Source organism: Musca vetustissima, unplaced genomic scaffold, assembly GCF_032173495.1.
Source record: "Musca vetustissima isolate MV318-11 ecotype Yass unplaced genomic scaffold, APGP_CSIRO_Mvet_v1 utg21817, whole genome shotgun sequence".
Classification (NCBI taxonomy): domain Eukaryota; kingdom Metazoa; phylum Arthropoda; class Insecta; order Diptera; family Muscidae; genus Musca; species Musca vetustissima.
This window is the reverse complement of record NW_026880717.1, coordinates 62361-195567: the sequence shown is the minus strand read 5'-3', so window position 1 is coordinate 195567 and position 133207 is coordinate 62361. Positions and strand designations below refer to the sequence as shown.

The following is a 133207-nucleotide window of genomic DNA, read 5'->3' as shown; positions in this document are numbered from 1 at the left end:
AAATTTCAGCGTATTCGGTTGAAAAACTCGCTCAAGAACCCCAAAATACCGAAAAGTGGGGGTACCCTTATATGGGGGCTATCCGAAAAAATGTACCTATATACATAATTTTTTGTAGAGAGATTTGGTACCTATTAAGAACTCAAAATACTAAATTACAGCCAATTCGGTGGAAAAATACGATCAAAACCCCCAAAATACTGAAAATTAGGAGGTACCGTTATATGGGGGCTACCAGAAAAAGTGGACCTATATTTATAATGTACCAATTTTCAGCGTATTCGGTTGAAAAACGAGCTCAAGAACCCCAAAATACCGAAATTTGGGAGGTACTGTTATATGGGAGCTATGCCTACACGTGGACCGATATATCCCATCTTCGAACTTGACCTGCCTGCAGACAAAAGACAACCCTATGCAAAATTTCAGCACCCTATCTCAATTCCTTCAGAAGATAGCGTGATTACAACAGACGGACGGACGGACAGACGGACGGACGGACGGAACGGACATGGCTAGATCGTCTTAGAATTTTACCCTGATCAAGAATATATATACTTTATAGGGTCGGAAATGAGTATTTCGATGTGTTACAAACGGAATGACAAAATTAATATACCCTCCATACTATGGTGGAGGGTATAAAAATATGCAATTTGTGTCCATTAAATCATTATATTGGCGGTTTGTTTCGCCATGAATACAAAAGAGAAAAGGGGTTGGAGAAAATTATCTCTCATTGTCAATGCAACATTTTTTCACTCACAGAAAATTGACAACCCACCTATGATATCGATAGAATCCGATGTTAACGGCTTTTTAAGGAAAGATAAGAGAAATGCAATGAAAAATAAGAATTTCATACCAATAATACAAACCAACAACAAAAAGATTAACTGCAATGTAAACTGGTGTATAACTCGCGAAATATGTACTAGAATGAAAATAAACTCGTCATGTGAATTGAAAACAAACTTCAATCTTTAATGATTCAAAAATTAAAAGAAATTGTTAAAATATATGTATGCTGAAAATAATGAAATAGTTGTGATTTCAAATCTATTATTAAAAAAAAAAAAAAAATATTTAATAACAAAATAATGCCAAATTTAAAAATTGAGCAATGGAAAAATAGCAATTCGATTTTATTGCGCAATGCCAAATTTGAACGAGCAGTGCAATTTAAACTTTACCCGAACACGAATGGTAAGTTTGTCATTGCAAAAAACCTTTAACAATATTAGCATTTAAAATAAATTAAAATATTATTTTTTGGAACCGTTTTAATTGATTTTTCTTTTTGTTAAAGAAATTTAGACCAAAAATCTTTTTTAAGGGATTACGAACTATATTCTTTGAAGCTGATCGGTATTCAAACCGTTGATATACACAAAATATTTTTTAAGAACAGGACGGTTTCATAAAATATTTCTTTAAGGACTATCAAGGAGTGGGTTTACAAAAACATATTTTTTAAATGTTTCTCTAAATATGTATCATGTCGTGGATCTTTAAAACTTTTTGATACCCTACGCAACTATGTGGTCAGGTTATTATAGCTTTGTGCAGCCCCAAAAGTTTGTAACGCCGCCAAATGTTGGTCCTAGACCCACCTTTGAGTATACCGATCGTCATATCTCGACTAGCTGAGTCAATCTAGACATGTGTGTCCGTCCGTCTGTCCATTATAATTTGTAAACACGATACAGGCCACAGCTATGGACCGAACTTCACGAAATTTTTCATGTAGGGTTCTGGCCAATGAAGACCCCTATTGTTTTTGGTAAAGATCGTCAAGGAAAACGCCTACAATTTTCGGTGACGATCAGATAATAATATTGTGATGAAGTGGACCGAAAACGTAATTTTTTTGTGTTTTTTCGAGTCGATCTATATGCTCCAATGGGAAAAAGAACATCTCAACACAAGGGAAGGGAATCTGGACGAGTAATTAGAAGGGCTGTACTGAACATTAGTAATAATTGTCGGCCTCTAGTTGGTCCAGATGGTTCAAATATCGCAAAGTTAGTTTTCCGTGGAAGTTGTGTAGGGTATCATATGGTCGGCCCCGTCCAATTATACTGCTCCGCTCACTGGTCATTTTTATAAACAATTTTTCAGGATTTATCAAAGCGTGCATTTTTTAGGAACATTTTTCAAAGCGCGGATTTTTTTATGAGTTTTTTTCAAGTCGCGAGTTTTTAGGAATCTTTTTCAAGGCATTAACTAAAAAAATTCAAAGGCTTTCAGCTTGAAAGTTTCGAGGCGTCTATTTTGCAGAATTTTTGAAGAGTATTGCTTTGTTTTTTTATAACCTGCACAACTATGTTGTCAGGGTATTACAGTTTTGTGCAGCCCCAAGAGTTTGTATGTATTAAGTATGCCGATCGTAATATCTCGACTAGCTGAGTCGATCTAGATATCTGCCAATTATAATTTGTAAACACTATACAGGTCACAGTTACGGAACAATCTTCACGACATTTTGCATGCAGGATGGGTTCTGGGCAATGAAGACCCCTATTGTTTTTGATAATAATCGGTTAATATTTAGTAGATGAAATGGACCAAATACTTAATTTTTGTCGTTTTTTTTTCTGTTCGCTCCAGAGACCGCAATTATGGCCCGAACATCGCGAAATTTCACATGCCTGTTTTGTTAAAGAGAGGTCATTATTTAGCGAGTCAAATGGACCCTGACTTTTGTGCGAAAAATGGCAAAATTTGTATTCTATGGCGTATATATTTACTCCTGAAGAACAAAGACCCAAGAATTTGACAGTATATCCAGGAGGAGTGGCTGATACCAATTATATTGTCCTATGTACTCGAATGTGGGAGTTAAACTTCAATATTTATAGGTGCTTACGTATTCAGATGTTATTTAGTAACCCATTAACATTAGAGGTCAGAAAAAAAAGCAAATTTTCCAAGAGGTTCCAGTTATGGACAAGGACAAGGCCTATAATTTTCGGTGATGATCACATAAAAAATTTGCGATTAAGTGAACCGAAAACTTAATTTTTTGTTTTCTATTTCAAGTCGACCTATAGGCCACAATACGAACATCACAACACAACCCACGGTGAAGGGAATCTCGATAAGTAATTAGCGGGGCTGTAATGAATATTGGAAATATTCAGAAAATATGTCAGTGTAAGGAAGAGGTGCTGTTGATCTCTAATCTGTCAAGAGGGTGCAAATATCATGAAATATTGCCCAGGCTCGAAATAAACATCCGCAGAAAGTAAGAGTTCCGTGGTAGTTGTGTTGTGTATCGTATGGTCGGCCCCGTCCGACTATACTGCTCCGCTCACTGGTTTTAATTTATATCATTATTTTTCCTATTATCATCCTATCTTAGACTTTTTAAATATTGGTCCTAGGGCCATTCTGTCATTGAATTTAAAAACTTATATATTTTTTTCATAGACCCTTTCTGGTTTAGTTTTTCAAAATATATATTTTTCCTAAGGGTAAAGAATTTTTTCCTACGGTTTATATTTTTAAAATGGCTTAATTTTAAAAAAAAAAAAAAAAAAAAAAAAAAAAAATATGCCAGTATGCCGAGGACCGTGAATTGTTTAAAAAGGAGGTTTGAAAAACGTTTAGAGCTTGAATTTTTAATAACATGTTTATATTCAAATTCCTGACAATTCAAAATTATTTTCCCAAGCATGAGCATTTTTTGAAAGTGTTACTTCAGTAATCATCGTATTATATATAATGTTAGCAAAGATATACTCACCCAATTTCATAAAATAATATTAAAATAATCTTTTTAATTATTCAGTATAATCAGTATTGAGTTCGATACCCTAATTAAAATCAATGTCATTTTGTTATTTATTTTAATTCACATTTATATATTTTTTGTTCAATACTTTATTTCAATAACTCTTTCTCTGCTATATTACATAGATACAATCTGGTTTTATAATAAATAACATTTCATACTCACAATATTGAATTGTTTAATTTTGTCATATTAATGTACATACATATAATAAGTTTGTGTATGTGTAATTCATAAAACATTGCGCAATCAAAATTTCAACAATATAATATTTTTTTATAGAGATCCAACACATGACTATTATGTTATCCTTTTTTATCATCATGCATCCTTCAATGTTGGATTTGTTGTTGACTCATGTGTTATATGTATGTATGTAGGTGTGTAGTAGTTATATGTTGATTGTTTGGTAGTGCATGGCAATTTGTAATGCTACATAAATTTTATTTCAATAATAATAATAATTATAATAAAATATATATTTTTCATATAGTTTATGAATACTCAAATTATTTTTATATTTTCTTTTCTTCTTTTTTCTTTTTTAAATAATAACAAATAATAGTGTTTATTTATTTTTTGTTTTTATACTTCAATTTCAATTATCTCTAGCGTTATATGATATGTATTCGTTGCTGGAAGTCTTCAACATAGTTTTGTTTCGTTTTTTCGCATTTTATTTTTCTTTGCTTCACTTTTTCCAATTGTTATTACTAAATATCTATAAAATTTTATAGCTTTCGAAAATCATATTTTATTTCTAAAATATGTATGCATGTTTTCATCTAATTTTTTTATATATATTTTTAAAATATGATATGTATTTGTTTTTCAATTAAAATAATTTAGGAATGTTTTGTGTACCAAATTAAATATATTAAATGAGCATTTTTTTCTATTTATCCCCTGGGTTATATTGAAATGGAACAATTTTATCACATAGTTATAGAAAGGATATTTATGTAGATGTGTACTTACCTTTAAGGGTACCTACCTTTTTTTCGTGGCATTAAGAAGCACAATACATTTTTAAAGATTTAAAAAATCTAAGGACTCTTTTCTAAAGATATTTTTTTTCTTAGGACTTCCTGGTGCATCTATTTAAACATATTTTTTTCCTAGGACCATCCGGGGTTCAATGTTTAAAAATAAATATTTTTATCCTAGAGTAGAATTTTTAAATATTTTTTCCTATGGTATTCCTGGCGTAGAATTTTAAGGGTCAGGTATGATGGGTATTTCGGAAATATTTTTAAGTGTATGTGAGGCTCTGTGTATTTAAATAACTTATTTAAGAGGACCCCCCATTCTCGGGGTCAAATTTTTTTATTTAATTCGAATCTACACTAATTCAAAATTTCAATTGAAAATTTCAGGAACTCTTGAAAATATAGCCGATTTATTGTGTCAGCATCAAGTGACGGCTAAAGGGCTTCTCAAACTTTAAACGCGTTTTTCTCTTTTGCGAATGGCGGGCACGATAACTCAAAAACTAATAACCCAATTGATTCCAAATTTTTACACGTTTCTCTGTGAGTGTATAGCTATCGTATGAACTAGGATAAAGCCAATCGGTGAAGATCTTCCTTATTTTTTAACTTTTTAACGATTTTCCAAAAATATTTTTTCATAGGTCCGCCATTTTTTTAATTTTCGAGCGAAGTCAATAATCCTAGTTCATACGAGAGTCAGACATGTACTCTTTCTAACACCGTTGGAATTTTCGGATTCCGATGTTCCAGTGAGGAGTTATCATGCCCGCCATCAAAAATAAGGACTTTTCTTTAATTACAAAAAATAACAACAACAAAACAATAACAAATGTTTTTGTAAATTATTTTTCTTCTCTTTTAAATCTTCAAATATATTTGTGCAAAGTTACAAACTTTAACAAGCATTGGTATTGATTTACCAGCCCATTGAAAATCTTGAAAAATTAAAATCGGGAATGGGTGAGGTTCCCTTAAAGGCTACTTAGGCCCAGGTATTTGAAGAATATTTTTTTACGAAATTTATTTTCCAAACATTTTATTGGGTTTCAAGGATAGTAGGTCCTTTGTATTTTAAAAATACTTTCCAATATGTTCTTATCAACACCTTGGTATTCCATGAAAAAATCAATAAAATGCAAGCCCTGGGTATTTTTAAGACAAGACAATTATGTTCTGAATTTTTGTGGAAAGTGTTTTTGAGAGATCGATGGATTCTTTTTTCAAGAACAATCGGGTCCTCGATTTTCTGAGGTCAATCAAATCTTGGAGTATTAAAAATATTTATGTTTTTTCAATGACAAACAGATCTTGTATAACTTGTAGAACATTCAGTTTCCGTATCCTTGGAGGACATCTGTTTGGCATGGACCTGAGGAATGTAAGGTCTTTAATTTTAGGAAAATTGAATTTCAATGAGGTCTACATTTTTGGTGCGGGTTAAAAAAATAAAAATATTTATTTTAAGGACAATTTATTTTAAGGACGTTTTTCAAAAAAAAAAAAAAAAAATATTTATTTTATTAAAGGTCACAATTTTTAAAGAATAGAAAAATGTGTGAATGTGTTTTCGAAGATAATTTGGTTCAGTGTATTTCCAGACAAGCAGAATCCCAATTTCTGATTGATATTTGTAGATGTTCAATTTTATTCCCCATTCCTGAATGGATGTAAATTTTCAATGACAGTCACTTCGTGCCTTTTTTGTCGAAGAATATTTTTTTTGTAAAGATCGAGTCAAATGGACCCTGATTTTTGTGTGAAAAATTACAAAATTTGTATTCTATAGCGTATATATTTAACCCTGAAGGGTAAATATATACGATTTTTGGGAAGTGCTGAATGCTAATGGACGCGTCCACAGGTTGCGGATAGTGGGAAGCCCAACACCATTCGTTGGGTCATTGTGAATAACAAATAAACAGTCGCGGACAATCAGCGGGCTCAGGGGGAGAGTCTCGGAGGAAATGACCGAGTGCCTATGATCCCTGAGCCGACGAGGCGAGAATGGCGCCCCTTTTTATATCCATCACAAAGTGTCTCCCCTAACGCTGGGTGCCATGCAACCTCGTGCCTATCAGTGTTCCACGGTGTGCAGTCAGCGTCCCGACTGTATTGGAACGGAGTCATGTTTGATACCTGGGCGCCTCAACAAGTTTTTCAGGCTTAGTTGCCAAGTCCTTACCATGGTAAGAGGCTATGCCATGGTCGACCTCAAAGCCTCACTCACAGCACTTCTATGGAGCTATCTTTTAAGCAAGGAGGGTCCTCCCAGTTGCTGACTAGGGAAGTAAACCCTGGCGAGGTTGATGATCTGGACTCGATCTCCACGGCCTGAAGTGATGTCGCGAGACTACTCAGGCAGTTGGCTGTCGAAACAGATGCTGGCACTTATGAAAACCCCATCGGTTTCTCCTTCTCAGAGCAGAGCACTTTGCCTCAACAAGTTTTTCAGGCTTAGTTGCTAAGTCCTTACCATGGCAAGAGGCTATGCCATGGTCGACCTCAAACCCTCACTCACAGCACTTGTATGGAGCCATCATTTAACCAAGGAGGGTCCTCCCAGTTACTGACTAGGGCGAGTTTGAGGACCTGGACTCGATCTCCACGGCCTGCAGTGATGTCTTGAGACTACTCAGACAGTTGGCTGTCGAAACAGATGCTGGCACTGATGAAAACCCCATCGTTAAGATGGATGATTCATCAGTACCAGTATCTGCTAGACAAGTCGATGCCAAGGAGATCGCTGCCAAGAAGATGTATCGGAGAGCAGTTAACTACTGTAAACGATACATCGGGCGGGACAGCGACTCCATCACAGGGAAGAAGTTCCTGTTAATCAAGAGGAACCTCAAACTCAGGAAGGAAGTTCTCCAGGAACTATCCTAATGATATTGAGAGGGACTTCTTGATTGACAGGATCCCCCGACCCAGTACTAGGACCACAATGGTAGTCCATTCAAAGAAGGAGAAACCTGCTGATGGCCCTGGTACATCTAGGAAACTGATGCCTGAGACGTCTAAGCCCTCAGCACCCCTAAAGGGTAAACAGAATACTGAATCATCCCAGACATCAGCATCCACAAAGACGGAAGGTAGGGGACTGTCGAAGGCGATCCGAAGGATACCGACCGCCCTCTGCCAATCCACCTTTTGTGTTTTTTTTTCGAGTCCACCTATAGGCCACAAACCGAACATCACAACACAATCAACGGTGAAGGGAATCTCGATAAGTAATTAACAGGGCTGTAATGAATATTGGAAATATTCGGAAAATATGTCAGTGTAAGAAAGAGGTGTTGTTGATCTCTAATCGGTCAAGAGCTCTGGTTTTTTAAGAATGATTTTTTAAGCTACAAGATTTCAATGAATACCAACATGGATTTTTATTTTTATACCCTACACAACTATGTTGTCAGTTGTTGTATTATAGCTTTGTGCAGCCCCAAGAGTTTGTAACGCCACGAAATATTGGTCGTAGACCCACCTTTAAGTATACCGATCGTCATATCTCGACTAGCAGAGTCGATCTAGACATGTGTGTCCGTCCGTCCGTCCGTCTGTCCATTATAAATTGTAAACACGATACAGGCTACAGTTATGGACCAATCTTCATGACCAATTTTGCATGTAGGATGGGTTCTGGCCAATGAAGACCCCTATTGTTTTTTATAAAGATCGGTTAATATTTAGGGGATGAAATGAACCAAATACTTAATTTTTGTTGGTTTTTCTGGTCGTTCCCGAGTCCGCAGTTATGGTCCGAACATCGTGAAATTTCACATGGAGAAGGGGATCGGGCCAAAGAATAAGCATGCCTGTTTTGATAAAGATCGGTCTATATATAGTGGGTCAAATGGACCCTGACTTTTGTGTGACAACATTACATAATTTGTATTCCATATCGTATACATTTACCCTTGAAGAACATGGACCCGAGTATATTCAAGAGGAGTGGTTGACCTTTAAATTGATACCAATTATATTGTGCATGTACTCGGATGTGGGAGATACAGTTAAATATTAACTGGTGCTTACGTACCGATATATTATTTAGTAACCCCTTACCATACTATAGGGCGGAAATATAGCGCTGATCGCTTTGAAATGTTCCATGAGGATCCAGTTGTAAGATAATAATTTTGGGATGAAGTGGACCGAAAACTTAATTTTATTGTATTTTTTCGAGTCGATCTATAGGCCACAATTATAAACGGAACATCACAACACAACTCATGGTGAAGGAAATCTGGACAAGTAATTAGAAGGGCTGCAGCCCTTCTGCCGGCAGTACTGAATATTAGTAATATTCGGAATATAGGTCGGGGTAAGGAAGAGGTGCTGTTGACCTCTAATCGGGCAAGGGTGTGCAAATATCATGAAATATAGCCTAGGCTCGTAATAAATATCCGCAGAAAGAAAAGAATTTCATGGTAGTTGTGTAGGGTATCGTATGTTCGGTTGATACTAATTATATTGTCGTATGCACTCGGATGTGGGTGTTACACTTAAATATTTACAGGTGCTTACGTATTCAGATATTATTTAGAAGCCCATTACCACACTAGGGGGTGGAAATATAGCGCTGATCGCCTTGAAAATTTCCATGAGGATTGAAGTATGGTCAAGGACGATGTCAATAATTTTCGGTGATGATTACATAAAATTTTTGCGATAAAGTGGACCGAAAACATATTTTTTGGGTTTTTTTTGAGTCGATCTATAGGCCACAAGCCGAACATCACAACACAACCCACGGTCAAGAGAATCTCGATAAGTAGGGTAAGTAGGGTATCGTATGGTCGGTCCCGTCCGACTATACTGTTTTATATTTTAACTACATTATCAAGGACACTGAAGTCCTGCATTTTTGAATATCATTTTTCAAGGACTATATTTTATACATTTTCCAGTCCTAATTTTTTTATGAATATGTTTTTATCATCTTTTTCTAGAGGTCTTCTATAAATAAAATTTATACTTCAAATAGCGCTTCGATATTATGAAATAAATGTTCTCAGAACAGGAGCAAATGTTAACATTAATAAACAAGAACAACCAAATGACTAACAGAAACAAACTTCTAAAGGAGCGGATTCCAATGATACAATTTTGCATGCTATTTTTTGGCGATTCAGGATGTTATTGTGAACGTTGAAATACATTTTGGAACCTTTTTTATTTTATATTATTTATTTTTTTTTTTAAATTTTTGTAACAAAAAAAAATAGCAAATCAAAATTGTATCATGCGAAGCTCCGGTTTTAATACTACTACTAATAATAATGTTAAGAAACAACAACAATTATGGTATGTTTTTTTTGTAGAAGAATATATTGTTTTTTTTTTAATGATTTTGTATTTTTTTTATTGTAAATTATTTTCATATAATATTAAACTATAGTTGATTAGGTTAAGTGTTTGCTTTTGTATACTTAAGGACAACAGTATTTTTTTTTTTATTTTTATTATTTAAATATTCTGTATGTGTGTGTGTGTTGTCTATTGAATAATAATAAAATATATATATATATATATATATATTCTGTTTTGATTTTTTTAAACACAAATGAAAGTTACTTTCAACAAAGACCAAAAAACATAAGAAGAAGTAACATAGTGTAGAAAATAAACACTAGTAGTATTACAACAACAAATAAATTATATTAACTAACACAACAACAAACAAAAAATAAAAATAATAAATTTTAGCTATTTTATAAAATTCACAAAAAGAAAAAAAATAGTACAACTACATGCATCTACAAGATACATTAATTATCTACACACATAAGGGGCTTTTTTGTGGTTGTTGTTGGTATTTTTTTTCTCTCACTCACTGAGATTTTAAGCTACGGTTGTGGTTATATTTTTTCCCTAAAGGGTGTCTGTGTGTGTGTTTATTACACAAAAATCACCAGTATTTTTAAATTTATTTCTTTTTTTAATATAGGAAAAACGAAATAATTTTTGAATGTGCAGAAGTTAAGCTTATTAAATATTTTTGTGTACAAAAAATATGTATTATTATTTATTTAATTATTTTTTAATTTTAATATTTAATTTTTCAAATGAAAACAATAATCTGAAGGGAGGACATGAGTGATATTTAAAAAACATTTTAAGGAATAAAGTAGGATTATGTTTTATCCATTTAAAAAAAAGTCCGAAATATCAGTACCATATTTTTGAAGAAAAAATCTAAGACCTTTGAAAATTTCACGGAAACATCAGGATATAAAAATTATATATTTTGACATTTTTACTTTTAGAAAAAAAATAGTAACTTTTTTCTAAGCTCGTATGGTCCCAAGTACTAATTTTCCTACAAAAAATATTTTTACGTGATTCCTCAGACCAGGATTATTTTTTTTTCTATGGAAAAAGGCCTTAAAATGCCTTTTTAGGCCACAGAAAATTTAAATGCCTTTTTGAGGCCTTTAAAGGCCTTAAAATGCCTTTTTAGACCACAGAAAATTAAAATGCATTTTTTTAGGCGATAGAAGCCTTTAAAGGCCTTAAAATGCCTTTTTAGACCACAGAAAATTAAAATGCCTTTTTTAGGCGATAGAAGCCTTCAAAGGCCTTAAAATGCTTTAGGCGATAGAAAATTAAAATCCCCTTTTTAGACGATAGAAGCCTTAAAGGCATTAAAAAACCTTTTTTAGGCGATAGAAGCCTTAAAATGCCTTTTTAGACCACAGAAAACAAAAATGCTTTTTTGAGGCGATAGAAGCCTATAAAACAATTGTCAGAACTTCAGAACTCCTTTTTTTTAAGTCCGTCATTCCTACGTACTAGAAGAGTCCTCAGAATTGATTTTTTCTATAGAAAACTAATCTAATGAGACTTAAAGATATACTTCTTTTATGTCATTCGGGCTTCAATGTTTCAAAATTAAATATTTTTATCCTAGCATAACCATAACGTAAAGTCGTGTATTGTTTTTCCAAGTACCGAATATTTTTCTCAAGGACTAGCAAAGCTTGGGCAGAATTTCAGGATTTTTTTTTCCCAAAAATCCTGAGACTTCCTTTTAAATCCGTCATTCTTACGAACTATAATTCTCCTCAGAATTGATTTTTTTTCTATAGAATACTAATCATTGAGAGATCAAGATTATTTTTTTCTATAGAAAAAATTCTCAAATCCCAGGATTGATTTTTTAATATAGAAAAAAAATTCTGAGACTTCCGGATTGATTTCTTTTTTTAAGCCACTCATCCCTACGTACCACAATAGTCCTCAGAATTGATTTTTTCCACAGAAAACTAAACATAAGACCTAAAGATTTACTTCTTTTCTTATAGAAAAATATTCTTGGGAGACCTATATTTTTCTCTAAAAAAATCTTCAAATTTTGCGGAATAATTTTTATATATAGAAAAAAAATCCTGAGACTTCCGAATTGATTGTTTTTTTTTTTAATCCGTCATCCGTACTTACTATATTAGTCCTCAGAATTGATTTTTTTCTATAGAAAACTAATCATTTATTTATTTTATTATAGAAACATATTTTTGAGAGATCAGGATTACTTTTTTCTATAGAAAAAATCCTCAAATCTTTCGGATTATTATTTATTTTTTTATATAGAAAAGATTGATTTTTTTTAAATCCGCCATCCTTACGCACTATATTAGTCCTAAGATTCTTTTGTTCTATAGAAAACTAATCATGAGACCTAAAGATTCATATTTTTATTATAGACAAATATTCTTGAGAGATCAAGATTATTTTTTTTTCTATAGAAAAAAATCCTAAAATCTCAGAAAAAAAAATTCTGAGACTGATTTTTGATTGATAATTTTTTTTTTAGTACGTCATCCTTACGCACTATAATAGTCCTTTTTTCTGTAGAAAACTAATCATGAGAGATCAAGATTTTTTTCTATAGAAAAAATCCACAAATCTCAGGATTGATTTTTTATATAGAAAAAAAATTCTGAGACTGATTTTTGATTGATTGTCCTCAGAATTGATTTGTTCCCTATAGAAAAGTAATCATGAGACCTAAAGATTTATTTCTTTTATTATAGAAAAATATTCTTGAGAGATCAGGATTACTTTTTTCTATAGAAAAGATCATCAAATCTCAAGATTTATTTTTTATATAGAAATAAATCCTAAGACTTCCGAATTAATTGCTTTTTTATTATAGAAAAATATTCAAGATTTTTTTTCTATAGAAAAAATCCTCAAATCTCACGACAGATTTTTTTCCTAAACTTCAGGATTGATTGTTTCCAATAGAAAAAAATTATCCACCTCTCAAAATAAACGAGAGACCTCAAGATTAATTTTCTTTTCTATAGAAAATAATTAATAAGAATTCTTATTAACTTTTTTCTATAGGAAAAATTGCTTGGACTTCGGAATTAATTTTTAGACCTAAAAATGCATTTTCCGCTTAATTCCCAGGAGTGATTTCTTTCAAAGGACCTTTTTCCATCTCCCTTAAAAAATATTGTTTTCATTTGAAAACTTTATGTATATTAAAAACTGTGTTTTAATTTAAATCTTCCTAAGGGATCATAGTCAAAAAAGCACCCTTTACTTTAAGGTCAATGGGGTTTTTAAAATCCCATAAAATAATTCAAAAGAAAGTGTTTTCAACATTCCAAGGGGATAAATTAAAAACAAAAAAATATGTTATATTTAAAATAAAAATATTTACTTTCCATACTAAAGGAATTTGTTTTTTGGAAATCTAAATCCTTAAAAATATATTTTTTATTAATGGAACTAAAAACTAAACTTAAAAAATTACATGGGTTTTTTGTTTTTGTTTGTCTATAATAAGAGATTTACAAGATTTGTGATATTAGGGTTGGAATTTTTTTGTTTGCTTTCTCATCTGGAGATTTGTCTAATACAAATCTATGCACTTCTTTGCGGGGGGGAACAACAACATTTGGCAGGATGGGGGAAATGGAAGGGGGGAATTCTTCTTGTGGTGTTGTGGTGAATTTTTAACCAAGCCTCAGGCATTTCCTTTAAAATTGTTATTTAGCATTGGGATGTTTTTTTCTAAGGTTTGAAATTTGTTTTTTTCCCTGTCCGCATGCCTTGTGTGCTTCCAAAGTGTGTGTGTTTATGTGGGGGTGTGTGTGCTGTTTTTTCTTTCAGTTTACTTGCCTTCTATGGGACGATTGGCAAATAATTGCTCAACTATTGACTCATCGGCCAATGTTGAAATATCACCTACGTTGCGATCATTCACAGCTACCTTACGCAAAACACGACGCATAATTTTACCCGAACGTGTCTTTGGCAAACCGGGGGCATGTTGCACGACATCGGGCATGGCAAATGGCCCGATGCGTTCTCTTACCAATTTCTTCAATTCGGATATCATCTTGGCATCGAACGTTTCATTTTCATTGGGTGTAATGAAGCAATACAAACATTGACCCTTGACAGGGTGGGGACGGGCAACAACAGCCGATTCGGCAACACGTGGATGTTCGGTGAGAACCGATTCCACCTCAGCTGTGGACATAAGATGACCCGACACATTTAACATATCATCCACACGACCAGTAATCCAGAGATAACCATCAGCGTCACGTCGGGCGCCATCACCGGTACAATAGTAGCCGGGGAATTTGGAGAAGTAGGTTTCCTCGTAGCGTTCATGATTGTTAAACAGGGTACGCATCATACCGGGCCAGGGTTGGGAGAAGACCAAATAACCCTCACCTTCACCTTTGATTTCAATGCCGGCCTCATCCAGCAGAGTGGGTTTCACGCCGAAGAAGGGGAAGGACTGTAAGGGAAGAAGAATTTTAGTAAATCTAATAGAACCTATTTTGAGTTCCGGCTGCTACTTACTGCTGATCCGGGTTTCATGGGTGTACAGCCCGGCAAGGGGGTAATGACATGACCACCAGTTTCCGTTTGCCAGAAGGTATCCACAATGGAGCATTTCTCCTTGCCAATGACACGATAATACCACAACCAGGCTTCAGGATTAATGGGCTCACCGACACTGCCCAAAACTCTGTAAGAAAATAATACAAAAATCGGGTTTAAAAATATTGTAAGAAAATTCTACATTACTGGGATGGACCGTTAAAAAATCGTTAGGACCTCAGAACTCTAAAGAAATACTCGTCAAAACACGGTACTAAATTTGTTCTATCAGATTTTTTCTATTGAAAAATCGTCAGGACATCAATGTCTGATTATTTTCGTCAGGACCGCAGGACGGTTTTTTTCTGAAGAGGGCAAGACCTTAGGACCTCTTCAGAATTGACTTTCTAACAAAATTTTTTCTATAGAAAAAAATTTGATTTTTTATATAGAAAAAAATTGATTTTTTATATAGAAAAAAATCGACAGTACAGATTTTTTTCGAAAGAAAAAAAATCGACAGAACAAATTTTTTTATATAGCAAAAAAATTCGACAGAACTGATTTTTTCTCAATAGAAAAATATTTGACAAAACTAATTTTTTCTATAGCAAAAAATTGTCAGGTCCGCAGAACTGATTTTTTTCTGTGGAAAAAATCGCCTGGTCCGCAGGACTGATTTTTTTCAATATAAAGAAATTCGTCAGGTCCGCACCACTGATGTTTTCTATAGAAAAAATTTGTCAGGTCCGCACAATTGATTTTTTTCTATAGAAAAAAATTCGTCGGGTCCGCCCCACTGATTTTTTCTATAGAATAAAATTCGTCAGGTCCGCACCACTGATGTTTTCTATAGAAAAAAAATAGTCAGGTCCGCGCCACTGATTTTTTCTATAGAAAAAATTAGTCAGGTCCGCACCACTGAGTTGTTTCTATAGAAAAAAATTCGTCAGGTCCGCACCACTGATTTTTTCTATAGAAAAAAATTAGTCAGGTCCGCACCACTGATTTTTTTTTATAGAAAAATATTAGCACTGATCCACACCACTGATTTTTCTATAGAAAAAAAATTGTCAAGTCCGCAGGACTTATTTTTTTCTATAGAAAAAAATTCGTTCTATACAAAAAAAAAATCGTCAGGTCCGGTTTATAGAAAAAAATTCGTCAGGTCCGCACCACTGATTTTTTTTTCTATAGAAAAATATTAGTTAGGTCCGCACCACTGATTTTTTTTCTATAGAAAAATATTAATCAGGTCCGCACCACTGATTTTTTTCTATAGAAAAAAAATTGTCAGGTCCGCAGGACTTATTTTTTTCTATAGAAAAAAGTTCGTTCTATACAAAAAAATTCGTCAGGTCCGGTCTATAGAAAAAATTCGTCAGGACCGCAGGACTGATTTTTTTCTATAGACTAAAATTTGTCAGGACCGTATGTCTATTTTTTGTCATGTAAAAATCGTTCTCAGTTCCGTATTTTATAGAAAAAAATCCTAAGGTCTAATTTTTGTCAATATAGAAAAAACGTATGAAACACAGGTCTGATTTCTTCTATAGAAAAAAATCGTCGAGGCTTCAGGTCGAATAAAAAAATATTAAAAACTCAGGTCGAAACTTTTTGTTATAGAAATTTGTCAGGAGCTCGAAACCATTCTTTCTTATACGTCAGTCAAAAGGAATGTCGATTTTTGAGATTTCAGGACTTCAAAGAAATATCCCCCTGTAACTTACCTCAAATGATCCAATTTGTGTTTGGCCACCAAACCATCACCGAATTTCATCAAAGCTCTGATGGCTGTTGGGGCGGTATAGAATTGGGTAACCTTATATTTATCAATGACGGCCCAGTAGCGATCATTGTCAGGATAGAAGGGAGTGCCCTCGAACTGTATAAAGAAATAAGAAATATAGTTAGTAAATTTCTTCTCCGCAATCAACCCCAAACAGACTACTTACAATAACCGATGAAGCCCCATTAGCCAATGGGCCATAGACAACATAGGTGTGACCAGTAATCCAGCCAACATCGGCAGTGCACCAGTAAATATCACCCGGCTTATAATCGAATACAATTTTAAAGGTTGTGGCAGCATACAGCAAATAACCCCCGGTTGTGTGTAGGACACCCTTTGGCTTGCCGGTCGAACCACTTGTGTACAGCATAAACAATGGATCTTCAGCATCCATCCATTCGGGATAACAGGCTGGCTCTTTATCTTCCATTTCCTCATGCCACCAGAAATCACGATCTTCAGTCCATGGTATATCCTGTTCCACATGATTCTCCTGGCAGGGGGTGACACGTTTCAAATGCGACACAACAATACATTTCTCCACCATATGGCCTTGTTCCTCGGCCTTGGCCAAGGCAATATCACACAATGCTTTCAGGTACAAAGGTTTTTCACCACGCCAGGCTCCATCGGCGGTGATCAACAGCTTAGCTTGACAATCGACCATACGTTCGGCCAACGAATCGGACGAGAAACCGGCAAAGACAATGGAATGTACGGCACCAATACGGGCACAGGCCAGCATGGCAATGGGCAACTCTAAAATCATGGGCATATAGATGGAGACGCGATCACCCTTTTTGATGCCATGATCCTTGAGGACGTTGGCGAAACGGCACACCTCCTCCAAGAGTTTGCGGTAGGTGAGGCCGCGTGAGTAATCATCGGGATGATTGCCTTCCCTGGAAAATGAAAAAAAAAAATAAAAAATTGAATTATTTACGAATTTTACTTGTTCGTGTAATTTATTTGGGGCAATTTCTTAATTTAAAATAGTTGTTGTACTAGATAATTACACCACCCACCCATTGTGTTTGACATTGCCAATAATAATTGCATTAGAATGGCTGGCAGCATCATAAACTAATCAAAGACATAGCTTGAGTCAAGAGGAAATTGTCAATTGTCTTAAATACCGCACATATTGGGTTGGAGGAGGATAGGTCTTTCAAAAATGAAGAGACAAGATTATTATGCTAGGGTTTATTTTTTTCGAATTGTCATAGACTGTAGTTAAAAAAGAGATTTAAGTTGACAGAAGAGTGTATTGAAAAATTCGCAGGACGAAGAGTTAACTGTTTGGGGTACAGGAAAGTATAATTACCAATATTGGTGAACTCAACAAAATACCTCTCTCTTTTCTGCATATTTTTTCGAAGTGTCGATAAATATTAGTTGTACCCATGATGCAATAATAAGGTGATGTATCACAACAACAACCTTTGTTTTTGTTTCGATTATCTGTCAAATTTTTCCATATAGTATTTCAAATGGTTGGCAACACTGCACATCGAATTCAAGTAGAAATTACCCACTTTGACAGTTAATCAAGACATCAGCTGCGCTAAATGGACTACCTATTCATTATGCCATGGTTGTACCGAAGAGCAAAACAGGCAAGTTCGAAAAAAACAGGCGGTTCAATGAACTATTTCATAGAGTACTCCAGTTCGAAATCGAGGAATACAGCCACAGAATGATTCGTAAGGTCGGATACTGTAGGAAAGGACTCCGATCGATACTGATCATATTTTTGAAAAATTCATAGTCTTGATGAGAAATTGTTCGATTGTAATTTCAATTCTCTGTTTTTATTCCATTTTTAAGCTGTGGTCCCTTTTCTCGAAGTATCAGATTTTATTATGATCCGGCTCGAAGGACCAAATGTATAAGTGAGATATTAAAACACAACCGTCTCTTTCGATTGTGGCTTTAATTCTGATTTATTTGTGAAATATACTGCATAAGAACTACATAAACTATTCCAACTTAGCCTAATCTTATACACATAATAGCTCACAATTCTCACAGTGCACATGAGGTTTGCGTTCATTAATTTACATCAAATGGGCGCACCAATGTCTTTGTGTGTGGAATTCTTTTAATTCTCTATTATCATAGAAACACTTTAACATGATTTATGAAATGCATAAATGAGAAGTGATCATAAAATGATTGATGCCGATCATGTTCATATTTTTATAAACACATAGAATCTTCTGATTGAGGTCTTCATGTCTCCCCTTTGGGATGTCGACAAATTGAAACTGGCTAAAGAAAAATAGGAAATCCGTAATCCTTGTTTTCTCAGTGTCTCTAAGAGGCCGTTAAGATGTCCACAATATTTGCTTCCTCGTGGTATTTATCCAGCACCCAAAGTACAAAGACAAGACAAAGAGTACTTATCCAGTAGAGTTTGGCCATTCCGGAAGGAACCAGTTGAGTTCAAAGAAACCAAGATCTATTAATAAAGTCACCCAGCTAGCGAAAGTCAGCTGTTTTTTTCTCAAGTCTAATGTCAAAAATTTGGCCTTTGCTTACGTTTACATAATGAAAGTCAATTCACAATACTTTAAATGCAGTTGTTATCCAGCTGGTCTCCCAGGACGACCTTATTTATATGCCTTGAATAAAACTATTCCATAAAAGAAACGATTGGAACTGTTTATGGATAAGTAAATCGACTTTCGACTAATCGACTTTTTGTATTGAAAAATCTAGAAGTCGAAATTGATTTTTGATCTTTGAGAAAGAGGCAAACTCGACTTATCAAGATCAACTTTCGACTTTCTTCATAAATACATCGCTTATCACAAAGTCCAAAAATTACACATTCCAGAACTTTATTTTATCGTTTGACAACAAATCATATAAAAATCAAATTTTTAGTCAATTTTACATTATTTGGTGAAAATCGATTTTGAACAGATTTGAAAATATCGAAATATCGAAAATTCGACTTTATAATCAAATGCTGGGTAGTTCCGGAACAAACTAGTTCATTGGAACTATTCCGAAAAAGGAACGATCGGAACTAATTCCAGCTCTTTAATTAATATAGTTCATTTTTCTGATCTCGTTTCTTTTTGATCTCGTTCTTTTTTTCTGATATCGTTTTTTCTGATGTTTTCAAAGGAACTTTATGGAGTAAAGGGACTATATGGAGCAAAGGAACTATATGGAGCAAAGGAATTATATGGAGCAAGGAACTATTTGGAGCAAAGGAACTGTATTGAGTAAAGGAACTATATGGAGCAAAGGAAGTATATATGGACAAAAATAGAACGGTGAAAGAGAGAGATTCAAAAGAACTATGTAGGAGTCGGAGCAAAGGAACTGTATGGAGTAAAGGAATTATATGGAGAAAAGGTACTATAGGGATCAAAGGAACTATATGGAAAAAATGAAAAAAATAACAAAAAGAACGATGAAAGATAGAGATTCAGAGGAACTATGTAGGAGTCGGAACTATATGGAGCAAAGGAACTACATTAAGGAACTAGTTCCTTTTTAAAAAAGGAACGAGAAAGATCTATCCGCTAAGTGAACTAGATTGTAGGAGTCGGAGCAAAGGAACAATAAAGAACAAAGGAACTATATGGAGCAGAGGAACTATATGGAGCAAAGGAACTATATGGAGCAAAGGAACTGCATGGAGTAAAGGAAATATAGGGAAAAAACAAAAAAAAAACAACAAAAAAAAACAAAAAGAACGATGAAAGAGAGAAAGAGATTCAAAGGAACTATGTAGGAGTCGGAACTATATGGAGCAAAGGAACTATAAATAGCAAAGAACCTGTATGGAGGAACGTAGTTCTTTTTTTAAAAAAGGAACGAGAAAGATCGATCCGCAAAGTGAACCAAATTGCCCTACTCTAATGCAAAAATGCAGGTGCTTGTGCAATACCGTTTATCGTATGTCATCAGTAATCCGTATTTGGTGGCTGAAGGTTGCCACATACCGTTCATTCTCTCTTCACTTAGTTCCTTTTGATCCCATCGTTCACTAATGAACGTTTGAACTAAACTGAACTATGGAACTAAACGTATGACGATGTTGCTTTTGAGGATCGAATCGAAGGATTGAAATGATTGAATCACTTTAAAAATAGGATTGACCTACTCTGAGACAACTGGATCTGACCTGAAAGACTAAGAAGAAGGTAGTAGCGGTTTACCGGTGAACTTATCAAGGTATCAACTATAACTGCCAAATATATAGTTTTGGAAATTATTCTGTGAACAGGTTCAATGTATGACGTAATCAATCTGCAGAATTTCCAACAATAATGGGAGGTATATAAGAGGTCGTCAGAATTTCTTTCAAAGCCCCTACATTCGATGGAATATTTCTAGGTATTTGTTTTTTTCTACATACATATATGCAGATATTCTAGAGTACAATTTTAGTTAGCTGTCCGTATAATTTACCTCAAGTAAGCAAGAAATCCAAGACACAATTTCAAGACAATAAATGAAAAGAAAATGGAAACAATTCACAAAATGAAATAAATTAACTATGTGTATATATAACAAATACCAACTAACACACCCAGCCACATAGGTACACTTGCCTATATATTGCATAAGAAAATAAAATCGAATTTTAATTTCATTGATTTCTGTATTTCGATTTTACAAAATCGTGACTTTGCAGACAATCCAATTGTTAAGTTTTTTTTCGCAGCCTTTGACAACTTGTTTTATTTCCCCTAGGGTGGTGGTGGTTGTGCTGGCCGATTTAGGGGTCATTGCGGAAAGTGGAATAAAAAAAAAAACATGATTAGAATTGCAGTGCATTAAAAACAATTATTCTAAGTTTTGTCGAGACAATAAAACTGGCAGCAACAACCACATAAAGTTCATTGTTAAATTAAATGCATTGAAACTCCAACAGGTGTTGAGGCATTTAAAGAAAGCCGGAACAAAATCTATTGTTACAAATCATTTACGAAATCATGTCTAGTTATTGGAAATGTTTGCAATATTTTATTTATTTGTTTTCTTTCCCAAACCTCGAAAAATTGTTGTTTTAACCAAAAAGTTTTGGAAAGTTTTCTACTTTTTCTTTTATTTTTTTTCTAATTTATTTTTAAACATTCATTGACACTTGAAATATTGTGAGAATCAATGAAACGTTAAACATCTGCCAATATTTGTTTTTTGTTTAAACAAATTTGCTATTGAATCAAATCAATTGGTACTTTGTTGAAATTTAAAAACAAAAAGTTTTCTATTTGAAGTGAAATATAAACAATGACGAATACAGTGAGGGTCAAAACATATGGAGAATTTAATTTCATATTTTTTTATATCACAGGCAAGCGCCGCACCTGGAACAAGCTTTTCGTGAACAAGCGTCATTTAACAGATCATTCTGAAATGAATCGAAATCGGATATTCTAATGGAAATACGATTTCATATGAAAAATCCTAATTAGAAAGCATTTTAATAACTCTATGATATTATCATCATCTGTACTTTCTGATCGATCTAAAAATATACGGGTATGTTCTGGAACTCACGGCGTGTTCTTTTCACTTCACACATACACTTCACCACAGAAGCTACCTCCTGTTCTGCTTCTCACGTGAATTGAAATTTTGAACTGCGACAAAAATAAACGTCGACATGGTACTTTGCAGAAGTAGAGTTGCCATACAATATAAACTGTATTCGGTTTTATCATTGTTTCTGTAATTTTTTAGTAATTTCGTTAATTCTAACGATAATTTTATTATTATTTTTTAATATTTTATTATTCGCAACATAAAATATATGTATGAAAAACTCTGTAATATCATTAATTTGATGACTGATTTAAGGGGAACATTTGGTAACCCTATCTTCTTCGGCCTTACTTCAAATCAGCTGTTTATGTCAAGCAAGAAATTCAGTTGAAGAAAATTCAAGACAAACCTTAGTATCTATTTAAAATTTGTTTTTAGTGGTGTTTCATGTCCTTTTTGTGATTTTAAACAAATTATACGCAATAATAACATATCAATCTATCATCATGTGCGTTTTTTATTTCAAAAAAGATTTTATTTTATATGGAAAAACATGAATACACCCGACTTTCACTATGAAAATGTAAGTGTAAAGAATACACCTCAAATGGGTGTAAAGTGTGTTACAGAACACCTCGGCGTGTGTTCGATACACTTCTGCCGTTGAAGTGAATGCCAGAACATGCCCGATAGACTCTGGCCTCTTTATCTGTAGAATGTCACCCATCTAGTTATAGCGATATTCTAAGATCCAACATTTATCCAAAGGAACAGGGATTTGTATCCTATTATTTCCATTTCATTTTAGAGCCAAAAGTAAATTTAATAAAATCACAAGTAATTTCAAATACAATCCAAAGTAGAATCTGTCGGTATACTCTTTTTTGGTCCTTCGAGCGGAGAGAGAATATTGTTAGACTGTGTTAAGGTTGAGTAATCATTACGGAATAACGATAATAAATTATCGGGTATGTTCTGGCATTCACTTCAACGGTAGAAGTGTATCGAACACACTCGATTGACACAAACAGCTGGTTTGAAATAAACTCGAACAAGATAGGGTTACCAAATGTTCCTCTTAAATCAATCAACAAATTAATGATGTTACAGAGTCCTTAATACATACATAAAATTTGACTTACAAATTTGACAAAAAATAACTGAAAGTGTCTTTATATAAATGAGTATATAGCTAGCTGCAATAAGTTAACTGAAAGTAATGCAGAGTCGGACAATTGAGTACTTCGTGGGACATCACAATGTTAAAATAGTCAGTTGATTCCATGTAAAAAAATCGAAGTATTAACCACCACTAATTGAAAAGAAGTTTGTATGTATTTAATTTAAAGGGGTTCTGAGGGGAAGTGTATGTGTGAAGTGTAAAGAACACACCGTGTATTGCAGAACATAACCGTACATTTAGAAATATTTCAGTTTCTAACTATCCTCGCCTCCCATTTCAATAGACGTCCAATAGCCTGGGATCGATCGTCTGACTAATCCAAAAAAAAAAAAAAAAAAAAATATTTTGCAAAAAAAGGTATTTATTTATGAAATGCGCAAAAACATTGTAAATTTTTTTTAATCAACATTCTTTTGTCAACATTTATTATTAGGTTATCGCAAAATAACCCTGAAAAGATGAGACATTCTTATATTTGCACATTTATGTTTGATTCCATTTAATTATGAAATCAACAAAAATATAATTTTTTTAAATATTATATAAGTTAATATTCTTAATATTAATATTTTTTCAAAAAAGGAAGATATAAGGATAGAGTTTCAAAAATATTTGTAAGGGTAACTTAATTGACTTTGAAAATTAAAATATAAAAAATCGTATCACAAATCGGTGTTTTTTTTAAATAGTTTTAAGTTTAATGTTAATTAAAAAATCTTTTCCAAAGGACCCAAAAAGGCATAGATTTTTTAGAAATATTTTCAGATCCTATTCCTACATTTGGCAGACATATTTAAACGTTGGTGCCCCATAATAATGATTCGGCCCATTTTTGATATTTTTATGACCAAAGGAGCATTTTCCAAACAATATTGTTCCAATTTGACATTCCTGGTTCTTGGAGGGTAGTCTTGTGTTGTTCGTGAACGATCTACCTCAATTGAACGAGTCAGTGGACGACATAGCTCAGTTGTCGTTGTCGTTCACTGAACGATTTTGTTTACCCAACTCAGTCGGCCGCTGAACGACTTTGCTCACTGAATGACTTTGCTCAATGAACGCCGTCCACTGAACGACATTGTATTTTCTTCTACACCTTGAATATTGTTCAAAGGTCCACTGACATTGACCAACTGAACGGCGTCAAATAAGAATAATTTCATATAAAATCTGTTAAATTTAATGAAAGTACGTGTTGTCCCATGTCATGGAATGCGGTGTTTAAAAGATCAAATGCTGCAGTAGTATTTTACGTATAGCTGGAGGGTCCGTAAATAATATGAAGCTACATTTAAAAGCAAAGCACCCCAAAGTCAGAAGCAACATCTACAGCGCAAAAAATGTGTGCTGACGAATATAACGGAGTTATGCCATCGACCACAACCCATTAATAAAATGGAGAAAATAGATAGGAAAGTTCTTCGAATGATTGTGAAAGGTAATCATTCATTACGGTTGATTGAACTGCCAGATCTTAATTGCAATACGCTGGCATGCCTATTGAACTGAGTAACCATTTGAACGATATAATCAACTGAACGAGGTGAACAACCTAGTTCACTTTTATGAAATGATCTAGTTCGTTCGATCACTGAACTGAACGAGATTGCTATCCTCCAATATGGGAAAATACTTCTTAATCTTCCAATATTGGTAAAAGACTTCGGGACTCGTATTTGAGAAATTACATTCATGATTTTTGGAAAGGCATCTCTGGTCTTCTTGGGAAGAAGCCCTTTTTGCAATCTATAGAAGATTTCTCTCGGAGAAGACTTTTTGGTCTTATTTTAAAGAATATTGCCTTCTACGTTAGAATAGATCTTCGACTTCTATGGGAAAATATTTTCTGATCTTTTATGGTAGCTACATTTCTGGTTATCTCTACGAGAGATCCTCTTCTTGACTTTTATGAAAAAATTCCGGACTTTTTACGTGTGGAAATACTTTTATTATGGGAATTGATATTCAGGACTTTTATAAGATGACCCCTGGTCTTTTCGGGAAGCAGACCCTATGCCCTTCTGCAGAAGAAATCTTCTGTTCTATTATAGGGATAAAAGTCACTTGTTTTTCTACAGCAGAAGACTTTAGACTTGGGCAATCTAGTTCACGGAGTGGCACTAGTTCCTTAATGTAGTTATATTGCTCCACATAGTTTCAAACCGTAGATCCTTCCTTTTTAGTTATTTTTTTGCTCACATAGTTCCGTGTTGATTCGTTAATGGATGAAAAGAGTAATTGAATTGAACGAAAATAAAGAAATATGTTGATTTCTATTTAGTAGAATATTCAGAAGCTAGATAAATTATTTTCATAAATAATTCTATTATTTACACAATAATAAATTGACGAGTATATATATTTATATATTTTTTAACAATGTGACAGCATCGGAAATACGAATGAGAACGAATGAATAATATGAGAATAAAGAATGAGATCAGTGAAAGGAACTGCAGGAACTAAAGAACTGGACCTAGTTCCTATTGTTGCTTTTACCGGAATAGTTGCAATGAACTTGTTCGTTGTGGAACAATCCAACTATACGAGGACAGTTCGAAAAGTTCTTAGCCTAGCTCAAAAATCGTGGTATAAACAGAAACAAAGTTAAGTGTTTTGGAAACTTCCATCTCTGTTATGAAGACATGTTAAATTTTGTTTCGATCTGGCAACTCCTTCATATAGAAACAGATGTTCAAAAAAGACGCATCCGCAATTTCTCTACAGTGAAAGCACTCATTTCTAATATTTCCATTGTGAAAAATTACAGATGCGTCTTTTTTGAACACATGTTTCTTTTAAGGAAGGAGTTGCCAGATCGAAACAAAATTTAACATATGCTCACAACAGAGATGGAAGTTTCCAAAAACTTAATTTGTTTCTGTTTATACCACGCTTTTTGTGGTAGGCTAAGAACTTTCCGAACTGCCCTTGTAGAGTACTTCTAGGTCTTATTTAAAAGAATATTTTATTGCAATCTTCTTCTTTAGAAGAATATCTCTTAGCGTCTTACGTAATAATAACTCTTGGACTTCTGAAGGTAAATATTTCAAGATCCTCCTGACTCTTTCTTGAGTTCTATGAAAAAATACCTTTCGGACTTTTTATAGACCTTCTTGTCTTTTATAGAAAAAAAAATAAGCATTAGGCAATTTTTTGTTGTCTTTTCCAAAAAACGTAACTTTTTCTGTTTATAACGCGCTGGAAGGCTAAGCGTGGTAGGCTAAGCGTGGTAGGCTAAGCGTGGTAGGCTAAGAACTTTCCGAACTGCCCTTGTAGATGACTTCTAGGTCTTATTTTAAAGAATATTTTATTGTATTCTTCTTTAGAAGAAAATCTCTTAGCTTTTTACGTAATAATAACTCTAGGACTTTTGAGGGTAAATATTTCTAAATCTTCTTGATCGAAGAGCTTCTTTATGGAAATATACCTTTCCGACTTTTTATACATCTTCTTGTCTTTTATAGAAAAAATTACGCACTAGGCAATTTTTGTTGTCTTTTCATTTCGTTTCCAATTTTTACTTTATTAATTATCTCCTAAATGTATATATAAATTGTTTATGCATGCCTTAAACAATATAAATAATAACAATGACGATGTTCTGTGTTCAACCTATGTATGTACATATTTATTTATAAAAAAAATAATTTGATCTTGAAACATCTTCCCAGAGATTAGATAGCAGGTGTTCTGACAACGTGAATATATAAGAGAAAATATATTTTTAATTTTTCTTAAATTTATGATCTAAAGTTTTTTTTTATTTTTTTGAAAAAAATATTGAATTTTTAAACATATCGGCTTTGATGACAATTTTTTTAATAATCGTCCCTTTTTCATTGTTTTTGGTATTATACCTCCTAGTGTCGTGTAATTAGGTTCCTGATTTTATTATTCGATCATATGTTTGCAGTACTAATAATAATGAAAAATCTCAAAACTTATATAAAAAAATCTCTTATGATTCATAAACATTAAATATGTACAATAGAAATTATAAAAAATATATTATCATTACTCTAGGAACTTGATCGGACCTAATGTTGTTGTTTTTTCTTCTTCTAGCTGATAATACACCCTCCCAAAAAAAAATCTAGGCAAATATATGTTTGTATGTACAGACAGATATATATGTATGTACATGCCAAATGGTGCGGTGGTGCACACGCTTTATTGCCACATAACAAAACTCAAAACTATTATAATCAATTTTTGATTTTTTTTTCATTACTTTGCATTATTGTTATTATTACTATTAATTTTCCGTAATATACCTCTCAGGTAATTCTGCTTTCTAACAAACCCACACACACACATACACTAAATATACAACAACTATCCATCCCGCCAGTTGATTTCTGTGTGTGATCATCATCATTTGAAATCGAAATGAGAGTCACGCGATCCGTATGCCGCCAATCGCCTGATAACACTCGGCCAATTGGAGAGGAGAGACATTGTTGTTGTTCAACCCAAAAAAAAATTGAAAAAAAAAGAAATCAGCTTAACATACGATATTAAACAGCTGTTTATACTCTTTGAAAAATAAAAAAAACTACAACACACCTCGTGCCCATCAAAAGCTCTGTGCAAATTCCCTCAAGAGAGAACTGCTGCAAAACTATGTGAAGATCATTGCCGGTGTTTACAATTTCAACCCTGAAAAAATTCTTTAAAAAACAATTTTTGAAATCTTTTTTGCACTACAGCTAAATACCGGCAAGAGCAGCAACAACAAAAATATACCGGCCCAAAGGAAAAAAAACGCACATAACTGTTGAATAATATGAATGGAATTGTACTGACGTATTCTTTCTTTTGTTAGTAAATCATTCTTAAGAATGTATATTGGATGGAGTCGATATTTGTACTTTAATTTTTATTAAAGTTGATTTTTTTTTTATAAAATTTTTCATTTAATTTGTTTAAAATTTAGTATTTAGCATTTCACAACAAAATCAGACAAAAAATAGTTAATATAATGAGTATGCGAATTTCGAAATAAATAAATCGCAACAAAATTGTTATAAATTGAAAAGAAATAAATGTTTAAAACAAAAAAATAGTTAAAATATCGAACATTAAAATTTCGATTAATAAATAAAAAATAAAATGCAATAAAATTGTTAAATATTTAAATTGATTGTTGAAATTTCAACAAATTTCAAAAAATTGTGTCTCTTTAAATCCTGCTGGTCCGACAGAAGGGACAAGGTCTTTCAAAGCGCAAATTTCAACATATGGATAAGTCAAGATTGAAACGATGGATCTTGATTTTTAGGTGCGAACGCCAGTCGTACGTAGAATTCAGAAAAAAGAAGTCAAAGAGCCGTAGATCAGTGTTGAACACAATTTATTTCAGAGCAAGTGTGTGGGGACGTAACTGTTAGTGCATCATCATAGCGACTGATGAAAACAGTAAGATGACCTCCAGCTCTTCTAAAAGAAGATTTCTAGCCCTTCTAAAGAAAGACCTCAAGAAATTCTAAAGAAAGACCTCCTGAAATTCTCAAAGAAGACCTCCAGCTCTTCTATAAGAAGACCTCCAGCCCTTCTAAATGAAGACCTCCAGAAATTCTAAAGGAAGACCTCCAGAAATTTTAAAAGAAGACCTCCAGTTCTTTTATAAGAAGACCTCCAGCTCTTCTATAAGAAGACCTCCAGCTCTTCTATAAGAAGACCTACAGCTCTTCTATAAGAAGACCTACAGCTCTTCTATAAGAAGACCTACAGCTCTTCTATAAGAAGACCTACAGCTCTTCTATAAGAAGACTTACAGCTCTTCTATAAGAAGACCTACAGCTCTTCTATGAGAAGACCTCCAGCTCTTCTATAAGAAGACCTCCAGCTCTTCTATAAGAAGACCTACAGCTCTTCTATATGAAGACCTACAGCTCTTCTATAAGAAGACCTCCAGCCGTTCTATAAGAAGACCTCCAGCTATTCTATAAGAAGACCTCCAGCTATTCTATAAGAAGACCTCCAGCCGTTCTATAAGAAGACCTCCAGCCGTTCTATAAGAAGACCTCCAGCCGTTCTATAAGAAGACCTCCAGCCGTTCTATAAGAAGACCTCCAGCTCTTCTAAAAGAAGACATCCAGCTCTTCTATAAGAAGACCTCCAGCTCTTCTAAAAGAAGACCTCCAGCTCTTCTATAAGAAGACCTCCAGCTCTTCTAGAAGAAGACCTCCAGCTCTTCTATAAGAAGACTTCCAGCCCTTTTAAAGAAGAAATCCAGTTTTTTATCCTCTCACTTTCTGGAATTCCATACCAATCGGAAGGCATGGTAGCTATAGATCGGTAACGTCGAAAAACATTAAAATCTGCCACGAGACGAAAATCCTTCCTGTGCATCAACACAAGGAGATGTCGATGAAATATATGCTTGAGCATTACAAAAGTAGTCTTCCGAATCACCACACTTTTATGGATAGGCATCCATCTTTGAGCCAGCAAGGATATGTATGATCTGAAAATCCAGAGATCTACAATCAGGATTGAATTGTATTCACATTTAAAATGGACAAATTTTCTCTTAACAAATTATTAAGGATATAAAAAAACAAGGATTATACCCTCCACCGACAGCAGTAGCTACCGAGAGAAACCAGAGAGTTTTGTCTGGGTGGTGTAGCGGTCTGAATTTGTATTGTGCGCGAATTGATGGTATGGTGCATAATATAGCGTTGTTTATTCCGAAACGAACTAGTTTATTGGATGTATTCCGTACGATAAAGGAACGATAGGAACAAGGTTCAGTTATTTAGTTCATTATTGTGATCTTGTTCCTATCACTGAACTCGTTCCTTTATTCCGTTCTCCTTCGTTGTTCAGATCCTGTCACAATAGTATACCCAACACAACTATGATGTCAAGTTATTATAGCTTTGTGCTGCCCCAAGAGCTTGTGACGCCACGAAATATTGGTCCTAGACCCTCCTTTAAGTATACCAATCGTCATATCTCGACTAGCTGACGCGATCTAGGTATTATAATTTGTAAACACGATACAGGCCACAGTTATGGACCAATCTACATAAAATTTTGCATGGTAAATATCGGATAATATTTAGGGGATGAAATATACCAAAAACTTTATTTTTGTTTGAAATTTTCTATGAGGATCCAGGTATGGTCAAGGACAAAGCCTATCATTTTCGGTGATGATCAGATAACAATATTGGGATGAAGTGAGCCGAAAACTTAATTTTTGCTTTTATCGAGTCGATCTATAGGCCACAATTGAAATCCGAACATCACAACACAATCCACGGTGAAGGGAATCTGGACAAGTAATTAGAAGAGCTGTACTGAATATTATTAATATTTGTTGACCGCTAATTGGTCAAGATTGTGCAAATATCGCGAAATAATTTTCATCCATCAACGAATCAACACAGAACTACGTGAGCGAAAAAAGAACGATGAAAGAGAGAGATTAAAAGGAACTATATAGGAGTCGATACTATATGAAATAAATGAACTATATTAAGGAACTACTTTCTTTTTTTTAAAGGAACGAAAAAAATCGACTCGCTCCGTGAACTACATTGCCCAACTCTGTTCAACTGCTTAGCCGAACCTATGATGCAATAATAACATCTCCTTAACAAACATCAAAACAAAAACATTTGTTTTTGTCTCGACCATCTGTCAAATTTTTCATTACAATATTTCACATGGTTGGCAACATTGCACATCGAATTCAAGTAGTAGAAAAAAACTGCTACAAGGCAGATTATCATTATCGTGTTTTGATATTATCATCGAAAGTTTATGATGAGGTCCGACTTGAATCATCAACCACTCCCTTTGGATATACTGTCAACTTATCTGTTCTGCGACCATTAGACCCGCAATTTTTTATGAAAAAATGCCAAGCTTATTCCATGGTGAAATCCCTGATGTTCGGGTCATAATTATGGCCTCGGGAGCCACCACTTTTGAGGCTACACAAATGTTCTGTTTCAAAACAACAGCCAAGTTGGCAATCCTGGTTACCATTTTTAATCGGACATATTTATATAGTAAAACGGCATTTACATTAGAACTTTTTATCGGGTTAACAATATTTATCGGGTTACTTTATGATTATTTGTTTGACATATATACAATGGAATTGACAATTTAAACCCACTGGGTAAACGAAATCCGATACAATGTAAACGTACTATAAAAAGTTTACAAAGAGAACGCCATTTTGTATTGTGTTCTCTTAAATTAGAATGAACATTTTACTAGTTTTGTAAACATGTAATATTAGTAGAATATTTCAGGTTCTGGTACAGTTGTAGTTGTGTAGGGTATAAATCTTTTTTATTTAATATAAAATATTGTTATTATTTGTGGTTTGGAAAAATGTTTAAGTAGGCCGGAATTTTCCATATTTGTTTTAAAATTTTTATCTATCACAGTTTTACAAGTACTGATTTGAATATATAATATAATCACCTTAGGTGCGGAAAACTTCCAAACAACCACTCAACACAAAAATTATCAATTGCTAAAGGAAAATTATTATTCTTTCGTTGATTAGAAGATGTTTGACAACAACATTAGATTCTATATAGAGAAATAATATCTATAAATAAAATCGCTGGTCAATACCATTATTACTCAACGAATATTATTATTATGTCAGCTTGTGGTCGCATGGCCACGGGCCATGGTGGTGGTGTGATAATTTCAACTGATAAACTAGAAAATAATGTCTAGACAAGATGGCAAATGCAAAATTAAAACAAACAAAAAATGCATGTGTTTCCGACCTTGATAAATCAAAATATGTTAATTTTTATTGTATTTTTTTTTTTTCAACACAGTCGGATGATTTTTCATCCAAAAACAAATTATGGCATGATTTGAATGGAATTTTTCGCTGTATATTTTTTTATAACCTAATCAATTTCGTTTATTTATAGTTTATAGGGATTTCAAGAGGTAATCTTGCACTTAGCGCCGCCACATTTTTTCCGACCCCACTTAATATATATTGCGTACGATTGTTGACATATGTTAGTCGCATGTTTTTTTATTTTTGTTTTGTTTGGCGCTCTTTTGCTCTTGAAAATAGAAAAAATGGCATGACGTGTGTGAGTGTCTGGCATTAGAGAGAGAGAGAGAGAGAGAGAGCGGAAGAGATTTCGAAAATAACATAGAGGAGAAAGTCTGTCTGAGAGAACTAAACAAAACACACACGAGTTCAATGAATTGGGGCTTGGTTAATATTTACGATTTGCATAATTTCTTTCGATAATAAGGTGGTTCGATGGATGTTTTTTTTTTTTTTTGGGTTTCAATATTTGTTTGATTTAAAAAAATATTTATAAATGTATTGTTTTGGAATTTTGTTAATGGTTGCATCAGGTGATCTGCCGTAACTATACATAATTTAGAGACACACTTCTTTTATGGCTATTATGAAATGGTAACAAAAGAAAACGGGTTATTTTGAGATTATTTTATCGCCGCACCATCTAGAAAATCATAACACGCCAGATTACCATAAATAATCAATTGTGGTAAAATTCCAATCAATTGTTAAATGCCATCAATTTGGAGTGTTAGGAATTTTTTTATGTATTTTTCAACTGGGATTGGGAATTGAATGGACAGACATTGTTGACAAAAATTTAAAAAAAATTATTTTAGGTCTGATCATTAAAAAAATATTGATTTTTTTTTGAGAAGTGATCTTTTTGGAATTCTTTCTAATCCAAAATCCTTTTCCGATTTTCATTCTCTGGGGCACATGAATTGGATATTTAAAAGCAATATAATTAGCTGTAAATGTGATATGATCTGAAATGTGGGAGAAGCCAATTTGGAGACAAGAAATTGACAACCAAATTTCCTCAGCAACAACAACAATAATTAATATTCGTTGTACAAACATATCGTCAGCCACACTATTCGCCACATGGACTACGGAGATGAGAATGCAGTTGAATGTGCAGGTCGAGGGGCATACAAAATACTCGGGGTAACATTCGACAGCATGTTCAAATCGTCCGCGCAAACCACAGCTATCTGCGATAAGCTGAAAAATAGGAACAAGGTCCTAAAGTCGCTTGCCGGCAGCACTTGGGGCGCAGATAAGGAAACCTTGTTGACCTCTTACAAAGCGATAGGTCGGTCTGTGGCTAGCTATGCGGTTCCAATGTGGTCTGCGAATTCCAGTGATATGCAGTGGAGAAGTATTCAGACCTGTCAGAATGCCGCCCTGAGGACAGCGACAGGGTGCCTCCTCATGACACCAGTGGACCATCTTCATTAGGAGACGAAGATCCTTCCCGTACGCCAGCATAGCAATATGCTTTCGTTGCAGTACCTGCTCGGGTGTTTCAGGGACGATCATCCCAACCATCATATGGCGGATAGGACTCCCCCACCCAGGCGTGTCAGGAAGGATCTGCATGATCTAGAGAGAGAGGTCCAACGATACAAAAGGGAGCCTCTAGATCAAGTTGCCTATCGAGCAGGTCTGAATGGCATTCATACAGATGAAGTAGCTGCAGCGATGAACGGTTACAAAGTGAATGCCGTCCTCGGAGCACACCCCCACTCATAGCAGCTGAAGAACGTCAGCTGCCAGACAAACCAGAGTAGTTTTTGCCCAGTTACGTTCTGGATGGTGCAGTCGGCTTAATTCGTATTGGGCACGGATTAATGACCAGGTGCAGGATGTCTGCCCAGCCACACCTACCCACCTCACTCTGGAAGATCTGTGGTTACAGCCAGCGGAGGTAACTGCATTTCTAAATCTGGAGACAGAACTGGAGGAAACTTAACATGAAATATACAAGTCATATAAACTGCTACAACAACAACAATAATTAGTTTCCGTGATATAGGACTTATTGTATTGTTGATGATATCAATTTTTTATTGCAGGAAAATTTAATTTGAATTTGTTTATTTTTTTTCTTTATTACGGAAGTTTACAATGATTACTGATTAAAATTATTAGATTTTTATTTTTGATTAGGGAATTTCCAGTTTGTTTGATTTTTTGTTTTCAGTGTAATCAAATTTATTAACGTCCAAATGTCTAGACCGAAATATAATAACCATTTGAGATAAATATTGAAATGAATTGGAAATGTGTAAATGAAATTATATTTGGGCAGGACAGACTCATATGTTGCGTGTGTCCGTCCTTCCGTCTGTCCTTTATAATTTATAAACACGATACAGGCCACAGTTATGGACCAATCTTCACGAAATTTTGCGTGTAGACCCCAATTGCTTTTGGTAACGATCGGTTAATATTTAGGTGATGAAATGGACCAATAATTAATTTTTGTCGGTTTTTCTGGTCGCTCCAGAGGCCACAATTATGGCCCAAACATCGCAAGGAAATTATGGGAAATTATGGGAAGGGAATCGGCCAAAGAATAAGCATGCCTGTTTTGATACAGATCGGTCAATATTTAGCGGGTCAAATGGACCCTGACTTGTATGTGAAAAATTACAAAATTTGTACTCTATGGCCTTCCCTTCAGGGGAAGGACATAGGCCCGAGAAGAGGAGTGGTTATTGTATGTACTCGGATGCGGGAGTTACACATAAATATTTACAGGTGCTTACGAGTTCAGATAATATTTAGTAACCCATTACCACACTAGACGGGCCGTAATATTGCTCTGATCGCTTTGAAATGTTCCATGAGGTTCCAATTATGGTCAAGGACAACGCCTATAATTTTTGGTGATGATCAGATAATAATTTTGGGATGAAGTGAATCGAAAACATATTTTTCTGTATTTTTTTCGAGTCGATCTATAGGCCAAAATTGAAATCCGAACATCGCAACATAACCCACGGTGAAGGGAATCTGGACAAGAAATTAGAAGGGCTGAATATTAGTAACATTTGTTGACCTCTAGTCGATCAAGAGGGTGCAAATATCGTGAATTATTGCCCAAACTCAGAGTATAGAACCACAGAACGTTAGATTTTCATGGAAGTTGTTTTGGGTTTGTGATTATACTCTTCACCACTCTGTGGTACAGGGTATTATGTCTTTGTGTATATGTTTGTAACAGGCAAAAGGAATCGAGATAGACCCATCGTTCCTTTTGAGAATATGCATAGAATTACTTCCTGAGTCGATTTATGCATGTCCGTCTGTCCGTCCATCCATTTTTTGTGAGCAAAGTACAGGTTGCATTTATGATCCGATTTGGATGAAATTTGGCACAAGTCACTTATTTGGCCCTATTGAAATTGGTTCAGATTTTGATATAGCTCTCATATATATTTTCGTGCAATATAGGCACCAAAGTCCCCATATATTTCTCGATTTGCACGAAATTGGGCATAGAATACTGAATTAGGTCCGGAATGATGTGTGCAAAGTCTCATGAAAATCGGGTCAGATTTAGATATATCTCTCAAATATATAGTTTTGTCGGATTTTATGTAAATGATCCACCAAAGCCCCTATATATCATTCGATTTGCACGAAATTTTGCATAGCGTACTAAATTGAGTCTAGAATGAAGTGTGTTAAGTTTCGTGAAAATCGGTCCAGATTTAGATATAGCTCCCATGTATATTTTCATCCGATTTAAGGTAAATGGTGCGCCAAAGTCCCTAAATATATTTCGATATGCACGAAATTTGGCATAGAGTACTAAATTAAGTCCAAAATGATGTGTACAAAGTTTCGTGAAAATCGTTCCGATTTAGATATAGCTCTTATATATAGTTTTGTCCGATTTAATGTAAATGGTGCACCAAAGTCCCTATATATCTCTCGATTTGCACGAAATTGGGAATAGCATACTGAATTAGGTCCGGAATGATGTGTGCTAAGTTTCATGAAAATCGGGTCAGAATTAGATATATCTCTCAAATATATAGTTTTGTCGGATTTTATGTAAGTGGTGCACCAAAATCCCTATATATCTTTCGATTTTCACAAAATGGGGCATAGAGTATTGAATTAGGTATATAATGACCTAACCCTATTGAAATTTTGAAAAATTGGTTCAGATTTAGATATAGCTCCCATATATATTTTCGGCCGATTTTATGTAAATAGTGTACCAAAGTCTCTATATATCTCTCGATTTGCACGAAATTGGGCATAGCATACTGAATTAGGTCCGGAATGATGTGTGCTAAGTTTCGTGAAAATCGGTTCAGATTTAGATATAACTCCCATATATATTTTCGGCCGATTTTAGGTAAATAGTGTACCAAAGTCTCTATATATCTCTCTATTTGCACGAAATTGGGCATATCATACTGAATTAGGTCCGGAATGATGTGTGCTAAGTTTCATAAAAATCGGGTCAGATTTAGGTATATCTCCCATATATAGTTTTGTCCGATTTTATTGTAAATGGTGCACCAAAGTCCCTATATATCTCTCGATTTGCACGAAATTGGGCATAGAGTATTGAATTAGGTCCTAAATGGCCTAAACCTATTGAAATTTGGAAAAATCGGTTCAGATTTAGTTATAGCTCCCATATATATTTTCGGCCGATTTTATGTAAATAGTGCACCAAAGTCCCTATATATCTCTCGATTTGCACGAAATTGGGCAAAGAGTACTGAATTAGGGCCGGAATGATGTGTGCTAAGTTTCATAAAAATCGGGTCAGATTTAGGTATATCTCCCATATATAGTTTTGTCCGATTTTATTGTAAATGGTGCACCAAAGTCCCTATATATCTCTCGATTTGCACGAAATTGGGCATAGAGTATTGAATTAGGTATAGAATGACCTAACCCTATTGAAATTTGGAAAAATTGGTTCATATTTAGATATAGCTCCCATATATATTTTCGGCCGATTTTATGTAAATAGTGCACCAAAATCTCTACCCGGCTAATTTTTCGATTTCCGCTAAATTTGGCACAGCGTACTAAATTGAGTCTAGAATGAGATGTGTTAAGTTTCGAGAATATCGGTTCAGTTTTAGATATAGGTTCCACATATATATTTTAGTCCGATTTTAGGTAAATGGTGCACCTAACTCTTAATGTTTGTCCGATTGATACGAAATTTTGCACAACTTACCATATATATATATTTCGAACGGGTGTCTGATTGAGATTATATTTTTAACAGTGCGGCATACTGAGTCGAGTGTATCATGTTTGATTTAAATCGATTTCCATAAATTTGAAATTAAATTTAACATTGGCTGAAATTGTTAGGATACATATCGACGCCTCCGAACCATAGTATGCTAAGTCTGAAAAGTGAGTTTTTTAGTAGAAGCTTTCTATGTATGGAAGTTTCTTTAATCGTACGTGCCATGCTAAGTACATTTTTGCTTATAACTTTGGTTTGGATTGGCCAATGATTACCAAAATTTCAGTGAATTTAAATTAAGGACCGTAATATCTAAAAACGTAAAGAACTTTAAAACATCCTAAGTTGACTTAGCATACTATGGTTCGGAGGCGTCGATATGTGCAATATACATAAAGTGGTGAAGGGTAGCATATAGTCGGCCCAATCCGACTTTACTAGTTTGGTTTTTTTTTGGTTTTTTTATTTCAAAATTAAAGACAACTATCCAGTTCATCAAAAATGTTATTTTTTTCGCATATAATTTTGTATGAATTTAAAATTCTGGCAATTTGTATCTCTTCAGAAAAAAAAACATATTGATGCCCAGATTAATGAGTACACAATTCTATATTCTACAGAACACGTGAACTACTATCCGAGTATTCATATCAATATCTATTTTTTTTCATTCTCCTCTTTCATTGGAATCAAAAACAACCACGACAACAACATATATAACATATTAGTAATTAAAGCCAGACTAAACAGCTGTTGGCTATATATCTCAATAATCTACATCTATCATCCATTATTGTTGAGAGATAGATTATCGGCCAAATTGGAGTGGAAAAAAAGAAAGTTTTTTTTTTCTGTCGTCTATGCACTGCAGTATCAAAAACAAAAATATTTGATTTGTATTCCGCAATTTTGGTTATTTAAAATATTCCCCATATTAAGGAAGCGGAGATAACCGGCAACGGCATAAATTCAAATAAAAATGTCAGGTACACAAAAGCACTTCAAACCCAAAAAAAAACTAAATGAAACACTTCAGACAAAATATTGGATGATTTTTTTGTTTGTTTTGTTTTGGTAATGGAATGGAATTATACCCAATCGATTAGTAATATTAATAATATTGCTGATGCGTGGGAATATTAGGTGGAAACGGATAACATAATCAAATATTTTACTGGGCTGTTGTTATGCCTTCCCTCCCTCCGCAACAGAAAAAATCACCTCATTGCTGTGAAATTGTTTTGAGAGATAAGGCAAACATTTTTTTTGTATTTTGCATTGACCTCCCCTAATATACAGTTTTTATTTTTGTTGTTAGTAATATTATTTTGGCAAAATCCTCTTCTTTTTGTTGTTGTTGTTTTAATTTCTTGTCAGATAGCCTTTTAACTACCTACTACTGGAAATGGCATGAGGTGTTCTGGTGTTATTGTTTGGCCATGAGTAAGTTTTTTTTGTTTTTGTAGATTGTGAGAGAGTGTGACACCCTCTATCTAGGGAAGAGAGTACGACATGGAAAATAACACAAGTTTATTAAATTCCAGACACATTATCTTCATTCGGAAATATTAATGTTTGGGGCATAGAAAATCGACTTCCCAGATAATTAAAGGTGGCGCGATGTTCTTGGTTTGATACGGCCCACAAAAAGTGAGATGTTATGAGGTGTGATCGAAATATAAAAAATAAAACAAATGATAATAATAGGAAATAAATACATAACTCCATATATGGAGGGATTCGAGTGGTGTGATCTCAATAATTAATTTTGATTTTATAATGGCATATTTCTAATATAAGTGGTTATATCTGATATCTGATAACAATGGGTGCCTGATTGAGATTATATTAACATAAAATCGGAAGAAAATATATATCGGAGCTATATCTAAATCTGAACCGATTTTCACGAAACTTTGCACAAATCATTCAAGACTTAATTAAGTACGCTGTGCCAAATTTCGTGCAAATTGAAAGATATATAGGGTCTTTGGTATACCATTTACATTATATCGGACGAAAATATATATGGGAGCTATATCTAAATCTGAACCGATTTTCACGAAACTTAGCACACATTATTGTAGACTTAAATCAATACGCTATGAAGAAATTCATGAAAGTAGAAAAATATATAGGGGCTTTGGTGCTCCATAAACATAAAATCGGACGAAAATATATGTGGAAGCTAAGTCAAAATTTGAACCGATTTTCACCAAATTTAGCACACATCATTCTAGACCTAATTTAGAACGCTGTGCCAAATTTCTTGCAAATCGAAGGATATGTAGGGACTTTGGTGCACCATTTACATAAAATCGGACGAAAATATATACGGGAGCTATATCTAAATCTGCACCGATTTTCTCGAAACTTAGCACACATCATTCTCGACTTACTTCAGTATGCTATGCCAAATTTCGTGCAAATCGAAAGATATATAGGGTCTTTGGTACACTATTTACATTAAATCGGAAAAAAATATGTATGGGAGCTATATCTAAATCTGAACCGATTTTCACGAAACTTTACACACATCATTCTCGACTAACTTCAGTAAGCTATGCCAAATTTGGTGCAAATCGAAAGATATATAGAAACATTGGTCCACCATTTACATTAAATCGGACGAAAATATATATGGGAGCTATATTTAAATCGGAACTGATTTTCACGAAATTTTAGACACATCGTTCTAGACTTAATTCAGTATGCTATGCGAAAATTCGTGCAAATCGAATGATTTTCAGTGACTTTTGTGCACCATTTACCTAAAATTGGACGAAAATATATATATATGGGAGCTATATCTAAATTTGAACCGATTTTCACGAAACTAAGCACACATCGTTCTCGACTTAATTCAGTATGCTATACCAAGATTCGTGAAAATCGAATGATATATAGGGTCTTTGGTATAACATTCACACTAAATCGGTCGAAAATATATATGGGAGCTATCTCTAAATCTAAACCGATTTTCACGAAGCTTAGCACACATCATTCTCGGCTCAACTCAGTACGCTATACCAAAATTCGTGCAAATCGAAAGATATATAGGAAAATTGGTGCCCCATTTACATTAAATCGGAAGAAAATATATATGGGACAGGCAGACGGACGGATGGACGGCCATTCATAAATCGACATAGAAAGTGATTCTATGCATATTCTCAAAAGGATCCATGTGTCTATCTCGTTTCCTTTTGCCTGTTACAAACATATGCACAAAGACATAATACCCTGTGGTGAAGGGTATACAAATCTGACATAGTATGGATTATAAAAAAACCAGTGAGCGGAGCCGTATAGTCGATACCCTACACAACTTCCACGAAAATCTACCTTTCTGTGGTTCAATATTCTGAGCATGGAAAATATTTCGCGATATTTGCACCTACTCGACCGACTAGAGGTCAACAAATATTACTAATATTCATTCATATTCTAATTACTTGTCCAGATTCACTTCACCGAGAGTTGTGTTGAGATGTTCGGCTTTCAATTATGGCCTATATGTCGACTCGAAAAAAAAAACACAAAAAATAAATTTTCGGTTCACTTTATCCCAATATTATTATCTGACCAACACCGAAAATTATAGGCGTTTTGAAGCGATCAGCGCTATATTTCCGCCCTCTAGTGTGATAATGATTTACTAAATAATATCTGAATACGTAAGCACCTATAAATATTTCAATGTAACTCCCACTTCCGAGTACATACGACAATATAATTGGTATCAATTCAAAGATCAACCACTCCTCTTGGATATACTATCAACTTCTCGGATCTATGTTCTTCAGGGGAAAATATTTACGCTTTAGAATAATTGTAATTTTTCACACAAAAGTCAGGGTCCATTTGACCCGCTAAATATTTACCGATAGGCTTATTCCTTGGCGCGATCCCCTTCTCCATGCAAAAATTGGCGATGTTTGGACCATAATTGCGGCCTTTGGAGCGACCAGAAAAACCGACAAAAATTAAGTATTTGGTCCATTTCATCCCCTAAATATTAACCGGTATTTATCAAAAACAATAGGGGTCTTCATTGGCTAGAACCCATCCAACATGCAAAATTTCGTGAATATTGGTCAATAACTGTGGCCTGTATCGTGTTTACAAATTATAATGGACAGACGGACGGACGGACACACATGTCTAGATCGACTCAGCTAGTCGAGATATGACGATCGGTATACTTAAAGGTGGGTCTAGGACCAATATTTCGCGGCGTTACAAACTTTTGGGGCTGCACAACGCTATAATACCCTGACAACGTAGTTGTGTAGGGTATAAAAATATACTAGACACGAAATATTTATACCCTACACAACTATGTTGTCAGGGTATTATAAACTTAAATTTTTTGGTATTTTTCGAAAATCACTACACAAACCACGGTGAAGGCAATCTGGACAAGTAATAAGAAGGGTTGTACTGAATATTAGAAATATTCGGAAAATATGTCAGTGTATGGAAGAGGTGCTGTTGACCTCAAATCGGGAAAGAGTGTGCAAATAGCACGAAATATTGCCCAGGCTCGGAATAAACATCCGCAGAAAATTTGAGTTCCGTGGTAGTTGTGTAGGGTATCGTATGGTCGGCCCCGTCCGACTATACTGCTCCGCTCACTGGTTTTAATAAAAATTTAAACACAGCAGTTGGATATATTGAAAAAAATGGGAATTCGGTTATATACAAATACATACACACATACATACAAATAAATCCCAACATTTCCAAAATTTAACCACAAGTTCAAATATTAATTTTTGCGAAAAAAAGAAATCCATAGCTAATTGAATGTGTCTGCGAAAGAAGAGGAAGAGCAAAAAGTTACTACATAAGAAAAAACAACAACCACATTAACTTCAACAGTTAACACAGTTGACCATAAATAATTCAGTATTTTTACGCCACAACCGTTTTGCGACACTTGCCAAAAAAATGTTATTATGTCAACAGAAAATAACAACAACAACAAAATTTACACAATTTTCGGGTCTTCGTTATCAAATTTTTGGGGATTAGTCAATAGCCTCTAATAGTTATTTTGTGTGTGTGTGTATGTATGCCAATGAGTGTGCGTATGTGTGTGTTTTGGAGCGTTCGAAATGGAGGGTGGCTATCTCCATTTAGATGCCATACACAGGAAACAAACTAAACTTCAAAATTGTTTATGAAAGTCTACCGAGAAATGATATTGATCTGAACACAAAAAGCTTTGAATATTTTTTGTTTTTTTTTTTTTGGTAAAAATCAGTAGTTTTTTCCTGGTTCTTTTATTTTTGTAGGTAAGAGATAACATTTGCAAAAAAACGAAAATCGTTAATGATAAGCAGTAGACAGATAATATTTTTGTTTAACAACAGCCGAACAAATAAAATATACATCTCGAATAATATTTGAGTGTATATATATATATATCATATATAAATTATTTGCAATTACCATTGAAGTAGAACACTCAACCAACCAACCAGCTGGGTCCTATCACATAACATTGTTGAATTTCAATGTTTTTTATTATTTGTGGTTTTTTTTTTTAATTTTAATTTTTATTAATATTTTTTTAGCAATTCAACACTCAATTCAAAAAGAATTTTGAATTGCATTCGTTCGATAACATTATCAACTGGCCAAGCCCTTTTTTAGGTGGAGGGGAGCTGTTATATCGATAGTCATTTGAAATTGCTAACAGACAGCCCTTGATGATATAATATTGTTTAATTTAATTTTTTGTTTGTTGTTGTTGCTGCTGGATCAATATTTATTTAAATGATAGCCATTATTAAAGTTTAGTTATTGAAAAGAAAAACTGGTTTGTGTGCCACACTCTGCAAATGCCAGCTTAAAACTTTCTCATCCACAGTGACATATTTTTTACGGCGACTAACCCATTTCGATTTCGTTTTGAATTTGAAATTATTTTTTGGATTTGTAGGCCTAATTATAAACAATTTTGGAATAATAATGAAAAGGGTTTGACCACCTTTAGAGGTATGAAAAAAAAGCTGGACACTACAGGTTTTATTTGAAAAAAAAACTGAAATTTAACAAGTGAAAAAGGGTTTAAGTTCGGCCCGGCCGAACTTTGGATACCCTCCACTCTAGATATATACTTGAAATGAAAATATAGGGAAAATACCAAAAACATTTCTACAAACAGATTATGTAAACCATAATACAAATTTCAGAATTTTTTAATGGATAATTACACCCTCAGCCTTATGGCATACACTTTGCCACGATGAAAATGTGACTCATCGAAATATTGGTTCAAGACCACATGTTTCTTTGAACCAAATTTGTTTCAGAAAATTTTGATTCCATCCAAATGTTGCCCATCTTATTATTTCTTCCTAACTTAGTTGAAGTTCGAAGGTGGGGAATATCGGTCCACTCCTGCTAGCTCCCACACAGGGGCTAGGCCTAAATGAGGGTTATAGTTTATACATTTAGTTCATTATTGAACCTTGCGTTCTAGTTTGGTATATCGATATCCTCCGCAGGTGAAATGATTACAACAGAGTCTTAGAACTAAAACCACAACGCGGAACAAATTTGATAACTTATTTAATATAAACCAGTAAGGAAAGTAGTAAAGTCGGACGGGGCCGATTATATGATGCCCTTCACCACTTTGGGTATATTCAACAGATGAATCCTAACAGACGTCGGATTTTTAAAGGACCAGTAAAATGAAATTGGATCAATAAACATGCCATTCTGCAACCGATACTAATATTTTCATTTGGTCAGATATAGAAGCTATATTTAAATCTGAATCGATTTTCACGAAACTTAACACACATCATTCTAGACCTAGTTCATTATGCTGTGCCAAATTTCGTGCTAACCGAAAGATATATAGAGACTTTGGTACACCATTTACCTAAAATCGAACGAAGATATATATGGGAGCTATATCTAAATCTGAACCGATTTAGATGAAAATTAGTACACATCATTCTAGACGTAATTCATTACGCTGTGTCAAATTTCGTGCAAATCGAAAGATATTAAGGGACTTTGGTGCACCAAATACAATAAATCGGATGAAAATATATATGGGAGCTATATCTAAATCTGAACCGATTTTTACGAAATTTTGCACACATCATTCAAGACTTAATTCAGTGCGCTATGCCAAAATTCGTGCAAATGAAAAGATTTCCAGGGACTTTGGTGCACCATTTACCTAAAATCGGGCGAAACTATATATGAGAGCTATATCTAAATCCGAACCGATTTTCATGAAACTTAGCACACATTATTATAGACGCAATTCAGTACGCTATGCAAAATTTCGTGCAAATCGAAAGACATATAGGGCCTTTGGGGCACCAATTACCTTAAATCGGATGAAAATATGTATGGGAGCTATATCTATTTTGTCACAAAACTTCAAATAATTCATTTCGCTATGCCAAATTTCGAAAATATATATGGGAGCTATATCTAAATCTGAACCGATTTTTCCCAATTTCAATAGGGTTCGTCCTTGGGCCAAATAAATGATCTATGCCAACTTTAATCCAAATCGGATAATAAATGCGACCTGTACTTTGTTCACAAAAATACATGGACGGGCGGACAGACGTAAACATACGTAAATCGACTCAGAAAGTGATTCTATGCATATTCTCAAAAGGAACCATGTGTCTATCTCGTTTCCTTTCGACTGTTACAAACATATGCACAAAGACATAATACCCTATACCACAGTGTGGTGAAGGGTATAAAAAGGGGGGTTATATGGGGACTACCTCAAAAATAGGGGAGAATATTAATAATTTTTGGTGAGGAGATTTGTTACTTTATACGATTACAAAATACCAAATTGCAGCGAATTCGGTAGAAAACACGCGCTCAACAACCCCAAAATACCGAAAATTGGGGGTACCCTTATATAGGGGATATCCGAGAAAATGGACGTATATTCATAATTTTTTGTCGAGAGATTTGGTACCTATTTAGAACTCAAAATACTAAATTACAGCCAATTCGGTAGAAAATGCGATCAAACCCCCCAAAATACTGAAAATTATGGGGTACCCTTATACGGGGGGCTATCAGAAAAAGTGGACCTATATTCATAATTTTTGTGGAGACATTTAGTACCCAATAGGAACTTAATGTATCAAATTTCAGCGAATTCGGTTGAAAAATGCGCTCAAGAATTCCTAAATAGCGAAAATAGGGGGGGGGGGGGGTACCCTTATACGGGAGCTATGCCTAAAAGTGGACCGATAAAGCCCATCTTCGAACTTGACCTGCCTGCAGAGAAAAGGCGACTCTATGCAAAATTTTGGCGATCTATCTCTATTCGTTTAGAGGCTAGAGTGATTACAACAGACGGACGGACAGACAGACGGACATGGCTATAGAATTTTACGCTGATCAAGAATATATATATATACTTTATAGGGTCGGAAATGATTATTTCGATGAGTTAGAAACGGAAAAACAATACCCTCAACCATAGTATGGAGGGTATACAATCCAAGTCTTTACAAAATATTTTTAAAAAATCGATGCCTTTAAAAAAATATTTAAAAAATCCACACCTTTAAAAATTATTTAAAAAAATCATGAGATTGTTTTAATATATTATTTAATTAATTATCATTTTTTTTAGATGTAAACTTTGAAATGCATTCCAAAGTGCAATAATAAGAAAAAAATTAAAAAACAAGTTTTACTTAAATTTATTGTGTTGACAAATTTACGAAATTTTTGTTTTGAATTAATTTTTATTTTGTCGTGTGGAATATTTCCTTATAATAATTAGGAAATCTTGTCACTATTTTTAAAAAAATTCACATTGTTGCAAATATTATTTTAGGAAGTCAAATTTTATAATTTGCATATTTTTTTGCTGTTGTATTTTTTTTTTTTGCCTTTGAACGATTATTTATGCATAGCTAATGATCCAATGGACCATTGACACAATGACCTACTGCTGAATGCATGGTTGTATTGTTTTTAGAGGGGCTTTCCGATATTCAAAATCAATAAAGTGAAATTAAAAATATTTTTGATTTTTTTTTTTTTTTTTGAGATTGAAATGGAAGTGGAAGATAAAAGAAGTGTGTAGAAGATAATGCATAATATGATGACATTGATAGTGAAGCTCAATGTGGTTCATGGGAGATTTACGGATTTTGAAGTGGTCTCAAAAAAACATAAAAAAGAAAAACTAAGAGGAGATTTTTTATAAAAAAAAAATAAAATAATAAAATAAATAAAAACAATAAATTATATAGGAGCTAGAGGAAAGTCCTCAATCATTTCTTGCATTTTTTCTAACCTGAAATAATTTCCATTTTTTTATTTATTTATTTTTTTTTCTTGAAAATTTCCTTTAAAATTTTGTTTTCATGAAAAAAAATGAACACTGGATTTTTTTTCTGAGTATAGTCGTTTATTGCCCTCAAAATTAATTTGATATGTATTGAAAAAAAATATTGCCGTCTTTTCAAAATTTGCATTCGATTAGCAAAAATATAAATCAAATCAATTTCAATGCAATGTAAATTGGTTATGGTTGGCCGTCATAGAAACAAAAAAAAAAAAAAAAAAAAACAAAGAATTTCACGCGGTAATGGAATTGTTCTGGAATTTTGAAATTTACAATTTCAAATCGAATAAATACCCTATAAAATTTTGTTCTTCTTCATATAATCATATTAAGCGTATAATTAATGTATAAACAATTTATTTTTGAATTATTAAATTATTGACGTAAATTCCATGCAGAGTCATGGAGGAATTGCAAGGAATTTGAAAATAAAATTACTAAGTCTAATTTTTCTGGGCAATATACAAACTAAGAAGAAAAAAATCAAAAATAAACAAAATTAATAAAATTACAAAGATACAATTTTTAGAGAATTTTTTTTATAAAAAAAATCTTAATATATTTTTTTCCACGTCTAAGTTATTTAAAAAAATAATGCCTGTTACAAACATATGCACAAAGACATAATACCCTGTACCACAGAGTGGTGAAGAGTATAATCATAAACCAGTGAGCGGAGCAGTATAGTCGTACGGGGCCGACCACACGATACCCTACACAACTACCACGGAACTTTAACTTTCTGCCGACGTTTATTCTGAGCGTGGGCAATATTTCGTGATAGTTGCACCCTCTTGCCCGATTAAAGATCGACAGCACCTCTTCCTTACACTGACATATTTTCCGAATATTCCCAATATTGAGTACAGCCCTTCTAAATACTTGTCTAGGTTCCCTTGTGATGTTCGGATTATAATTGTGGCCTATAGATCGTCCCGAAAAAAACATAAAAAATTAAGTTTTCGGTTCACTTCATTCCAAAATTTTTATCTGATCTTCACCAAAAATTATAGCCGTTATCCCTGACCATACCTGGATCCTCATTGAACATTTCAAAGCGATCAGCGCTATATTTCCGCCCCCTAGTGTGGTAATGGGTTACTAAATAATATTTCAGTACGTAAGCACCTGTAAATATTTAAGTGTAACTCCCACATCTGAGTACATACGACCATATAATTAGTATAAATTTAAAGGTCAACCACTCCTCTTGGATATGCTATCAACTTCTGGGGTCTATGTCCTTCAGGGGTAAATCTATACGCCATAGAATATAAATTTTGTCATTTTTCACACAAAAGTCAGGGTCCATTTGACCCGCTAAATATTGGCCGATCTTTATCAAAACAAGCATGCTTATTCTATGGCCCGATCCCCTTCTCCGTGCATAATTGCGGCTTGTGGAGCGACCAGAAAAACCGACATAAACGTTTTTGGTCCTTTTCATCCCCTAAATATTAACCGATCTTTTCCAAAAAAACAATAGGGGTCTTCATTGGCCAGAACCCATCCTACATGCAAAATTTCGTGAAGATTGGTCCATAACTGTGGCCAGTATCGTGTTTTCAAATTATAATGGACAGACGGACGGACACACATATCTAGATCGACTCAGCTTGTCGAGATATGATCGGTATACTTAAAGGTGGGTCTAGGACCAATACAAACTTTTGGGGCTACACAAAGCTATAATACCCTGACAACATAGTTGTGTAGGGTATAAAAATTTTAAAAACATTTTTTTTAAATTTTTTTTATAATGAATATTTTCGATTATGTGGATATTATAAAACGCTCCCCCTCAATGTTATAGACTTGAATAGGATGATTTTTTTTTATTCTCTCCCGTAGGCCAATAAATCTATAAAACCAAACAAAAATACATGTTTAGTTGTGCTTGTTGTTGTCGTTGTTGTTTTTACGAAGACGATAACAAATTATCTGCATTTGACTTTCGTTTTTTGTTTGTTTTCCACGTTCCTTGTGTTTTGTTTCTTTTTAATTCCCCTTGGCCAATTTCATGACGGGGTTATGGCATTATTCTTGTGACGTAGTACCTTAAGAATAGCATGGTCAAGGTCCAGCCTATTTATTTCGGGCATTATGTGACGGACTAAATGTATTTATTTGATTTTGTTAAGAATATGACTAAGAGTGGTTCTTGACTAAAAGTGCACAAACACACAACATTTTGAAAAGAGGAAAGAGGAGGGAAATGCAATATTTGCGCAAAAAACACGTCATGGCTAAATCACTATATACGTTATAAAGGAAATACTTAAATAGCTGTAACATAGATGATTCTAAATGACCCTGGGGAGTCATCTACGGTGTCATCATAGGCGATAGGTGTGGATTTTTTTAGGGTATATTGTTAAAAAAAATTGTTCAACTATATTTTGAAAATTTTATAGAAAATTATTTTTAAAAATTTAAAGTTTTTATACCCTACACAAATATGTTGCCAGGGTATTATAGCTTTGTGCAGCCCCAAGAGTTTGTAACGCCGCGAAATATCGGTCCTAGACCCACCTTTAAGTATAAGTATATCTCGACTAGCTGAGTCGATCTAGACATGTGTGTCCGTCTGTCCATTATAATTTGTAAACACGATACAGGCCACAGTTATGGACCAATCTTCACGAAATTTTCCATGTAGAATGGGTTCGGGACAATGAAGACCCCTATTGTTTTTGGTAAAGATCGGCTAATATTTAAAGGATGAAATGGACCAAAAACTTTATTTTTGCCTGATATTCTGGTCGCTCCACAGGCCGCAATTATGGCCAAAACATTACGATTTTTTACATGGAGAATGGGATCGGGCCAAAGAAAAAGCATGCCAGTTTTGATAAAGATCGATTAATATGTAGCGGGTCAAATGGACTCTGATTTTTGTGTGAAAAATGACAAACTTTGTATTCTATGGCGTATATATTTACTCCTGAAGGACATAGATCCGAGAAGTTGTTAGTATATCCAAGAGGTTTGGTTAACCTTAAAGGGAAATTACCACACTAGAGGGCGGAAATAAAGCGCTGATCACTTTGAAATGTTCCCTGGGGATCTAGGTATGGTCAAGGACAAAGCCTATAATTTTCAGCGATTATCAGATAATTATATTGGGATGAAGTGGACGGAAAACTTAATTTTGTGTGTGTGTTTTTTTTTCGTGTCGATCTATAGGCCACAATTGAAAGCCGAACAACAGCATACAACCCACGGTGAAGGGAATCTGGACAAGTAATTAGTAGGCCTGTACCGATCTATATAAGTAATATTTGTTGAACTCTAATCGGTCAAGAGGGTGTAAATATCGCGAAGAAGATTTTCGTGGAAGTTGTGCACATATCGCGAAATATTGCCCAAGCTCAGAATATAGAACCACAGAAAGTTAGATTTTCGTGGAAGTTGTGTAGGGTATCATATGGTCGGCCACGTCCGACTATAATGCTCCGCTCACTGGTTTAAAAGGCGTGGATTTTTTTAAAATATTTTTTTAGATCGTCCCACAATTCATTTTGAGAATATAATTTCCTGTGTCGATTTATCCATACGACAGTCTGTCGATGTGAAATTACAAACATACATACCTTATGAAGTATAATAATGATGTTTGCGAAGTTTCCTCAAAATCAGCACAGATTTAGATATAACTCCCATCTATAGTAATGTTCGATTTGACGTAAATCCCAATGCCCAAACTCCCATTATTAGTCCAATTGAGACGAAATTTTAAAAATTGAGTCTAGAATGCTGTAAGGTTGGCGGTACAGGATTTCCTTCCCAGATTTCTTCTGTAGACGATTTATAGTAGGTCTTCAATATACATTACATATCTATATAGTATATTTTTGAACACATGTAGTCTCCCTGATAGCTATTGCAGACCTCTGGAAGATGTTCAGTTTCTATAAAACCTATAGAAGGTTTATATACCTTTTCTCTAGTAGGTCTTCACTCTATAAAATAGCTACAGAAGCGTTTTTCCCTGAATTAAATAATTACTGGTGTCAAAATAAACAGATCCCAACCCCGTTTTTTAATTTAAGGGAATATAAAACCCCCCTCAAAAATGGGTTTACTTCTATGGGTTTGTGACATATTTTCAAGGTTATAAGTTTTCCCTAATTAGTTTCCATTGTTTTCATTTCCACAAAAACGGGGGTTCATTGAACGTTTTTGTTTTTTCCAATTTCTTTTTGTAATGTTCCTTTCTTTCTTCTGCTTGTTCTTTGGCATTAAAAATAAATGCGGAAAAGATACACAGAGAAAAAAGTTAATTATTTCCCTATGTGACAATACGAATCCGACTAATAATACAAATTTATGATTCACTTTGACTACAATGGGAAATAAAGGAAAATTAGGGCAGGGGTTCGCAAGGGGGAATGGGGGGAGTATGAAATAATATTTGACCATTTTTTTTGTTGGCAACCAAAAACAACAACAACAAAAAATGCCATATTTTCAATGTCTGTTTTTGTTGCCTTAAAGGTCCTGGCAGTGCGCAGGTCTGCTCTAGGATTATTTTTGATCGCAAGGAACCCTTAAAAATTGTCTTGTGTCCTCCTCCTCGTCCCCCGCGTGGAAGTGTCTTGAAACCCCAACCTTAGACAACTAAGCGAACATACAAATGATGACACTACAAAAAAATCAAGCTTCCACTGTTATTGGTGTTTTTGTTGCTTTTCTGCTGACACATATAACAAAAGGAACATTTTGGGTTTTATTGTTGTTGTTGTTACTTTTGTTGTTCTTTGGATTCTCACTTTACTTTTTTTTTTGGTTAGAACACATACATATATTATACATAGAGTACCTCTCCAATGTCTGTTTTTCCTTCAAGTCGAACTTGCTTGGTTACGAAACCATGAAAAAAAAGACAAGAAAGGAAAACTCAAAATCGATATTACTTTCATGTCCTTTTTCGCATCACTACGTCATTGACTAGGCAATTTCAAATTTTTTGAATTTTTAAATTTTTTTCCACTTACCAATAATAGGCAATATTATCGCCCAGACCATTGCGTATATTCCGATCCAATAGATTATAGCAAATATTTGTCGAGGCACCCTCCATCCATTTAATGGAAATTGGGCCCTTGGTTATATCGAAATTGTATTGCAAAAATTTCTTGGGTTCCGCTGGTGTCTCCCAGTGGAACTGCTTGGCCACACGAGACCAAAATTCCTCGGGATTTTCTATGGACTCATCATAGAATTTCTTGTATTCCTCCATGCTGGAGATGTAGGCATTTTTGCTAATGGCCGGATTTGGATTGTAAATCCCTTTTTCTGCAGGCATTTTGATTTTGTTTGTGTTTTTTTTTATAAATTTAAATTACAAGGAATGTCCTTAAAGGATTTTTTATTTTAATTCTATATTTCACAAAAATTTAACAATTGGACATTGGATATTGTTTTTATATTTTAATTCCGCAATCAATTTTTTCTTTTGGAATTTCACTGGAAATTAAATATTCTACTTTTAGGTAAGTAGAATATTTTTTTGTTGTTGTTGTCTTAAATTTATTTAATTTTTTTATTCAGGTTTTTTGTTTCCGTTTCTGTTTGTTCGATGAGATCTCTACCACCAAACAAAACACCTCTACACGGTTTGAACGACACTCGTATACTGAAATCGTTGCCAACGAACCCTAAAATATCTCTCAGTTTATCTGTTTAGCTATTTTGTTTCTGTTGTTGTTGTTGGGCCTACGCAAAAGCTTTTTCTGTTTTCTCAGTGCTCTGTGCAAATGGAGCTTTTTTCCTCCTATGATACGAAACAGGCAGAACACATTTTTGTTAAGGGAGGATTTTTAATTTTGCAAAACCACATTTTGTAAACAAATCGTAGACAATTCTCTTATACAGGTCTTATCTCAGGAAGGGCAAACCTAAGAGGCGTTGATTTTTTAAAAATATTTTTATACCCTTCACCACACTTTGTCTTTGTGCATATGTTTGTAACAGGCAAAAGAAATCGAGATAGAGATAGAGGTTCCTTGTAAGAATATGTATAGAATCACTTTCTGAGTCGATTTATGCATGTCCGTCCGTCTGTTGATACTAAATTGTAAACAAAGTACAGATCGCATTTATAATCCGATTTGGATGAAATTTGGCACAAGTCACTTATTTGGCCCAAGGACAAACCCTATTGTAATTGATGAAAATCGGTTCAGATTTAGATATAGCTTCCATATATTTTTTCGTCCGATATAGGCACCAAAGTCCCTATATATCTCTCGATTTGCACGAAATTCGGCATAGAATACTGAATTAGGACCGGAATGATATGTGCTAAGTTTCGTAAAAATCGGGTCAGACTTAGATCTAGCTCCCATATATATTTTCGTCCGGTTTTAGGTAAATAGTGGACCAAAGTCTCAATATATCCTTCGATTTGCACGAAATTTGGCATAGAGTACTGAATTAGGTCCAAAATGACCTAACCCTATTGAAATTTGGAAAAATCGGTTCATATTTAGATATAGCTCCCATATACAGTTTCGCCCGATTTTAGGTAAATGGTGCACCAAACTACCTGAAAATCATTCGATTTGCACATATCGTACTGAATTAAGTTTAGAATGATGTGTGCTAAGTTTCGTGAAAATCGGTTCAGATTTAGATATAGCTCTCATATATAGCTTCGTCTGATTTTAGGTAAATGGTACACCAAAGCCCCAGTACAGCCCTTCTAATTACTTATTCAGATTCCCTTCACCGTGGGTTGTATTGTTATGTTCGGCTTTCAACTGTTGCCTATAGATCGACTCGAAAAAAAATAAGTTTTCGGTCCACCACTTCATACCAATATTGTTATCACCGAAAAATATAGGCGTTGTCCTTTACCGTACCAGGATCCTCATAGAAAATTTCAAAACGATCAGCGCTATATTTCCGCCCTCTAGTGTGGTAATTGGTTACTAAATAATGTATAGTAAGCACCTGTAAATATTTAAGTGTATCTCCCACATCCGAGTACATACGCCAATATAATTGGTATCAATTTAAAGGCCAACCACTCCTTTTGGACATACTATCAACTTCTTGGGTCTATGTCCTTCAGGGGTAAATCTATACGCCATAGAATACAAAATTTGTAATTTTTCACACAAAAGTCAGGGTCAATTCGACCCGCTAAATATTGACCGATCTTTATCACAACAGGAATGCTTATTTTTTGGCCCGATACCCTTCTCTATGTAAAAAATTCGAGATGTTCGGACCATAATTGCGGCCTCTTGAGCGACCAGAAAATCAGACAAAAATTACGTTTTTTGTCCATTTCATCGCCTAAATATTAACCGATCTTTAGCGATAAACAATAGGGGTCTTAATTTGCCTGAACCCATCCTACATGCAAAATTTCCTGAAGAGTGGTCCATAACTGTGACCTATATCGTGTTTACAAATTATAATGGGCAGACGGACAAACGGACAGATGGACACACATGTCTAGATCGACTCAGCTAGTCGAGATATTTCGCGGCGTTACAAACTCTTGGGTCTGCACAAAGCTACAATACCCTGACAACATAGTTGTGTAGGGTATAAAAATCCAATTTTTTAAACATTTTTATTTTTAAAGAATACCAAAGTCCGTCGATTTTTTAAATAATACCACAAAATTTAAAAAATAGCGATTTAAAAAAATTAACGACATAGCTTTTTAAAACAATTTGAGGTGGGTTATATTCGATTAATCCTTTTTGGATGACTCAAACCACCAAGTTGTCATCGGTGTCTATAGGGGCGGTACCCACGGACTGCATGATATCCGTGCGGCCGCCAACAAAAGGCTTGGATTAAAAAAAAATAATAAAGGCTTGGTTTTTTTTTTAAATTTCAAAGCCTTGGAATTTTAAACAAAATTAATTTTAAGGCCTGCATTTAAAAAAATTAAAGCCGTAAATTTAAAAAAAAAATTAAAAGCGTGGATTTTATTGAAGAAAAAGTTGAAGTCGTGGATTTAAAAAAAAATAATAATAAAGGAGTAGATTAAAAAAATAAACATGCATTTTTTAAAATAGTTTTTAAAAATATTTTGTTTTTTAATAAATTCAAGAAGGTGTGCATTTTTTACAAATATTTTAAAAATACTGTATGACACATAACATTGTATTATCTTTGTATATTTACATTAATAAAAAATATATTTTGATTTATTTCTCGTTTCAGATTACTGTGTGGAATAAAATAGACGCCTAAAGGTATGCTTTAGTTTTTATTAATTTAAAAAGGCAAATCACATTTGCATGGGAGTAATATATTGTAAACAATTATTTTTTATTCTCGATTTTAATTTTTCAAGATTTTCAATGGGCTGGTAAATCAATACCAATGCTTGTTAATGTTTGTAACTTTGCACATATATATTTGAAGATATATTTGAAGATACAAAAACAAATTTGTTATTGTTTTTTGTAATTAATGAAAAGTCTTCATTTTTGATGGCGGGCTTGATAACTCCTCACTGTAACATCGGAATCCGAAAATTCCAACGGTGTTAGAAAGAGTACGTGTCTGGCTCTGAATGTATGAACTAGGGTTATTGACTTCGCTCTAAAATTAACAAAAATGACGGACCTTTGAACAAATATTTTTGGAAAATCGCCGATTGTTGACCAAAAACCAATTTAAAAAATAAATAAGATCTTCACCGATTGGCTTTATCCTAGTACACACGATAGCTATACACTCACAGAGAAACGTGTAAAAATTTGGAACCGATTGGGTTATTAGTTTTTGAATTATCGTGTCCGCCATTCGCGAAAGAGAAAAACGCGTTTAAAGTTTGAGAAGCCCTTTATCGGTCACTTGATGCTGACACAATAAATCGGCTATATCTTCAAGAGTTCTTGAGATTTTCACTTGACATTTTGTAGGGACATTCTTGAATTAGTGTAGATTCGAATTAAATAAAAAAAAAAAAAAAATGTTGACCCCGGGAATAGGGGGGTCCCCTTAAACGTAGCTGGAATTTTCAAATTGGTGTTTCAGATTAAAATTTATTTTTATACCCTTCACAACACCGCGGCACGTGGTATTATGTTTTGTGCATATGTTTGTAACAGGCAAAAGGAAACGAGATAGACACATGATTTCTTTTGAGAATATGCATAGAATCACTTTCTGAGTCGATTTACGCATGTCCGTCTGTCGGTCCGTTCGTCTGCCTGTCCGTCCATGTATTTTTGTGAATAAAGTACAGGTCGCATTTACGATCCGATTTGGATAAAATTTGGCATAGGTCACTTATTTGGCCCAAGGACGAACCCTTTGAAATTGGGAAAAATCGGTTCAGATTTAGATATAGCTCCCATATATATTTTCGTCGGATTTAATGTAAATGGTGTACCAAAGTCCCTATATATCTTCCGATTTGCACTAAATTTGGCACAGCGTAATGAATTAGGTATAGAATGATGTGTGCTAAGTTTCCTGAAAATCGGTTCAGATTTAGATATAGCTCACATATATATTTTCGTCCGATGTAATGTAAATGGTCCATCAAAGTCCCTATGTATATTTCGATTTACACGAAATTTGGAACAGCGTAATGAATTAGCTCTAGAATGATGAGTGTTTACGTTTTCTGAAACCGTTGATATCGATTCAGATTTAGATATAGCTTCTATATCTGACCAAATGAACAATTTAGTATAGGTTGCAGAATGATATGTTTATGGATCCAATTTCATTTTACTGGTCCTTTAAAAATGCGACGTTTGCTAGGATTCATCGGTTGAATATACCCAAAGTGGTAAAGGATATCATATAGTCGGCCGACTTTACTACTTTCCTTACTGGTTTCAATTGAAATTGACAGAATACTCAAAATAGGGGTACCTTTGTATGGGGGCTACCAGAAAACGTGGACCTACCTACATACATAAATTTTTGCATGGACATTTGGTACCCAAAAAGAACACTCTGTGCCAAATTACAGCCAATTTGGTTGTAAAATGTGTCTAATAGACAAAAAATACCTTAAATCGGGAGGTAGGAATATAGGGGGGCTATATCAAAACTTGGACCCAGGGACCCCATTTCGGATTTCTATATTTGCTTTGACATTAAAAACATGTATGCAAAATTTTGGCCGCCTATGTCAAGTGGTTCCGCAGTTAATGAGTTTATACCCAATTTTTGGGTAAAAACTCGGGTATTTACCCACGTCTTTAAATTATCGTAAAACTATCCATTCTAAATCGATTTGATAACAGAAACCCGGAAATAGTGTGTAAGATGCTGTATTACCGATTCAATATAGTAAATACCCAAATAAATACCCACAAATGGGTATTCACCCGGTATTTACTCACCCCTTCGATATTTACCCGGTAAATACCATCTCTAGGGATGATTAATACAAATACTCCCACGTCAAGGTGTTGAAATAAAATGATCCTATCCATAACAAAATTAAAATAAGCAATAAAAATACAATTTTTTATAAATTAAACTGGCCGACCACTGTTCATAAGGGTTCTATATTTTTATAATAATAAATTCAATTTTAAAATCCATTTAAATTCTATGTAGCTAGACGGTTTAGATTAAAAAAAAATAAACACAATTTGAAACACACCCCTCTTTATTTCACAGAGATTTGAAAATAAGTTTTCTAACAAACTTGAACTTTGTTCACCGTTCTACAATTATCAACAAAAAAATGTCTCGTGGTGGGGTTTCAAAAAATAAAACACCAATTTTTCCATTCAATTGTTTTTGTTAACACGAGCCCGCCTCCTCAGACATTCTAATAAACTTGTCTGACCTATTCTAATCAACAAAAAATTAAAAAAAATATATATTATTATAGGCTCAATAAAGTGTGGCTTCCTTTTTTCCAAAAAAAATGTGATTAAAAAAACACGTGTCGTTTCTTATTTTGTTTTTGGTTTCAAATATAATTTATTCTATAATTAAAAAATATATATGTAGCAAAAAAAATTATATGATAAGGACTTTCTTTTAATTGCAATAACAAAACGACCCTAGTTATTTTATATAAAAGCTAGCATTCGACAACACCGCACCATTTGTGTGGTCCATGTTGTGTGAGTTTTGAACTTTTTTAAGACACCACACAGTTCAAAATAATAAAACAAAATTATTAACAATAAATATGTATGGGTGTATTTATGAAGAGCCTGTGGGTATTGGGTGTGTTGGATGAATGGTTGTTTGGTATCCCTTATCCTCTAATGTTCGGATTCTTCAAGATATTTATTGTATTGCTCCTCCGACATGAGTTTATCCAATTCAGCGGGATTTGAGAGTTTGATTTTGAAAAGCCAACCTGCAAAAAAGATAGGGAAAAGAATAAGGAAATTAATAAAAATTGGAAATTTAAAAACAATGAATAAAAAAATTGATACAATGAAGCAAAATAATAAAAGAAAAATCGTCGTTATGTTCGACCGAACCGGTAGAATTTTTACCCTACTTCATGCAATACATATATTGGTCGGAATCATAAAATGAATTATTATGTGAGAATAAAATGGTGTCACATTGTAAGCTTAATTTGAAAATTCTGCTAGAACCTTCAAAATATTGAAATGGATCACTTGGGTCAGGAAATTCCGTAGCACCTTAAGAATACAAAAAAATTAGCGAGACTTGTATATGGGTAATAGGTCAAAACATGCATATCTCTCATGAATTCGGACAATGCCGGTTGGGCAATGCACAAAGAACCAACAAAATACCTATATTGGTGTAAGTCCTTTGTATTTGGGGCTATACTTAAACATGAACCTATATTGATCATTTATACTAAGCATATTTTCCACTCAATGAGCCAGAGATTTATCTATCAATGATGAATTCGACACCTAACTTTATCCCTATCAGGGGTTATATCTTCTTCCTTAAAATTTGTTTTTAAAGAATTTTCGTCACAATAGACCCACTTTTTTTAAAAGAATCCACAGCTTTGATATGCCATTGAAAAACCCTCGCCTTTGTCTCTTAGAAAATATTTCAATAATACACGCCTGTCTACAGCCTTTAAAAAAACAGTAAGGAATGTAGTAATGTCGGACTGGGCCGACTATATGATACCCTTCACCACTTTGAGTATATTCTACATAGCCTCCTAACAGACGTCGCCTTTAGTTCACCATTTACATTAAATCGGACGAACATATATATGGGAGCTATATCGAAATCTGAACCGATTTCCGTAAAACTAAGAATACATCATTCGAAATATATTTAGGGACCCCATTTACATAAAATCGGACGAAAATATATATGGGAGCTATATCTAAATCTAAACCGATTTCCACGAAACTTAACACACATCATTATATACTCAATTCAGTACGCTATGCCAAATTTCGTGCAAATCGAAATTTATTCAAGAACTTTGGGGCACCATTTACATTAAATCGAACGAAAATAAAGATATTTAGGGACTTTGGCGCCGCATTTACATAAAATCGGAAGAAAATGTATATGGTTGCTATATCTAGATCTGAACCGATTCCGCAAAACTAAGCACCCATGATTCTAGACTTAATTTAGTATGATATGCCAAATTTCGGCAAATCAAAATATATTTATGGACATTGGCGCACCATTTGCCTTAAATCGGACGAAAATTTATATGGGAGCTATATCTAAATCTGAACTGATTTTCACGAAACTTAATACACATCATTCTAGACATAATTCATTACGCTGTGCCAAATTTCGTGGAAATCGAAAGATATATAGGGACTTTGGTACCCAATTTACATTAAATCAGACGAAAATATATATGGGAGCTATATCTAAATCTGAACCGATTTTCACGAAACTTAACACACATCATTCTAGACTTAATTTAGGTACGCTATGCCAAATTTCGTGCATATTGAGATATATATAGGGACTTTAGTTCACCATTTACATTAAATCAGACGAAAATATATATGGGAGCTATATTTAATCTTAACCGATTTCCGCGAAACTAAGCAACCATCATTCTAGACTTAATTTAGTATGCTATGCCAAATTTCGTGCAAATCGAAAGATATTTAGGGACTTTGGCGCCCCATTTACATTAAATCAGACGAAAATATATATGGGAGCTATATCTAAATCTGAACCGATTTTCACGAAACTTAGCACACATCATTCTAGACATAATTCATTACGCTGTGCCAAATTTCGCGGAAATCGAAAGATATATAGGGACTTTGGCGCCCCATTTACATTAAATCGGGCGAAAATATACATGGGAGCTATATCTAAATCTGAACCTTGGGCCAAATAAGTGAGCTGTGCCAAATGTCATCCTTTATTTACAATTTAACATGAACAGACGGACATGCATAAATCGACTCAGAAAGTGATTCTAGGCATATTCTCAAAAGGAACCATTAGTCCATCTCGTGTCCTTTTGCCTGTTACAAACACATGCACAAAGACATAATACCTCGAAACACAGTCTGGTGAATGGTATAATAAAAAAATTCACGCTTTTAAGGGAATATTATTAAACAATACACACCGGTCTACAGCCTTTAAAATATTTTTATAAAGTCCATGCCTCTCTAAAACCCTTAGAAAATATTTTTCAATATCCACGCCTGTCTAGAACCTTTAGAAAATGATTAAAAGAATTTCACGCCTGTCTAGAACCCTTAAAACATTTTAAAAATTCTGCGCTGGTATAGAACCGATAAAAATATTTTTTAAAAATCCAGGCCTCTCTATAGCTTTAGAAAATATTTAAAAAAATCTACGCCTTTAAGGGAACCTTCGAAAATATCAAAAAAATTCACAACTCCGTCCTTCACTTACCATCTGTATAGGTGTGAGTATTGATCAGACCGGGTGTATCTTCAACTTTGGCATTCTTTTCGGTTACTTCACCACTGACGGGACAATATACTTCACTGGCAGCCTTAACACTCTCCAAGGCACCACATTCATCGCCCTGTTTGAAAACGGTACCAGGTTCTGGCAATTGGGCAAAGACAACATCACCCAAGGCTTCTTGGGCATATTTGGAAATGCCAACGGAGGCAGAGGTACCATCAACTGAAACCCATTCATGTTTTTCGGTATAACGGCGTTCTGCAAAATAAAAAAAAGATAAAATATTTTATTTCTACAATCTGGCAACATTGTTGTGGATAAAAAAAATATATTAATAAAAACAATGAGAAAATCAGCTGATTTTTGCAAAATCTGTTCTGTTTGTGATGTTGAGGGTTATGCAGCCGGCAAGGCAGCGCCATTTCCCTGTTGCATAAAAACACAAATTTCGATTTTTTCACATTTTGTTCTCTTTTTTTATTATCTTCTTCTGTTCTGTCTCACCTGCATTCAATAGACTAGAAACACTGAATAGCCGGACATTTTGCAAATGTTTTGTTGATGACTGCAACACCTTTTGCGATTGTTGCAGGGCACGGGCGAATCTGACAATCATAACCATTTTGTCTAAAAAAATAAATTCACTTTTGTTTCTTGTCGGAATTGAATTGAATTTTTTTTCGGCAAACGAAGTCCAAGTCCAGTGGGGTCGACACACAAACGCCAGTCTCAACGATCCAAACACAAATGTGACTTGTCGTTGACTTTTTTCCGTCTTCAAGTATTCTGTGGCTCTTCGATGGACGTACGTTTGTTTTTGCACTGACAGCACACACTCACACACGCGTACACATTCAACGAAAACACACGCACACATTCAGTTGTCATTCACATTCAGCGCCAAGATTCTATTTCGATTTTGTAACGTCGCGATGGCTATGTCGTGCGCTATCAGTTAATCGCCGACTTTTCGGAAAATTTGAACTTGCACCGTCTGTGGGGTTATCATTTTTGAATTTGGAGGGAGAGAAACATGAGGTATGTATGTTTTAATTTTTTTGTTGCTTGAGGAAATATAAAATCTTTTTCAAAATTTGTTTATCTATATTTTTCAGATTTTTCTTTGGGTTTTACTTTCGTAACATACTTGTAAAAAAAATTTAAGAATCATGTGTGTCACCCTGTTTGTCTTTGATATAAAATGGATAAAGATATCCGAATCAGAAACATGGAAATATTGACAGATAGATGTCTCTCCATAGCAGTAAGAGGAAACCCGGAAGGTCAATTAGATCATAAGATGGGGATATCAAAATACAATTCTATGTCGATTTGGCCATGTCCATGAGCCTGGTTGTTGAAATCACGACAGAGTTCATCTATACATATATAAAAAAGAGCTTTGATATTTTGCACAGACATTGCTGCAGTTCGTAGGAAGTTTGGTTTTGAAAATGGAATACATCGGTTCACAGTTCGTCTTCGAGCGGCTCACAAGAAAGACGCATTTAAAGAGATAATCACGCCTACCGGCTTAAAAAAATTACAAAATGGCGCTGTGTTAAGCTTTCGCTTGACTTGCCACGTGTTTTATCTATTGAACTAAACGAAAATATAAGAAAATCTCGTTATATATGATATATGGTCCTATACCTTCTATTTTAATAGAAAGTGGACTAACTGGAGGAGGACCTGCCTCCAGTATTTAAAGAGAGAGAAAAAAGCTAGGCTACCATGGCGTAACAAGTCCTCCTACCAAAAATGATCAATATTGATCCAGTTTTTGGGGTAGTCCCCTATAGAGCCACCTCTGATATTTCGATATTTTTTCAACCAAATCGGCTGTAATTTTATATTTTAAGAATCTCATTGGGTAGCAGTTCGTAGGAAGTTTGATTTTGAAAATGGAATACATCGGTTCACATGGTACACTTTTAACTATATAAGGTGGGCTATCCAGTTCGTCTTCGGACGGCTCACAAGAAAGACGCATTTAAAGAGTTAATCACGCCTACCGGCTTAAAAAATTACAAAATAGCTTTCGCTTGACTTGTCACGTGTTTTATCTATCGAACTAAACGAAAAATATAAGAAAATCTCGTTACATGTATGATGTATGGTCATATACCTTCTATTTTAATAGAAAGTGAACTAACTGGAGGCGGACCTGGCTGCCAGTATTTAAAGAAAAAGAAAAGTAGGTGGGCTATCGTGGCGTAACAAGTCCTCCTACCAAAAATGATCAATATTGACCCACTTTTTAGGGTAGTCCCCTATAGAGCCTCCTCTCATATTTCAATATTTTTCAACCAAATCGGCTGTATATATTTTAAGAATCTCATTGGGTAGCAAATCACCCTAGAAGAAATTTTCAATATAGGCCCAAGTTTCTGTACAACCCCCATATAATGGGACATCGCTATTATCGTAATTTTGAGAATTTCAAACACGTTTTACCAACCGAGTTGACTGTAATTTAATATTTTAGGTTATAATTGGGTGGTGAATCTCCCTACTGGAAATGATCACTATTGGAATAAGTTTCAGGAAGTTTCCATATAACTGTACGCCAAAATATAGCAGAACATATTCATTATAGGTCTGTGTTTTGACATAGCTTCCATATATGTTGGAAGTGGCTGTAATATGGAATTTGGGGTTCTTGGAGGTATTAAAAAGTGGTATGTATGCTTTAATTTTTTCTGGCTTAAGGAAATATAAAATCTTTTTCCAATTTGTTTATCTACATTTTTAGATTTTTCTTGGGGTTTTATAGCCCCCATATACTAACTGTAAATCCTGGATTTCGGTGTATTGAATATTCAACCGCATTTTTAAATCGAAATGACTGTAATTTTGAATTCTGGGCCTTTTGGAGGGTGTAGAACGTTATTTCAAAAGATTCCTATGCATTACATAGCCCCCATATAAAGGTCCTGTCATATTTTCGATATTTCTATGTCCCATGGGGCACTTTGCATTGAAGTTGAAGGTTCCCACCCCATTTTAGGCATTTTTAAAGTCCAAGGGCAGTGTCTAGGAGAAGTGATTGTTGATATTTCTTTTTGTGGAGGGTATAAAAAGTTCAGTCCGGTTGAAGTGTTAAGGTGAAGGAGCGATTGGAACGTATTTCTCATGAGTGGGCTTTTGAAGATTATTTCTTCAGGTTGCGGATTATAGTAAAAAAAGTTTTTCTAAGTTCCAGGTCGAGGTCTATTTCAGCGAGGATTTTTAAATAATAATAACATAGAGAATAATTATAGAATATTAAACCGCATTTTTAAATCGAAGTGACTGTAATTTTGAATTCTGGGCCTTTTGGAGTTTGTAGAACGTCATTTCAATAGGTTCCTGTGCATGGCATAGCCTCCATATAAAGATCCTTGTTATATTTCCGATATTTCTATGTCCCATGGCTCACTTTTTCATTGAAGTTGAAGGTTCCCCTTCTGAGGGTACCGCCCCATTTTAGACATTTTTAAAGTCCAAGGGCATTGTCCAATAGAAGTGATTGTTGATATTTATTTTTGTGGAGGGTATAAACAGTTCGGTCCGGTTGAAGTTAAAGCCGTGTTAAAGTCAAGGAACGATTGGAAAGTATTTCTCATGAGTAGTTTTTTTTAAGATTATTTCTTCAAGTTGCTGATTATAGTAAAAAAAGTTTTCTAAAATCCAGGTCGGAGTCTATTTCAGCGAGGATTTTTAAATAATAATTTTTGAAGGTCTACCCGGCGTGGACTTGGAGAATAATTGAAGGTTCAACAAGTGTTGGATTTGTAAAGAATATTTTTTTGCTTGTCTATCCAAGCGTAGGGGCGTCAAGAATAGTTTTCAAGTTCTATCCAAACTCGGACTTTTAAAGACAATTTTTTCAAGGTCTATTCAAACGTAGATTTTTAAAAAATAATTTTTTAAGGTGTATGTTGTGGTGGATTTTTAAAGAATATTTTTTTCGGGTCCAACGAGGCTTGGATTTTTAAAGAATAATAATCAACGTCTATCTAAGCTTAGATTTTTAAAGAATATTTTTTTGAGAATGTATCCAAGCGTGGATTTTTAAATTATAAATTTTTGAAGGGATATCCCAGCGTGGATTTGTAGAATAATGTTTCGAAGGGGTATCCCAGCGTGGATTTGCAGAAAAATTTTTTAAGTTGTATCCCAGCGCAGATTTGGAGAATATTTTTTTTTCAAGGACCAACAAGACTTGGATGTTTAAAGAGGTAGACATTTAAAGAATAATTTATATTTATCGAAAATCGAAATTTTAAAAAATAATTTTTGCAAGGTCTCTCCAAGCTTGGATTTTTTAAGATAACTATTTTTAATTGTCAATTTAAATGTGGATTTATGGAAAATATTTTTTCAAGGTATATATCGACACATGTCTCCTTTTGAGAATATACATAGAATAACTTTCTGAGCCGATTTACGCAGGTCCGTCCGTCTGTACGTCCATGAATTTTTGTGAATACGCATCGGTACTCTCTAATTCGTTTTCGTATCTTCTTTCGCATCTAGTTTACGCAAATGTGGCATCACCGCACTCTGTAATACGAAAACGCATGTCAAACTCGTTCGTTAAGCGCAAATATCTTGCGTTAACAAAATAGCAAACGCAAAGGAAGGGAAACATATATGTAATCTCAATTAATTTTTTTATTTATATATAAATTGTAAATTATTTTAAGTAAAAGGCAAAAAAGTCGCAGTTGCAGACTCAGCAACGTCAGTTCCTAACTAAAGTAGATTTTATGGGGCAACACAGTGATTTGGCAAAGGGACAGTTGCAGAGTTCAAATGCGAAACAACGCGCCAACAATTTGTGGACAAAACTGTCTGATGACCTCAATTCAAATTGACCTCCTGTAAAAGATGTCGGTGGTTGGAAAAAGTAATGTATTATATTTTTTTATATAAAATGTGAAACTATGTGTGCATATTTACAGGTTGGTGTTGATAACCAGCTTGTCCAAGCAATTTCAAAGCAGCGGCCTCTTTTATTGGAGTTGGAATTGTTGTGGATCTATTTGGAAAGACGAGCGTTCAATAAATACATAAACGAATCTTTATTGAGACGAACATTTTGTATAAATCTACAAAAATTAAATATTTGAAAACGTTTGTCACATAATTCGTACTTCTATTTTAATACCCGTGGTCACTTAGGGAGAATATATTTGATCGATCTCATAAGATTCTTTTTTTTTTAATTCGTTCATCATTTTTGTTTAAAAAAACACTCGTACCACACAAAAATATGTTTTCATTTAAAATTTTTTGGTGTTTCCATTTGTCATTCTTCGTTATAGTTTACTTTGTGGCGACAGTGTTGCCCTATTTTCGATTTAGTTTGCGAATGCGTTTGCGTGAGCGTTACAGAGTACCAAATTGTACTCTTAACGCATTTAGCTTTCGCATCGCACTTGCTTTCGCAACGCAATGAAATTTGCCATAGGTGGCCCAAGGACGAACCCAAGTTTATTTTCGTCCGATTTAATGTAAATGGTGCACCAAAGTCCCTATATATATATATATTACAATTTGGTCTAGAATGATGTATGTTAAGTTTCCTGAAAATCGGTTCAGATTTAGATATAGCTCCCATATATATTTTCATCCGATTTAATGTAAATGGTGCACCAAAGTATCTATATATCTTTCGATTTGCACGAAATTTGGCACAGCGTAATCAATTAGGTTTAGAATGATTTATGTTAAGTTTCCTGAAAATCGGTTCAGATTTAGATATAGCTCCCATATATTTTCGTCCGATTTAATGTAAATGGTGCACCAAAGTCCCTATATATCTTTCGAGTTGCACGAAATTTGGCACAGCGTAATGAATTAGGTCTAGAATAATGTGTGTTAAGTTTCCTGAAAATCGGTTCAAATTTAGATATAGCTCTCATATATATTTTCGTCCGATTTAATGTAAATGGTGCACCAAAGTTCCTATATATCTTTCGATTTGCACGAAATTTAGCACAGCGTAATGAATTAGATCTAGAATGATGTGTTTTATGTTTCCTGAAAATCGGCTCAGATTTAGATATAGCTCCCATATATATTTTCATCCGAATGTAAATGGTCCACCAAAGTCCCCATATTTCTTTCGATTTGCACGAAGTTAGGCCTAGAATGATGTGTGTTAAGTTTCCTGAAAATCGGTTCAGATTTAGATATAGCTTCTATATCTGACCAAATGGAAAATTTAGTATCGGTTGCTGAATGACATGTTTATGGATACAATTTCATTTTACTGGTCTTTTAAAAATGCGACGTCTGTTATGATTCATCTGTTGAATATACCCAAAGTGGTGAAGGGTATCATATAGTCGGCCCCGTCCGACTTTACTACTTTCCTAACGGGTTTAAAAATAATTTTTTGAATGTCCAACAAGTTTTGGATTTTTAAAGATTATTTTTTTCTTAGCTTGGGGTTGTTTTTTTAGAACTATTACAAGCCAATGAACTTCGTACCTCCCAGAACCAAAAAAAAAAAGAAAAATAAAGTTTATGTTCCTTACATAATTGACGCAATTAGAAATGAAATATTATGGAAAAATTTATTGTAAACAAAAAAATAATCGCTAATTTTTTGCGAAAATAAATGCAAACATATTTACTTTCCATAAAATGAAAATAAAAAACGATTTAAACTTGAGCTGTACAATTTTGTTATCAGCTATAAAAAATATCATCTACATTTTTTTTTTATTATTTATAAAAAATGAAACTCTGCTGGGGACCATGTCAATTGGCCATCGTACGACGTAGACAGTCAAGACGGTCTTATCAACAAGCCTAGATAGAGACAGTCCCCAGAGCAAATTATAAAATTCAATATTTTAATCAATCAAGACCAGGACGGGGGAAATATTTTGTTTTTAATAATTATTTTTTATTATTATTAATTTATACTTAAAAACAGAAAACAAGTTATTTTTGTTGTATAGTTGAGGAACACAAATGGAAATAAGGCAAACAGTAGAAACGAAAACTAAAAATAAACTTTATTTCCGACTAACAATCTATTTTTTTACTGATACAAATTGCCACGATTCTGTGCTGCTCTCTGCATTGGTGGTGTATAATCGGGTGCTGGGAATGCACCCACCACAATTTGTGCTTCACCCTGCTCAGGGATAGTGGATTCCGGCCTCGAACGTGGTGGATACTGTTGGAAGTTGTCCAAGTTGCGGAAACGTCTTTCTTGGAATGAAACATCCTTGGAAAGGCGTGCAGCACGGCTAATTAAATCCTGATTGATGTTGAAATTATTTTCCGATGGTGAGGCATTATCGGGTACAAAGGCTTCATTGGCAAAGACAGTGGCCATTACTTCGGTCCTATTTGGGGGAGGGAAGAAAGAAGAAGTGATTTTAATACATAAAAATATGTTATGGATTTTGTTTCGATTTACTTTTGTTCTTCTTGATAGGCATTAATGGGTGGACGGGTAGCTAGAATATCATCCGAATCCTTGCGAGGCATGAAGAGATTGTCCTGAAAATAAAACAGAAAATAAATATGTCATGTCTTATCTAAGCGTATAGTAATAGTTTTTTTTTTAAGTCTGTCGAAGCGTATATTTTTAAGAATATTTTTTTTTAAGATCTACCCAAGCGTCAACTTTTGGCCTAGACATGTCAAAGCGTGAATTTTTTCAAGAATAACTTTTGTAATTTCTACCTAAACCTGGACTTTTAAAAAAGACTTTCTACACCTTTTTAAAGAAGACTTTTTCTACACCTTTCTAAGCGTGGATTTTTAAAGAATACCACCAGTATGTTGCGTATGAGTGTCGTCAACACTTATACGCCCCATAAAACCTTAATTAAGTTCCCATTACTGAAAAGTTTTTTTAGGAATATTTTTTACAAGATAATATTTTTTAGGGGTCCAATGAGAGTGTGTATTTATTAGTAACATTTTTAACAGCATATAAATATACTGAAATAACAAAATAGTTCCAACACAACGTAGATTTTTGTAAAGAATAATTTTTTCTCGATCCAAGGAATCTCCGGATTTCTACAAGATTTTAAGGTCCACGCAAACAATTTTTCAAGGTCTACCAAGGCTTGGATTTTTAATGAAGGGGGGTTTCAACGACTTTTTAGGCGTGGATTTTCAAAAAAAAAATGTTTCAAGGTCTATCTAGGCTTGGATTTTAAAATAAAAAATGTTTCATGGTCTATCTATGCTTCGAATTTTAATAAAGAATTTTTTGAAGGTCTCTCCAGGCGTGGATTTTTAAATAAAGAATTTTTTCAAGGTCTATCTAGGCTTCGAATTTCAATAAAGAATTTTTTGAAGGTCTATCCAGGCGTGGATTTTTAAATAAAGAATTTTTTCAAGGTCTATCTAGGCTTCGAATTTTAATAAAGAATTTTTTGAAGGTCTATCCAGGCGTGGATTTTTAAATAAAAAATGTTTCAAGGTCTATCTAGGCTTTGAATTTTAATAAAGAATTTTTTAAAGGTCTATACAGGCGTGGATTTTATTGTTTTCAAGTTTTATCTAGACCCGGTTTTTTTAATAATAAATTTTTCCAAAGTCTATCAAGGCCTATTTAATCGTCAAACTTTAAAGAATCCCACCAGTTGCAATGTTGCGTATGAGTAACGACAACAGTTATACGCCCCATATAACCTTTGTCAAAAGTTCGATTTACTGCAACTGATCATGGATTTTTTTTTAAAGAAAAAAAATTTTGAGGGCTCTCCAAGCTTGGATTTTTAAGGAATAATCAGTTGGGGGCTTTCCAACGGTGGATTTTTAAAGAATAATCTTTTGAAGGCTTTCCAAGCGTGGATTTTTAACGAATAATATTTTGAGGGCTTTCCAAGCATGGATTTTTAAAGAATAATCTTTTGAGGGCTTTCCAAGCTTTGTTTTTTAAAGAATAATCTGTTGGGGCTTTCCAACGGTCGATTTTTAAAGAATAATCTTTTGAGGGCTTTCCAAGCGTGAATTTTTAAAGAATAATCTTTTGAGGGCTTTCCAAGCGTGGATTTTTAAAGAAGAATGTTTTGAGGACTTTCCAAGCTTGTATTTTTTAAAAAAAATAATCATTTGAGGGCTTTCCAAGCGTGGATTTTTAAAGAATAATCTTTTGAGGGCTTTTCAAGCGTGGATTTTTAAAAAATAGTTTTTTTTAATGCCAAAAAGAAGCGTCGAAGCCGTGAATTTTTATAGAATAATATTTTAAAATGCTGCGTGAATATTTAAATAATATTATTTTAAAGTCTATTTTAGTGTGGATTTTTAATGAAAAAAATTTCAAAGTCAATCTATGCCTGGAATTTTTAAGAATACAATCAGGTGTAATGATGCGTATGAGTAACGACAATAGTTATACGCCCCATAAAACCTTTATTAAAATGTTTGAGTTACTGAAACGCTTTTAATTATTTTTAAAATAATTTTTTCATGAACCAACAAGAAATGGATTTTAAGTGGACAAACTTTTTGGAATCGAAAGAAACCGTGGTTTTTAAATGAACAGTTTTTCAAGGTACTAAGAAAGCGTAGATTTGTAAAATAGATTTTTAAGGTTCAAAAAAAAATTTCAAATAATATTTTCCCAAGGCCTATCTAAGCGTGGATTTTTAAAGAATAAAAAAGATTTTAGAATTTTGTAGAATTATAGGCTTATCTAAGCTAAGATTCTTAGACAATTTTTAAATGACAATGTCTTAACAATGCTGCTTATAAATATAGTTGCGTATGTGTAACGTCAATAGTTATACGCCGCATAAACCCGTAATAAAAATCTATAATATTTCTGAAATGATTTAATAAAAGCTAGTCTAGTATTTTTTTTTTTAATTTTTGAGACATATCGAATCTATGTGTCTGACCCCCTTTTAATCGCTTCCATTCACATTCAAAATTCTTCCGTTTACAAAAAGTGCGGTGAAGGCTTATCAATTTGGCAGACTGTGTAGCATTCCATATGTTGGAGTATATGTGTGTGTGTTACGTACACCTATACAAATAAAGTGTGTAGTATATTTTATTGTATATAAATAATAATAAATATTTTTATCGACATTAAATATTGGGGGGAACTGATAGTCACTTGTTAATCAGCAGGTCTGATATGCCGCAAAAAAAAAAAAAAATGAACACGGTACGAAGAGTTAACATTTCAAAGGTATTTAAAAATAAATATTAAAATTGCAAAATTAATCATAGCTGTCTTTGTTGTTTTTTTATATAAAAATAAAAAAATAATACAAATAAAATATTTCAGCGGAAATGTGAGATTTGTTGAATTGAGTCCACGATATTTTTTTGCGTTTTTTTCTATACAATGACTAAGTTTGATTTTTACGAAGTTAGTCGGTATTAGTACCCTTCTCTTTCTCTCTCTCTCTTTCTATTGTTTTATGGGGGTATTTTTTTTTGTTTTAGAATAGCCCATGATGTCATAAGTCCAGAATGTTTGTCAACTATAAATTGTTTTATTTAATCGCGCACATAGACCACCCACACCCCTACCCCCTTGTCCTACTTACCGCACCATCGTTATCATTAATAATCCAAATGCTTCGCATCAGCAAATAAACAGCAAGACCCACGTTCACAATCCAAAAAACGAAACCTTTGAAGGAGAGCAACATCATCGACATCGATGCAACCATGGCAGCTAGAACTTGTGCAGCTTGTGGTTGTAGTTCTCCGGCATAAGCGGAACTTAAATTATATTCTTCAGCTTCCTTTTGGAAACGTCCATAATCAATGCCAAAAATGATGCCCAAAGCCAAATCCATACCAGAAACGATCATGGTGATGATGACCCAGGTCATGAGAACACCAGCTGTATTTTTGCGATTGTCCTTGGTGACATCTGGAATGAAGGGGAGAAAAATCGGGAGATATAAAAAAATAATAATAATAATTAAAAAAATCAAGTCCAATGGATAGAACGGATTTTAATCATTATTTTTGTATTAATTCCAATTATATTTAGAAGGTCAAATAGGTTGCGTATATGTAACGTCAACAGTTATACGCTCCACAAAACCTTAAATAAAAAATCGTTTTACTTAAAGTGATTTTGAAATTGGTTTGAATACGTTTTTCAAAGACATTTTAAGCGTGGATTTTTAACGACAAAATTTTTCAAGTGCCAATTAAAACGCCGATCTTTAAACCTCAATGTTTATATAAATGTGAATTTTTATTTTATAAGTGTGTTTTTAAAAGAATATTATTTCAAGGCCCTAAAAAAGTGTGGATGTTCGACCTGTCGAAGCGTGAATTTTAGACAAGACCTATCTAAGCGTGGATTTTTAAAGAAGAACTTTTGTAATGTCTGTCCAAGTATGGATTTTTAAGAGAAGACTTTTTCAAGACCTTTCTAAGAGTGGATTTTTCAGAGAATACTTTTTCAAGACCTTTCTAAGCGTGGATTTTTCAAAGAAGACTTTTTCAAGACCTTTCTAAGCGTGGAATTTTCAAAGAAGACTTTTTCAAGACCTTTCTAAGCGTGGATTTTTCAAAAAAGACCTTTTTAAGCATGAATTTTTCAAAGAAGACTTTTTCAAGACCTTTCTAAGCGTGGGTTTTTCAAAGAAGACTTTCTCAAGACCTTCCTAAGCGTGGATCTTTCAAAGAAGTTTTTTTCCAGACCTTTCTAAGCTTGGATTTTTCAAAGAAGACTTTTTCAAGACCTTTCTAAGCGTGGATTTTTCAAAGAAGACTTTTTCCAGACCTTTCTAAGCGTGGATTTTTCAAAGAAGACTTCTTCAAGACCTTTCTAAGCGTGGATTTTTCAAAGAAGACTTCTTCAAGACCTTTCTAATCGTGGATTTTTCAAAGAAGACTTTTTCAAGACCTTTCTAAGAACTTTTGTAATGTGTATCCAAGTATGGATTTTTAAAAGAAGACTTTTTCAAGACCTTTCTAAGAACTTTTGTAATGTGTATCCAAGTATGGATTTTTAAAAGAAGACTTTTTCAAGACCTTTCTAAGAGTGGATTTTTCAGAGAATACTTTTTCAAGACCTTTCTAAGCGTGGATTTTTCAAAGAAGACTTTTTCAAGACCTTTCTAAGCGTGGAATTTTCAAAGAAGACTTTTTCAAGACCTTTCTAAGCGTGGATTTTTCAAAAAAGACCTTTTTAAGCGTGAATTTTTCAAAGAAGACTTTTTCAAGACCTTTCTAGGCGTGGATTTTTCAAAGAAGACTTTTTCAAGACCTTTCTAAGCGTGGGTTTTTCAAAGAAGACTTTCTCAAGACCTTCCTAAGCGTGGATCTTTCAAAGAAGTTTTTTTCCAGACCTTTCTAAGCTTGGATTTTTCAAAGAAGACTTTTTCAAGACCTTTCTAAGAACTTTTGTAATGTGTATCCAAGTATGGATTTTTAAAAGAAGACTTTTTCAAGACCTTTCTAAGAGTGGATTTTTCAGAGAATACTTTTTCAAGACCTTTCTAAGCGTGGATTTTTCAAAGAAGACTTTTTCAAGACCTTTCTAAGCGTGGAATTTTCAAAGAAGACTTTTTCAAGACCTTTCTAAGCGTGGATTTTTCAAAAAAGACCTTTTTAAGCGTGAATTTTTCAAAGAAGACTTTTTCAAGACCTTTCTAGGCGTGGATTTTTCAAAGAAGACTTTTTCAAGACCTTTCTAAGCGTGGATTTTTCAAAGAAGACTTCTTCAAGACCTTTCTAAGCGTGGATTTTTAAAGAATGCCATCAGGAGGCATGTTGCGCATGAGTGTCGTTAACACTTATACGCCCCATAAACCCTTTATTAAAAAGTTCCCATTACTGAAAACTTTTTAGGAGTATTTTCATGTGTGAATTGTTAAAGATATTGTTTTACAAGATAATATTTTCAAAGGATGTGTATATTTATTAGCAATACTTTTTTTTACATCTTTGGAAAGAATATATTTTCAGTGACCAACAAAGCCTAGATTTTCTAAAAGGCCATTCATAAACAGGAAATTTTGGAACCATTTAGGTCAAAAGTCCTCAAATGGGTCGTTTTCTATAGTTTTGATAACATACAAAGGCAAAAGCTTATTCTATATACAGTAGACCCTCTAGACAGCCTTCATAGATATATAAGGTCCTTATGTATGTAGGTATTTCATAGTAAAGTGACCTTCTAGAGGTCACTATTATATCTTCTAAATTATTTTCTACTTACACAATAATATCAATGTCGAGGCGATTAACCAACACACGGCCACGCCCAAATAAACACTATCCCATATTAGAATATCAGTTGGATTCAAAATAGTTTTCGTTTGGATGAATTCATTCTGATAGGCTGGAAATGCATCGGGACTACAGCTATCCGATTTGAAATAGAGTGCCATAAATATTGTCGGTATAACGGAGGCATAATTGAAGGTGCCATTGATATTGATGACACAATTATACGAGACAATGCCGACAATTGTCAAAGCAATAAAGAGCAGGGATTGAAACTGTAAAGAGAGAAAAAAGGAGGGAAAATAAAATAAAAAAATCAGTTCGAAATGTAAGAAATTAAATTAAGAAATAAATAAATATAAAAATATAAAATTAAATCAGATTTTCCTTCGTCGATTTTTAAAGGTAATCAAAGCGTGAAATCTCATTTTATTTGGTGGAATGTGGCTGCGTATGAGTAATATCAACAGCTCCATAGATATTTATTTGCACGTGAAATAAATTTTTTAGAGGTCCAAAGAGGTGGTTAATTTTTAAAGAATAACTTTCCAAGGCCTTTCGATGGATAGGCCTTATGAGTCCTGCTATTTTCGATAATCCAAACAGGCGAATATTTTTAAAGAAAATTGTTTATACACTCAGTCTTATGACTAATGAGGGTATATACATTTTGATACGTTGAAAATATGACTCATCGTAATATTGGTTTTAGATCCCATGTTTCTTTGGACCAAATACGTTTCCGAAAATTTGGAGTCTGTCTGGCTGGTGCTCGAAGGCAGCAACTGATTTCATTCAAAATTTGCACTTCTTAATATTTCTTTCAAAATTGGTTTATGTTCGAAGATGGGGAATATCGGGGTCTGTCTGTCTGGCTGGTGCGCACGATAACTCTCGCTCAGCAACTGATTTCATTTAAAATTTGCACATCATAATATTTCTTTAAAACTTGGTTTAAGTTCGAAGATGGGGAATATCGGTTAACACCTTCTGGTACCTCTCCCACAAAATGATCAAACTTGTGCTAAAAATTAATTTTATAATAACATGCAAACGGACTATTCGATTTTAACGAAGCTTTGTACAATCTATTATCTTTACCAAGCCTAGAAGTTTGAAGATGAGAACCATTGGTCCACTCCGTCTGGTACCACCCCCACAGAGGGTGAACATTTTCAGTATTTATAATACCAATACCAAGCTAATGGGATGGCCGATTTGAACCAAACTTTGCACAACCTATTAAGTTTACCAAGCCTAGATCAAGTTTGAAGATGGGACTCATTGGTCCACTCTTTCTGGCACCTCCCCCACAAAATGTTCAAAATTTTGCTAAAAATTCATTTTATAATAACATGCAAGGGGACTATTCGATTTTAACGAAGTTTTGTACAATATATTATCTTTACCAAACCTAGATCAAGTAGGAAGATGGAACCCATTGGTGCACTCTTTCTGGTACCTCCCCCACAAAATATTCAAAATTATGCTAAAAATTAATTTTATAATATCATGCAAACGGACTATTCGATTTAACAAAGCTTTGTACAATCTATTATCGTTACCAAGCCTAGATCAAGTAGGAAGATGGGACCCATTGGTCCACTTCTTCTGGTACCTCCCCCACAAATGGTCAAAAATGTCAATATTTGTAAATCCAATATCAGGCGAATGGAATATCCGATGTGAAACAAACTTTGCACAACCCATTATCTTTGCGAAGACTAGATTAAGTCCGAAGATGGCTCCCATTGGTCCACTTCTTCAGGTACCTCCCCCACAAATGGTCAAAAATGTCAATATTTGTAAATCCAATATCAGGCAAATGGAATGTCCGATGTGAACCAAACTTTGAATAACCCATTATCTTTACGAAGTCTAAATTAAGTCCAAAGATGGGACCCATTGGTCCACTCCTTCTGGTACCTTCCCCACAAATGTTCAAAAATGTCAATATTTGTAAATCCAATATCAGGCGAATGGAATGTCCGAGGTGAACCAACAACTATTATCTTTGCGAATACTAGATTAAGTCCAAAGATGGGACCCATTGGTCCACTCCTTCTGGTACCTCCCCCACGACTGGTAAAAATTTTTAATATTTATAAATGCAACATCAGGCGAATGAAATGTAATATTTCAACCAAAGCTTGCATAACCTATTATCTTTACCAACCCTATATCAAGTCCGAAGATGGGACCCAGTAGTCTATATATAATGTTAATAATGTGTAGTTCCGAAGACCTTCGCAACATCGACGGACACTTTTTTACTTGTTTTTGCTCCAAAATATTAAACGATATTTTATTTCTCGACAAAAGAAGGCATGGATTTTTAAAGAATAATTTTTTCTTGGTCCAAAGAATTTTAAGGAGTATTTTTTTTCTCGACAAATGCATTTTTTCCTTGATCAAAGAATTGAAGAATAATATTTATTTCCAACTACAAAGAAGGCAAGGTTTTAAAAACTAATTTTTTATAACTCAAAAAAGGCGTGGACTTAAAACAAACCCATTTTTTTCCACCTCCTAAGAAGGAGTTGAATAATATTTTTCCAGTTCCTGCAAGGTTTGAAAAAATATTTTTTATAGCTCCAAAGAAGGCGGGGATTAAAAAATAAAAAAAAAATTCCACATCCAAGGAGGACAAGGTTTTGGAAAATATTTTTGTAGCTCCAAAAAGAAGTTGATTTAAAAAAAAATTTTTCTACCTATATGACTTATGAGGGTTATTGGCAACCTATATATGTGATGTGGTCTCTGTTACATATAATTCCATGTGAAAATAAAATACAGTTATTTTATTTTCAAAAAAAATTTTAAATTTTAATTTTTTGACTTCAAAAAAAGTGTAGATTTTTTTAAGAATCATTTTTTAAAGTCTTCCTAAGTCTCAGATTTCTAGAGAATAATGTTTTCATGGTCTACCCGAACGTCGATTTGAAATCATATGTCTTCGAGACAATGTAAAACTGCATTCTTCATGAATAACACCTGACGCAATGTTGCGTATGAGTAACGTCAATACTTATACGCGCTATAAAACCTTCTTAAAAATAGTACCTTTAAATTCAAAAGTCTCCAGAAGCCAGGTGAACTTTTTGGGAATTGTTTACCACGAATCAGGTATTTTTTTGTAAAAATATTGTAATTTCAATTTAGGTCTATAAAAAATGACTAATTCGCCTTTTGTGGACATTATATCAGGGACAATGATGATGAGCCATTCGACAGACAATTTATTCATATTAATCATGAAAAACCCCACTGACGTTATAGATATATATATATATATATATTCTTTGTTGTTGAGTAAATTTTTCACTCTATCATAAATCGATACAGATAAGATTACACAAAAGCGAAGAACAGAAAAAAACATTTGCAAAGAGAGAACGCACTTCATTTTTGATTTCAACACCTGTAATACTAGATTAATATCCATCAAAAATTATTCTGATTGCTAAAGATTATATTTCGAAATAATTCCAAAATAAACTGTGGTTTTTCAAATATATATACCCTATTATTTATTTTTGGGAAAGGGAATAATTGCAATAAAAGTTCTTTATTAAAAATGAATAAGGTTCTTTACCCGAACACCCACAGGACACGTGGGTCTATGACAAAGTTTTTTTATTTGTTTTTTTTTATCAATTGTGCCTGTGCAAATTGGGGGGGTAAGAGGTACCATTGAGTGGTAAGAGAGCCATCTGAGGTTCTGAAAATACTCACATCATCCAAAATTCAAAAAAAAAAAATCCAAATTAATTCATCAATGACAGTTTCATGATAAACATTTACAACTGAACGGATTTTTTCAATGTAGATGTTTTGGAAAATATATATGTACTTATACATATATCTCAGGGTTACCCATGTTTTTTTCCGGACGTATCATTCTTTACTTCTGTGTGACAGGGTATTATGTCTTTGTGCATATATTTGTAACAGGTAAAAGGAAACGAGATAGACACATGGTTCATTTTGAGAATATGCATAGAATCATTTTCTAAGTCGATTTATGCATGTCCGCCTGTCTGTCCGTCTGTCTGTCCATGTTAAATTGTAAACAAAGTACAGGTCGCATTTAATATCCCATTTGTATGAAATTTGGCACAGCTCATTTATTTGGCCCAAGGACGAACCCTATTGAAATTCGGAAAAATCGGTTTAGATATAGCTCCCATATATATTTTCGTTCGATTTAAGGTAAATGATGCACCAAAATCCCTATATATGCTTCGATTTGCACGAAATTTGGCACAACGTACTAAATTAAGCCTAGAATGATGTGTGCAAAGTTTCGTGAAAATCGGATCAGATTTAGATATATCTCCCATATATATTTTCGTCCGATTTAAGGTAAATGATGCATCAAAGTCCCTATATATCCTTGGATTTGCACGAAATTATTCCAAGAATGAAGTGTGGTAAGTATCGTGAAAATCGGTTCAGAGTTAGATATAGCTCCTATATATATTTTCGTCCGATTTAAGGTAAATGGTGCATCAAAGTCCCTATATATCCTTCGATTTGCACGAAATTTGGCACAGTGTACTGAATTATGCCAAGAATGATGTGTGGTAAGTTTCGTGAAAATTGGGTCAGATTTAGATATAGCTCCCATATATATTTTCGTCCGATTTAAGGTAAATGATGCATCAAAGTCCCTATATATCCTTGGATTTGCACGAAATTTGGCACAGTGTACTGAATTATGCCAAGAATGATGTGTGCAAAGTTTCGTAAAAATCGGTTCAGATTTCGATATAGCTCCCATATATATTTTCGTCCGATTTAAAGTAAATGGTGCCCCAAAGTCCCTATATATACTTCGATTTGCACGAAATTTGGAACAGCGTGCAGAATTAAACCTAGAATGATGTGTGCTAAGTTTTGTGAAAATCGGTTGAGATTTAGATATAGCTCCCATATATATTTTCGTCCGATTTAAGGTAAATGGTGCACCAAAGTTCCTATATTTCTTTCGATTTGCACGAAATTTGGCACAGCGTGCAGAATTAAACCTAGAATGATGTGTGCTAAGTTTTGTGAAAATCGGTTCAGATTTAGATATAGCTCCCATAAATATATTTTCGTCCGATTTAAGGTAAATGGTGCAACAAAGTTCCTATATATCTTTCGATTTGCACGAAATTTGGCACAGCGTGCAGAATTAAACCTAGAATGATGTGTGCTAAGTTTTGTGAAAATCGGTTCAGATTTAGATACAGCTCCCATATATATATTTTCGTCCGATTTAAAGTAAATGTGCCCCAAAGTCCCTATATATGCTTCGATTTGCACGAAATTTGGCATAGCGTAATGAATTGAGTCTAGAATGATGTGTGGTATGTTTCGGGAAAGTCGGTTCAGATTTAGATATAGCTCCCATATATATATTTTCGTCCGATTTAAAGTAAATGGTGCCCAAAACACCCTATATATGCTTCGATTTGCACGAAATTTGGCATAGCGTAATGAATTGAGGCTAGAATGATGTGTGGTATGTTTCGGGAATGTCGGTTCAGATTTCGATATAGCTCCAACATATGCATATAGCCATATGCTATAGCTTCCATATGTATTTCGCCTGATTGAAATTAAATTTTTAATAGTGCGGCGTACCGAATAGCGTGTATAAATTTTGCTATAAATCGTTGTTGGTACAGAAGGTTGCAGAAGACATGAGCATGTTCCTTTGAGGTAACAGTGACATGCAATTGTAATGATACATATGTACAACATACGCAAAGTGGTGAAGGCTATCATATAGTCGGCCCAGTCCGACTTTACTACTTTCCTTACAGGGTTTTTATGTAGAAAAAGGAGAGAGAACCCCTTCATTCATGGACATTCAAAATTCATTTTTTCAGTGGAAGGACAAAGCAAGAGTGGATTTTTGGAACAGAAAAAAAATTATTCTTAAAAAATCCACGCCTGTTTTGGAATAAAAAAAAATTTTTCTTTAAAAATCCAAGCCTGTTTTGAAACCAGAAAAAATTTTTCTTTAAAAATCCGCGCCACTTTTTGGAGCAAGAAAAAAATTATTCTTTAAAAATCCATGCCTTTTTTTGGACCAGGAAAAATGGAAATTTTTTTCTTTTTTAATTCAATCCTTCATTTGACCCGGAAAATTATTCTTTTAAAAATCTATTTATAGAAGAGCTGAAGTTCTTCTTCATAGAAAAGCTGGAGGTCTGCTGCATAGAAAAAGTGGAAGTATTCTTCATATAAAAGTTGGATGTCGGTTTTGAAATGAATTGTTTTGGTTTTGTGTTCAAAGTGATTTCCTATTATTATTTTTTTTTTCTTCTTCTTCTTCATTGCCCTTCTCTTTCGGGATATAAATATTTATGCGCAATTTGATTTCAAACCTCTCGCAATTGAATTTTTGATTTATGTGTTCAATCCTCTCTTTTATAAAGCTTATAAGCTCAGAATATCTCTCTTCTGGGATTTTTTTTGTTCTAACTTACCAAACCAATAAATCCAGCCCAATAGGTGACTGCTTTCAAGCAATTGAAGTTTTTAATTAACCCCGAGGGGTTGCTGTATCCAAATCCACCGTTCATGTTTGAAACCGAATTAAAATAACTCTCTGCTCTCACTTTCTCTCTCGCCTTCGGGGTAGATTGAGTTTGAATCAAAACCCCTGCTTTTTTGGCACCCGCTTTTTATTTTTTTTACCGCAAAAACTTCGCGTACACTTCTCTTTGTTGGCGATGAACAAACAAGTCGGAACTATTTGTTACGCTTAACTAGAACCGTATAATTCGTCAAACCGATTTTCAATGGAAATTTTGTTTTTGTAGAAATTTATTTTTTTTTTTGCTTTTTATCAGAAATTTAACGTTTCGCCGTTGACCTACAATGGGGAGGGATAGAGAATAAAAGTAAGGGGTAGGCTATTAATTACACTTGGCGAAGGTAGATTTCATTTATTATTATTTCGTTCGCTTATTTCCAAATAATCAACCAACCAATTATGAAAATAAGCCACCAACAACTATTTCAGAATTGGAACGATGTTTTGCCCCAAAACAAAAAATGACGTTCGTCGCACTCGCTGCTCTTTCGTATTCGTACTGAGGAGAATTTTCGTTTTTGGGTTTTTTCTAACCACCACCACCACCCGACGATTGATTGCGATATCATCGGACATGGCCAACAGAAAGGTGTTTAGCGGTTGATTTCTTGTCCTAATCAATTTAACCAGAAAATGTTCAAAAATCATGGCAAGGGGGTGATGGAAGGAAGTTGGGGGTGTTCCAAACTCACTGGGAGTGGTTCTTTTTTTGCGGAGGCTATTATTTTGGATATTTATATCAAATAAAAATATTTCAGTTTTTCACGCTCTCTTCGCTCTTTTTTATTTTTCTGTAATCAGGTTAAAAAAATAAATGTAAAAGACACACCAGGGCGAGTATCGTTATCGCCGATATGCGGGATCTTATCAATGCATTGTTGTTGTTTATTTTTTTCGAATTTTCAGATAGTCAATAAGCGGAGGTGTCATAAACTATGTACTAGAGTGCGTACGTCAACGAGGGGGTGTATGTTAGGTGATGAAAACTATTTTGTTAAAAAGACTACGCTCATGATTGGTATCGGGTCCTTGAAACATATTTTTTTTAAAAAGATGTAATTTTTCCGATTTTAACAGTTGAAGCTAAGCTGTATAGCCGTATCAATTTTCCCAGAATATCGATCACTTACATCGCTTGACTTTTCGTGGGTCTTTCTCAGGATTTGGCGCAGTGTGAATATCTTATCAATGGTGGATTTGCTAAGTCTGAAGCCGCCTTGGTATGATCCAATAATGGCTGATGTATATTTTGGACCACTACCGATTGATCAATGACATCATCGGACCATACCAATGCGGCTTCAGATCTGCCAAATCCACCATTGACCAGATTTTCACTCTGCGCCAAATCCTGGAAAAGACCTACGAAAAACACATCGACACATACCACATATTTGTCGAATATAAAGCCGCATTCGACAGCCCTATCCGTTCAGAGGTGTTTAAAGCCATGTCTGCGTTCGGCATTCCTGCAAAATTAATACGGCTATGCAGGATAACTTTAAGTGGCACAAGGTCAGCCGTTAAAGTAGGAAAGGACCTATCGGAGCCCTTCAATACCGAACGAGGATTCAGACAAGGTGACAGTTTGTCGTGTGATTTTTTTAACATCCTACTGGAAAAGGTCATACGAGACGCAAAGGTGAACAGAAATGACACTCTGTACACCAAACAACATCAGTTACTCGCCTACGCCGATGACATCGATATAATGGGTCGAACATTGCGAGCGGTAACAGCCACCTTTGAACAAATTGAAAAGGAGTCTGCCAAAGTGGGTCTGGCAGTAAACGGCGAGAAGACCAAGCTGATGGTATCAACGCGCAAGACGTCCAGTAGACTCGGACCAACTGTGGAACTTGAGAACTACAGCTTCGAGGTAGTAAAAGACTTTATATACCTTGGTACCGCCATAAATAAAACGAAAAATATCAGTTTTGAAATTCGGAGAAGGATTGTGATGGCCAACAGATGCTACTATGGTCTAAGTAAGCAGTTTAGAAACAAGCCCACCTCTCGCCAGACCAAACTCACACTTTACAGGACGCTGATACTACCCGTGCTATTATATGGATCAGAAGCATGGGTACTTGCGCAAGCAGATGAGGCAGCGCTTGGGGTGTTTGAGAGAAAAATTCTCCGAAAGATCTACGGGCCGATCTGCGTCGACGGTGAATATCGGCGTCGAATGAACCTCGAGCTCTACAATTTATACGCGGACATCGACATAGTCAGTCGTATTGAGCTGCAGCGACTACGGTGGCTAGGCCATGTTGTGCGGATGAATGAAGATGCCCCAGCTCAAAAGGCATATAAAAATGAGCCTACTGATGGTTCCCGTAGAAGGGGAAGGCCACGAATTAGATGGAAAGACCAAGTAGAAAACAACATCTTGGAACGTGGTCTTCCAAATTGGTGGACTTGCGCACAAGACCGACGCGCTTGGAAATCTTTTTTAAGCTTGGCTTATGGAACAACCGTTCTGTAACAAGCCAGCTAAACAAAACAAACCGATTGATTGCTATTCCGACCTCATCTTAGTGGTATATTGGTTTTGGGATATATTTTTCGCCGCCACTATGTGATGCCTAAAGCTTTGCAAAATGCTTTTTTCAGATTCTCAAAGCGCGATGTGTAGCCTTATCTAAAGAATGTATCCGAAAGACCGTTTTCGAACCCTGGAACCATGGACTTAAATACCTTTCGAATGTGGTCTCTTCCAGAATTTAGTAAATTACCTGATACATACTTTTAATTATCGACTTTCAATAGTTCGGCCAGTAACCTATCGGCACCTGCTGCTTTATTATTCTTTAGTTGATTGATTGCTATTCTGACCTCATATTGGTATACGTTCTATGTCGTCGTCTTTTATTGATTCTGCGCTACGATTTTATGCCAAAGGCTTTTATAAAATGCCTCATCCTGATCCTTAAAACCCTGTCCGAAGGGCTATTTTTCATAGAAGAGATAGTGTTTGTATTTCTAGAACAGCTGGAAGTGTTCTGTATCGGATATGTGGATATATTTTTTTTGGTCTTCTTTATCGATTAATTGGTGGTCTCCATAATCGATGATCTGGAGATCTCCTTACTTATTTCTAGAAGAGCTACGAATCTTCGGCATAGAGGATAGCTCTACAGAAGACAAACAACAGATATTTTCCAGTAAAATATTTAATTTTGTTCGGGCCGAAGTTTTATACATGTAATCGAAGGATACACTTTTGGGGCGGAACTGCATTATAAATTATCTGCCAAAAACTTTGTTTGCTCATTAAGAATCCCTAATGTGCCTTCGACTTGGCAAAGATTTCCGGATTTCATTTCGACTCCTGTACATCTCGATTTGCTTACGTGTTTTTTTAATGTGAAAAATAGGTTTCGCCTCTCTCTTTAGCATTACGACACTTCAGATCGTACCATCGATTTTTTGAAAGCCATCTTTGGCACTCAAATTCTGTTTTTGTTGTAGAAAGCCTATTGACATTGTGTACATCGATATGTTAAAATCTAGTGCTGCAAACTACCATATTTTTATTGCCATAACTATATATCGATGGCTTAACGTGAAAAAGACAATAAGTCCACTTTTTCTAGAAATTGGGCTTTTGATACGGACATTATCAATAAGTAAAAATTAATCGATTTAGTAAAAAATCTACAATTGTTTTTGTATTTTAGTGATGATTATAGAGGCGCTAATTAGCACATGTCGCTGGCTGTCTCTCCTGTAAAATTGTAAAATATGGACTTATTGCCTTTACATATAATAAAAAATATTACATTTGTGTACCACACCTCATTTTAAAATGAATATATATATATATATACACATTAGGAGAGCCTATTTTTAGTTACTAAATTTAATACATCTATAAATGAAACTAGGTTAGCCAATTGATTTGTTTTCAATGAAAATTTGTATTGGTCTTATATTTACATACCTATCAATGGCATGTAAATTCAGTAGGTCTAATTTTTATTACAGACAAAAACTAATAAATTCTTTATATTTCGCCCAAACGAATTCACAGTGGTCTTTGATAACGACCAACCTTATCAGTTGTTTGATTTTGTAAAAAAAACACTGTATCTTTCGTCACATACCACCAATAACCAACTATTGTGGGTAATATGATTTATTGGATTGAATTTATCATGACATTCCCAACAAAAATTCATAAATTTTTTAATTAGAAATTTGTTGTTAACGTAATGCATAAAGTTATTTCGTTGTTACTGTTTTAATTCCAATGTCTTAGCTATTACAGGTAGTAGCATTTCCACGTCCGTCATAATCCAAAGGCAATAGGGCATGAAGATTTTATTGAGAACAAAAATTAATTAATTTGTAAATGGTAAATTGGTGTAAACCACCCACCAATTTACCATTTACAAATTAATTAATTTTTCTGTTTCTGTTGTTTGTTTCTGTTTCATCCGCCATCTGAAATAGAAAAGAAATTATTAAATGTATTGCCTAACTGTGTGATATATTAATGAAATACAAACCATTGTACGAAAACTTAAAATCACTACTTTGGAAGGTCACTTCTTCTTTGGAGACTTTTCATCTTTAATTCGTTCCATAGTTAGGCTATAAATTTGCATTATATTACGGATATTATGAAAAAAGTACGTAAAATCGGGCAGAGTAACTTTTACCGCAATACTTTGTTTGTACAAAAAATTTGATCGCACCAAAATCGCAGAATATCTAAATGTTCCTTGGCTATGTCTGGATTATTATTGGTTATGGCATTTAAATCGGCATTTGATGGTAATATAATATGATTTAGACATTGGGGCATGGTTCTCTCAATGTGTTTCTGCATAAAAGATGCCCGTCCCAGACTGATTTATGACGGAATGCTGTTACTATGATGACATTAGAGATTGTTACAAATGATATTAGAGATCGGGGTGCTTTCATATGGCTATATAGAATGGAGGGGCGGGGTGGGATTTCAGTAGGGCTATTGAAGACGATCGGACATTTAGCTGTATAACAATTAGTTTTGTTCGTGGAGCATTTAGGAGAAGGACAGCACTTAGTTGGTGCACCGGATGGCGGTGGGTGTTTGTGCGGTGGTTGGCGAAGAGCGTGCTGACTGCGGATGTTTTGCATTGTGGGTGGTTCGCGGTCTTGCTGTTTCACGAGGTTCACTCCCTATGTGGAGGTCATGAAGGCTGTCCGTGAGGACAGTTTCGTTGAGTGTTTCTGTTGTGATGTACGTTGCCGCTGTCCTTTGGGCCCTTTGTGCAGTCCTTGAGGACAGCATGTTAATTGTTTGTGTTGAGGGTATTTGTTCATTGTCGTTATTGCCAGTGGCAAGGTTTTGCTTGCTACTTGTGATTTTGCTGCTACGTGTCTTTTATTTTTGTATTGGAATACCAGCCCGGACTTGCCTCGAACAGGGAGAGGCTTCGGTCTCGAGCCTGATCGGAGGTTATCCGTATCGCGGGTCAGAGGCCCCTGGATCTGTGGATCCAGCCTGATATTTGGTGTGGCCCCCTGGGGAGCTTCACGGGGATTGTGGTTTCGGCCCTCAACAAGGAGGAGAGTGTGACTTCTTCATGCTCTCCGATTGGTATAGCATTTCCGCCTGTTGCTCAGCCACTGTAGGCAAATAAGCAGGTACTCACATACATTTCTCAAGATACTGTAGCTTCTTGTGATACAACAATTAGATTTCCAACACGATTGGGTATTACAATAATTTCATATAGTAATTATTCCAAAACTTCCGCCGTTGTAGACTTATTGCGTTTTTCACATATTGTTGTTGCATTCTCTATACACATTATGAAATATTTCTTATTACTCAAACCAATTGTATATGTACTGCCGGCATGACATCTCTGGATGTGGGACACGTCTAGGTTCGCATCGATATCGGCATCTTTAAATATTAAAAATATATATATTTTTTAAATGATACCCATATTATCTTGTTCCCTTAGGGCTATCTTGGGTAAAATCAAAACGGTCAAGGCCTCTACTTATGCTAAAAAGTTCAAAACTATCCTCGACCTTAAACTTGATTATTATCCATAAAATGATTATCCTGAATGATGATCGATTTGACAAAGTAGTTATGATATTATCATATTTGAGCCTAGTACACATTTGATCGGTTCCTGTACTGCAAGAATATACTAGTTTTTACTATTTTTGTCGATATCATAAAATATCGTAGTAAAAGGTAGTAGATTATTGCAGCACGGGAACTGACCAATTACAACATACATGTTTTATGTTTTATTTTTATAAATTTTTATGAAAAAAGCTGGAATCTTTGTAATTAACTTTAAATTGGCCACATGAATTATAAATTGGCTTCAATTGCAAAGTAGTTAAATAAATAATACTAATTTGAAAAATAATCAAATCTTCATGTCATCAGTTGAATGAAGATATTTTGCACTTTAAATAATTTGCGGTGTGTGGTCGGATATATAAAAATATTAACAGGAATCTATATTTTCCAATATTCTTAAGTGATATTAGGCACTCAAATATGGGACACTGAAGATTTAAGTTCAGTTTTGGGTTATAATATGGTCGACTCAGTCCGTTCACTTCCAAGGGATCGCAAATCTTATCATTTATTCCTATAACTTCCACAAATAACGTTTGAAAACGCCAAGCGTCAGACGCTCTTATTGTATTAAGGCTGTTTTCTTTACAAAGCCATTTTGTTGCTCTGTTTGACGGCTTCAAAAAGCAAAACAGCAGTTTACCGTTGTGATAGAAGCATGATTGACAACATGTAACTTCCACCAAAAAGAAGAACATTACAAGCCAACTGAAATAAATAAGATTTCTGAAATTATATACAACAGATGCCGACTATTAGGAGCACTTACCCTATAAAATAAAATATCACGAAATCCGTTAACAAATGCTGTAGCAGCCATCCATTCATTCGACAACAGTACACCATACGAAAAATACAACCCTACAACGTACATGCACTGGCGTGCAACCCTGACTCGACTCAACACTGAGACATTCACACGGACAGTGACCGTGTGTGTGTGTTCTCATGCAGTCTCCATCCCACTTCATTCGTAAATATTTCGTTATACCACTTTGCTTTCTTCGTTATCGTCCATTTTGTATTCTCTCCCATTCGTTAGTAAGTGTGGTTTTATATTTGTCGGGATCGGTATCGGTGTTGAGAGTTTCTCTCTCTCTCAGTGGTAAATTGTGAATTGTGTTGGAAAACATTACCACAGGTAGGAACAAAAAAGTGCGAAAAGGTACCTAAAATTCTACTTCAAATGATAATAAATCATAATTATCGAGAAATATTGGTCAATATTTATACCAGTTATGTGCATAAATAATATATATTATAATTTAAGCGTAAATGTATTCACGAATAATAAAAAATCTAATTTTTGTTTTGGTATGTTTATGTCAATCCGTACCTTTTGTGAACAAAAAGTACGCTTGTTACAAAATTAAAAATAGCGCAACTCTAATTACTCTCTCAAGAGAGAGAAACTCTCAACACCGATCCCGATCCCGACAAATATAAAACCACACTAAGTGGAACGCCTTTGAAGCTGTTTGTACATGTGCGTAAATACCGATTGTTATTGAAAAATTATTAAACAGAAACACTAAATTATAAAATAAAGTAAGTGAAGAAATTGGCGGAACTCCAAAAAATGTCCAATACAACACGAAAACCCCCGGGAAACGATGTACGATTGAGTAAAAAACTTTCATGGTTACTGAGGCATGGCTTGAAAAAGGAAGGGTTCCAGATACAACCGGATGGCTTCATTAAGGTCGATGAATTATTAAAACATCCCCACTATTGTCGAGATTATAGTTTGACGACATTACAAAGGCTGGTGGAACAAGATGCCAAACAACGTTATACCCTGCGAAAGAATCCCTTGCAGGGATGCTGGGAAATTCGTGCCAATCAGGGACATTCTTTGGAAGAAATCGAAGCAGATCAATGTTTACAGTTGCTTTCCATTGCCCAAGAAGTACCAATGGCTGTACATGGTACCTATTATCGTCATTGGAATAGCATAAAGTCCGGTGGCTTAAAGCGATTCCAACGTAATCATATACACTTTGCCACAAGTGATTGTTGTTCGAATAATGTTAGTGGTTTTCGTTCCGATTGTCAAATATTGATTTATTTAAATGTGGACAAGGTGTTTCGGGAGGGCAAACTGCAACTATATCGTTCGGATAATAATGTTATATTGTGTTCCGGTCTGGAAGATGGCTCGATACCCCCAACATATTTTCTGAAAGTTGTGGATCGTAAAACAGGAAGGAATTTGGAGTTTTAAAAATATTTGGTTTTTCAGGCAAATAATTTCTCAAAGCTGCAGGACTGCACAACCGGACTTGAACAAATATATTCTCAAAGTAGCAGAACTGGAGTAATTAGCAGTTATTTTTATACCCTCCACCATAGTATGGAGGGTATATTAGTTTTGTTTTTCCGTTTGTAACACATCGAAATAATCATTTCCGACCCTATAAAGTATATATATTCTTGATCAGCGTAAAATTCTATGACGATCTAAGCATGTCCGTCTGTCCGTCTGTTGTAATCACTCTAGCGTCTAAACTAATTGAGATAGAGCCCCAAAATTTTGCATAGAGTCGTCTTTTGTCTGCAGGCCCCATCGTCTTTTGTCTGCAGGCAGGTCAAGTTCGATGATGGGCTATATCGGTCCACGTTTAGGCATAGCTCCCATATAAGGGTACCTCCCATTTTTCGGTATTTTGAAGTTCTTAAGCGTGTTTTTCAACCGAATTCGCTGAAATTTGGTACATTGGGTTCTTATTGGGTACTAAATGCCTCCACAAAAAATTATTAGGTTAGGTCCACTTTTTCTGGTAGCCCCCATATAACGGTACCTCCTAATTTTCGGTATTTTGAGGTTCTTGAGCGCGTTTTTCAACCGAATTAGCTGAAATTTGGTACATTGGGTTCTTATTGGGTACCAAATATCCCTACTAAAAATTATATATATAGGTCCACTTTTTCTGGTAGCCCCCATATAAGGGTACCTCCCCATATCCAGTTTTTGGGGGGTTCTGACCGTATTTTTTCACAGAATTGGCTGAAATTCGGTACTTTGAGTTCTTATTGGGTAGCAAATCTTTGTACTAAAAATTATAAATATAGGTCAATTTTTTCGGGTAGCCCCCATATAAGGGTACCCCCCAATATTCGGTATTTTAGGGATCTTGAGCGCGGTTTTGAACCGAATTCGCTGAAATTTGGTACATTGGGTTCTTATTGGGTACCAAATTTCCCCTCTAAAAATTATAAATATAGGTCCACTTTTTCTGGTAGCCCCCATATAAGGGTACCTCCCAATTTCCAGTTTTTGGGGGGTTTTGACCGGATTTTTTCACCTAATTGACTGTAATTTAGTAATTTGAGTTCTTATTGGGTAGCAAATCTCTTCACAAAAAATTATAAATATAGGTCAATTTTTTCGGGTAGCCCCCATATAAGGGTACCCCCGATTTACAAAATTTGGGGTTCTTGAGCGCGTTTTTCAACCGAATTCGCTGAAATTTGGTAATTTGTAGTCGTATATGGTAACAAATCTCCCCACCAAAAATTATTAATATTCACCGCTTTTTAGGGGCAGTCCCCATATAACCCCCTTTTTATACCCTCCACCATAGTATGGAGGGTATATTAGTTTTGTTTTTCCGTTTGTAACACATCGAAATAATCATTTCCGACCCTATAAAGTATATATATTCTTGATCAGCGTAAAATTCTATGACGATCTAAGCATGTCCGTCTGTCCGTCTGTTGTAATCACTCTAGCGTCTAAACTAATTGAGATAGAGCCCCAAAATTTTGCATAGAGTCGTCTTTTGTCTGCAGGCAGGTCAAGTTCGATGATGGGCTATATCGGTCCACGTTTAGGCATAGCTCCCATATAAGGGTACCTCCCATTTTTCGGTATTTTGAAGTTCTTAAGCGTGTTTTTCAACCGAATTCGCTGAAATTTGGTACATTGGGTTCTTATTGGGTACTAAATGCCTCCACAAAAAATTATTAGTGTAGGTCCACTTTTTCTGGTAGCCCCCATATAACGGTACCTCCTAATTTTCGGTATTTTGAGGTTCTTGAGCGCGTTTTTCAACCGAATTAGCTGAAATTTGGTACATTGGGTTCTTATTGGGTACCAAATATCCCTACTAAAAATTATATATATAGGTCCACTTTTTCTGGTAGCCCCCATATAAGGGTACCTCCCCATATCCAGTTTTTGGGGGGTTCTGACCGTATTTTTTCACAGAATTGGCTGAAATTCGGTACTTTGAGTTCTTATTGGGTAGCAAATCTTTGTACTAAAAATTATAAATATAGGTCAATTTTTTCGGGTAGCCCCCATATAAGGGTACCCCCGATTTACAAAATTTGGGGTTCTTGAGCGCGTTTTTCAACCGAATTCGCTGAAATTTGGTAATTTGTAGTCGTATATGGTAACAAATCTCCCCACCAAAAATTATTAATATTCACCGCTTTTTAGGGGCAGTCCCCATATAACCCCCTTTTTTATATTAAAATTGTTTACTGATTTGTTCCGTATGTTGCGGTTGGTTAGTCGTTACGGGGAATAGTCAATTTTTACCCTACAAAGACTATTTAGCCATCTGTTGTAAGCATTCCGCCTTCTAAAGATATTGTGATAAAAAAACTCAAACATGATGATAATGAAATATATCGGCAGACATTTAGGCATATCCTCAATATCGTGATACCTCCTGAAGGAAAGAATTGAGATAAACAATTAAAATATTTGGTTCAAAATTGGCATATACCGGTCATTAATTAGGCATAGCCCTCGTATGATGATATCCCCAAATATTCACTATTTCCTACACTATGTAATCAATATTGGTCCCTCTTTAGGCATAGCCTCATATAACTTTGTAATCTAAATTACAGTAGTTTGAGGATTTCATACTCTACAATGCGTTATAAATATCAGTCCACTTTTTGGATCATACAGATTTTAGGAAAAATCCCCATTAAAAATTGCCGAAGTTTGTATTTAATGTACATAATGGTTTACATAAATCGGTATTATCGGTATGTGCCCACTTTTTGGTATGTTCCCTATATTTTCATTGCATGTATCTGTCAGTATAACTATGGTGGAGGGTATCCAAAGTTCGGCCCGGCCGAACTTAACGCTTTTTCACTTGTTTTAATTTTGCTGGTTATTTTTTGTTTATCAATATTTTATAACAATAAAATTCTAGTCATTTTTGTATACTGCCTAAAGTACGTTTATTTCTTTTTCTTTTAGTTTCAAATCAGAAAACGAAACGGCTGAACAAAATATGACCAAAGATGTTGAAAGTCGTCTAAAGGCCACCGCAAAATCTCTGAACTCGCAAGAAAAACAAGATGAACGTAAACGCGTCCATCAAGCTTTACAGAATTGTCCCAAGGGACAAGAATTGCCGGCCATAATGAAATATCTTTGTATGGACCCAGAAAGTTTGATATTAATATTTACACGTGTCCAGACATGCTTGGAAAATGAGTTGAGATCGCTGGGAACTGTACGAATATTTCCATTTGGTTCGATTGCCAGCCGTTTGGCATTGAGAGGTGAGTGACAATTTTTTACGTACTTTTTTTTATTAATTTATATTTAAGCGCCTGAAAGTATGCTATGGGGTTTCAGGTATTGAATGCTATTTGTTATTTACATTTACCGATTAATGATAAGCTGGATTATCATAACTTTCCAAGAACTTGGGTCCGTTGTTTTCATACTGGATATATATAAATTAAACGAGAATGAAATTGCATACCTAAGTTGCGGGGCCTTCGGAAAGAATAAGAGATTGAAGAATAAGGTCATTGCAAAAAACTTTTTAAATCCAAGTTTGCTTTTATATATCAAAAATATTTAAGAAAATCGTGTCATAAATATGATGCTTGAAAATATATATTTTAAAAAAATCTAGAGTTTCAAATATGACCCTAAAAAACTATACTTGAAAAGTTTAGGTCTGCGTTAGGACATTGAAAAAAAATTTTGGAAAATCCACGCTTGTATATGGTCTTCAAAAAATGACAACTTAGTGATAACGTTTCCGCATTTTCAACTTCATTGAGTATTTTTACCTACATATTTAATTTATATGCCATATTTTTTGAATATGATATTTTTACTAATATATAATAGACACACAACAAAAATATTTTAAAAAATCTCAGTATAGGGAGCTTGAAAATAAATATTTAAAAAATCTCTAAAAATACTTTAAAAACCCCAATCTCTATGTTGGTCATTAAAAAGGTATTTTCCAGAACGACCACATTATACAAGTTCCTTATAACAATAATTTAAAACAATTCAAGGAGAGGATCCTCGATTGAAAATATTGGTAAATGGAGACTTGCAACAAATAATTTTCGCCTGCATCAATACAAGGAGCGATTAAAAAATCCTTAAAACATGTTAAAAATAGCAGAATGGTGCTTGGTTGAAATAAATTTAAAAAAATCCAGCTGCGAAAAAATTGCTGGTTTTATCCTCAAAATTTTTAAAACTAATCTTTTTATTGTAACATATTACAGATGCCGATATCGATGTGTATCTCGATGCCTCACAAATCCCCACTCGAGACTTTAGCCAATCGCCGAAACATCGCCGCCTCATGAGCACAGATGGTAAACAGACGGCACAACAACGTGGTGCCTTTAATCGTATCAATGCAGCTCTACATCGTAGTCCACAATTTCTAGACGTTTTTGCCATACGCAATGCCCGTGTGCCGATTATCAAGTGTAAACATCGTGATACCGGATTCAGTATTGACATCAATATTTCATGTCCCAGCAGTATGGAGAATACCCAGTTCATTAGTGAATTGGTACAATGTGATCGACGGCTACACGAACTGCTGGTATTCCTTAAATTGTGGGCCAAGAATATGCAAATTATTGGCCGGGCCAATATGACCAGTTATTGTTTGATAACAATGATTATTTTCTATTTGCAACAACCTCTGAAATCATCAGGAGGTGGTGGAGGAGGAGGAGAGCAACGCATCCTCAAGTCTATCCAATTTTTGCAAAAAGACTGCCAACCCCGTCTAGTACAGGGTATAAATTATTCATTCGATTTGAAGACGTTGACTAATACACCAAAAATACCAAAAGGCTGCTCCACATTAGATTTGATACGAGGATTTTTCAACTTTTATAAAAATTATAATTATGAAGATAATCTCATATCCCCATTCTATGGCAAATCGATTCCCAAGGATGATTTCAAAGAGGATAATTTCAAGGAATATGGTAGGCAATTAGTAACCGTAGCTCAATATATGGATGGCATACCGCCAGAACCTATACAATTGGATCGTTGTATGTGTGTACAGGATTCATTTGGCTTAAATCACAATATGGCCAGGACAATGTTGCCACCCAATAAGAAATATTTCCTAATGTGTATAGAAAATGCAGCAACAATATGTGAAAAACGCAATAAGTCTACAACCGCGGAAATTTTGGAACAATTATTATATGAAACTATTTCAATACCCAATCCAAGGGTTGAAAAACAAATTGTTGTGACGCAGCAAGCTACAAATGGATCAAACGTTACCACCAACAAAAGCAGTTCTGAGTCTTCTTCAACACAATGTCTCAGTCATGTTATGATACCATCAAAAGCCGATTTAAATGCCATTGCCAATAATAATCCAACCATAGCTCAGGAACCTTTAGACATTCTGCGTTACTGGTGCGATCACTACAAACAGATCATACAAAAAATTCTAGCAGCTTTCTTTCACATTGAATTGCAACCGGATTCGCATACGCCACAAAAACAACAACGTTTGGAAAATGATGACCTCTCCACAAGCTGGCACATGAGTGCCAGTGTAGATTTATGGTCAAATCGTTTCTTTCAAAAAACCACTCAACAAACATTCTGGGAATATCAAATGGCTCAAACGGAACGTCTGCACAGCATACGGCGACAAGATTCAAAATTTGCTGTACAAATTAATGCCATACTGAATATTAGCATACAATCGGATTATAGCAGTATTACGGTAAAAGTTACTCTGCCAGATGGTGCCCCAACAACGAGCCTGAACAAAAAGGATCCTTTACGTAAATTTTTCAATATTTTCTGTAATACAATGCAAAATTATAGCCTTAAAGATGCTCTAACAATGGAACGAAACTTCAAAATTATACCCATATTATCTTGTTCCCTTAGGGCCATCTCTGGTAAAATCATCAATCTCTTTCGCTAAAAATACCAAAACTATCCACGACCTTAAACTTGATTATTATCCATAAAATTATTATCCTGAATGATGGTCGATTTGACTAAGTAGTTATTATATTATCATATTTGAGCCTAGTACACATTTGATCGGTTCCCATACTGCAGGAATCTACTACTTTTTACTATTTTTGTCGATATCATAAAGGGAATTTTGTTATCGTAGTAAAAGGTAGTAGATTCTTGCAGTACGGGAACTGACCAATTATAACATGAATATGTTATATATATATAATTTTTTATGAAAAAGGCTGGAATCTTTGTAATTAACTTTAAATTGGCCACATGTATTATAAATTGGCTTCAATTGCAAATTAAGTAAATAAAAAAATAAATAATAATTTGAAAAATGATCAGATGTTCATTCTTTAGCGAAGATATTTTCTCCAATATTGTTTATAGAAGATGTCATCAGTTGAAAGAAGATATCTTGCACTTTAAATAATTTGTGGTGTGTGGTCGGATATATAAAAATATTAACAGAAATCTATATTATATATATATATATATATATATATATTTCCAATATTCTTAAGTGATATTAGAGGCTCAAATATGGGACACTGAAGATTTAAGTTCAGTTGTAGGTTATCATATGGTCGACTCAGTCCGTTCACTGGTTTGATACAATGCCCTTATGTTTCAAAGTTCGCAAATCCTATCATTTTTTCCTATAACTTCCACCAATAACTGTTAAAAACGCCAAGCGTCAGACACTCTCATTGTATTAAGGCTATTTTCTTTATATAGCCACTTTGTTGCTCTGTTTGACGGCTTCAAAAAGCAAAACAGCTGTTAACCGTTGTGATAAAAGCATGATTGACAACATGTAACTTCCACCAAAAAGAAGAAGAACATTACAAGCCAACTGAAATAAATAAGATTTCTGAAGTTATATACAACAGATGCCGACTATTGGCACATGTCGGCATTAAGAGCACTTAGTCTATAAAATATCCCGAATTCCGTTAACAAATGCTGTAGCAGCCATCCATTCATTCGACAACAGTACACCTTACGAAAAATACAACCCTACAACGTACATGCACTGGCGTGCAACCCTGACTCGAGTCAACACTGAGACATTCACGCGCACAGTGACTGTGTGTTTGTGTTCTCATGCAGTCTCCATCCCATTACATTCGTAAATACTTCGTTACACCACTTTGCGTTCTTCTTTATTGACCATTTTGTATTCTCTCCCATTCGTTAGTAAGTGGAACGCCTTTGAAGCTGTTTATACATGTGCGTAAATACCGATTGTTATTGAAGAATTATTAAATAGAAACACTAAATTATAAAATAAAGTAAGTGAAAAAATTGGTGGAACTTCAAAAAATGTCCAACACAACACAAAAACCCCCGGGTAATGATGTACGATTGAGTAAAAAACTATCATGGTTACTGAGGCATGGCTTGAAAAAAGAAGGGTTCCAGATACAACCGGATGGCTTCATTAAGGTCGATGAGTTATTAAAACATCCCCACTATTGTCGTGATTATAGTTTGACGACATTACAAAGGCTGGTGGAACAAGATGCCAAACAACGTTATACCCTGCGAAAGAATCCCTTGCAGGGATACTGGGAAATTCGTGCCAATCAGGGACATTCGTTGGAAGAAATTGAAGCAGATCAATGTTTGCAGTTGCTCCCCAGTGCCCAAGAAGTACCAATGGCTGTACATGGTACCTATTATCGTCATTGGAATAGCATAAAGTCCGGTGGCTTAAAGCGATTTCAACGTAATCATATACACTTTGCCACAAGTGATTGCTGTTCGAATAATGTCAGTGGTTTTCGTTCCGATTGTCAAATATTGATTTATTTAAATGTGGACAAGGTGTTCCGGGAGGGCAAACTGCAACTATATCGTTCGGATAATAATGTTATTTTGTGTTCCGGTCTGGAAGATGGCTCGATACCCCCAACATATTTTCTGAAAGTTGTGGACCGTAAAACAGGGAGGAATTTGGAGTTTTAAAAATATTTGTTTTTTCAGGCAAATATTTTCTCAAAGCTGCAGAACTGCACAACCGGACGTTTGAACAAATATATTCTGAAAGTAGCAGAACTGGAGTAATTAGCAGTTATTTTTTTTAATTTTGCTGGTTATTTTTTGTTTATCAATATTTTATAACAATAAAATTCTAGTCATTTTTGTATACTGCCTAAAGTACGTTTATTTCTTTTTCTTTTAGTTTCAAATCAGAAAACGAAACGGCTGAACAAAATATGGCCAAAGATGTAGAAACCCCCACGGCCTGTACAACATCAACAACACCAACCGAAGATGACAGTGAAGAAACCACCAAAACGAGCAGCCAACAGGATAAATCAAAATCCACCAATTTAACTAATCACTGCAGTATTTGTCGACAACATTTTCTAACACTACAAGAATGTCTGCGACATGAATTACTCGAACATAGTCTGCAAAAGAAAACGGCCGTTAAGAGTGGTGCAAATGTTGAAAGTCGTCTAAAGGCCACCGCAAAATCTCTGAACTCGCAAGAAAAACAAGATGAACGTAAACGCGTCCATCAAGCTTTACAGAATTGTCCCAAGGGACAAGAATTGCCGGCCATAATGAAATATCTTTGTATGGACCCAGAAAGTTTGATATTAATATTTACACGTGTCCAGACATGCTTGGAAAAGGAGTTGAGATCGCTGGGAACTGTACGAATATTTCCATTTGGTTCGATTGCCAGCCGTTTGGCATTGAGAGGTAAGTGAAAAATTTTTTTATATATTTTTTATTAATTTATATTTAAGCGCCTGAAAGTATGCTACGGGGTTTCATGTATTGAATGCTATTTGTATTTTCATTTACCGATTAATGATAAGCTGGATTATCATAACTCTCGAAGAACTTGGGTCCGTTGTTTTCATACTGGATATATAGAAATTAAACGAGAATGAAATTACATATCTAAGTTGTGGGGCCTTCAGAAAGAATACGAGATTGAAGAAGAAGGTCATTGCAAAAAACTTTTTTAATTCAATTTTGCTTTTGTATATCAAAAATATTAAAAAAATCGAGCCTTAAATATGATGCTTGAAAATATATATTTTAAAAAAATCGAGGCTTGTATAGAGCCCTAGAAAATATTTTCAAAAAATTCAGTTTCAAATATGGCCTTGAAAAGGTTAGTCTGCGTAAGGTCATTTATAGAGTCTTGAAAAAAAACTATTTAAAAAATTGCATATTTTTAAAAAATTAAACCACAATTATTATAAAACCATCCAGGCTTGTATTTATTATATAAGGACCTTACAAAATATTTTATAGCCATAAAGATGCTCTAACAATGGAACGACTTAATGATGGAAAGTCTCCAGAGAAGGAAGTGGCTCTCGGAAGTAGTGATGATAAATCGGAATCAGTAGAAATGACAACTAAGTGATAACATTTCCGCATTTTCAACTTCATTGACAACATCTTTATAAGTATTTTTACCTACATATATAATTTATATATCATAATTTTCTGAATATGATATTTTTACTAATGTATGACACACAACTAAAATATTTTAAAAAATCTCAGTATAGGAAGCTTGAAAATAAATATTTTTAAAAAAAAAACTCTGCTAAAAAATACTTTAAGAACCCCAAACTCTATGTTGGTCATTAAAAAGGTATTATCCAGAACGACCAAATTATACATGTTGCTTATAACAATAATTTAAAACAATTCAAGGACAGGATCCTCTATTGAAAATATTGCTAAATGTAGACTTGCAAAAAATAATTTCCGATGCATCAATACAAGGAGCGATTAAAAAATACTTCAAACATGTTAAAAAAAATCAGAATGGTGCTTGTTTGAAATAAATTTAAAAAATCCAGCTGCGAAAAAATTACGGTTGGTTTTATCCTCAAAATTTTCAAAACTAATCTTTTTAATGTAACATATTACAGATGCCGATATCGATGTGTATCTCGATGCCTCACAAATCCCCACTCGAGACTTTAGCCAATCGCCGAAACATCGCCGCCTCATGAGCACAGATGGCAAACAGACGGCACAACAACGTGGTGCCTTTAATCGTATCAATGCAGCTCTACATCGTAGTCCACAATTTCTAGACGTTTTTGCCATACGCAATGCCCGTGTGCCGATTATCAAGTGTAAACATCGTGATACCGGATTCAGTATTGACATCAATATTTCATGTCCCAGCAGTATGGAGAATACCCAGTTCATTAGTGAATTGGTACAATGTGATCGACGGCTACACGAACTGCTGGTATTCCTTAAATTGTGGGCCAAGAATATGCAAATTATTGGCCGGGCCAATATGACCAGTTATTGTTTGATAACAATGATTATTTTCTATTTGCAACAACCTCTGAAATCATCAGGAGGTGGTGGAGGAGGAGGAGAGAAACGCATCCTCAAGTCTATCCAATTTTTACAAAAAGACTGCCAACCCCGTCTAGTACAGGGTATAAATTATTCATTCGATTTGAAGACGTTGACTAATAAACCAAAAATACCAAAAATCTGCTCCACGCTAGATTTGATACGAGGATTTTTCAACTTTTATAAAAATTATAATTTTGAAGATAATCTCATATCCCCATTCTATGGCAAATCGATTCCCAAGGATGATTTCAAAGAGGATAATTTCAAGGAATATGGTAGGCAATTAGTAACCGTAGCTCAATATATGGATGGCATACCGCCAGAACCTATACAATTGGATCGTTGTATGTGTGTACAGGATTCATTTGGCTTAAATCACAATGTGGCCAGGACAATGTTGCCACCCAATAAGAAATATTTCCTAATGTGTATAGAAAATGCAGCAACAATATGTGAAAAACGCAATAAGTCTACAACCGCGGAAATTTTGGAACAATTATTATATGAAACTATTTCAATACCCAATCCAAGTGTTGAAAAACAAATTGTTGTGACGCAGCAAGCTACAAATGGATCAAACGTTACCACCAACAAAAGCAGTTCTGAGTCTTCTTCAACACAATGTCTCAGTCATGTTATGTTACCATCAAAAGCCGATTTAAATGCCATTGCCAATAATAATCCAACCATAGCTCAGGAACCTTTAGACATTCTGCGTTACTGGTGCGATCACTACAAACAGATCATACAAAAAATTCTAGCAGATTTCTTTCACATTGAATTGCAACCGGATTCGCATACGCCACAAAAACAACAACGTTTGGAAAATGATGACCTCTCCACAAGCTGGCACATGAGTGCCAGTGTAGATTTGTGGTCAAATCGTTTCTTTCAAAAAACCACTCAACAAACATTCTGGGAATATCAAATGGCTCAAACGGAACGTTTGCACAGCATACGGCGACAAGATTCGAAATTTGCTGTACAAATTAATGCCATACTTAATATTAGCATAGAATCGGATTACAGCAGTATTACGGTAAAAGTTACTCTCCCAGATGGTGCCCCAATAACGAGTCTGAATAAAAAGGATCCTTTACGTAAATTTTTCAATATTTTCCGTAATACAATGCAAAATTATAGCCTTAAAGATGCTCTAACAATGGAACGACTAAATGATGGAAAGTCTACAAAGAAGGAAGTGGCTCTCGAAAGTAGTGACGAAAAATCGGAATTAGCAGAAATGACATCTTAGTTTTAACATTTCAGCATTTTCAACTTCATTGACGACATCTTTATAACTAAGATTATGTTTACCTGCATGTGATGGGTATTTAATTTATATATCATAATTTTTTGAATATGATATTTTTACTAATATATATATGAATTTAGACAAACAAAAATCTAATAATTATATTTCTTTTTTTATTTAAGATGGTGAATGGAGGAACAAATAACTAAGGCACCATATTACCAATTTGAAGAAATTAATTTTTGTTCTCAATAAAAAAATCGTTCAAACAAAAAATGATTACAAGCTGCACTATTTCAGCGAACATTTCAACGTAGACAGCCAACGAATACGAATGACTATTTGGAGATTGATCCGCGTCAATATATAGCTGGTCATTTGTAGATATTCAAATATTGGTGGAGTGTATATTAAATTTGTCATTCCGTTCGCCCCTCTGTTGAAATGACGATAGAGCTCTAAATATTTAAAATATAATTTTAAATTTTGCACATACATTGTTACTACTCTTGGGATTTTTGATATTCACAATGAGATATAACGGTCTACATTTTGACACTGACCTCATTTAACGTTGTCCTCGAATAGTAGGTTTTTGGCACTTTTTCAACCGAATTGGCCGAAATTTGATATTTCTGGATATGAGTTCGTATTTTGGATTATCATTGCGTGGAAAATTTTATTACCGAATATGGTCAATATTGGCACACTTTATGACCATCTTTTTAGCATAGGCCTTATATAAGACTACCTCCAAAATATTAGCTCCTTTGGGGAGTTTGGTAACGATTTTTGATTCTCATAATGTAGATAAACATTATAAAAAATGATCAATACAATTTTTTAGGATTGCTTCCATAGAACGGAAACCCCATTATTTGGTATTGTCTCTAGTTTCATATTTCGAATTCTCTGCGAGTAGAAAAGCTACCAAAAGTTATCAAAATTGGTCCCATTTTCAATTTAACCCGGATCCCCATTATTCGGTATTTTGGAAATGTTTTCAACCAAATAGGTTATGATTTAGTATTTTTGTCCTCACAATGTAGGCAATCTTCACACTAAAAGTTATAAATATTGACTCGAATACCTATGTAACGTGAATTAAGTAAATTATTCGGTACTTGAAGCATTTTGACCCCTTTAAGGGCGAATTTGCTATAGGCTGATAGCTTAGGTTTCTATTGGTTTTCAAATTGTCCTACCAAAAAATTTTATGCATTTTTAATGCCCGCCTGATTATGGAAGTTCGACGGGTCGAACATGATTTAAAGCCTCTAAGCACAAGCCTGAGGTTTTAGGTGTCTGTCATTCAGCAGTAAATATATACGCCACAGAATACAAAATTTTGTAATTTTTCACACAAAAGTCTGGGTGTATTTGATCCGCTAAATATTTGCCGATCTTCACAAAACAGTTATGGTTATTCCAATTTCATACACAAAAATACAGCTTTTGGTCCATTATATTTTCTAAATATTAACCGAAATTACCAAAAGCAGAACCCGTCCTACATGAAAAAAAATCTTGACAAATAGTCAATATTTGTGGCCTATAACTTGAGTACGGTGGATATGATAGCCAGATGGACAGACACACATTGCTAGATCGACTCAACTAGTCGAGAGGTAGAATCAATATTTCGCAGCATCATAGACTCTTGGACCATATGCAACATAGTTGTGTAGGGTATAAATATTTTTTCACGGACCAAAATTTTGAAAAATGTATCATTATAAGGACCAGATTCAAATGTCGGAAGAAGCGTGGATTTAAAGAAAAATCAAGGACCAATACATATTTTGTATGACTGGGCGAACCCTCTTAGGCATTATATACATATATATATTTATATACAATCTATGGATTTACGTCCAAAGCTAACATATCTAAATTGAACGTACCAATTAAAAAATGTTTTAGAACAGCGTCAGGCTATACCTCTGGAAGCCTTATACGTAGAGGGTAAATATCACGATTTCTGAAAAATTCTCTTTTAGCCTTGGCAGCAAGCTTTAACCTTATTTTCTCATGGTCTTCAACATTTAATTTGGGATCACGTCAGTGCAAATAATACGCAATAATTGTTCTCTATCGACCACATTTTTGGTCTATTCCACACTTTCGGAATACCCCTCCCATCCAAACCAACTCAAAACCTACAGATCGGAAACATAGTTTCAATTGATACCAAGCTGTCCCTCTATAAAAAAAGATTCTACCAGCATAATTTGCTACGAAACACTCCTGCTCGAAAAAATGTATGCTTTTCAACCGGATGTATTATTGTTTACAGATGGCTCCTTCAACGGGATATGCACATCATTTTCTGTAATTAAGCAATATTCAAATAACAATTTTCAGCTGTCAGTAAATATCGTTTACCAGATTACAGAGCTTTGTGCTGTTAAAACTGCTATCACTCTTGCCCCAAAAGGAAAGGGGACCCTAATATGTGTCGATAATCTTAGCGTAGCTAAAGTCCTCCAAAAAAATAAGGGAGATGTTTACAATGGTATTATCCATACTCCGGACAACAGTACTGTGCTCATCTCATGGATACCTTCACACTCTGGTATCAAAGGTAATGACTTTGCTGACTACTGTGTGAAAGAAGCGTTAAATTTAAGTCAAATCTCAGTAATGCCGTGTTTCCCATTCAGTATACTTAGCGTTTATAAATCTAAACAACTCTTAAAAGAACTCGCAAACTGGCAATCTTCCGAAACCTTTCTTAAATTAGTGAACCCAAAAATAACCCGAGGACGCTACAATTTTTACTTTAGCAGATTAGATTGCAGCTTCCTAGCCCGACTGCGTTCAACATTAAACCGAAGTATCGATAAAATCTTGGATTGTTCCACAAAAGACTTTCTTTCTACAATTCGATCTGCACTCACAATATCCGTGATGTTTAAGTTCGAAATCCATTCTAATTTTGTTCATTTGTAATTTTTTTTAAAATAATATTTATAACTAACTTATAATCTTGAGCAATTTCGCGCGCATATGGTCTTAGTCACCCGGTGCCTTTAAATCTATATTTTATAAATTTATTTATAAAATATTTGCAAATATATATACCAGTGATTCCTAGGACTTAGTACCATTAATATATTTGCTCATCTGGCAACCCATGGTCAACGATTTCCTGCGAGATAGTCCGTTAGTCTCTACAGAGTCCTTAGAAAAGATATCTCAATTATGTGGAACCCCCACTTCAAATGAAACTCGTGTTTTTTAGTATAAAAAATACATTATTTATTTATATTAAATATATATTATTTATATAGTTTGAAGAGTAAGAAAAAATAAAGCTCTTGTTAAGGTTATTCCATAATAATAATATTTACAAATATTTGTAATCTATTTTAGTTTTGTTTTCTCTATTATAAGATTAATTTGGAATTCTAATGAGTTAGCTATTTAAAGGAACTAATACATTATATTAAATAATAATAATTCTTTAGTTATGGCATTAATAGTTTCTTTTTAGCTATTTTAATAAAATATTGTCCTTAATATCATTAAGAAAAATCTATAGGGTAGATATGCGCATTTGTGTTAGCTAATCAAAAAAATTGGCTACTTAAAAATAGAAAATACTAAAAAATTACTTATAAATATTTAATATTTGTTTAATACGTATATACATTTTGAGCAAATCTGTGGAGTAGGGAGATTTGTTAATTTTAAGCTTATTTTTTCTTTTATTTTCTCCCCTATTAAATTTGATTGTTCTACATCTCCACACCTTCTCCTGGTCCTCTGAACTTAACTGAATTTTATTTCATATATATATACAAAAAATTTGCTAAAAGGAAAAAAAAATACCAACAGAAAATAGAAGAGATTCATGGTAAAATAAAATCTTTGAATGTCATGTTCCGTTTCCTTCTCCCACGCTTTTTTCTATTCCGTGATTTCGCCATTTCTCAAAGAACCTTTGAAATTTTTTTACGATTTCCCAAACGCACCAAGACCTTGTGTAACGACGTTACCTTATGCTAGAAAATCTTTTTGCGACACGAACAATATTTCTTTGCCCCACCATCGGAAACACAATCCGAATCACTGGCATAGGTGTTGAGGCGGCTTATCTCGCCTGTGACCTCCATATACCCTGTGATGGGATCATATATGGCAGTGGCCTCAAATAGACCTTTATTCGGTTTCGTATAGAAGGTAATTCGATAAATGTCCACCGTTTTTGTGGTGCCATTGTCTTGAGTCTCCAATTGGGTAGTGCGATACGCACTATCCACACTATCGAATTTCAAAGGTACACACAATTTGGCATAGGTTCTATTGCGGAAGGTGGCCACAAAATCATTGATATAACCGATAAGTAGATGTGACAGATCCAATACCGTTTTGGAATTCTTGTAGATATTCTCATATAGCAGACATGTACACCAATGCGGTTCAATGGCAGCATCTTGGCAGGAGCGATTATGGGGCACTGGCCGTAACAACGACTGACACTTTGGACATGCATCGGCGGGGGCCAATTTTGCAGGATCCTTAACACGTCCCGTCATTTCCAAAATATGTTTCAGCGTCATATGGGTATCATAGGGATTCGTTAGGCGATTCTTATTCGCATTCAGGGCATTTACGAAACTGGGATATTTCTGACGCAGCCGTGGTGGCAACCACAGGAACACAAATGGCAAACGTTCCTCCAAATGACCCGAATAGGTTTTCCGTATAGGTCCAAAACGCATACCATGATCACTGAAAAATATCACAATGGTGTTCTCCAGGGTGCCCATATCTTTGAACTTTTTCAAATATTCCCGAATATGCTCATCCATGGAGGTACAGTCACTGATGTCATTATGACTGAAGGTATTGGCCCAAAACAAACCGAAAAAGGTGTCGTTTTTATAACGCCTGGCCAATTCCACGGCATAATCATAGACATGATCGGCAGCATGTTTGTAACCCAGACAGCTAATCAAGCCGGATTTTGTGCGTGTTTCCAAATGTTTCTCTGCACCCAAGAGAAAGGGTCTTAGATAGTAATCCACCGGAGGTTCAACAAATCCCACCTTCAAATAATTAAATGTATTAATGGAGGCTTCATCCTCAGCATATGCTGTCACATAACCATGCTCACGAAAGGTCTTCCATATAAAATCGCACTGATCCAAAGCATTCAATTTGTAGGGTGAACATTTCTGTATGGCTCGGGTGCGATTCATGCCCGTCAGCACGGCCATTAAATTGGGGAAGGTGTTGTCATCAATCTGAAAAGCGAATGAGTGGTAAGAAAATTACAACAATTTTTTTATTATTAAAACTTTTTTGGAAGATGGGTTTTTATTTTATAATTTTTATAATTGGCTTTATAAAAAAAATATATATTTTCTGAAACTTGGATTTTTTAAAAAATTTTACCCTACACAACTATATTGTCAGGGTATTAAGGTTTTGTGTAGCCCCAAGAGTTGGTAACGCCGCGAAATATTGGTCCTAGACCCACCTTTAAGTATACCGATCGTCATGTCTCGACTAGCTGAGTCGATCTAGACATGTATGTCTGTCCGTCCGTCGTCTGCCCATTATAATTTGTAAACACGATACAGGCCACAGTTATGGACCAATCTTCACGAAATTTTGCATGTAGGATGGCTTCTGGGCAATGAAGACCCCTTTGTTTTTGGTAAAGATCGGATAATATTTAGAGGATGATATGGACCAGATACTTAATTTTTGAATATTTTTCTCCAGAGGCCGCAATTATGGCAAAACCTTGCGAATTTTTACAGGGAGAAGGGGATTGGGCCAAAGAATAGGCATGCCTGTTATGATGAAGATCGGTCAATATTTAGCGCGTCAAATGGACACTTACTTTGTATAAAAAATGACAAAATTTGTATTCTATAGCGTATGGATTTACTCCTGAAGGACATAGACCCGAGAAGTTGATAGTATATCCAGGAGGAGCGATTGGCCTTTAAATTCATACCGATTATATGTACTCGGATGAGGGAGTTACACGTAAATATTTACAGGTGCTTACGTATTCAGATATTATTTATTAAACCATTACCACACTAGAGGTCGGAAATATAGCGCTGATCGCTTTGAAATTTTCCATGAGGTTCCAGTTGTGATCAAGGAAAACGCCTAAAATTTTCGGTAATGATCAGATAATAATTTTCGGATGAAGTGGACCGAAAACTTAATGTTTTGAAGGGAATCTCGACAATTACGAGTAATTGGAAGGGTTGTACTGAATATTTGTTGATCTCTAGTCGGTCATGAGGGTGCAAATATCGCGAACTATTGCCCAAACTCAGAATATAGAACCGGAGAAAGTTAGGTTATCGTGGTAGTTGTGTAGGGTATCATATGGTCGGCCTCATCACACTATACTGCTCCGCTCACTGGTTTTAGTTTCCTGAAATTATTAAATTTTTGGCGCGTTGAGAAAGTCCGGAGAAAGTCAGATTTTCGTGGTAGTTGTGTAGGGTAACATATGGTCGGCCCGTCCGACTATACTTCTCCGCTCACTGGTTTTAAATTAGTTTCCTGAAATTATTAAATTTTTGGCGCGTTGAGAAAGTCCGGAGAAAGTCAGATTTTCGTGGTAGTTGTGTAGGGTAACATATGGTCGGCCCGTCCGACTATACTTCTCCGCTCACTGGTTTTAAATTAGTTTCCTGAAATTATTAAATTTTTGGCGGGTTGATTTTTTTTTTTTTTTTTGAATCGTGGACTTTTCGGGTCATTTTTTTAAGCGTGGTTTTTTTCAAAATATTTTTTGGAAGCGTGAATTTTTTTAATTTTTTTAGGTATAATGTATTTCTATCGTGCATTTTCGAAAAATATTCCTAGCTTCTCGGGTAACCCTTGAAAGAGTATTCTTAAAAATAGGTCTGAAGGGTATTGAAAAACACTTTTTTTTTTAAATCCAAGCTTTTAGCTTCCAGGTTTTTATCACGAATATCCCTTTCGAAAAAAATTGCAATGAATATTTAATTACCTTATTAAATCCGCTCATTTCATACCATTCGTTCTCGTATAGATATCTTGCTGTCTTGGGCATGGCACGTATTAAATTCACCCGGGAGATGCTGTCAATACCGATCATTAGAACACTGGGAGGTTTATCTTCGGCATTTGAATCTTCGTCATATTTACGCCACATATTCAAACGTTCACGTATCTCTTTGCGTTCCGGCATCATGGCGTGGCCATTAACATAGACCTGTCGATTGCCGGAACGGCATTTAACTAGAATATTATCGATGGAGGGATCCAATGAGGTTTTCTCCACAAATCCCATGCATTCTGAAAACCTAGTAAAGGAAAGTAAGGGAATCAATGGATCAGGGTTTTTTTTTAACTGGAACTAAAGAGCGAACTTGAGTTTCATAAAATAACCCCTTACCTTACCTAATAACACTATCTGCCTTGGCGCCAGTTTCATTGCGTAGAATCGACTGATAGCAGCAATCAACCTTGCCAGTTTTACTATAGCCCGGTATCACATCCGTATCTATGCGCAGGCTATAACGTTGGCTGGTGGTGTTGAACTCAATTTTGGTCAACGGATCCAATAGCTTGCAGGGTTTGTATTTTTGACGATGAAAATTTGCCATTACATCCGGTAAATAGGGATCCAAATTTGGCATTTTACAAAATTCACTCCACACCAAATAGCCTTTGGGTGGTTCAATGATATCGGCATCGGTTAACGAAGAGGTGGCGTTGGGAATTTCAAAATCCATTGCAGGGGTGGAGGTGTTTAAATACAAATTCGTCAATTGAGGAGTTACGGCAAGGGCGTTTGAAGGGGGCAAAGAAACAGAAATATTTTTAGTTTTATGCAGGAAATGGGGTTTTGGGTTTTTCGTAACATTCTTTGGTGATATTCGAGCAGATTTAACATTCGGACGCATACTTGCTGCTGCTGCTGTTGAGGTGGTGCTTGTTGCAGACATTGCTAATTGTATAACCTTTTTGGAAATTTTGTTACGATTTTGTTTTGTTGACTTGTCGATTGGTGGTAATAATGTTGTTGTAATCAACGATGTTAAATTTTTCAAAACTTTTTTTTCACAAACAAATACAAACGCAAACAAAATGGTGTTGGTGGTGGTATTTAACACAAAAATAATAAAAAAAAATTGATTTGGTTTTTTATGCAGGCCAGGACATATTACACAGACACAGGCATAACAACACACACACAGACAATAGGCAATCGGACGATGACAATATTTGCAGGTGTAAAAAAAAAAAAAACAAAAGAAAAAAAAAGAACACAAAAAATATAGATTTTCAGAATAATAAATATATTGCAGCTTATCAAAAATTCTTACAAGCGTATGGGTGGGTGCATTTATATGTGTGGGTGTGGTGTGATAGGGTATGTTAGTCCCTCAGTGAAATATTACTAAAAAAATTCGCATGCCTAAACTGCAAAGTAGTAAAGTCGGACTGGGCCGACTATATGATACCCTTCACCACTTTGGGTACATTCTACATATGTATCCTAACATATGTAGAATATATCTGAACCGATGTCAGGGAAACTTGCCAGAGACTAATTTATATTACATCATTACGTTGTGTCAATCGGCCTAGCTATGGATCTTTTCACGAAGCTTAGCAACATCATTATTGACTTAATTCAGAAACCTATACCAAAATTCGTGCAAATCGAAAGATATATACGGATTTTGGTGTACCAATTACATAACATCGGACGAAAATATATATGGGAGCTATATCTAAATTTGAACCAATTTTCACGAAACTTAGCACACGTCATTCTAGCCTTAATTCAGTACGCTATGACAAATTTCGTGCAAATCGAATGATTTTTATAGATTTTGGTACACCAATTACATAAAATCGGATGAAAATATATATGGGAGCTATATCTAAATCTGAACCGATTTTCAGGAAACTTAACACACATCATTCTATACTTCATTCATTTCTTGCAAATCGAAAGATATATAAGCCCCTGCACCATTTACATAAAATCGGACGAAACTATATATGGGAGCTATATCTAAATCTGAACCGATTTTAATCAAACTCAGCACACATCATTCTAGGCCTAATTCATTACGCTGTGCCAAATTTCGTGCAAATCGAAAGATATAAAGGGTCTTTGGTGCACCATTTACATTAAATCGGACGAAAATATATATGGGAGCTATATCTGAATCTAAACCGATTTCCAGGAAACTTAACACACATCATTCTAGAACTAATTAATTACGCTGTGCCAAATTTCGTGCAGATCGAAAGATATTTAGGGACTTTGGCGCACCATTTACCTTACATCGGACGAAAATATATATGGGAGCTATATCTAAATCTGGACCGATTTCCAGGAAACTACTTAACACACATCATCCTAGATATAATTCATTACGCTATGCCAAATTTCGTGCAAATCGAAAGATATGTAGGGACATTGGTACACCATTTACCATAAATCGGACGAAAATATATACGAAAATAAATCTGGACCGATTTGTCCCAATTTCAATAGGGTTCGTCCTTGGGCCAAATAAGTGACCTATGCCTAATTTCATCCAATTCGGATCATAAATGCGACCTGTACTTTGTTTACAATTTAACATAGACAGACAGACAGAGGGACGGACGGACGGACAAGCATAAATCGACTTAAAAAGTGATTCTATGCATATTCTAAAAAATAACCATGTGTCGATCTTTTTTCCTTTTGCCTGTTACAAACATATGCACAAAGACATAATACCCTGTACCACAGTGTGGTGAAGCGTATAAATATTCCACGCATCTAAAAATAGTCATTAGACAAATATTTAAAAACCAGTGAGCGGAGCAGTATAGTCGGACGGGGTCGACCATACGATACCCTACACAACTACCACGGAACTCTAACTTTCTGCGGACGTTTATTCCGAGCCAATTTTCATGATATTTGCACCTTCTTGCCCAATTAGAGGTCAACAGCACCTCTTCCTTACACTGACATATATTCCGAATATTACTAATGTTCAGTACAGCCCTTCAAATTACTTGCCCACATTCCCTTCACCGTGGGTTGTGTTGTGATGTTCGGCTTATAGTTGTGGCCTCTAGATCGACTCGAAAACAAAAAAAAAAAAAAAAAAAAGTTTTCGGTCCACTTCATCCCAAAGTTATTATCTGATCATCACCGAAAATTATAGGCGTTGTCCGAGACCATAACTGAAACTTCATGGAACACTTCAAAACGATCAGCGCTATATTTCCGCCCTCTAGTGTGGTAATGGGTTACTAAATATTATCTGAATTCGTAAGCACCTGTAAATATTTAAGTGTAACTCCCACATCCGAGTACATACGACAATGTATTTGGTATCACATTGAAGGACAACCACTCTTGGATATATTGTCCGTTTCTTGGGTCTATGTCATTCAGGGATAAATATATACGCTATAGAATGCAAACTTTGTAATTTTTCACACGAAAGTCAGGGTCCATTTGACCCGCTAAATATTGACCAATCTTTTTCAATACAGACATGCTTATTCTATGGCCTGAACCCCTTTTCCATGCAAAAATTCGCGGTGTTTGGGCCATAATTGCGGCCTCTGGAGCCACCAGAAAATCAGACAAAAATAAAGTTTTTGGTCCATTTCACTCCATAAATATTAACCGATTTTTAGAAAAAAAGGGGTCTTCATTTGGCAGAACTCATCCTACATGCAAAATTTCGTGAAGTTTGGTCCATAACTGTGACCTGTATCGTGCTTACAAATTATAATGGACGGACGGATGGACACACATGTCTAGATCGACTCAGCTAGTAGAGATATGTCGATCGTTATACTTAAAGGTGGGTCTAGAATCAATATTTCGAATTTTGTCATTTTTCACACAAAATTCAGGGTCCATTTGGCCCGTTAAATATTATCCGATCTTTATCAAAACAGGCATGCTTATTCTTTGGCCCAATCCCCTTCTCCATGTAAAAATTCGAGATGTTTGGACCATAATTGCGGCCTCTGGAGCGACCAGAAAATCAGACAAAATAAAGTTTTTGGTCCATTTCACCCCATAAATATTAACCGATCTTTAGCAAAAACAATAGAGGTTTTCATTGGCCAGAACGGGTCCAACATGCAAAATTTCGTGAAGATTGGTCCATAACTGTGGCCGTATCGTGCTTACAGATTATAATGGACATACGGACGGACGGACGGACGCACACACATGTCTAAATCGACTCAGCTAGTGGAGATATGACGATCGGTATGCTTAAAGGTGGATCTATGATCAATATTTCGCAGCGTTATAAACTCTTGGGGTTGCACAAAGCTATAATACCCTGACAACATAGTTGTGTAGGGTATAAAAATCCAAGCCCTTAAATTGTATTTAGAAAAATATTTAAATACGCGCCAATTGCTGGTTCTTAGAAAATTATTAAAAAATCCGCGCCTAATGTTGGTCCTTAGGAAAATATTTAAATCAGCGCCAATTGCTGATCCTTAGAAAACTATTAAAAAAATCCGCGCCTAATGTTGGTCCTTAGAAAAAATATTTAAATCCGCGCAAATTGCTGGTCCTTAGAAAAAATTATTGAAAAAATCCGCGCCTAATGTTGGTCCTTAGAAAAATCCACGCTTTTAGATAGTCATTGGATTTTTTTTTATTTTAAATTCGCGCCTATCGAAAACATATAGATTTAAAATATCCCCCACCAATCATTATCTGAGAAATAATCTACTTTTTTATTTCCGATTATTAGTATTATAGTCATTAAAATTCGTCAATTCCAAGTAAACACTAGTTTATTTACAATTTTTATGGATCTGATAATAGTTGTTCTACTGCTATTTGTATGTGGACTTTATGATCGGGGTATTATCGTATATTGCTTCTGCATTCACTACAGGGGCGTGTGAGCTGATGTGTCGGAATGATAAGTGATACACTTTTATGATGTGATAAAGTGTCAAGCTTCTAATAAAATGATTTATTTATATAAATGGATGGATGGATGGGTTTGAAAAAATGTGTCATAAATACATGCATGTAGGGCGTACTAAATCCCCTTTGCCCTTTTTTACAAAAAACACAAATTCATCGACTAAACTTACCTTTCATGCCCGGCACATGCGAATGCAGATGATTTAGAAAATACACATCATCCTCATTGCCCAGCAAATTCGAATCGACATTATGATTGTAGGTTAGATTAAGTAAAAACATGACTACAGCTATGGCTATGATGTAGAACAAGTGTTTCCGTTTCAAGATATAGCGTAACTTTTGTGATTTCCGGCTGAGGGATTGCCTTCGACCTTGGCCACCGTCCGTTGGCACCACCACCACATTTCTATTGATGTCTTTTTGTTGTAATTTCTTATTGTTGTTAATTTTGGCATTTTTGCTGTTTTTGTTCTTGTTGTTGTTATTGTTATTATTGTTTTTGGTATCATTTGTTTCTGTCGCAGGTGATCCATTATCGGCGGCCAATAACGGCTGTAAATCGGATTCTGATAAATCTGTCATGTTGCCGTCATGATTTTTCTTCTTCTTAGCAATTCTTCTCCGTTTTTCAATCTAATCGTCAAAATGGGAACTGAAAGAAATGACAACTGATAAGAAATGGACTTTAGAAATATTTTAGAAAAATAGGATAGGATTTAGAAAAATATTTTTTAAAAAATTGGATCCATAAACATGTCATTCTGCAACCGATACTAAATTTTTCATTTGGTCAGATATAGAAGCTATATCCAAATCTGAACTTAACATACATCATTGTAGACCTAATGCATTACGCTGTGCCAAATTTCTTGCAAATCGAAAGATATATAGGGACTTTGATACACCATTTCCATTAAATCGGACGAAAATATATATGGGAGCTATATCTAAATCTGAACCGATTTTCACGAAACTTAACACACATCATTCTAGACGTAATTCATCACGCTGTGTTAAATTTCGTGCAAATCGAAAGAAATGTAGGGACTTTGTTGCAACATTTACATTAAATCGGACAAAAATATATATGGGAGCTATATCTAAATCTGAACCTATTTTCAGGAAACTTAACACACATCATTCTAGGCGTAATTCATTACGCTGTGCCAAATTTCGTGCAAATCGAAATATATATAGGGACTTTGGTGCACCATCTACAATAAATCGTACGAAAATATATATGAGAGCTATATCTAAATCTGAACCGATTTTCAAGAAACATGGCGCCTTGGAAAAATCTTTTAAAAAAATCAACGCCTCGGAAAAATCTTTTAAAAAAATCAACGCCTTGGAAAAATCTTTTTTAAAAAATCCACGCCTTGGAAAAATCTTTTTAAAAGATCAAAGTCTTGGAAAAATCTTTTTAAAAAACTAAACCCTTGTCTTGGTCGCCTTGAAAAAATCTTTTTAAAAAATCCACGCCTTGGAAAAATCTTTTTTAAAAAAATCCACGTTTTAAAAAAATCTTTTTTAAAAAATCCACGTTTTAAAAAAATCTTTTTAAAAAATCCACGCCTTGGAAAAATCTTTTTAAAAGATCAAAGTCTTGAAAAAATCTTTTTAAAAAAATTTACGCCTTGGGAAATTCTTTTTAAATGTCAACGTCTTGAAAAAATCTTTAAAAAAATCAACGCCTTAGAAAAATCTTTTTAAAAAATCCACGCCTTGGAAACATCTTTTTAAAAAAATCCACGCCTTGAAAAAATGTTTTTAAAAAATCCACGCCTTGAAAAAATGTTTTTAAAAATCCACGCCTTGGAAAAATTTTTTTAAAAGACCAAAGTCTTTGAAAGACATTTATAAAAAAATCCACGCCTTGGAAAAATCTTTTTAAAAAAATCCACGCCTTGAAAAATTCGTTTTAAAAAATCTAAGCCTTGGGAAATTAAAAAAAGCCATGCCTTGAAAATTCAAAAAAATCCATGCCTTGGAGAATTTAAAAAAAATCTATGCCTTGGAGAATTAAAAAAATCCATGCCTTGAAAAAATCGTTTTAAAAAAATCAAAGCCTTGGAAAATTAAAAAAAAATCCATGCCTGGGAGAATTTAAAAAAAAATCCATGCCTTGGAGAATTTAAAAAAAATACATGCCTTGAAATAATATTTTTAAAAAATCCACGCCTTGGAAAAATCTTTATAAAAAAATCCACGCCTTGGAAAAATCTTTTTAGGGTCCTTTGAAATATGTTTTTAAAAAATTCCATTCTAGCTTACCCTTAAATATTTTTTTATTTTTATTTTGATTTTAAATCCCACCATCCAGTATTCAATCACTTTAAAACTTCTTAATGTTGTTTTTTTTATTTCTTTAAATTTCACTTGAATCAGTTGTAAAATACGATAACCTTCAAATTTAATTTTTATTAATAATTGCACAATTGTGTCATCTAATTGTTATTGTTGTTGTCGACTAATTGTCCAATCTTTTTTTTTGTGTCTTTTTGGCGAACAACAGCAACATGAAGATAAAGAAGAAAAAACAAACATAAAGCAATAGTTGTCAACCTTTACAACATTTACATCAGATCAGTTTTCAATGATTTTCTGCTTTGTTCGTTATTTTGTAGAGTTTTGGAAACAAACAAACCGACCGACCGACACACAGTCTCAAAGACCTTTATCGAAAAATATATTTATTTTCTTTGCAACGGACGGACCCGGACCCAGTTCATTCATCTAGCATCCACCACCCTCGCCAAACTTGTTTTCATTTTCATTTCGGCGGGTTCACAGAAGACACACACACAAATTAAAATAATTTTGTTTGTAAACAAAATTTGCCTTTCAAAATAATTTTTTGTTTTGAAAACTTTAAAATGCGGAAATTTTTTGCAATTCAAAAATAAAATTGAATTATTTTTGATTGTCCGTTTTACCGTTGGTTTTCTACGAGCGTTGCAGTTAAGACTAACGTTTCGTTGGATCCACGTTGGACCATAAGCAGCGAAAGAGAGATTGAGAGAGCAAACTATAATTAATTATCTCACAACATATAAGTGATAGAAGTGGTCTTTGTGGCCCACTCTCCGACTTGCGTCGGTTTGGAGGGGCGGATAAACCCGCCATGGTTTATGCAATAAAACCGTTACTCTGAGATAATCGTAGCTGGCTCTTGAGTTTTGTTTATCCGTTTTCTGTTGTTGTTGTTGTTTATGTTATTGTTGTTATATTTCAGATTTAAATTTCATTATAGTTTCTGCGGTACCTTGACATCTGGGGGCGTATTCAATTGGTCCGATTGTTTGTTACACATGAAGTGTGGACTTTTTAAATAACTTTTTTAGGCGTGGAGTATTTTTTTTTTTTTTTGAAAAATATAATATTTAAAACCAGTAAAGTCGGACGGGGCCGACTATATGATACCCTTTACCACTTTGGGTATATTCAACAGATGAATCCTCATAGACGTCGCATTTTTAAAGGACCAGTAAAATGAAATTGGATCCATAAACATGTCAACCGATACTAAATTCAACAGATACTAATTTTTTCATTTGGTGAGATATAGAAGCTATATCTAAATCTGAACCGATTTTCAGGAACTTTCTGATTCTAGACCTAATTCATTACGCTGTGCCAAATTTCGTGCAAATCGAGAGATATATATAGGGACTTTTATGGACCATTTACATTAAATCGGACGAAAATATATATGGGAGCTATATCTAAATCTGAACCGATTTTAATCAAACTCAGCACACATCATTCTAGGCCTAATTCATTACGCTGTGCCAAATTTCGTGCAAATCGAAAGATATAAAGGGTCTTTGGTGTACCATTTACATTAAATCGAACGAAAATATATATGGGAGCTATATCAAAATCTGAACCGATTTTAATGAAACTCGGCACACATCATTCCAGACTTCATTGAATACGATATGCTAAATTTCGTGCAAATCGAAAGATATATAGGGACTTTGTTGGACCATTTACATTAAATCGGACGAAAATATATATGGGAGCTATATCTAAATCTGAACCGATTTTCAGGAAACTTAACATACATCATTCTAGGCCTAATTCATTACGCTGTGCCAAATTTCGTGCAAATCGAAAGATTTATAGGGACTTTGGTGTACCATTTACATTAAATCGGACGAAAATATATATGGGAGCTATATCTAAATCTGAACCGATTTTCACGAAACTTAACACACATCATTCTAGGCCTAATTCATTACGCTATGCCAAATTTCGTGCAAATCGAAAGATATATAGGGACTTTGGTGCATCATTCACATTAAATCGGACGAAAGTATATATGGGAGCTATATCTAAATCTGAACCGATTTTAACAAAACTTCGCAGACATCAGTCTGGACTTAATTCCGAACTCTGGGCAAAATGTTGTCTCAATTGGACAAATATTGGGAGTTTGGTGCATCATTCACAAAAAATCGGATGAAACTATATATGGGAGCTATATATGTAAATCTGAACCGATTCCAAGAAAACATCGCACACATAAGCATGGACCTGATTCAGTGCGCTGTTCAAATGTTTGTCCCAATCGGGCAAATATTGGGAGTTTGGTGAATCTTTTACATAAAATCGGACGAAAATATATATGGGAGCTATATCTAAATCTGAACCGATTTTCTCCAATTTCAATAGAGTTCGTCCTTGGGCCAAATAAGTGAACTATGCCAAATTTCATCAAAATCGGATCATAATCGACTCGCAAATTGATTCTATGCATATTCTCAAAAGGAACCATGGGTCTATCTCGATTCCTTTTTCCTGTTACAAACATATGCACAAAGACATAATACACTGTACCAAAGTGTGGGGAAGGGTATAATTATGTTTAGGCTTAGATTTTTTCTAAATATTATCCAGGCGTGGATAAAAAAATCTAAACTATTTTTTTTTAAGAATATTTTCGGTTAGCTGTCACATGCGGGCGGCTTGAATTTTTAGATAGGGCATTTAATGATCGACTTTCCCCCCACTGTCATTTGCATTTGTTTTCATTCATGTATTGAGATTTCTTTATTTAGAGGGCCATTGTAGTCACCAAATTCGTATCTACACATATATGTATGTATGATTTTTTTATCGAAAATTCTTGTAATGAAAAAAAAAAACAAAATAGCATCCGTTGCCGACAATCTACAAGAACTTGTTGTTTTTTCTACATGCTGATCGATTTTAAAAAAACCAAGTGTTTTAATTTCATTCAATTTTATTATCACAAAAAAAGAAACAACAGCAAATATTGCAGATAGTGTTGCGAATGAAACCTGAAATTCGCAAAAAGTTTTGAATTTTTTATTTTGTTTTGTTTTTTTTTTCATTTAGCTTTGCGAGAGTGAAAAATTGAGATAAACATAGAGTCTGCACGCGACAAAAACTCCCAGAGATGGGAATGTTTAAATGACCTGCAAAAATAGTATAGCAACAACAATTGAATGGAGTCTAATATTAATATCGACGACAACAATGCCATCGATTTAGACGTCAATATTCCGAAGGTGCTAATTGGGAAAGTTAATCGGGCCACTGGGCCAAATGAAAGTGATAACATTTTGCTGCATAGAAATAAGATTAAGATTAAAAAAAATGAAAATCAATTCAATTACAAAAAAAGAAAAAAAATAATATTTGGCACGAGTAATTTATTATCGGAAATCAAAGTTTCTGCTTCAAATGTGCAAATTTAAAATAATATTTATTAAAGACTAGCATATTCCCGCAACTTCGTTAGCGAATGTAGGAAATATTTAAAAATGTATTAACGTATTATTTTATTTTCAGAGAAAACTGCATATGTCAGAAAAAACAATCCAAACATTAATATCGACCATAAATTAAATTTGAGTACCATTTAGTACCAAATTTCATTATTCGAGCTCTAAAGGTTTACCCAAATACAAATTTTACCAAATTTTCTATTTAGCATACATTATATCCATAAGTACCCTCCTCAACCATCTAACTAACCTCCTCAACATTCCAACTCCATAGGTTCACCCACAATTCAAATTGTACCAAATTAGTACACAAAACTTCGTATAACTTTCAGGATTCCAATTCTGTCGGTCCACCTACAATTCAATTTGTACCAAATTTCCAAAACTTCCTACTTAAGCCAAACAAACACCCCCACAGTTATCCTAAATCTAAGTTTCAGGATTCAAATTCTACCGGTTCACCCACAATTCAAATTGTACCAAATTTAGTACACATTAATGCAAATTTACAAAACTTCTTACATACCCCAATCACACACCTCCACTGTGGTCCTAAATCCAATGTTCAGGCTTCCAACTCTATCGGTTCACCCATAATACAAATTGTACAAAATTTAGTACACAGTAGTACGAATTTCAAAAACTTCCATCTTAACCCAAACAAACAACCCCACAGTGGTCCTAAATCCAATGTTCAGGCTTCCAACTCTATCGATTCACCCACCACTTAAATTGTACCGAATTTAGTACACAGTAGTACGAATTTCTAAAACCTACACCACCATAGTCATCCTAAACCCAAGTTTCAGGATTCCAACTCTAACGTTTCACCCACAATTCAAATTGTACCAAATTTAGTACACAGTAGTACCAATTTACTGATACTAAATTCAAGTTTTAGGATTCCAACTCTATTGGTGCAACCGCAATTCAAATAGTACCAAATTTAGTACATAGTTGTACCAATTTCCAAAACTTCCTACATTACCCAATCCTACACCCCCACCGTCATCCTAAATCCAAGTTTCAGGATTTCAACTTTTTGGGTTGACCCACAATTCATATAGTACCAAATTTAGTACACAGTAGTACGAATTTCGGAAACTTCCTACTTAACCCAAACCAACACCCCCACAGTGATCCTAAATCCAAGTTTTAGGATTCCAACACTATCGGTTCACCCACAATTCAAATTGTACCAAATTTAGTACAAAGTAGTACCAATTTCCAAAACATCCTACATACCCCAATCCAAAACCCCCACACTGATACTAAATTCAAGTTTTAGGATTCCAACTCTATTGGTGCACCCGCAATTCAAATTGTACCAAATTTAGTACATAGTTGTACCAATTTCCACAACATCCTACATACCTGAATCCTACACCCCCACAATGATACTAAATTAAAGTTTTAGGATTCCAACTCTATCGGTTCATCCACAATTCAAATTGTACTAAATATAGTACATAGTAGTACAAATTTCCAAAACTTCCTACATTACCCAATCCTACACCTTTACAGTGATCCTAAATCAAAATGTCATGATTTCAACTCTATCGCTTCACCCACAAATTCAATTGTATCAAATTTAGTACACAGTAGTACGAATTTCCGAAACTTCCTACTTAACCCAAACCAACACCCCCACAGTGATCCTAAATCCAAGTTTTAGGATTCCAACACTATCGGTTCACCCACAATTCAAATTGTACCAAATTTAGTACACGGTAGTACCAATTTCCAAAACTTCCTACATACCCCAATCCCACACCTTCACAGTGATCCTAAATGAAAATTTCATGATTTCAACTTTATCGTTTCACCCACAATTTAAATTGTACCAAATTTAGTACACAGTAGTACCAATTTCCAAAACTTCCTACATACCCCAATCCAAAACCCCCACACTGATACTAAATTCAAGTTTTATGATTCCAACTCTATTGGTGCACCCGCAATTCAAATTGTACCAAATTTAGTACACAGTAGTACCAATTTCCAAAACTTCATACATACCCCAATCCCACACCTTCACAGTGAGCCTAAATCAAAATTACATGATTCCAACTCAATCGTTTAACCCACAATTTAAATTGTACCAAATTTAGTATACAGTAGTACAAATTTCCAAAACTTCCTACATACCCCAATCCAACACCCCCACATTGATACTAAATTCAAGTTTTATGATTCCAACTCTATTGGTGCATCCGCAATTCAAATTGTACCAAATTTAGTACATAGTAGTACAAATTTCCACAATGTTCATAAATCAAAATTTCAGGATTCCAACTCTTTCGGTTCATCCAAAACTCAATTCGTACTAAATTTGGTACATAGTACTATCAATTTCCAAACCCACCTACATACCTCAATCCTTACCCCTCCACAGTGATCCTAAACCCAAGTTTCTGGATTCCAACTCAATCGCTTCACCCACAATTTAAATAGTACCAAATTTAGTACACTTAGTGCAAATTTCTAAAACATCCTACATATCCCAACCCTACACCCCCACAGTGATCCCAAATCCAAGTTTCAGGATTGTATCTGTACCAAATTTAGTACACATTTCTAAAACTTCCTACATATCTTAATCTTACACCTCAACAGTGATCCTGACTCCAAATATCATGATTCTAGCTCTATTGGTTCACCGGAAATTCAAATTGTACCAAATTTAGTACCATTTAGTACGATTTAGTACATTTCGTACACATAAGTAACAAATTTCCAAAACTACGTACATATTCCAATCCTACACTCCGACGGTAATGTTAATTTCAATTTTCAAGATTCCAACAAGATTTGTACCTCCAAATTAAATTTGTACCAAATATAGTACCATATAGTACTTTTCGTACACATGAGCCCATGCTTTCAAAATCATCTCCTTAAAATGACACCCTACTTCTCAACATTAATTCACACATCAAATTTCATGTTTTTAGCTCTATCCATTCACATGCTACGAATTTGTACCAAATTTAGTACATTTTAGTATTTTTCGGATAGTTATAGTTCGAATTTCCAAAAACCCCTTTGCTACACCTATCCTACAATCCATCAGCGACCACCAATTCAAATTTCAGCTCTACCGGTTTGCCAAATACAAATGGTATTACATTTAGTACTTTTCGTACCGTTCTAGTACGAATTTCGTCTGGGCGTTGATGAATCGTTAAATCAGTCAGTCAATCATTTTACTCTTTTATTTGTATAGATTTGTACTTTTTAGTACTTTTCGTACCTTTCTAGTACGAATTTCCAAAAACCCAGCCTTATCTGTCACCTTTGGACCAAGAGTGACCCTCACCCAAAATTTCAAGATTCTAGCTTCAGCGTTGATGAGTCGTTAAATCAGTCAGTCAATCACATTACTCTTTTATTAGTATAGATTAACTACTAGCGTGAAGTTTACAAAAAATTTGAAAAAAAATAATTTCTAAAAATCCTGCATCTTAAATTTCTTTGACTTCTTGATCGGTCTGGGGTAATCGGCCCACCGTCATAACAATGGATATTTTGTAATAAATCAGAAAAAACTGAGTTATTGATTTGTCAGTCAATATGTCAAATATTCATTCATCAATACCCAAGGCAATCATACAATAGAATCATTCATTCGAATGATGTTGAATACCAGTTCAGAATTGCGAGACATATTGGATATGAAGAGGAAAAAAGGGGGTAACGTTCTGTCTTTTAACTAGTTGACATTTAACATTGACAGATATTGCGAACATTTTGCCACCTAACAAAACAAATTAAGTTACATTGAAAACAAAAAGGGGAATGGAAAGCGGGGATTATGGGCGGATTTTATAAAAAATAGTTCTCATAGGACCAAAATTAAGAGTTAATTAAAATAATGATGTATATTTTCAGGAGTGGATTGAAAAAAAAATTGGACTCTAAAGGTGTGCATTTTTACAAATATTTTTTAAGTACTCCCAACAGGCATGGATTTTTTTAAAATCCCAAAAGGAGTACTTTTTTCGGGGTGATTTTCAGTTGTGGATTTTTTTAAAAAATATTTTTTATACCCTTCACCACACTGTGGTACAGGGTATTATCTCTTTGTGCATATGTTTGTAATATGCAATAGGAAACGAGATAGAGCCATAGTTCATATTGAGAATTTGCATAGAATCACTTTCTGAGTCGATTTATGCATGTCCGTCTGTCCGTCTTTTGGTGTTAAATTATAAACAAAGTAAAGGTCGCATTTATAATCCGAATTGGCTGAAATATATATTTTCGTCCGATTTAATGTAAATGGTGCACCAAATCCCCTATATATTATTCGATTTGCACGAAATTTGGCACAGCATACTGAATTAAGTCTAGAATGATGTGTGTTAAGTTTCCTGAAAATCGGTTCAGATTTAGATATAGCTCCCATATATATTTTCGTCCGATTTAATGTAAATAGTTTACCAAAGTCCCTTTATATCTTTCGATTTGCACGAAATTTGGCACAGTGTAATGAATTAGGTCTAGAATTATGTGTAATAAGTTTCCTGAAAATCGGTCCAGATTTAGATATAGCTTCCATATATATTTTCGTCCGATTTATTGTAAATGGTGCACCAAAGTCCCTATATATCATTCGATTTGCACGAAATTTGGCATAGTGTACTGAATTGAGCATCGAGCGATGTGTGCCAAGTTTCGTGAAAATCGGTTCAGATTTAGATATAGCTTCCATATATATTTTCGTCCGATTTAAGATAAATGGTGCACCAAAGTCCGTATATATCATTCGATTTGCACGAAATTTGGCATAGCGTACTGAATTGAGCCTGGAGTAATGTGTGTCAAGTTTCGTTGAAATCGGTTCAGATTTAAGTATAGCTCCCACAATGTGATTCATGATTTCAACTTTATCGTTTCACCCACAATTTAAATTGTACCAAATTTAGTACACAGTAGTACCAATTTCCAAAACTTCCTACATACCCCAATCCAAAACCCCCACACTGATACTAAATTCAAGTTTTATGATTCCAACTCTATTGGTGCACCCGCAATTCAAATTGTACCAAATTTAGTACACAGTAGTACCAATTTCCAAAACTTCATACATACCCCAATCCCACACCTTCACAGTGAGCCTAAATCAAAATTACATGATTCCAACTCAATCGTTTAACCCACAATTTAAATTGTACCAAATTTAGTATACAGTAGTACAAATTTCCAAAACTTCCTACATACCCCAATCCAACACCCCCACATTGATACTAAATTCAAGTTTTATGATTCCAACTCTATTGGTGCATCCGCAATTCAAATTGTACCAAATTTAGTACATAGTAGTACAAATTTCCACAATGTTCATAAATCAAAATTTCAGGATTCCAACTCTTTCGGTTCATCCAAAACTCAATTCGTACTAAATTTGGTACATAGTACTATCAATTTCCAAACCCACCTACATACCTCAATCCTTACCCCTCCACAGTGATCCTAAACCCAAGTTTCTGGATTCCAACTCAATCGCTTCACCCACAATTTAAATAGTACCAAATTTAGTACACTTAGTGCAAATTTCTAAAACATCCTACATATCCCAACCCTACACCCCCACAGTGATCCCAAATCCAAGTTTCAGGATTGTAACTCTATCGGTTCATTCACAATTCAAATTGTACCAAATTTAGTACACATTTTTAAAACTTCCTACATATGTAAATCTTACACCTCAACAGTGATCCTGACTTCAAATATCATGATTCTAGCTCTATTGGTTCACCAAAAATTCAAATTGTATCAAATTTAGCACCATTTAGTACGATTTAGTACTTTTCGTACACATAAGTAACAAATTTCCAAAACTACGTACATATTCCAATCCTACACTCCGACGGTAATGTTAATTTCAATTTTCAAGATTCCAACAAGATTTGTACCTCCAAATTAAATTTGTACCAAATATAGTACCATATAGTACTTTTCGTACACATGAGCCCATGCTTTCAAAATCATCTCCTTAAAAGGATCCTACTTCTCAACATTAATTCACACACCAAATTTCAAATTTTTGGCTCTATCCATTCACATGCTACGAATTTGTACCAAATTTAGTACATTTTAGTATTTTTCGGATAGTTATAGTTCGAATTTCCAAAAACCCCTTTGCTACACCTATCCTACAATCCATCAGCGACCACCAATTCAAATTTCAGCTCTACCGGTTTGCCAAATACAAATGGTATTACATTTAGTACTTTTCGTACCGTTCTAGTACGAATTTCGTCTGGGCGTTGATGAATCGTTAAATCAGTCAGTCAATCATTTTACTCTTTTATTAGTATAGATTTGTACTTTTTAGTACTTTTCGTACCGTTCTAGCGCGAATTTCCAAAAACCCAGCCTTATCTGTCACCTTTGGACCAAGAGTGACCCTCACCCAAAATTTCAAGATTCTAACTTCAGCGTTGATGAGTCGTTAAATCAGTCAGTCCTTCAATCACGTTACTCTTTTATTAGTATATATTAACTACTAGCGTGACGTTTTCAAAAATTTTTTAAAAAAAATAATTTCTAAAAATCCTGCATTTTAAATTTCTTTGACTTCTTGATCGGTCTTGGGTAATCGGCCCACCGTCATAACAATGGATATTTTGTAATAAATCCGAAAAACTGAGTTATTGATTTGTCAGTCAATATGTCAAATATTCGTGCATCAATACCCAAGGCAATCAAACAATAGAATCATTCATTCGAATGATGTTGAATACCAGTTCAGAATTGCGAGACATATTGGATATGAAGAGGAAAAAAGGGGGTAACGTTCTGTCTTTTAACTAGTTGACATTTAACATTGACAGATATTGCGAACATTTTGCCACCTAACAAAACAAATTAAGTTACATTGAAAACAGATCAATGGAAAGGGTTCCAAATAAGCGGGGATTAAGTGCGGATTTTATAAAAACATTTCTCATAGGACCAAAATTAAGAGTGAATTAAAAAAATGATGAATATTTTCAGGAGTGGTTTTAAAAAAAATTGGACTCTAAAGGTGTGAATTTTTTTAAAAATATTTTTCTAAGTACTCCCAACAGGTATGGATTTTTTTAAAATCCCAAAAAGGAGTACTTTTTTGGAGGTGATTTTCAATTGTGGATTTTTCTTAAAAAATATTTTTTATACCCTTCACCACACTGTGGTGCAGGGTATTATCTCTTTGTGCATATGTTTGTAATATGCAATAGGAAACGAGATAGAGCCATAGTTCATATTGAGAATTTGCATAGAATCACTTTCTGAGTCGATTTATGCATGTCCGTCTGTCCGTCTTTTGGTGTTAAATTATAAACAAAGTAAAGGTCGCATTTATAATCCGAATTGGCTGAAATATATATTTTCGTCCGATTTAATGTAAATGGTGCACCAAATCCCCTATATATTATTCGATTTGCACGAAATTTGGCACAGCATACTGAATTAAGTCTAGAATGATGTGTGTTAAGTTTCCTGAAAATCGGTTCAGATTTAGATATAGCTCCCATATATATTTTCGTCCGATTTAATGTAAATAGTTTACCAAAGTCCCTTTATATCTTTCGATTTGCACGAAATTTGGCACAGTGTAATGAATTAGGTCTAGAATTATGTGTAATAAGTTTCCTGAAAATCGGTCCAGATTTAGATATAGCTTCCATATATATTTTCGTCCGATTTATTGTAAATGGTGCACCAAAGTCCCTATATATCATTCGATTTGCACGAAATTTGGCATAGTGTACTGAATTGAGCATCGAGCGATGTGTGCCAAGTTTCGTGAAAATCGGTTCAGATTTAGATATAGCTTCCATATATATTTTCGTCCGATTTAAGATAAATGGTGCACCAAAGTCCGTATATATCATTCGATTTGCACGAAATTTGGCATAGCGTACTGAATTGAGCCTGGAGTAATGTGTGTCAAGTTTCGTTGAAATCGGTTCAGATTTAAGTATAGCTCCCACAATGTGACAAGTTTCGTTGAAATCAGTTCATATTTGGATCTAGATTCCATAGATATTTTCGTCCGATTTTAAGTAGATGGTGCATTTAACTCCACATGTTTGTCAAATTGACATTCATTTTTGCACAATGTACAAAATTGAACATCGAATAACGTAGTTGCGTTTTGTAGAATTACAGACATAACCCAACGGATGTCCGACTGATATTTATTTGAAATCGATTTACATACTTTTGTACCATTTTAACAAACGAATGACATGTTTATGGATTGATTTAAGTCGGTTCACATTTAGATAAAGATCACATATTTTAGTTCATCCAATTTCATGTTAATGGTCCTTCAAAAATGGGACGTCTGTTAGGATGCATCTGTTTAATATACCCATAGTGGTGAAGGGTATCATATAGTCGGCTCCGTCCGACATTACTACACTCCTTACTGGTTTTGAAATGGTTTTATGGCGTGAATTTTTATACTCCACACAACTATGTTGTCAGGGTATTATAGCTTTGAGCAACCCCAAGAGTTTGTAACGCCGCGAAATATTGGTCCTAGAAACACCTTTCCATGGAGAAGGGGATCGGGCCAAAAAATAAGCATGTCTGATTTGATAAAGATCGGTCAATATTTAGCTGGTCAAATAGACCCTGACTTTTGTGTGAAAAATTACGAAATTTGTATTCTATTGCGTATATATTTACCCCTGAAAGATATAGACCCGAGAAGTTGATAGTATATCCAAGAGGAGTGATTGACCTTTAAGTTGATACCAATTATATTTTCATATGTACTCGGATGTGGGAGTTACACGTAAATATTTACAGGTGTTTACATGAATACGTATTATTTAGTAACTCATAACCACACTAGGTATGGTCGATGACACCGCCTATAATTTTCGCTGATGATCAGATTATAATATTGGTATGAAATGGACCGAAAATTTAATTTTTTGTGTTTTTTTTTCGAGTCGATCTATAGGCCACAATTGAAAGCTGAACATCAAAACACAAGGGAATCTGGACAAGTAATTAGATGGGATTTACTGAATATTAAACGGCATGTACAATACAACTTTTTCACCGGGTTAACCTGCTTAATGAGGACATATTTGAGATATATGCAAAGGAATTGACAATTGAAACCCACTGGCTTAACGAAATCTGGGTAAATGTAAACGTACTATTAGTAGACCTCTAGTCGGTCAAGAGGGTCAAAATATCGCGAAATATTGCCCAAGCTAAAAATATAGAACCACACAAACTTACATTTTCGTGGAAGTTGTGTAGGGTATCATATGGTTGGACCCGTCCGACTATACTGCCCCGGTTTAAAAATATTTTTCTTAGGACCAAAAATAAGCGTCATTTTTTATAATAATTTCCTAAAATCTATCTACTGCCGGGTGTGTTACTATGTTAAATTTTTTATATATAAAAGTTTACATGGTTTTTGATGCAAATTTTGTATTATTTGCCCATCAGTTATGACGTCTTAATTATTTATAGCCCAGCTAATGTAAATGGCACGATTATGGCAAACATTTCACTAAAGAAAAGACCTTCGCATGAATTAAATATCAAAAAAAAAAAAAAAAAACAAAAATTGGCATTCGCCCAATCTATAGATTTGATTGTTTTGCATTATTATTTAGTTTTGTTTATTTGTTGAAATGAGTAATTTTTGATGTATTTATCTATTTAATTGCTGTTAAATGTAATGTGCATTACCATTTTACAAAAAATCACGATTTTTTATACAAATGCTTAAATGATAATTATTGACGTTCTTCTCGAAATATGAAAAAAAAAATAGTTTGAATCAAACGTACTATGAAATATGACAGGAAAACGAAAACAGGACATGTATGAGACGGTTTCGGAATACTTAACGTCGGCACACGCCGATTGAGCACCCAATCTCTAATCGGGAAATTACAAAGGAGCTATATATCGCGCCATCTGCTGGACGAACTTAAAATTAAACACAAAAACACTACTCACGTCCCATAGAGCATATACGCAATGTTTGATCAAAATCGGTGCAGCAGTTCTTGAATTATGGTGAAAACCACAAAAAACTAAATATTGCTCCATCTGTCGGATGAACTGAAAACTACACAGAAACACTCCTCACGCCCCATAGAAGCATGTACATACAATTTGGTCCAAATCAGAGCAGTAGTTTTTGAGTTTAGTGATCACGAACATACATGTAATTTATATATATATATATATAGAGATAGAGATATATATATAGATGTATATAAATATATATATATATATTTGTATTATAAATGGAGTATAATTGACGACAAGATTGATGACAAACGGTATACAGTCAGCAACGACTGTGTAAACGGCAGGGTAAGTGAATCTGTCGTTAACAAAGAGTAGGGAGTTTAGTCGCCGAAGTTGTCGTCAACGACAATATCGCTTGCCCTGTCGCCCAAGTTGTCTTGCATGAATACTCCGACTCTTGTGTGAAAACTTCGTCAACGATTTCACATTGTTGTCTGTATAGTGTCTTCAAGGAATTGTCATTGTCGTCTTACACGATTCGTTGATGTTGTCTGCAAGACACTTTCTACTGCGGTTTAGTGTATGGGGCCCTTTAAGGGTCAGTTAAATTATATTTATTACATGAAAATTCAATTAAAACTCACTATCATTACTATTCAATTATTTATTAATTTGAATTTAGAACATGTTCAAGCAATATAGCAAATGTGTGTATGCACTTGTTGTTGTTTGTCTTTTTCGGGTCATTTTTTTGTAAGAGGTGGAAGGTAAAACATGTCACAATGTCCACACGCAATATTTTTTTAGTTTAGAATTTTGTGGTCACAAAGGTAGGGTAGCGGAAAATGGGATGTGTTTTTTGTTTAAATTTAAAATTCTAGAAAGGGTATGGGGGATTTACCGGCACTTCAGTTGGTACTGACATTTGAAAAAATTCACACCTGTCTCGTGCTTACTTAGAATGTGTTGATGACATGCAATAGGGAAATTAATATTCGATATCAATGATATATTGATGGAATAATTAACAGCTGTATATATACAACTCATACGATTTAGGAAGAGTTTTTTTAGGAACCGTATACATGCTGGCATTCGTCCATATACAGGCGTCGACTTGTTTTAAATATTTTTCTATAAAATTGCCTAAAGACGAAATTTTTTTTAAACTATATTTCAGCGATCACGCAGTTGAATGGATTTTTTTAAAATATTTTGAAAGATTGTATTAAGATTTGGACATAGAGATTTTATAAAAAAAAAACATGTTTAATGGTCCGTATAAATTCGTCGATTTTTCAAGAAGCAAATACAGCAGGCGTAGATTTTTTATACCCTTCACCACACTGTGGTACAGTATTATGTCTTTGTGCATATGTTTGTAACAGGCAAAAGGAAACGAGATAGATACATGGTTCCTTTTGAGAATATGCATAGAATCACTTTCTGAGTCGATTTATGCATGTCCGTCCGTCCGTCCGTCTGTCCGTACGTCTGTAGATGTTAAATTGTAAACAAAGTACAGGTCACATTTATGATCCGATTTGAATGAAATTTGGCACAACCCACTTATTTGGCCCAAGGACGAACCCTATTGAAATTGGGAAAAATCGGTTCAGATTTAGATATAGCTCCCATATATAGTTTCGTCCGATTTAAGGTAAATGGTGCACCAAAGTCCCTACATATCATTAGATTTGTATGAAATTTCGCACGGAGTGCTGAATTAGGTGCAGAATGATGTGTGCTAAGTTTCGTGAAAATCGGTACAGATATAGATATAGCTCCCATATATATTTTCGTCCGATTTAAGTTAAATCGGTCTCCAAAGTCCCTATACATCTTTCGATTTGCACGAAATTTGGCATAAAGTACTGAATCAGGTCAATAATGCCGTGTTCCTAGTTTCGAAAAAATCGGTTCAGATTTAGATATAGCTCCCATATATAGTTTTGTCCGATTTAAGGTAAATGGTGCACCGAAGTCCCTATATATCATTCGATTTGCACGAAATTTGGCATAGAGTACTGAATTAGGTCCAGAATGATGTGTGCTAAGTTTCGTGAAAATCAGGTCAGATTTATATATAGCTCCCATATATATTTTCGTCCGATTTAAGGTAAATGGGTCTCCAAGGTCCTTATATATCTTTCGATTTGCACGAAGTTTGGCATAGGTTACTGAATTTGATCCAGAATGATGTGTGCTAAGTTTCGTGAAAATCAGGTCAGATTTATATATAGCTCCCATATATATTTTCGACCGATTTAATATCTGTGCACTAAATTGTGTGCTAAGTTTCGTGAAAATCGGTTCAGATTTAGATATAGCTGCACACTAAAGAACCAAAGATTGACCGAACCGCACACAATTTTGTACAATGTACTGAAGTTACTATAACTTTTCGTGTGTCAAATTTAAAAAAAATATACTTTTTCAAAAATTTATGAATTGTTCAAAACATTATCTTCTTTTAATCCTTCCTAAAGAGACCACTCATTAGCAAAAAAAATGCTTTTAGCACCATTTGCTGGTTTTGAATGCATTTTAACACATTCGACACCAATTTTAGCTTACAATGGATATATTAACAACAAGTACATACACCCACCCACACACCCTCACTTTACATTAAGAGCATCCTCATTGTATGTTATAGTGCTATGAATATATCCTTGAAATGTGTACTCATTTGCATCATCATCATTTACATATGTGCATGTATGTTTCCATAAAAAATCCACGCCTGTTGAGAGTTCTTAGAAAATTTTTTGTAAAAAAATCCACGCCTGTAGATAAACCTTAGGTAAATATTTGAAAAAAAAAATCCACGCCTGTAGATAAACCTTAGGTAAATATTTGAAAAAAAAAATCCACGCCTGTTGAGAGTTCTTAGAAAATAGATGTAAAAAAAATCCACGCTTCTTGAGAGTCCTTAGAAAAAAAATTGTAGAAAAATCCACGCCTGTTGAGAGTCCTTAGAAAATTTTTTGTAAGAAAATCCACGCCTGTTAAGAGTCCTTAAGAAAAATTTTTGTAAAAAAAATCCACGCCTCTTGAGAGTCCTTAGAAAAATATTTGTAAAAAAATCCACGCCTGTTGAGAGTCCTTAGAAAAATATTTGTAAAAAAATCCACGCCTGTTGAGAGTCCTTAGAAAAATATTTGTAAAAAAATCCACATCTGTTAAGAGTCCTTAGAAAAAAATTTAAAAAACATAGACGCCTGTTGAGAGTCCTTACCCAAAATATTTGTAAAAAATCCACATCTGTTAAGAGTCCTTAGAAAAATGTTTGTAAGAAAATCCAAGACTGTTGAGAGTCCTTAGAAAATTTTTTGTAAAAAAATCCACATCTGTTGAGAGCCCTTACCCAAAATATTTGTAAAAAATCCACTCCTCTTGAGAGTCATTTGAAAAATATTTGTAAAAAAATCCTCGCCTCTTGAGAGTCCTTAGAAAAATATTTGTAAAAAAAATCCACGCCTGTAGATAAGCTTTAGAAAAATATTCTAAACAAAATCCACGCCTGCAGTTGGTCCTTAGAAAAATATTTGTAACAACTCCACGTTTATTGTCTTTTAACTATAATTTTTTAAAAATCACGCCCATTATAGGTCTTCCGAAAATTTCTAATTTTCAATTTCTAAAAATCCACACGTATGGCTGGTCCAATATTCGCCATCGCCCATTATCCTGCTTTCGTTCCTCTTCCTTAATTAACAGTATTTTTTTTTACTTCTATCACAACATGTATGAGAATTCCCATGGTGTCGATTATCCTTTGAAAGAAGACTACCGACAGACCGACCATTCATGAAAGCTTCCTTTCAGCAGCGACACTTAGTCGATGACAATTTAACTCATTCGACACCAATTGCAATATAATGGCCATAGTCACACACGTCCACAATCACTCGCACACACACACACACATATATACATATGTATGTAGGTGTAGCCAGACACAAAATCTTCTAAATATACATACTCAAACACACACGCACGAACAAGCACTTACTACGCTGAGAGCATCCTTGTTGTGTATCACAGCGGCATGAATGTATCCTTGAAATGTCTACTCATTTGCATCAGCATGTATATGAGAACACATACACACATATGTATGTGTGCCGTTTTTTTGCATTTCCATAAATGTAAAATAATTTTACACACACACACACACAAACAGATTCACTCACTCACAATGCACTGAATAAAATGGCAAATCCTTCTTTTGTAGTTTGTTGGTTGGTTTGTTTCTTTGTTTGTTCAGTTAAATGCAGTATTTCGTCCTTGTCGTCTGCTTTTTCTTTACACGACAGGCAGTTCGAAGACACTGCCACTTAAAAACGGGGTGGAAAGAGGCGATACGGGAGGTCAATAACACAAATCAATAGGGGTTGCAATTATTAAAAGTGTTGCTTACAAAAGGACACCGTTTTTTTTTCTTGCTGGCTTTTAGCGAAAAACAAACAAATACACACAAACACACTCAAAATTGCATGACTCTGGCAAATAAAAGGTCAAAGGAATACACACACACATTTTGCAAAAATATACAAATTTTGCAATTAATATAATTTTTTTTAACAGCTTACATTTTTCTTGTAGCACTGCAAAAATTTTCTTTTCTGTAACAATTTTTCAATTTTTCTTCAACAATTTTTTGTTTATTTATATTTTTTTTTCATCCACTAAACGCCAAAACCGTGACTTCGGCATGAAATTTTCACAAACGTCTTTATCCGGCGACAGCTATTTGCAGATTATCAGCCCCAGCTAAGGCATCCGACAACCCAGCACGGTGTTTGTGGCAACCAAAAAGAGTTGAAAGAGAACCACTAAGAGCTACACAACGAGAGAGAGCATATTTAACATTATAGGGATGGCTATCGCAGTTGTAGGCAATTCAACAACCAATAGTATCGAAATATTAGACATGTTACAAATTCTAATCAAAAATTTGTTTAAATGATTATTATTGGGCAAAGATATGACCAAAATAACATGTAGATTGATAATAAATAAATTCAAAACTTAAAAAATCAAGGGCGGGGTGAACAAATTCTTAAAGTAAAATATGTATATTTATATATAAAAATAAGTGTTGAAGGATTAACAATAAGTGTGGATTTCGCAAAAAAAAAAAAAAATCACAATTTTTATAATTTGCTATATTTTAAAAATGAGGGCATTTACAGTCGAGGATTTTTTAATATTTTTATAAGGATTATAACAAGCGATATTGAAAAATATATTTATAAGGATTTTTTTCAAGAATGGATATTTGGCATAGGTCACTTAAAAAAAAAATGTTGGCATAGGTCACTTATTTGGCCCAAGGACGAACTCTATTGAAATTGGGAAAAATCGGTGCAGATTT

At 34.4% G+C, this 133207-nt stretch overlaps 8 protein-coding genes across 8 annotated transcripts; 4 read left to right on the top strand and 4 right to left on the bottom strand.

Moving 5' to 3' along the window:
* Positions 1-13915: 13915 nt before the first annotated feature.
* On the bottom strand, positions 13916-51882 carry LOC133326494 (acetyl-coenzyme A synthetase). Its single transcript, XM_061535117.1, has 5 exons — positions 51551-51882; positions 16596-17334; positions 16371-16525; positions 14620-14788; positions 13916-14554 (listed from the first exon to the last, which is right to left on the bottom strand). The coding sequence occupies exons 1-5, from the start codon at positions 51859-51861 to the stop codon at positions 13916-13918; spliced, it is 2013 nt and encodes a 670-aa protein (XP_061391101.1). The 5' UTR covers positions 51862-51882.
* Positions 51883-57772: 5890 nt separating this feature from the next.
* Positions 57773-61002, bottom strand: LOC133326498 (glycine cleavage system H protein, mitochondrial). The gene is made up of 3 exons (XM_061535120.1): positions 60888-61002; positions 60366-60641; positions 57773-57870 (listed from the first exon to the last, which is right to left on the bottom strand). Exons 1-3 carry the CDS (start codon positions 60997-60999, stop codon positions 57773-57775), a joined length of 486 nt encoding a protein of 161 aa, XP_061391104.1. The 5' UTR covers positions 61000-61002.
* A 6423-nt stretch (positions 61003-67425) lies between these two features.
* On the bottom strand, positions 67426-80137 carry LOC133326493 (uncharacterized). The gene is made up of 5 exons (XM_061535116.1): positions 80042-80137; positions 73552-73834; positions 70913-71244; positions 67810-67892; positions 67426-67735 (listed from the first exon to the last, which is right to left on the bottom strand). The coding sequence occupies exons 1-5, from the start codon at positions 80135-80137 to the stop codon at positions 67426-67428; spliced, it is 1104 nt and encodes a 367-aa protein (XP_061391100.1).
* A 7696-nt stretch (positions 80138-87833) lies between these two features.
* LOC133326492 (tRNA 2'-phosphotransferase 1-like) lies at positions 87834-88478 on the top strand. The gene has a single exon (XM_061535115.1). It carries the CDS (start codon positions 87834-87836, stop codon positions 88476-88478), a length of 645 nt encoding a protein of 214 aa, XP_061391099.1.
* Positions 88479-91515: 3037 nt separating this feature from the next.
* On the top strand, positions 91516-94461 carry LOC133326491 (uncharacterized). Its single transcript, XM_061535114.1, has 2 exons — positions 91516-91789; positions 92768-94461. Exons 1-2 carry the CDS (start codon positions 91516-91518, stop codon positions 94459-94461), a joined length of 1968 nt encoding a protein of 655 aa, XP_061391098.1.
* Positions 94462-95831: 1370 nt separating this feature from the next.
* Positions 95832-96476, top strand: LOC133326490 (tRNA 2'-phosphotransferase 1-like). Its single transcript, XM_061535113.1, has one exon. The coding sequence runs from the start codon at positions 95832-95834 to the stop codon at positions 96474-96476; it is 645 nt and encodes a 214-aa protein (XP_061391097.1).
* A 251-nt stretch (positions 96477-96727) lies between these two features.
* Positions 96728-100122, top strand: LOC133326489 (uncharacterized). The gene is made up of 2 exons (XM_061535112.1): positions 96728-97223; positions 98420-100122. The coding sequence occupies exons 1-2, from the start codon at positions 96728-96730 to the stop codon at positions 100120-100122; spliced, it is 2199 nt and encodes a 732-aa protein (XP_061391096.1).
* Positions 100123-104091: 3969 nt separating this feature from the next.
* Positions 104092-112369, bottom strand: LOC133326496 (uncharacterized). The gene is made up of 4 exons (XM_061535118.1): positions 112231-112369; positions 107530-107797; positions 107117-107432; positions 104092-105374 (listed from the first exon to the last, which is right to left on the bottom strand). The coding sequence occupies exons 1-4, from the start codon at positions 112340-112342 to the stop codon at positions 104130-104132; spliced, it is 1941 nt and encodes a 646-aa protein (XP_061391102.1). The 5' UTR covers positions 112343-112369; the 3' UTR covers positions 104092-104129.
* Positions 112370-133207: the final 20838 nt, after the last annotated feature.

Excerpts from the sequence above, each read along its gene's own strand:
- LOC133326494 (XM_061535117.1), bottom strand. The coding sequence starts at position 51,861 with ATGCCTGCAGAAAAAGGGATTTACAATCCAAATCCGGCCATTAGCAAA. Across the intron at positions 14,789-16,370 it reads CACAAATTGGATCATTTGAG|AGTTTTGGGCAGTGTCGGTG; the intron begins GTAAGTTACAGG and ends ATTTTCTTACAG. Across the intron at positions 14,555-14,619 it reads CCATGAAACCCGGATCAGCA|TCCTTCCCCTTCTTCGGCGT; the intron begins GTAAGTAGCAGC and ends CTTCCCTTACAG.
- LOC133326498 (XM_061535120.1), bottom strand. The coding sequence starts at position 60,999 with ATGATTGTCAGATTCGCCCGTGCCCTGCAACAATCGCAAAAGGTGTTG. Across the intron at positions 60,642-60,887 it reads TTCTAGTCTATTGAATGCAG|AACGCCGTTATACCGAAAAA; the intron begins GTGAGACAGAAC and ends TTTATTTTGCAG. Across the intron at positions 57,871-60,365 it reads TACTCACACCTATACAGATG|GTTGGCTTTTCAAAATCAAA; the intron begins GTAAGTGAAGGA and ends TCTTTTTTGCAG.
- LOC133326493 (XM_061535116.1), bottom strand. The coding sequence starts at position 80,137 with ATGAACGGTGGATTTGGATACAGCAACCCCTCGGGGTTAATTAAAAAC. Across the intron at positions 71,245-73,551 it reads CTCGACATTGATATTATTGT|ATGTCACCAAGGACAATCGC; the intron begins GTAAGTAGAAAA and ends CCTTCATTCCAG. Across the intron at positions 67,893-70,912 it reads TTAATGATAACGATGGTGCG|GACAATCTCTTCATGCCTCG; the intron begins GTAAGTAGGACA and ends TTTTATTTTCAG.
- LOC133326492 (XM_061535115.1), top strand. The coding sequence starts at position 87,834 with ATGTCCAATACAACACGAAAACCCCCGGGAAACGATGTACGATTGAGT.
- LOC133326491 (XM_061535114.1), top strand. The coding sequence starts at position 91,516 with ATGACCAAAGATGTTGAAAGTCGTCTAAAGGCCACCGCAAAATCTCTG. Across the intron at positions 91,790-92,767 it reads CAGCCGTTTGGCATTGAGAG|ATGCCGATATCGATGTGTAT; the intron begins GTGAGTGACAAT and ends AACATATTACAG.
- LOC133326490 (XM_061535113.1), top strand. The coding sequence starts at position 95,832 with ATGTCCAACACAACACAAAAACCCCCGGGTAATGATGTACGATTGAGT.
- LOC133326489 (XM_061535112.1), top strand. The coding sequence starts at position 96,728 with ATGGCCAAAGATGTAGAAACCCCCACGGCCTGTACAACATCAACAACA. Across the intron at positions 97,224-98,419 it reads CAGCCGTTTGGCATTGAGAG|ATGCCGATATCGATGTGTAT; the intron begins GTAAGTGAAAAA and ends AACATATTACAG.
- LOC133326496 (XM_061535118.1), bottom strand. The coding sequence starts at position 112,342 with ATGTTTTTACTTAATCTAACCTACAATCATAATGTCGATTCGAATTTG. Across the intron at positions 107,433-107,529 it reads AAGGCAGATAGTGTTATTAG|GTTTTCAGAATGCATGGGAT; the intron begins GTAAGGTAAGGG and ends TTCCTTTACTAG. Across the intron at positions 105,375-107,116 it reads AAATGAGCGGATTTAATAAG|ATTGATGACAACACCTTCCC; the intron begins GTAATTAAATAT and ends TTCGCTTTTCAG.